This window comes from Girardinichthys multiradiatus, chromosome 8, assembly GCF_021462225.1.
Source record: "Girardinichthys multiradiatus isolate DD_20200921_A chromosome 8, DD_fGirMul_XY1, whole genome shotgun sequence".
NCBI classification, from domain to species: Eukaryota; Metazoa; Chordata; class Actinopteri; order Cyprinodontiformes; family Goodeidae; genus Girardinichthys; species Girardinichthys multiradiatus.
This window is the reverse complement of record NC_061801.1, coordinates 7,511,628-7,637,390: the sequence shown is the minus strand read 5'-3', so window position 1 is coordinate 7,637,390 and position 125,763 is coordinate 7,511,628. Positions and strand designations below refer to the sequence as shown.

General features: G+C 41.8%; 1 protein-coding gene across 1 annotated transcript; it reads left to right on the top strand.

The window, feature by feature from the left end:
* Positions 1 to 57,460: 57,460 nt before the first annotated feature.
* Positions 57,461 to 125,176, top strand: rasgrf2a (Ras protein-specific guanine nucleotide-releasing factor 2a). The gene is made up of 29 exons (XM_047371749.1): positions 57,461 to 58,160; positions 82,317 to 82,423; positions 86,642 to 86,789; positions 87,079 to 87,168; positions 87,256 to 87,509; positions 94,427 to 94,506; positions 96,144 to 96,337; positions 98,337 to 98,446; positions 98,945 to 99,063; positions 99,138 to 99,301; positions 101,322 to 101,388; positions 101,715 to 101,851; positions 101,947 to 102,029; positions 102,344 to 102,592; positions 102,775 to 102,867; positions 102,950 to 103,458; positions 109,257 to 109,382; positions 110,089 to 110,178; positions 110,864 to 110,970; positions 113,187 to 113,299; positions 113,470 to 113,530; positions 113,624 to 113,653; positions 113,857 to 113,960; positions 116,974 to 117,058; positions 121,031 to 121,228; positions 121,327 to 121,406; positions 121,514 to 121,631; positions 122,487 to 122,555; positions 122,644 to 125,176. Exons 1-29 carry the CDS (start codon positions 57,882 to 57,884, stop codon positions 122,737 to 122,739), a joined length of 3,960 nt encoding a protein of 1,319 aa, XP_047227705.1. The 5' UTR covers positions 57,461 to 57,881; the 3' UTR covers positions 122,740 to 125,176.
* The last annotated feature ends 587 nt before the right edge of the window (positions 125,177 to 125,763 follow it).

Here is a 125,763-nt window from a genome sequence, read left to right as displayed (position 1 = left end):
CCGTTAACTCTTACATTACTACTCACCTCTCATCGATTGTTTTTATTTGGCACCCCAAAGGACAATCCTCAGTCAGAGATCAGTTGTACGTTTCCACAAGTTTATTAAAACCAATCTGAATTCAGAGAGGAGACACACTTACACGGGTACCTGGAAACGTCTGTGTGTTGTCTCCTTTGGAGGTGCGCCACAATACCTTTATATACCCCTCGCTGCTATGCAGTACACATACACAATCATTCTGTCTGTGGGTGTCTCCCAGCAACTGCATAACTTGTTCCTCATGTCCAAATAAGGAGTGTTTCTGGTTACTTTCTTCTGGCAAACTCATCTTCTTTCTGCTTCACCCCCATCCTCCATCTATTTACAAACTTGTCCTCTCTCTGCCCTTTCTCCCTTGTCATTCACCAATTTATGACCTCCATCTTCTTTCACCCCCTCCGGTAATCCCCTGTCGTTCACCAATTTATGACTTTGCATTTTCTATGCTTCACTCCCTAAGCTTGACTCCCCTATATCTGCACACGGGTTACACACATAGATAGTTTATATTCTACAATCCACCTTTTGAACTCTCATAAAAGAGTTCACAATGTAAAATGTCCTTCTAAGAATAAGTAGAAATAAGTAAAAATATAACTGTACCACCTGTAAAACAAGAAAATCATTAAGAAAACATGCATCCATCTTAGTCTACATCCATGAATTCACACTCTGAGTCCTCATCCTGGTTATAGTCAATTTGCAACAGTGGCATCATTATCTTTGGATCCCTCTGCTCAATTGCAGAGGTGATGAGGTGCACCATCAGAGAACGAATGCATAGTACACAACAACATCCACAGGTCACCATTATCGCTACAAATACTGCAACAGAAATCATCAAAGACATTATCAAACCCTTCCAGTGTCCAAACATGCCTGTCATCCACACAAAGTTAAATCATAACCTGAAAAAGATACAGAAACATCAAAATGTAATATAAAATATAAAATGTTCGCCAAACAGTGTCTTCTGGGGAGGGAAGCTCCACCACTCCCATTGAGAGAGAAACTCAATCACTTCCGCCTCTTCTTCTGCTGTTCTTGTTCTGTCTTCAGCTCTCAGGGCAGACTAACCCTGGGCTAATTTCTCTCACCCGGGGATTATTCTGCCCCTTCTTGGGTGAGAGAAGTGAGATTATCTTTTCCTGTGTTTTCGGTCAGATCTTCCTGGATCTGAGAGAGGGATCGTTGAGGTGGTTCCGCTCCTGCACACTGGCTCCAATGATACCAAGTATCACCTTATCCCTTCAGCCTGACTGCATGGGTTGTCCTCTCTGTGACCTGAAATGGACCGGTCCACCTTGGCTCTGTCCACTTTCTTTTGATGACTTTCAGGAGGACCCACTCGGCTTCCGAGGTGGTGGTTCCGACCCTGGTCTCTGGTTCTCTGAACCCCCTCGGGCCTTCCAAACTGATTTTTCCTCAGGAGAGACCCTCTTTTGTAATTTCAGTACTTCTTCCAGGGTGGGTTCTGGTGTCCACCCTGCTTCTGAACACAGCATTATGTGCCTGGGCTGATATCCTGCACACTGTTTAGCAGCCTGATCAGCTGCCTGATTACCTTGTGCTACTCTGGTGTTACTGCTGTCATGTCCTCTGCATTTAATGTACGGCTACTTCTTGTGGGAGCAACAAAGCTTCAGCCAACTTTCTCATTTCCTGTTCATGTTTAATGGGTTTCTGTCCTGCAGTCCTGAATCCTGTCCTCAGCCATTGTTTGAGTTCTACATGTACTGCTCCTGTGGTACCTCAAGGGGGCTGGCTTCTAAATCTGGTCTTATCTTTCCTGTCCTGCTAACCAGCTCTTCACATTGATGTGGTTCCTCCTGTGTTATTCCATCTGCCATGTTGATTCCCTCGTGGGTGTAGGTTATGTTGGTGCCTCCAAGATTTTTGCTGAGCCTGTGTTGTCTCAGAGTTGTCATGGTGAAACTTTGAGAGTTCACATATGCCACCACACTGAGTTGTTAAAACATTCAGAGGGTGTCCCATCACCAAGTGAACTGTTTTTTAAATAAATTTTGCCAACCCTGCTGCATGTTGTGTGTATTGTGGGTGGCGTTTTTCCATGTTATCAATCATTACTGAAATGTACATCAGCCTAAATTGTCAGTCAGTCATTTTCTACCGCTTATTCCATAGTGGGTCACGGGGGAGCTGGTGCCTATCTCCAGCTGTCTATGGGCGAGAGGCAGGGTACACCCTGGACAGGTCACCAGTCCATCACAGGGCAACACACAAACAACCACGCACACACTCATTCATACACCTAAGGGAAATTTAGAGTTACCAATTAACCTAACAGGCATGTCTTTGGACTGTGGGAGGAAGCCGGAGTACCCAGTGAGAACCCACGCATGCACGGGGAGAACATGCAAACTCCATGCAGAAAGACCCCAGGCTGGGAATTGAACCCAGGACCTTCTTGCTGCACGGCAACAGTGCTACCAACTGCGCCACCGTGCAGCCCCGCATCAATTGTATGGAGGTTAATTTGTCTCAATATTATTCAATCAAACAAAAAACTAATTTTAATTTTAAAAAAAACTAATCTCAATCAAAAAAATAAATTGTGGTCAAAACTTTTGGAATATTCAATAAAAAAAACTAATCTCAATCAAAAAATATTAAGTTGTGATCAAAACTTTCAGAGTTGTAACGATTATTTTTTTTTAAATGGAATATTTTATTTTGGGGAAAAAAATAAATTGTTTGATAAAACTTTTTTTGATTAAAATGACTCATTTTTTCTCATGAAGAGAAAAAAGTTATTTGCAAAACATAAACTTTTATTTGCGCATGTCAAAAATCTTTGGTTACGAGTCTCGCTTTTTTGGTTTTGACGCTCTCTGTTTTTGGTTGAACTCAACGAATTTTGAGTGCTGGGAACATGAACGTCGTGGGCGGGGCCGAAAGAGGAACGCTGTAAGATGTTTCCCTATTGGTTAGCGCTGACTAAAGCGGCAGACTCTGATCCCTCGCACCTCTGAACTTCTGCTCAAACTGCAGGGCTTGCAGCGTCACTTCAGTGAGGGGACATCAATTGTACAGAAGAAAACTGCGGTCAAGTGAGCCGACAGTCAGAAATATGCGGTGACGTCAGCCGACACCAGCTCTCTCTTAAAGATTAGCATCGCGCATACAAGGTTTATTACGGTAATGGAGCAGAAAGGACGCCGATCCTGGCAACGGTTGAGAAAATAAGAGGAAAACAGAAAAGTAACCTACAGAACATTTATATTAATTACATTTTTATAACTTTCACATTCATGTTTTATGTAAAAGAATAAATATTTTATATTTTACTGTACAGTTTTAGAGAAATATCTTGTCAAAATACCTCAAAATGCTCAACCATTATATGCATTTGTCCCACTTTCAGGAATTTATTTCTCCAAAACCAGGAGAGGTGACAACACAATCTCTTCAGATTTTATTAGAGGGTCATCTATATTATAACCAGAATTAGTATTTCATAATTTTACTGTAAAGGTTTGGAGAAATACACAACTACCCCAAGTGTAGTATAAAACAGAGTCCATGTCGGGCAGACAGCATCCCATAATCCTGTGTGTTGTCCTCACAACCCGTGATACTTCCTTCCTCTCCTGTGCAGTTCCCACACCACACTGTCATGTTGAGACACAGAGTGCTTTCCACCGTGGCCCTGTAGACATCTGTAAGCAGCTGAGGAGATGAAGAAGAGCTGTTGTTGTACCTTCTGCAACAGGCGAGGGGCGTTTCCGGTCCAGGAGAGGTCAGAGGAGATCTGGATGCTCTTGCACTTTAAGTTGTCCAGACCACTTCCCACAGGACCTCATCGACCTCACCAAAAAGAAGCGTTTGTGGTACTTTGTTGGGGTAGTTGTGTATTTCTCCAGAAACCTACAATGAAATTATGAAATAGCCCTGCAGTTCGAGCAGAAGTTCAGAGGTGCGGGGGATCAGAGTCTGCCGCTTTAGTCAGCGCTAACCAATAGGGAAACATCTTACAGCGTTCGTCTTTAGGCCCCGCCCAGGATGTTCATGTTTCCAGCACTCAAAATTCGTTGAGTTCAACTAAAAACAGAGAGCGTCAAAACCAAAAAAGCGAGACTCGTAACCAAAGATTTTTGACATGCGCAAATAAAAGTTTATGTTTTCCAAATAACTTTTTTCTCTTCGTGAGAAAAAATGAGTCATTTTAATCACAAAATATTTTTTGCAAAAATTTTTTTTTCTCCCCAAAATAAAATATTCTATTTAAAAAAAAAAACAATCGTTACAACTCTGAAAGTTTTGACCACAACTTAATATTTTTTGATTGAGATTAGTTTTTTTTGATTGAATATTCCAAAAGTTTTGACCACAATTTATTTTTTTGATTGAGGTTAGTTTTTTTTTGATAGAGATTAGTTTTTTGTTTGATTGAATAATATTGAGACAAATTTACCTCCATATGCTAACCAATAGGGAAACATCTTACAGCGTTCGTCTTTAGGCCCCGCCCAGGATGTTCATGTTTCCAGCACTCAAAATTCGTTGAGTTCAACTAAAAACAGAGAGCGTCAAAACCAAAAGAGTGAGAGTCGTCACCAAAGATTTCTGAAATGCGCAAATAAAAGTTTATGTTTTGCAAATAACTTTTTTCTCTTCGTGAGAAAAAATTTGTCATTTCAATCAAAAAAAAGTTTTATCAAACAATTTTTTTTCTCCCCAAAATAAAATATTCCATTTAAAAAAAAAAAAAATCATTACAACAAGTTTTGATCACAACTTAATATTTTTTGTTTGAGATTAGTTTTTTTTTGGTTGACATTAGTTTTTTGTTTGATTGAATAATATTGAGACAAATTTACCTCCATAAAATTGTTGAGGTAAAATAATGCTATCACTGATATTCTTGTGGCCTCAACTTCTACCAGTCCGGATGTCGTGAGAAAGAACAGATGAAGAGCAGGAAATTAAGATTAACACAAGTTTAATTTGGAAGATAATAAGTCCAATGATTTCTAATGCAAAATGATTATACAAAATACCATATTGAAGGAAAATTACATATAAAAGAGAGAAGTTACAAAAGGAGAGAGAAGTTATATAAGGGCCCTTACAGAGAGAGATGGATTTTCAGCAAAGCATGGCTACCCAGATGTCTCTGTCATTGCACGTTTTCAGTACATCTTTATACTGTGGACTTCAAAGCTTACTGACTGTGCCTTCCCTTTTTCCATCAAGTGTTGTAAATCAGCCAAGCTTCCTTGTGGCATCTATACCACGGCCAAAAGTTGACATTTATTGCTTTATTGTCCCTACAGCCAGCTTTTACGGCTTGCAGCTGCCGAGAACCTAACCCCTGTTTCACCCTTGTGCCACCCTGACCCCTGCTGTGATCTCTCCCCAAGGCTCACTCATGTTAAATCTCAGTTTAATGTTCTCACATGCAAACTAAACTAATAACATGAAATTACATGATTTTAATTCTCAACAATTCCTATCTCCCCCTTTTTTCTGAAACAAAACTCCATTTACTGCCAGTTTTGTTACAGAAACATCCAAATAAAATGGTGTGGTGTAGTCTGGGAGCGTACGTTCTGCCACGTTGGAGAGAAGCTGCTTTAACACAATAAAGGCTTCCTCCGCTTCCTGTGTCCAATTAAGGACATTGTTGAGATTTCGCATGCCCTGTTCTCTGACTAGGTCTCTGAGGGGCTGTGTGAGATCGGTGTTACCTGGGATGTAGTTCCTGCTGTAGCCTGTAAGGCCCAAAAATGACAGCATGTCTTTCAACCTAAGAGGTTTAGGGTGTGTTAAAATATGTTGCTTATGTGAACCTGACATGCTCGTGTTTCCTGCGGTAATAACTCCGCCCAGGAAGGAAACTTGCTTCCTTGCTATTTGTAGTTTATTTTTACTGACCTTGAATCCATGTTTATGCAGATGTCTCTGATGCCTTCCTGAGCTTACTTTTTGGGTGGATACTGTGGAACCCAAATAAGCGAGGGAGATGCAACCTGAAAAGAAACTGGGGCGCAGGGGGTTAATCCTACATCTGTGGGCCCTTCAGCCCATAACTGATAAGATAGGCTCTGCAAAAGAGCTGCAGCTTTGGGATGATCTGTTTTTTCTCTTCCAGGATGATGTATGTGCATCTCATGCTGCAACAGGACTTCATCAGTAGCTGTACATTTATACAGTATGTGTCTATGCTTTTAGAATACCTTAAGATGGCGTCGAAGATGGTCGCCTCGGCGTGTTGGTGCGCATTGTTTTGTTTTGTTTTTTGCTTTAAAACGGTCTTCTGTGATGGTACCCGGAGCTCTCTCACCAGAGAAGAACTCATGAACATCAGGGCTACTACACCAGAGAAGTTATTTCCCACTTTTCTGCCCACTGCTCTGGAATTTTTGGACATTCTGGTCAAAGGTGCGCTCACCTTTGCTCACGCGGTGAAACGCCGGAAGAGAGGGAAACGGGCTGGGGTGCTGGTACGTCTTCGCCAGCGTGGACTACGAACACCGTTACCTGGAATATTTCTCTCTAACGTGCGCTCACTTCCCAACAAAATTGAGGAACTACAACTGCTGTTGGGGAAAAACAGGGACTTTTATTCATCTGCAGTTTTGTGCTTCACAGAGACGTGGCTGTGTGGATTAATACCAGACTCTGCGCTGCAGCTGGCAGGATTCCAGCTCTACAGAGCGGACAGAGACACGTAACTCTCCGGCAAAGTGAAAGGTGGAGGAATCTGTTTTTACCTCAACAGTGGTTGGTGCAACGACGTGACAGTGATTCAGCAGCACTGTTCTCCAGACCTGGAATTCTTCATCATAAACTGTAAGCCTTTCTATTCCCCCCGTGAGTTCGCTTCGTTCATCCTGGTCGGTGTTTACATCCCGCCGCAAGCTAACATGGAGATCGCACAGCGCATGCTCGCCGACCAGATACTGAGTGTGGAGCGGACCAACCCGGACTCCTTAGTAATCGTCGTTGGCGACTTTACCAAATGTAATCTCACCCACGAACTCCCCAAATATAGACAGTATATAAAATGTCCGACCAGAGAGGACAACATTCTGGATCACTGTTACACCACCATCAGAAACGCTTATCACGCCGTCCCACGTGCTGCACTGGGCCAATCCGACCACATCATGGTCCACCTGATTCCTGCATACAGGCAGAAACTAAAGCTCTGCAAACCTGTTGTGAGGACGACAAGGAAGTGGAGCAGTGAGGCTGTGGAGAATCTCCAGGCGTGTTTAGGCTGTACAGACTGGGATGTGTTCAGGACTACTACCAACAGTCTGGACGAGTACACAGAGGATGTGACTTCCTACATCACCTTCTGTGAGGACAGCTGTGTACCATCATGCACCAGGGTGAGTTACAACAACGACAAACCCTGGTTCACAGCCAAACTCAGAAGGTTAAGACTGGATAAGGAAGAGGCCTTCAGGAGTGGGGACAAAGACATATACAGAGAGGTGAAGTACAAGTTTGACAAGGCAGTGAAAGAGGCCAAACGACTGTACTCTGAGAAGCTCCAAAACCAGTTCTCAGCCAACGACTCTGCGTCTGTCTGGAAAGGGCTCAAGCAAATCACCAACTACAAGCCGAAAGCCCCCCACTCCATCAACGACCGACGCCTCGCCAACAACCTGAACGAGTTCTACTGCCGCTTTGAAAGACAAAGGGACAGTCCTGCAACCATCCCCCACGACACCCCCCAACAGCTGCAGCCACAATCCACCACCCCCACCTCCTCAACCTCAAGAGGGGCCTTGGCACCTCCAACCCCCACCCTGAAGTTCCCTCCACCAGCCCCCTACCCACGCCGAGGATGGCTCTTTCCATCCAGGAGAGGGATGTAAACAAACTCTTCAGGAGACAGAACCCCCGGAAAGCTGCTGGACCGGATTCTGTCTCACCAGCCAGCCTGAAGCACTGCGCTGATCAGCTGTCTCCAGTCTTCACAGACACTTTTAACACCTCACTGGAGACATGTCATGTGCCAGCCTGCTTCAAGTCCTCCACCATCGTCCCTGTTCCCAAGAAGCCAAGGACCACAGGGCTTAATGACTTCAGACCCGTCGCCCTGACCTCTGTGGTGATGAAGTCCTTTGAGCGCCTTGTGCTCTCACACCTAAAAGACATCACCGACCCCCTCCTGGACCCCCTGCAATTTGCCTACAGAGCCAACAGGTCTGTAGATGATGCAGTCAACTTAGCCCTTCACTTCATCCTCCGGCACCTGGACTCCACAGGAACCTACGCCAGGATCCTGTTTGTGGATTTCAGCTCTGCCTTCAACACCATCGTCCCAGTTCTGCTCCAGGAGAAGCTCTCCCAACTGAGTGTGCCCGACTCCACCTGTAGGTGGATCACTGACTTCCTGTCTGACAGGAAGCAGCGCGTGAGGCTGGGGAAGCACGTCTCTGACTCCCTGACCATCGGCACTGGTTCCCCCCAGGGCTGTGTTCCCTCTCCTCTGCTCTTCTCCCTGTACACCAACAGCTGCACCTCCAGTCACCAGTCTGTCAAGCTTCTGAAGTTTGCGGACGACACCACTCTGATCGGACTCATCTCTGATGGTGACGAGTCTGCGTACAGATGGGAGGTGGACCATCTGTTGGACTGGTGCAGCCAGAACAACCTTGAGCTCAACGCTCTAAAGACAGTGGAGATGGTTGTGGACTTCAGGCAGAACTCCACAATTGACACTGTGGAATCTTTCCGCTTCCTGGGAACCATCATCTCCCAGGATCTCAAGTGGGAGCCAAACATCAGCTCCCTCATCAAAAAAGCCCAGCAGAGGATGTTCTTCCTGCGGCAGCTGAAGAAATTCAACCTGCCAAAGACTATGATGGTGCACTTCTACACAGCCATCATTGAGTCCATCCTCACCTCCTCCATCACCATCTGGTACGCCGCTGCTACAGCCAAGGATAAGGGCAGGCTGCAGCGTGTCATTCGGTCTGCTGAGAAGGTGATTGGCTGCAGTCTACTGTCGCTCCAGGAACTGTAGACCTCCAGGACACTGAAGCGGGCAGGGAAGATTCTGGCTGATCCCTCCCACCCCGGTCACAGACTCTTTGAGACTCTCCCCTCTGGCAGGAGGCTGCGGTCCATCCGGACCAAAACCTCACGCCACAAGAACAGTTTTTTCCCATCTGCCACCAGCCTGGTTAACAAAGCCCGGAAACCACCCTGACACTCTCCCTTTCCCCCACACCCCCCCCCTTTTTTTGCTGACAGGACACTTGTAACCTGTAACTCTATGCGTTACATTAACGCTCAGCTTGGACTCCTGCTTTACTTGCACTGCCATAATTGCACAATGATCACCTGCACTGTTGTACTGCTCTCGCACCCAATACTGCTCTACATTTACTCTCACTCACTTAAAACTGTGCACATATATTTATATTATATTGTAGATATGTTTATACTGTTTAATTTGTACTGTATTGCATCGACTACGCCTAAACAAATTCCTTGTATGTCCAAAAACGTACTTGGCAATAAAGCTTTTCTGATTCTGATTCTGATTAAGTTGGTGACTGAGGTGTCCTGCCAGTCTCCAGTTACTCCCTGCTGTTACCCCCAGGTGGGGCAGGTGCGTGCCCAATGTCCAGACTGACCACAGTTGTAGCACACATCTCCCAGTGCCCTGCTGGCTCCACCCCTTCCTCTGGGTGCTCCACACCATCCACCACGACCAGCTGACCACCAACATGCCATCCGCCTCCACGACCGGGGCCACTGTACCTGTAATTATAAAATAAATAGGGTGGAGGAGGGGGTGACCCCCCTCCTTGGCACTGATCAGTCACAGGTGGTAACATAAACATAGGGGTGTGTGCTGCAGGAGATGCAGATGCAGCCGGAAGAACAGCTTGAGCTGCAGCTAATATTACATTTTCAGTTATATCATTTTTCTCTTATTGAATTTCTCTTTGGCCTCTTGCAGCTGTAATTTAAGGAGCTGATTCTGTAGGTGCTCTTTCTCTTTTCTTTTTCTCTGCCTCCTGAGCTGTATGTTAATGGTGAATTAAATGTTTTTCCCACTTTGTGAAGTCTACTCCCTGCAAATCAGGATTATTTTTCATCTTTTGACACATGTCAACAGGAACTCCTTTTAATATGGCTTTTTAAACAGCTGTCCCATTCCTGTCCCGTCACCCTTAGGATTAACTCCTGTGTGTCTCATCCTCGTGTCCACTGCAGCACTAATGTGCTCTTTAGGATGCCGATTAGGGTCCCAATCGAATTGAGGGACTGCAACGGGGGCGGATACTGATTTCTTATGGCCGTCCCTAGGGCTGTCATTACACGTGTCAGGGGTGTGTCATCAGGGTCCTTACTGCAATCAGCATTCTGTTCTATCTCCCTAGCCACCTAGGGACGCACAGATTGTCCCAAAATTACTCTAACGTCACCCAAGGCCAGTGTCATGCCTTTAGTCGTGGATCCTAACGTTGGATACAAACCTTTCCTTGGATGTCACGAGGGACATATTCTTTAGTGGGGTTCCACCCTGGCCCAGACCAGCCGGCCACATAACTCAAACTGCTGCATAGAGTTCCCGTCCCATCGGGGTTACTCGTTTTGCACTGGTCCGACGCCTGTTGTTTCATGCATACATAAACATCATACCCTCTCCAGGCTATTTGGTTGCCCCCGCATTTAATGACGTCGCACAGGTCAAATTGAAACATGGTGGTATCCCCATATGTGTAGTTTAATTCCAACCCCCCATAATATTTGAGACACGCGTCTGGACGCGGAGAGGGGCTGCGTTTCGACACCTTGTTTTCAGGATGACTGGAGCATGTCTGGAAAGGAAGTTCACAAAACATTCCTAGAATCAATGTAACAGTGAAAAATGATAAAACACCTATACCTCCCATGACCCAACCCTTAAGGGGCCTGGGTCCTAACTTTTGATCTCCCATTCTTTTCAAAGGTACCTGTAAAGGAAGATAAGGATCAACAATATGGTGAAACACAAAAATAATTCTTTTTTTTATTTTTTTATTCAGAATGTTCAGTTCAGTTCTTTGGTGGGAGAGCAGCTACAACCACCAGTGAAAGAGAGGAAAGCTCGATCACATCCGCCTCTTCTGTGTGATGTCCTGGTCTTCACTCACAGGTGTAGACTGACCTGGAGCTAAGTGGTCTCACCAGGGGATTATTCTGCCCCTATTGGTGGGACCACTGATCTGACGGTGCACCTAAGGTGTAGACTAACCTTTAGGTGTAAACGAACGCTTTCTCACCCTAGGGGATTATTCTGCCCCTTGAATTGGGTGAGAAAGGTCTTCTGGTGTGCTGGTGTTGTTCCTCAGGTTCTGCTGGACCTCTGGCAGCGATCTCTGTGGTGCCTCTGCTGCTGCACACTGGCTCCAATGATACCACGTGTCTCCTTTGCCCTTGACCCTCACCGCATGTGAGGTTCTCTCTGTGACCTGGAATGGACCCGTCCACCTGGGCTCTGACCACTTCCGTTTGATGACTTTCAGAAGGATCCACTCCGCGTCTGAGGTGGTGGCTCGAACCTCGGATGGTTGGGCGGCCACCTGTTTTGAGAATGCTGCAACCAAGCTGTGGAGAGATCTATAGTAATCACGGTGAGACATAGATTGTTCACATTCAGTCAGAAAAGGTAACCTGGTTTTTGGGCCTGGAAAAGGTCTTCCAGTCTGCAGTTCATGTGGCGTCAACCCATGTCTCTGGCTCACTGAGCTTCTTACTGACATCAAAGCTAAAGGTAATGCTGTGACCCAATTCATTTTGGTCTGTGCACAGATTTTAGCCAATTTGGTTTTGATTGTCTGGTTCATCCTTTCCACCTTTCCTTGGGATTGGGGATGGTACACTGTTCAAAAGGAATGTCTCAGTCCCAGGAACGTTTCAACCTCTCTAAGTTCTTCATTTTTGAAGTGTGTGCCGTTATCTGACCTGATTTTCGCAGGAAAACCGTGCCTGGGGATGTGGTGATTAATCAAACACTTCACCACTGTTTTGCTGTCTTCCTTTTTTGCTCGCCAGGCCTCAGGCCATCCTGTGAATGCATCCACACATACCAACAGATATCTGAACCCATTCACTCTCTCAGTCATATCTGTATAGTCAATGATGATTTCTTCCCCTGCAATAGGATCCACTGGGAATTTCACTGGCGCTGGCTTCAAGGTAGGTTTGACATTGAACTGTCTGCAAATTTCACATGGGTTTATCCAATGCACTGCCATTGGTTTTAAATAAGGATGCCCCCAATGTTCAAGATTTTTCAGCATCTGTGTGGTTCCTACATGCCCCATGCCATGGGCTCCCTCCAGGGCTGCTGTAGTGAGCCCTGGTGGCAGGATTGGACGTCCGTCTGGACTCCTCCAAAGTCCATTTTGGTCCTCACTGCCTCCTCTCGCCTTCCACATCGACTTTTCTTCTGGTGAGGCCCCTTTTTGTAGTTTCACTACTTCCTCCAGAGTGGGTTCTGGTGTCCACCCTACCTCTGAACACAACAATATATTTTTTGGTTGATACCCAGCACACTGCTTCGCTGCTTGATCTGCCGCCTGATTCCCTAGTGCTACTCTGGTATTGCTGCTGTCATGTCCTTTACACTTGATAATTGCCACCTCCTGTGATAATAGCAATGCTTCAGCCAACCTTCTCATTTCCTGTTCATGCTTAATGGGTTTCTGTCCTGCTGTCCTAAACCCTGTTCTCAACCATTGCTTCAGTTCAACATGCACTGCACCTGTGGCATATGCTGAGTCTGTGTAAATGTTTATTTTTTGTCCTTCTCCTAATTCTAGGGCCACGATCACTGCCAAAACTTCTGCTTTCTGTGCTGATTGTGTGTCTGTCAGCCTTTCCGCTTTCACTGTTACAAAGTCTGTCCCTGTGTCCTCCACAACTGCATACGCTGCTTTCTGGCCTTCTGTGTCATGTCTGAAACAGCAACCATCTGTATACAGGTTTCTTGTCTCTGTTAAGGATGTGCTTTGTAAATCTGGTCTGATTTTTTCATTAAACTCCACTTTTTCTGCACAGACATGTGGTTCTCCTGACGTCATTCTGTCTGCCATGTTTATGCCTTCATGTGTGTATGTGATGTTGGGAGCTTCCAGCACCTTGTTCAGTCTCTGTTGTCTCAGTGGTGATAGTGTGAATGTCTTTGAGTTCACAAAAGCCACTACTCCATGTGATGTGAGAATGTGGAGGGAGTGTCTCATAACTACATGGGCTGTTTTCTGGATTATTTTAGCCATCCCTGCTGCATGTCTGGTGCATTCATGATGTCTTTGTTCCATGTTGTCCAACATAACACTTATGTACAATAGCACTGTTCTTATTCCCCCTTTTTTCTGAAACAGCACGCCATTGGCTGTTTGTGCTGTTACAGAAACATCTAAATAGAACGGCAATGTGTAGTCGGGGTGTGCCAAGTGTGCAGCTTGGGATAGGCTGGTTTTCAAAGCTATAAAAGCTTCCTCAGCTTCTCGAGTCCATTCCAGTGAGGCAGTGAGATTTTTCATGCCCTGCTCTTTGACCAGGTCCCTAAGTGGAGCAGTGAGATCAGTGTATCCTGGAACAAAAGATCGACTGTATCCAGTGAGACCCAAGAAGGAAAGCATGTCTTTCACAAAAACGGGTTTGGGATGGGAAAGAACAAACAAACAGACAAGGCAGAGATCCTGACAAAGACAAACTTTATTTAAAGGGTGGTTTTTAAACACAGAAGATCGGTCATAACGCACCGTCCACGCTTATGCATTTCAACCCTTTTATTAGTGGTATTTAAAGGTATGTGTTTGATTCTGGTAACCAGCTATAAGCTTCTTTTGTTAGCTTCAACCACTAATGGCTAAGAACACGTGCTCGTCCACTTTATGAGTCAGCTGAAGATCATTTACCCAGAAAGGCTGTTAGTTTCGAATCTAGATGTTATAACTAATTAAACACCATTAGGACCCATTTATCCAGAAAGGTTTGGTTCTTATTCAAAATCTTGCATTGTGAATGGTTGTTTGAAGGTATACCAATTATTGCCTAATTTAGTTCCAAGACTAACGTAACTTAATTTCCAGATTCTTCAAGACATAAATAACATTGGATGGTAATGTTGCATCACTCTTTTAGTCATGGCTTTCAACCATCTTTCATTAACTTGTTTATATTGTACATAGCCCATTAGTCTTCCTTATTCTTTAATTCTGCTTGGTAGTTTAGTTGGATTGTTTTAGCATATTAAAGAGTTTGTTGATAGAAATATGTTTGACTTTGAGTTGACTTATTTTTGTTAATAAAGTCTTGTATTTTAAGAAATTGTGTGAATTCATTCTTTCAGTTTCGTCCTAATACCACTGCCTTATTGGGCTGGTACTCACAGGACAACCCTTAACAGAACGAAATATTGAATAAAATACTAATAATAAATATTAAGTAATATATTCATAATCACAACACCAGTATTCTGTTTTTTTCCATTTGTGGATAATGGCCACTCTAATGGGACAAATAGTTTTTTGCACCACTGTAGATTGTCATCACAATGTGGGTTAATTAGGTGGATCATTTAGAAACTACAGTATGGACCAGTGGTGGACTGTTAAGCAGGTGAGTCCAGGCTCAACATAGTATTGCTGTTTTGAGGGGGGAGGCAGGTGCAGATAGGCTTCCAATGAGAAAAGCTGTTTATGTGGATAGAGGCATCAGGTAAGTTACAAGCAGAGATGTTTAAATCTGGCAAGTGTGAGTCACGATGAGGATATACACTTCAGATGTCCAACCTGAATAGTGAGAAGCTACAGTGGGGAGAACAAGTATTTAATACACTGCAGATTGTGCTGGTTTTCCCACTTGCAAAGCATGTAGAAGTCTATCATTTTTATCATAGGTACTCTTCAACTGTGCGTGACAAAAAAAAAAAAAAAAATCCAGAATAATCATCTCTAAATCAGCTTTTGACATAATAGTTCATGTAGAAATATTTCTTAGATGGAAAAAAGCAGCTTCTGAATAATTAAAAAAAATGATGACTCAAGGAAATTGCAGAATCAAAATAAAAACAAACTAAGGTTTCCTAGGTTTGGTTGGACAGAAGAGTCCAAGATACCAAAGTGTTGCTTTCAGATATTTGGCTCTTGGGGGAAATAATTAGGGCTTGTGTCCTTTCAGAGGTCACTTTTTGTGTCCACGGGGTGGCTCCAGGTAGGCGGACTGCACAGATGTTCTTCGTCTGTCATCAAGGGAAGCTTAAAGAGGAGTGGAGTTCCTGAGGGAGACGCCAGAGAGTTCTCATTCACTGTGTGGTAATTAGGCCTCCTTTCTTGTGACTTTCTTAGTCATAAGTAACTTACTTACTTTCTGTGTTTTTCTCCCCCTAGCAGAATTGCACCTTATCCTCGAGCGTATGTTCCTTGGACCTCCACTGGATAGCTCACCTTCTTCAGACTCACCTTTGGTCTCGCTCGAAAGATCCTCCTCCTGGCCAGCCTGTCCACCCTCCATCACCAGCTGTTAGAAGAAATCATCGTTACACACAGAGCCTTCCAGGAAACTGCCAACCTCTGCCTCAACAGATGCAGTTGCTCCCCTCGCTCACAAATCCAACCTCGGCCTCCAGTAAGACTCTACATACATTCCTGTATCTTCATATGAACTTTTGATCAGTTCCTTCACTAGTGCTTGAGTTCCCTGAAGATCCCTGACCATACAGTATTTACCGCTTTGCATTATTGTGGCTTATAATAAACCTTTTAAACTGGTTCTTGCGTCTGTAGTTGTTGCTTGCTCTTGAATAAAGCATTTTGTCAAGGAGGACAGCTTTAAATATGTTGTTGGCTTTAAAGAACTGTAGAGTTGAATACCCAGAGTCAAAATGGGGCTAGAAACCTTGGGTAAAGACGTTTCTGTGGCTCCTTTTCCATAACAGGAGTTTGCGAAAACCGGACTGAAATCTTGTAACGATCTGCTTTTATCATTAAAGAAATGCCCTGCACTCTTTTTATAATGGCACATCAATAGCACACTCGAAAGAGCTTGGAAGCACACCTGTTAAAATTAAAGTATTGCAAAGTTCTGAAATATAAGGAAGAACCGTTTTAAAGACCACCACAGGGAGAATGTCATTTTGACAGTTAAATATTTTCATTTGATCAAGTAGAGACAAGATGTCATAAAGTGTGTTTAGATGAAACCTTTAAAGAATGTAAAGGCAGGGAGCCAGAAACATGTTCTAACACATTGATTGATCCCAAAAGAAATTTAGAAAATCATTACTGTTAGGACAGCGATACAGCAGGGATCAGTTCTGGAAATTTTAATAGATTCATTTGAAGAGATCCAAGTTTTTAAAATGAATAGCTATTTTGTCTTAATACATAAAATCTTCTTAACTCAGAAAATCCTTGCCTGATATAAAAAATAGTTTATGATCCAAAACATTTATGGGTGACAAAAATGCAACAGCAAAATAAATCCATAAGGGTCTAAGCACTTTTTGCCAGCTCTCTATAAACACTGGAACACATTTACAATGCCTCACAGTTATATAAAAAAGAAAATCTTTATCTATTATGTAACTAATTTTTCTCACAACATATGAGTAGCTGGGCCTAAAGGAACGTCTGGACTTTTACATGAACAGTTGCTTTTTTCACATAGTGTTGCACAAAATTTATGAACCATTTTTCATATGTTTAATTTGTAAATACAGTTTTTAAACATATCTTCCATTTTAATTTATTTTTAACACTTGGTGAAGCAGTTGTGAATGAGGCAGAAAGACGTGAGCTGCCACGAGAGAAGTTGGAGAAGGGCAAGACATTCCAGCTGGAGGGTGAATGTATATTATTTATCTATATAAATATTATATGTATTTAAAGAACCTCAAAAAGAGCAAAGGGATGACTCTGCAGACCACTGAACCTTCATCTACATGGTTAGGTTCCTACTAATATAAACCCTAAAAATGAACTCCAACAAAACCCAATTTCTTTTAAGGATGGATAACGAAAAACAACACGTCTAAAAGCAGAAGCTCTCTAACATTGAATTCACTTTATGGTGTTGAAACCCTGTTAATGAATAGTATTCTCCTTTTTTGTCAATAGATCTAAAATTATGCTGACACAAGCTGGTGAACAGTGTTGTATCAAATGCTGCTCTGCATGATTTCTTTCAGAAAATTTTCTTTTTATTTTCTATCAAGCACATTACAAAAGCTGCTGTGACTGTAATTGTTCTGACCTTGGTGAAGGGTTTTCATCATTTGCTGTAGCCATAGAAACCCTGTGGGATTACAATTCACAAGTCGACCACAAGATGTCACCATCTGGCAGTATTAATTTCATTTCAGACCTTCTTGATGTCCCATGGAAATATGAAGTTTGTCCTCTTTTGAACAAAGAAGTTATTGTTCTTTGCATTGTGGTCAAGTTTTGATTTCATTTAAATTAAAAATTTGACAGTTCGGTTGTTTTTGCGGTTTTTATTTAAGTCTGTAGATGATTTATTGTTCGTCCTGTCCTAATGCAAGCGGCGGTTTTTTCTCTTGTCTGTGCACCACCTGTGTAAAATATCCCAGTCCATTAAATCGAACACATCGATCTCCTTGGCAACCACTCTGTTTTGGGGGTAAGCCTTATGTGAAATCTCGGGTCATAAGTGGTGGTTTCGAGCTGTACTGTGTTGTTGTAATTCAGCAAAATTAAACACAACTAGTTACTCTCCCTTTGCTTTTAACTGGGGGTATTTAGCGGCGAGCAGACAGACTTTAAATGTAGCGGTGCTCGTTTTAAAGGCTGGTCGTTCACAAAAGCCTCAAGCTCCGAGGGGAGAGAAGCAAAGCAAGAGCACTTAGGCTCCAACAGAGTAGAACAGTTCAGAAACTATGTGGAATGAGGGGGAAAAAGCTACATATATAAACAGATTAAGTGGTGTTTTAGACTGCCTATTGGTAGCGGATCTGATCTTTGTGTGCTAGTTAATTTTTGCAGCCATAACTGGTTCTGGATGACGGCTTCATAGCAGACTGTCGTTCTTTCCTCTTCCCGGAACTGCGTACCGGCGCAGAATCTTTTAGTGGTACGCAGTACCGGCTCACTTTTACTCCTGTTCAAGACCCAGTTGGAGATGAGCTGACCTTTGTGACATGGTGTGCTAGTGTTCTTATACAATAGGTTTGGTGTAGCTATGAATAACTAAGCAAGCGACAAGGGCAATTAAGTTGGTAGCTTTAATCAAACTGACAGGTTGGGGCACCAAATGATTATCAGGAATTAATACAAACAGCTCTCATTCTCAGCCAGTTATTGTTTTACCTGGACGGTGAGGTGTGGCAATATAGAGCAAGAGATGGAGTGAATTTGTGCACAAGCATTTTCAAACAGCAAGCTCTACACACATGCACTGAATACAGCTTTGCTATTCTAAACAACCCCCCCTTCCCCATTTAAAAGACAAACTTCTACACCCTGACAATTGCTTGTCATGCTCCACCTGAAATGACTTCACAAACATTTAAATTATCACCATTCAAATCAATATTAACTTTTACATTTCTTCATCACTTATTCTCATTTATTCTTTGGTTTTTCCTAATCAGCACTTCAGAAAATTTTGCTTTTTTCCACCTTCATTATCATATTTCTCTCTCTCCTAATCAACTTTAGTAAGTATAGGTTAGTAATCTCTTTCTACTGTTGATTCTCTCTAATCTTTGCAAATCTAAAGTCCCTGCAAGACTTTCTAATTTCAAAATCTACACCTGATTCAGATCTAATTCTGATATTAACTCTTGAACCACTTCCATCATTAAGACAAACCAAGTTTTTCATTGCTATTTTTTCTTCCACCACCTCTCCATTGGCATTATTACTACTACACCAAAATGTAATGTAAGCATTAAAATCTCCTCAACAAATGACTTTTCTATCTATATTTTTAAACATTTGTTCCATTTGATCTAAATAAACGTTTTTACAAGGATTATAAAAGTTTAATACTGTCATTTTTTAATTCAAATTCCTACAGCTATCCTTTGGAGCTTGTTTCCCTTTCCTAATAATCTATATTGTATTCCTTTTTTTATAAATATTATACACCATCCTCCACCTCGCTGTTCCCTATGTCTTGGAACGCTATCAGATCCATTTATCACATAATCTAACTGTGATTTGAGCCATGTTTCTTGGACACAAATAATATTTGGTTTGCTTTTCAAATAATTTATGCATCCTTTAAATTCTTGGACATCTGTTTATAATCTCATTGCATTCCATTCAAGCATAATCATAATATTCTTCCTCAACGTGTTTTTGTCTCAGATCTTTTATTAATTCCCAAGACAAATCCTTCACAGCAAGGGATTTCTCTGCACCTTTCACTATAATTTTGATTTTTCTTTTTGTTTTGTTTTTTCACTTGATCAGTGCAACTAAAAATGTAAGCCATGAACAAAATTCATTTAACCATTGTAATTTCCATAGTTGAAATTCCTGACAGTTTATGCTCACAAGTATTTGAACAGGTGTGCCTAATAATGTATCATTTTATGAAATGTTTTTGTATTCAATTCAATCCTCTTCTGGACACTTCTGAAGAGTTTCTGGCTTCAGATCCAATAAAAGTACAGAAATAGTATTCATAAAGATTGTGAATGACCTGAGGTGTTATATCGACCTTAATGCTAGTGGTGGTGTTGTAGGATTGGTTCTGGGCACAACTTCCAGGAAGATGGAAGAAGCTGCAATGTATTGAGCTGTATTTGTGACATAACTGGTTGGAAGTTTATCAAAGTTTTGTTCTCTGTTGTCTGTTACAACTATCACACTGACAGATGAGGAACCAAGACAAACACAGGCACAGGAAGTGATCACCGTAAACCCTATAAAGTTACGATCTGCATATTAGTGCATGAATGTGAGTGCCACTGGGTAAATGTGGCTCCAGGGTGAGTATTCAAAACAGCCCAAAACCGTTGCCTGTATTTCTCCTGATGATGACACTAGAACCCAAGCGACATGCAACTTTAAACTCTGATGGGGTTCAACGTCTGCTTTGCAGTACAGCAGGTTGTGCCTGACCTAAATACAAACTATGAATAAAACCAAATTAGTGTGTAGGTACCGATATAACCCTGAGCTATTTTAGTTGAAATAAAGAGGTCCACATAAGTTTAAGTTAAGGTGCCACACTTTTTCTTTATTCAGGTTATCCAGGAGAGAAACTCAAGGAAAAACTCTGAAGAATCTGGGTGGTGTATTTGATTCACAGTTGTGTGTCAGAAATCACAGAACAATTAACAAAGAACACGTTTATCTACCTGAAAAACATCTTTAGAGTTCTATAGGTTCTCTCTCTCCCTGTCGGGAAAACGTTTTCCTTGTACACCTTTATAGGAGAGAATGACAAACACTTAGATTCTTAGACAGACACGGTCAAATTTTACTTGCAAGGAGTCCAACACAATACAACCTGCTCAGTGTGAGTTGTCTAGATGGACTAACTAACACAGGGGATGCTAGTGATGTGTCCAAGCATCTTTTTTTGCTTTGGAATCAGCAAGAAACAGTGGAGTATGCATGTTCTTATAATCACTCTGCCTGTTTTACCTTTATTGTCCACTTGATGGATCAGTAGAGCAAATGATGCATCTTTAGCCCCGGCTCAGGAGTTGAGCACTTGGATGAAAAGCGTCACTGAGGCTTCATCTCGAGATCAGTAGGGAATGTGTCTCCATTTATCTACAGCGCCCCACCTATACATACGTCATCTTTCTTGGAACTCAGGTGAGATAATTTCTGGCAGATATCATTTGGTGGAGTTTTGGCTGCAGTCTTCGAACGTCATAGCAATCCTGTGAGAACTCACATCTGCACATAATTTCATCCTCAGTTCAGCATGTACAAAGTAATACAACATTAATGCTGTAGGATAAAAAAGCATAAAGGATCTATCATTACAAACAATCACACTTTTCCAACATTGTCCTCCTGTTTGAGATTCTTTAATAATGATGAGTTAACTTGATGTCTTCACACATGACAGAAACCCCCTGGACAGATGCCAGTTTTGACCTAGTTGACCCAGCTCTCCCTAAAACAGCTCTTTCAGACCTGGTGACATGCTGAGCAGAAAACACATGAAAAGGAAAAATGACCATTTTCAACACAGCAATTGGAGGTACACTAAGAATTAGAAATGCAGGAAAGCAATCTAACCCAAGGAAACTCTGCAGAATGCATCATGAACAGAACGCAGGAATATGCATGAATACTGTGGCTGAAACATTTACGGAGTGTCGAGGTAGGAAAACTTTACTGGCCGTTAACTCTTACATTACTCCTCACCTCTCATCGACTCTTTATATTTGGCACCCCAAAGGACAATCCTCAGTCAGAGATCAGTTGTACGTTTCCACAAGTTTATTAAAACCAGTCTGAATTCAGAGAGGGAGACATCACACTCACACAGGTACCTGGAAACGTCTGTGTGTTGTCTCACTGGGGGCTGTGTTACATTACATTTTATACCCCACGCTGCTATGCAGTACACATACACAATCATTCTATCTGTGGATGTCTCCCCAGCGTCAGTGTCAAAGAAACGGAGATACATTTCATCATTTAATTAAAGAAACACTCATTGTGTAAAAACTGGACTCTATAATACTAGAGGCTACTGTTAAGGTTTCTTTCTAACTATCAAAAGCATAACTAAAAACTCCTAATAATAATCAATCTATAAGCAGCAAAGTCCCAAATATATCTTAGTCTTAGCTACTAATAATAATGCATTTATATTTCCACACTACTAATAATAAGGCATTTATATTTCCACAGGAGGGAAGACAAAAACAAGAGTTTGGTCTAAATGTAAAGCAAATCTCATCATCCCAAAGAAAAAAATTACCATGCAACAAGTGGATAAAGCTATTCACAAGCTACCATGTGTAGGCTTAGCTGTAGATAAGTTACCCAATGTATCTGACAATGCACAACTGTCAGTTTATGTTAGATTCTTCAACACATAGATGAGTGACGAGATGCTGGGTTTTAAAAAGAGGATATTGTAGGAGAGAATATGTTTTTTGCATGAGAAAAGATTAATTGCCAAATAGCTTGCAGGCCTGTACAAAGAACAGTTTAGATAAGGAAAAATTCTTGGCATGAGAAAAGACTAATTGCTTTGTCGTTTCCAAACAGCCACAACCCTGTTCAAACAATGCTACATAACTCTGGGGCGGGGTTATGTGTAGCAAGGCATGGCAACAGCAGCTTCAATAATGGCGCAAGTTAGTATACAAATTAATCGTTTTTATACCATTAATTTGTCACAAAAAGGAGTTTCAAGATATTTTTAAGCAAGAAAATAGACCTAAAAACTTCGTATGTGAAGTCAGTTCATTAAGAATGAGCCTACATTGAACTGTTTTTTCTACGTTTTCAGAGCTGGACTGGGACTTCCCCACTAACCGCTGCCTGATAACGGGCGGCATTGTGAGATTTCCTGCTACCTGTTATCTGTTTGTGGCAGAATTTGACAGAAGGCAAAATATTATACCCCTCCTTGAACCACCACCTTAACGTGGTTGAGGGGTTTGAGTGCTCGAATGATCCTAGAGGCTATGTTGTCTGGGGCTTAAATGCCCCTGGTAGGGTCTCCCATGGCAAACAGGCTCTAGGTGATGGGTCAGACAAAGAGCGGTTCAAGAACCCCTCATGACGACCACAAAATCGAGACACGTGACGTCGCCCGGTACGGCGGAGTTGGGGTCCCACCCTGGAGCCAGGCCTGGGGTTGGGACTCGTCGGAGAGCGCCTGGTGGCTGGGTTGCTCCTCGCGGGACCTGGCCGGGACAAGCCCAAACGAGAGACACGAGACCATACCCCAGTAGGCTCACCACCTGCAGAGGGAACCGTGAGGGACCGGTGCAAAGAGGATAGGGCGGTGGACGAAGGTGGAGACCTCGACGGCCCAATCCCCGGATGCTTAGGCTGGCTCTAGGGACGTGGAATGTCACCTCGCTGGGGGGAAAGGAGCCTGAGCTGGTGCGGGCGGTCGAGAGATTTCGACTAGAAATAGTCGGGCTTGCCTCCACGCACAGCGTGGGCTCTGGAACCCATCTCCTTGAGAGGGGCTGGACTCTCTTCTACTCTGGAGTGGCCCACGGGGAGAGGCAGCGGGCTGGGGTGGGTTTGCTTGTCGCCCCCCAGCTCAACCGTCTTGTGTTTGGGTTTACCCCAGTGGATGAGAGAGTCGCATCCCTGCGCGTTTGGGTTGGGGAGAGGTCTCTGACTATCATTTCAGCCTACGGGCCGAGTGGTAGTGCGGAGTACCCGGCCTTCTTGGCGTCCCTGTCGGGGGTGCTGGATAGTGCCCCTCCTGGGGATTCCATTATTCTGCTGGGGGACTTCAACGCTCACATGGGAAACGACACCTGGAGAGGCGTGATCGGGAGGAATGGCCTCCCCGATCTGAATCCGAGTGGTGTTTTGTTATTGGACTTCTGTGCTAGTCACGGATTGTCCATAATGAACACCATGTTCAAACATAAGGGTGTCCATCAGTGCACTTGGCACCAGGATACCCTAGGCAGGAGGTCAATGATCAACTTTGTTGTCGTATCATCAGACCTTCGGCCGCATGTTTTGGACACCGGGTGAAGAGAGGGGCTGAGCTGTCCACTAATCACCACCTGGTGGTGAGTTGGATGCGCTGGGGGAGGAGAAAGCCGGACAGAGGGGTTGGATGAGATCTGCCCTGAGTACCTCAAGTCTTTGGATGTTGTGGGGCTATCATGGTTGACACGCCTCCAACATTGCGTTGCGGACGGGGACAGTGCCTTTGGATTGGCAGACCGGGGTGGTGGTCCCCCTACATAAGAAGGGTGACTGGAGGGTGTGTTCCAACTACAGGGGGATCACACTCCTCAGCCTCCCTGGTAAGTGTTCGGCCGATAGTCGAACCCCGGCTTCAGGAGGAGCAGTGTGGTTTTTGTCCCGCCGTGGAACACTGGACCAGCTCTATACCCTCTACAGGGTACTCAAGGGTTCATGGGAGTTTGCCCAACCGGTCCACATGTGTTTTGTGGATTTTCGTGTGCCAGGATTTTGTCTCTTCTTTTTGCAGATGACGTGGTCCTGCTGGCCCCCTTTAGCCAAGACCTACAGCATGAACTGGGGCGGTTCGCAGCCGAGTGTGAAGCGGCTGGGATGAAGATCAGCTCCTCCAAGTCCGAGGCCATGGTTCTCAACCGGAAAAGGGTGGCTTGTCCTCTTCAGGTTGGAGGGGAATTCCTGCCTCAAGTGGAGGAGTTTAAGTATCTCGGGGTCTTGTTCACGAGTGAGGGAAGAATGGAGCGCGAGATCGACAGACGGATCGGTGCGGCTGCCACAGTAATGGGGCGCTGTGCCGGTCCGTTGTGGTGAAGAGAGAGCTGAGCCGAAAAGCGAAGCTCTCGATTTACCGGTCGGTCCACGTTCCTACACCTCACCTATGGCCATGAACTTTGGGTCATGACCGAAAGAACGAGATCCCGGATACAAGCGGCAGAAATGATCTTCCTCCGTAGGGTGGCCAGGCACTTCCTTAGAGATAGGGTGAGGAGCTTGGCCATCCGGGAGGGGTTCGGAGTAGAGCCGCTGCTCCTCCACATCGAGAGGAGCCAGTTGAGGTGGCTCGGGCATCTATACTGGATGCCTCCTGGACGCCTTCCTCGGGAGGTGTTCCAGGCACGTCCCACCGGGAGGAGGCCCAGGGGACGGCCCAGGACACGCTGGAGGGACTATGTCTCTCGGCTGGCCTGGGAACGCCTTGGGCTCCCCCCAGAGGAGCTGGAGGAGGTGTCTGGGGAGAGGGACGTCAGGGTGTCTCTGCTGAGTTTGCTGCCCCCACGACCCGGTCCCGGATAAAGCGGAAGACGACAAGTACGAGTACAAGTACGAGTACGAGTACGAGTACGAGTACGAGTACGAGCAAAATATTATATATATACAAATATAAATAATGGAATGGGCAGACCCATAGTTTCCTCTGACTGCAGCCTGTTTAAGCTGTCTACATATTCAACAGAACATTCCTAAAAAAAACTCTAGAACGTTTTTTGTTCATCTTCTAACTGCTGTATTTATATATAATTTCAATATCTTTTTTGGTTATCTTTTCTTAAATCTCTTAAATGCTTTCACGTACCCCTGCAATGTGCTCATGTACCAGTAGGGGGTACAAATCTCCGAGGTGGGCATTCACTGCTCTATTCCACTGTCTAACCATCTTCTACTTTATATAAATATTTTCTTATGATTGGACAGTTAAGTTATCAATTCCCTGTACTTCTGGACTAATTATCAGGATTTCCACTTGATGGCACAGTAGAGTAAATGATGCATCTTTAGCCTCGGCTCAGGAGTTGAGCACTTGGATGAAAAGCGTCACTGAGGCTTCATCTCGCCATCACTACACTCTCAAAAAAAAAGGGTACAGTAAGAGTACACTTTTTCATTGTAATAAATAAAGTTTTTTTAATAAAAACATTTTCTGTAATTATCTGATATGAGTTTATCTGATGACAATAAAAGAAAAAATACGTATGTTAATCAGTGTTTAGTTGTTATTGCAAATGAATCATGCAGTTGTAAAGCAACAAGTCTGGCCAGATGGAGGTTGGTAAAAACTGTAAAATAGTGATTTAAACCTTTCACGCTCATGGTCCAGTGCAACTTAAGGAATAATGGAAGGAATTAACCAACTGTATAACTTTAACGCTGCTCATCATCTTTTATTTATCAGTTCATTCATTCATCTTCTATACCGCTTCTTCCATAGTGGGTCATGGGGTATGGTAACTTATCTTGTTGTTTGTTATTATCTGAGCTAGGGAGAGCATATAGATATTGAATAGGAGGGATCCTAAAATGAACCCTTGAGGAACCCCCCATGTGAGTTTTGTCAACTCTGATGTAAAGTTACCTACTGACACAAAAAAATCACTGTCCTTCGGGTAAGTGACCAACATTGTTGAGGGCTGCTCTGAGGTCCAACAATTCCAGCAGTGGTTTTTCCACAGTCTGCATTTAGGCTTTTAGGAATAACCTTTATTAATATTACACATAGCTGCTTTTCCCATTTATACCATAGTGATATAAAGTATAAGTTCTAATGTTTCCCTTTTGTTAGAATAGGATAAGAATGCTCATCGACACACAGTACAAGGATAAATGGTCCAAGGGTTGTCATGAATGAGGCTGGGACACTGGGTTTGATAGTGGAGCAGCCGGTATCTGGTTTGATTAGAAAGCCACGGCACACTTAGATTAAGGATGGACACCCGCTACTACACAATCTACCAAATAGACACCACAATGGTGACACATAGTCTACTGATAATCACTGAGGGAGAGTACATCCATTGCATTGGTATACCAGATATAAAACTACATGTGACCTTCTATCGGGGCTGTTCGTCATCCTTTCACAGACGATGACGGTCCGAGACAAGAGCCTCAGCGCTGATCTCTGTAATCATCTGCCTACTTTAGATTAAAGGAACTGAAAGTTAGAAACTGTTTGAAATTTGTTCATTTAAGAGTCAGTGTTAGATAGAGTGTGGGATCGCTTCTGGGGACCAAGAGGACCGGAGGAACTCCAAGACGTCTGACCGCCAACAGGGTGCGGTAGCTCGGACAGGGTAGTCTAATCTTAATGTGACTAGATGTGCAGAATGGCATGTCCTAAACAGCTTAAAAGCTTAGAACGTCTCATCCACTAGGTTTAAATTGAGAAACTTTTTTGCATAAACCAGGGCTAAATAACAATGTCCATTTAGGAATCTCAACAAGTACACTTCTTTTTTCACGAACCACTAGGTATCCAAGGCTTAATCTGGGATACATGAAACGTAGGGTGTATGCGAAGGCTTGCAGGTTGGTGGAGACGAACCGCTGAGGGACTGATCACTGATTCGATCTCATAAGGTCTGATGAAGTGAGGCGAACGTTTTCGGACATAGACTTCAATGGTACATCACGTGCTGATAACCAAATCTTGTGGCCGGGCTGATATTCCGGGGCAGGTCGGCGTCGTCGATCAGCGAATTGTTTGTTTTGTTCTGCGGTTCGTTGGAGGGTATGGATTGTGGAGTTCCATATGGATTTGCAGCGACAGATTTGTTGGTGGACCGAGGGAACCGTGATGCCAGTCTCATCGGCAGAAAACAAAGGCGGCTGGTAACCTAGGGATGCTTCAAAAGGTGAACGTCCTGTAGCAGAGGAAACATGAGAGTTCAACGCATATTCTACCCATGGTAGGTATGAGCACCAGTCTGTTGGGTTAGTGGAAGTGAGACAGCGTAGAGTGGATTCAAGTTGTTGATTGAGTCTTTCTGTTTGTCCGTTGGACTGAGGGTGATAACCGGAGGTTAATGAAACTTTAGCTCCTAAGGTTAAACAAAACTGCTTCCAGACCTGAGAGATGAATTGCGGACCCTGGTCGGACAGGATGTCATGTGGTATTCCATGCAATCGAAAAAGTGAGGAGTTTATCTGTTTGCAGTGCTGATGGAAGTTTCCTGAGAGGGATGAGATGGCAAGTTTTAGAGAAACAGTCAACGATTGTGAGAATGGTAGTCATACCTGAGGATAGGGGTAGACCGGTAACAAAGTCCACAGCGATATGCGATCAGGGACGGCTAGGAATGTTAAGTGGCTGAAGGAGACCTGCGGGTGGTTGATTGCTGGTTTTGTTTCTGGCACACGTGGAGCAAGCCTGAACAAAGTTTTTAATGTCTTTGTGAACTGAAGGCCACCAAAACCTTTTCTGTATGAGAGCTATTGTCCTGTTGACTCCGGGATGAGCTGAAAACTTGGCTGTGTGCAACCAATCAATGAGTCTATGACGAACCTGAAGCGGGACGCAGATGCGATTGGGTGGACTTTTGCCAGGGTTGGGTTCCTGTTGTTGTGCTCTGTGGATTATGTCTTCTATCTCCCACCTGAGGGCTCCAACCGTCCAGCTGGGCGGTAAAATGGGAGCTGGCTCCTTTACAGAATCATCTGAAGCAAACTGTCAGGAAAGTGCATCAGGCTTTGTGTTCTTAGGTCCAGGTCTGAAAGACCACGGGGACTGACGTGGGTTCAATCTTTTAGCTGACTGTATGTAAGCCAAGTTCTTATGATCAATATCAGAGGCATCAATCTCTAAAATAAACTGTTTTAGAAAGTCAGGGTGAATCAAGATGGGGGCTTGAGAGAACTTCAAATGATGATGGGATTTAACATAACTCCTGTCTCTAAGCTATCTAGATGGGGAAAGGGGGGAAAAACTATGGAACTGCACTACTTGGGCTATAAGCCAGGTGTGTTTATGGAGGTTGCAAGGTGTCTGCTGTGGTGGACTTTAGGATTTTCTCTACTAAATCCAGCAGAACTAGGCAAGTAAGTATCCGTGCCTCGGTGGGACTGTCCACAGATGAACCAACCTCTCTAATAATAACGCACGCACCTATCTAAACTGGTCCTACACACTGGTCTCTCCTTTCCCGGACATGGAGACAAGCTCTGTTCTTGGGGAGGAGAGTTTGATGTTGAACTTCACCTGGTTTAGTAAAACAGCAGCAGCTATGATGGTGGTATCATCTGGTGTGGACAAGCACTCAACCCACTTAATGAAGCTGCATGTCACAGTTAGGAGGAATATGTTACTTCCTGCAATTTTTGGAGTTTGTTTGACCCAGTTGGTCTGAAGGTGGGACCAAAGTAGTGTAACTCCCCTTTGCTCAGGTTGACTGAGTGGCTGGGATGGCTGGAACTGACTGGGATGGCTGGAACTGACATGGATGTAGACCCGAGACGTTGGAGGTCAGTACGCCATCTGTTGGAGGGTGTGAAGTGTGGCTTTGTAGCCTATGGCTCCTTACAGGAGAGTAATGGGCTAATGTGACCCCCCTTTGGTCTGTTAGAACAATGCTGAAAGCATGGGAGACCTGTTTTATGCCAATCTGCACACTGAAGCTGCACAGTCCAATTACCTTACGGAGACGGCGAAGCCTGTCTGCTAAAAGGAGTGTGTGGTTGTATTGTGCCTTAGTTAAAAGGGGACTTTCTTGGCAAAAGCGGTCATACAGCTCTCTACTGGTTGATGATTTTTCCAGCCAGAATGCTAGAAGCACTTTTGGTATGAACGTGGTTTCCAGGTGTACACCTTCCACCACTTTGGGGTTGTAAGTTTTCACACCTGTGTTCGTTAAAGAGCACAGCAATGATGCATGACTGCGGAGAGGAGTTTTCTGGGTGGCTGGGTGCAGCTGTGTACCAGAGGTTCCCATGTCTGGCTCTGACGAGAGCCTGAGGGGTTCTTTGGGCTTCTCTAAGCTGGCAACCTGGTTGGTCACAAAGGATGGTTTGCTGCTTGCATCCAGGGTTTTGGCACCTCCTCTTGGACCCAGAGTTGGTCATGGTGGCAGTCATTGAGCGGGGCCAGCATGTCCAGCAGGTCCTGGCCAACAGGGAAAGGATCTGTGTTCATCAATGTGCACCGATAGATGGGGTGCACCAGAATCATGTCTTAGGGTGTGATGTCCAGCTCAACCCAACTAGTGATGCACGATTGGTCTTGGGTGTAACTGGTGATGCTCACATCACAAGCCTCGGCCCAAACTGGTTTACTGAGGGAGAGCGTGGCTCTGCTCACCTCCTCAAACAAGATTGAGCACATCAGGGTGATCTCTGATCCTGTTTTTTAATGGAAACTCAGTTTGACATGTCCTCCTATAATGGTCAGACAATATAGGTGACGTGTATGTTCCTTTTGGTTTTGTTTACCTAAGAACCTTAGAGCAAAGGTTCGTGGTGTTTCTCCTGGAGAGGTCCCAAGGGGTTCTTGGAGTTTCCCAGGTGTGTCTCCCGATGCGATCAGGTAGACTCTAATGGCTGTGGAGACTGGGTCCACGCCTAGTCGTGCTGACGGGAGTTTTGGATCCGGTTTCACCAGATGGTCAGCTGCCTCTAATGATGGTGGAGGTTGGGCGCATGCCTGGCACACTGCCTCTGTCAGAATCTTGCGGAAGGCATCCTCCATCTCTCTTTTCAGGGTCCTTCCTGCATGTTGGCACCAACCTTTGGGTCTCACATGATGGTCAGGTCATCTGTTCGACTGGAAGTGGTCTGGCAACTTGGACTTTCGTTTGTACTCAGTACCACCCCGGTCCTGCTGAGCAAACCTACGTTGTTCCCTGAACCTGTTCTTAACATAGGTTTTGGTTGAAGGCGTTTCTGGACCTTCCAAAACAGGACTGTCGTCTTCTGTGTGCACCTGTAAAATGCTAGTCTCACCTTCTAGCCTCACCTACTATGCCCTAGTAGGGCTTGCACGTGTTTCCCACACCATCTGAGCATATTTACGCATCTCTGGCATGGTGAGGGCTTTTGTTCTACAGTACATAGTAACGTCGTATCGTACACTTTCATGAAGTTTGTGGAGGAATAATGATTTAAAAGCATGGTCGTCCTCTATGCCGGGAGAATTACATCCTTGGAAGTAAACGACTCTCAAGCACCGGTAATATTTCCTGGGTGCTTCGTTTTTCGTTTGCTGGATGGCGAAAGCACCAAGAGTTGCGGAAACCTGGTCTGTGTACACAGAATATTCATCCCTTAAAGCTTCACAGAGGGTTGAATAATGGTGCCGGGCTCTCCTTGAAAACCTGGACGCTCCTGGTTGTCGTCTTCCAAACGAGCTTTAACTTTTTCCATGCTGATGGGCAGTTATGGTCTGAAAGACAGCATTCGACTTCCCTAAGATAATCATCAGTGTTTGGTTCTTGTCGAAGCCGTCTCTGCTTCCCCAGGTCCATTGATTTGGGCACAGGTTTCAAAAGAGTGAAATAAACACAAAGTACAATCAGCTTATGTTCGCCTCTGCGAGTGAGAGATAGGCCCCAGCCAAACACCTGCGAGCCCAACTCTGGTCTCTCTCCGCTTCCAGCTTGTTTTATTAAGTCTCAGGGGTGTGTTCAACATATACATATATCATGCCACTCATGTATAGCATAACAGTTCCTTATGTCCAAATAAGGAGTGCTTCTTGTTATTTCTTCCAGTAAGCTTATCTTGTCTTGTCTCCGGCCTTCCCTGTCCTTCACCAATTTACGACCTTGCACTCTCTCTATCCTCTATTCCCTTGTCCTTCACCAATTTATGACCTTGCACTCTCTATCCTCTACTACCTGTCATCTATCTGCACATTCCAGTTACACACATAGATAGTTTATATACTACAACACCCCCTTTTGAACTCTCAAAAAGAGTTCACAATCTAAAATGTCCTTCTAAGAATAAGTAGCAATAGGTAAAAATATTACTGTACCACCTGTAAAATGAGAAAATCATTAAGAAAACATGCATCCATCTCATTATGCGTCCATGAATTTACACTCTGAGTCCTCATCCTGGTTATGGTCAATTTGCAACAGTGGCATTGTTATCTTTGGATCCCTCTGCTCAATTGCGGAAGTGATGAGGCGCACCATCAGAGAACGAATGCATGGCACACAACAACATCCACAGGTCACCATTATAGCTACAAATACTTCAATAGAAATCATCAAAGACATTATCAAACCCTTCCAGTGTCCAAATATGCCTGTCATCCACTCCTCCAGGGGATTATCAATTCCAGAATGTTCATGCATGGTGGTGGAGAGGGTCTTAAGTCCCTCTAAAGCCTTTGACACTGAACCATCCGGTGCAGTGTTATTGGGAATAAAAGTACAACACATATCTCCAAACATGGCACACACGCCCCCTTTTTCAGCTAACAACATATCCAATGCCATCCTATTTTGAACTGCCATGAGGGAAGTTGGGGGGAATTGTTCAGATAAACCTTCTACAGCGTCTCGAGTTAGATTGGCCAGAATATAATTAATGGGGTCTACATTTTTGTTAGGCGTTACTGGGAACAAGGCAGCTATAATAGAGATGTTTTCAAATCCAGCTAATATTTGGTCCGCCAGTTTATACTCATTTGGGACTCCTCGCGGAACTCCAATTGCATCTATATAGGTGGGGGAACCCTGACTCAAGTCAAAAGTGGTTGAAGCGCTTCTTTTCATAATATGCCTTCTCCTCCTATGAGTGAGTGCCAGTGCCTTATTTTGTTGATATGTCGCAGAGGTAATATTAGGGCCAATTAAAATCAACGGGGCCTGCAAACTGACCATTGCACATACTCCTATGGTGTTATTTGGTATATTAGTGAGAAGTCTATATCCTCCGCAGTAGTAATATAATCCTGATCGTGCCCAAAGTCCTATCACTTTTCCAGATGTGGTGGTATTACACCAGTCCGAGGGAATTTGTCCTACATTCACCTTTGGGGTGTTTGAGGAATATGTCCCATTCAGCCTCTGGGGAGTGAATGGTCCTGTCTTAGTATTGTTTGGAATGGGTGGAAAGATGCTAGCTAGCGTGGTACAGTTGGCTGGGGTGGCTTCTTTAGTTAGTTGTAACATGCAACTGTACCCCCAAGCATCTTCCGGATATAAAGGGGCTGGATCAGTGGTTAAGTGTGGTCTTGCAGATGCACAAGCAATGCAGTCAGACCTACTTTGTTCCTTCGCAGTTTGGGCCATCCACTGCAACCAAAGATTATCCTCTGCATAACCTGTGGCCATCTGTATTATGTCTAAAGGTTGCAAGGTGGAGTAGTCTACTTTTATTACCCCTCCTTGTGGGACCAGTGGTTCAGGGACAGCAGGAGCCCTGGTGGCCTGCACCTGATAAGTTTCTTTATTCAAATTAACTTTTATTGTTGCCTTAGGGTCTTTTCCTGATACCTCTACTCCCAAAATAAAATAAATTACCGTACCCCCAGAATGTGATTGTGCATGTAAGCTGCGCAACAATGACTTCATGGACAAAAGTAAAGGATTCACCCCCCCCCCCCCCCCCCCGTGTGTGTTATGGGTCAACGCATTTCTTACCAGACTAATTTGTTTGGCTGTATCCTGATATCCATATGTGTAAGGGGGAGTCCACCTGCCAGTATAGGCCAACACATGTTCCCAACCTTCACACAAAGTATGACAATGCATGAAAGAGCACACAGGTCGCCCCTTAGCGCAATCAGCCTGTATAATGGGGCTACCACATAAATACACATCATATCCCCTCCAGGCCATCGGATTTTGCCCGCAATCTATGACTTCACACAGGTCAAACTGAAAAGTGGTAGTTGCCCCTAACATGTAATTTAGTTCTAATCCCCCATAATATTTAACGCATACATCCTTGGATGGAGTTACCCTAGACCTTTTGGACACCTTTCCGGAGTGGTTTTCAGAACATGTCTGGAATGGAAGTTCACAAAAATACCATAGAATAAACATAACCATGAATACTGAGAGAAACACTCCACCTATGATGAAACTCCTAGAGAGTCTAGTTCCCTTGCTTTGGGTACTCATTTTTCGTAAAACTTATGAAACTTAAAACATAAACATATAAAGTTAAATCATAACCTGAAAAAAGATACAAAAATCAAAATGTAGTATAAAATATAAAATGTTCACCGAACAGTCTCTTCTGGGGTGGGAGGGAAGCTCTACCACTCCTAGTGAGAGGGAAACTCAATCACTTCCGCCTCTTCTTCTGCTGTTCTTCTTCTGTTTTCAGCTCTCAGGGCAGACTGACCCTGGGCTAATTTCTCTCACCCGGGGTTTATTCTGCCCCTTCTTGGGTGGGAGAAATGAGATTGTCTTTTCCTGTGTTTTCGCTCAGATCCTCCTGAACCTGAGAAAGGGATCGTTGAGGTGGTTCTGCTCCTGCACACTGGCTCCAGTGATACCAAGTAGCGCCTTTGCCCTTCAGCCTCACTGCATGGGTTGTCCTCTCTGTGACCTGAAATGGACCGGTCCACCTTGGCTTTGACCACTTTCTTTTGATGACTTTCAGGAGGACCCACTCGGCTTCTGAGCTGGTGGTTCCCACCCTAGTCTCTGGTTCTGCTGGGATCTGTTTGGAGAACTGAACAAGACTGTGGAGAGATCTGTAATAATCCCGATGAGACATAGATTGTTCACACTCAGTGAGAAACGGTAACCTTGTTTGGGGGCCTGGAAATGGCCTCCCTGTTTGCAGCTCATGTGGGGTCAAATCATGTTTCTGATTTATAGAGCTCCGTACAGACATCAAAGCTAATGGTAAGGCAGTAACCCAATTCATTTTGGTCCGTTCACAGATTTTAGCCAATTTGGTTTTAAGGGTTTGATTCATTCTTTCAACCTTCCCCTGTGACTGCGGATGGTACACAGTACCAAATGAGTGTTTCAGTCCCAGGAATTTTTCCACTTTCTTGAGTTCCTCCTTTTTGAAATTTGTTCCGTTGTCAGGCCTTATTTTAGCTGGAAAACCGTGTCTAGGGATATAATGATTTATCAAACACTTCACCACAGATTTGCTGTCTTCCTTTTTTGTAGGCCACGCCTCCGGCCATCCAGTAAATGCAACCACACACACACACTTCAAGGTTGGTCTAACATTGAACTGCCTGCACATCTCACATGAATTAATCCAATGGACTGCCATTGGTTTCAAAAAAGGGTGCCACCAATGTTCGAGATTTTTCAACATTGTCGTTGTTCCCACATGTCCTACTCCGTGTGCTTCTTCTAGGGCTACTTTAGTAAGACCTGGTGGCAAGATGGGACGTCTGTCTGGGCTTCTCCAGAGACCACTCTGATCCTCTGAGCCCCCTCGGGCCTTCCAAACTGATTTTTCCTCAGGAGAGGCCCCCTTTTGTAATTTCATTACTTCTTCCAGGGTGGGTTGTGGTGTCCACCCTGCTTCTGAACACAGCATTATGTGCCTGGGCTGATATCCTGCACTCTGTTTAGCTGCCTGGTCAGCTGCCTGGTTCCCTTGTGCTACTCTGGTGTTACTGCTGTCATGTCCTTTGCATTTAATGACGGCTACTTCTTGAGGGAGCAACAAAGCTTCAGCCAACTTTCTCATTTCCTGTTCATGTTTAATGGGTTTCTGTCCTGCAGTTCTGAATCCTGTCCTCAGCCACTGTTTGAGTTCTACATGCACCGCTCCTGTGGCATATGGCGAATCTGTGTAAATGTTAACCTTCTGTCCTGCTCCTAGTTCCAGAGCAGCTATTACTGCCAAAACTTCTGCTCTCTGCGCTGATTGTGCGTCTGTCAGTTCCTCTGCCTTTCCTGTGACAAAATCTGTCCCTGTGTCTTCCACCACCGCGTATGCTGCCTTAAGTCCTTCTGTGTCATTTCTGAAGCAGCACCCATCTGTGTACAGGTTTCGGGCGTCTGTTGGGGATGTACTTTGTAGATCTGGTCTGATTTTTAAATTGAACTCCACTTTTTCTGCGCAGACATGTGGTGTACTGGTAGTTATTCTATCTGCCATGTTTATTCCTTCATGTGTGTATGTGATGTTTGGGGCCTCCAGCACCTTACTCAGCCTCTGTTGTCTCAATGGTGAGAGTGTGAAAGCTTGAGAGTTCACAAAGGCCACCACACCATGTGATGTCAATATGTTAAGAGGGTGTCCCATCACTATGTGAGCTGTTTTTTGGATTATTTTAGCCATCCCTGCTGTGTGTCGGGTGCACTCATGATGTTTTTGTTCCATGTTGTCCAGCATTACACTTATGTACATGAGGACTGTCCTAACCCCCCCTTTTTTCTGGAACAGCACACCATTTGCTGTGTGTGCTGTTACAGAAACATCCAGCTGAAATGGCAACGTGTAATCTGGGTGTGCCAAATGTGCAGCTTGCGAGAGGCTGGTTTTTAAGTTAATGAATGCTTCTTCAGCTTCTCTGGTCCATTCAAGTGGGGCAGTGAGGTTTCTCATGCCCTGTTTTTTGACAAGATCTCTAAGGGGTGCAGTGAGGTCGGTGTAGCTGGGCACAAAAGATCTGCTATACCCTGTGAGTCCTAGGAAAAACAACATGTCCTTAACCAGGAGTGGTTTTGGGTGGGACAAAACTGCAGATTGGTGAGCTGGGGACATCCCCGTGCCAGGTTGGGAAACTACTCTGCCCAGAAAGTCAACCTGGCGTCTGCAGATCTGGAGTTTGGCTTTGCTAACCTTGTAGCCTTTTTTAGCCAAATGTGACGGGACAATTGTTGTTGCCTCTAGGCATTCAGCCACAGTGGGTGTTGTGAGGAGAATGTCATCCACGTACTGAATCAGAGTGGTGTTTGGTGGTAATGGGCAATCTTGGAGAGAGTCTTTCAGAACCTGATTGAAGATTCCTGGAGAAAGCGCGAATCCCTGCGGCAAACGAGTGTATCTATACCTATGGGATTTATAGGTAAATGCAAAAATGTCCCTGCATTCCTCAGCTAAAGGAAGGCAGAAGAATGCGTTGGCCAGGTCAATGCAGGTAAACCAGCAATGGTCAGGGTGAAGATTTGTCAGAGCAACATAGGGATTGGGCACGGGAACGGTAGGGGTGGCCAAAGCTGCATTTATGGTCCGTAAATCATGTGCCATGCGCCATTTACCCGTCCCTTTTTTATCCACTGGCAAAATGGGTGTGTTCCATGAAGTGAATGTGCGGACTCTAAAACGCCTGAGTTCCAGAGGCCTTACACTGTATCTTTAATGCCTAATTTTGCTGCTGGTTTGTGAGGGTATTGGGGCTCCCATATTGGTTGGTCGGTGGTCAACTGAACGGTAATGGGGGAACATTGAATCAGGCCTACATCTGTGGGTCCCTCTGCCCAGAGGGTGGAAGGCATTTTTTCAACAATAGCAGCTGCCAGCGGATGGTCTGTTTTTTCCCTACCATGGTGTCTGTCTAACTGAACATGCTCCAGTGTGCCCACATCCGTGGAGTGGTTGAATATGCGATAAGTGTTACCTGAGGGCGAGTAAAAAAGGTTGGGGGTTGCCAAAGGCTGCCAATCCTGTAGGCTCAGGGAGCGTTTTAACACACCTCCAAGTTCACGTGCTTCATGACCTGGGTGCAGAGCCAAAGAGACATGAGGCACACCATCAGACCACATTCTAAACCACACTTCCTGCTCTTCAGTCAAGTGAACCTCGGCCACCACTCCTTCTGGTGCTACATAAATGTCTGTGGTGACAATGTCCCAGTGTGTACCCTCTAACTCGTCAGCAAACCTTTCCTGTTAACATTCACAATTATTTCTATCATAAAACAAGGTAACATGCGGGGGATCAGGAGGAGGTACATTGGGCGCCAGAGTGGAGACCCAGGATTTCCACCGATGGAAAGCCGAAAGAATGCCTCTGTGCGCAGTGGTTTCAGGTTGCAGCAAAACCCAGTATATGTCAGCCATTGAGTCCTGCAGTGGCTGGAGGAGGTATTGTCCATGTGAAAAAGAAGTGTTATTGCCACAAAATAACTGGGTGCCATTGGGCAGGTGAACCTGCAGTCCATCAGTCCCACATAAAATGGTTGCTCCCAGTTTTATTAATATGTCTCTACCCAGTAAATTTACTGGTGTGTCAGTGGAGACTAGATAACTGTGATTCAGTGTCTGTCCACCAATTTAAGTCTTTAAAGGCTTGGTATATGGCAGGACCTGTTTTGCCCCCGAGAACCCCATGACAGTTGTAGTCCTGGTGGAGAGTGTGTTTCGAGGAGCCTGTTTGATGGTTGAACATGTGGCCCCAGTGTCCACCAGAAAAGGAAGGCTATTTCCGGACACAGTCACAGACAGCAGGGGGTCCGCAGTCCCGCTGTCTTCGGGGGTTGGTGGGGACCTTCAGTGGTGCTCAGGCCAGAGACTAGGCTTGTCCCAGGCCAGTAATTGGAGTTGTGGTCCGTGTGCGCCGCGTGCTGGGCCACCTCTGCCTCTGTATGGACGGGCCGGAGGAGCCATGGCGGGACCATAACACCCATACCCTCTGGGTGGACCATTCTTATGGGGGCAATCTCGGGCCCAATGTCTAGGCTCATTGCAATAGTAACACACATCAGCACCACCCAGTCTCCTCTGTGGTCCTCTCTGGAATCCCCTTGCTCTCGGCCCTCCACGTCCCCCAAAACGACCAGCATGTCCCTGCTATGGGACCGGGGCCTGATGCCACTGTCCTGGTGTTTCTCGATTTCCAGGAAATGGAGGAGCCTGAGGGGGCTGAGACACTGTACCTTCAAACATAATTTTATATGTTTTACCCTCCTTCTTCTTTTCCCCGACCTTCTGTTTAGCTTCTGCTAATTGCATTTTCAGGAGCTGAGTTTGTAACGTTTTTAATTCACTCTCCTCATTTTGTTTTGCCTCTTTAAGTTTAGATAAATGATGCATCAGATGGCAATCCCATACTCCAGTCTCTGATCCAGGGAGGTCGGGATTATCCTCCATATTAGTTTTAACCTGCAACGGTAACCCTCTTAAGACAGCATCCCGGAACCAGTTCTTTTGGGGACCAGCTCTGTCTGGATTAGTTCCTGTCTGTGTTTGCCACATGGATTTGCACTGATCTAAATATTCTGTAGGATTTGTGTTTGCGTTCCACTCAAATTTTGGAATGGAACGTCTTCTGGTTACTGGATACATTTGTCTAAGAGCTATGCCTATGAGAGTGGAATCTTCCATGGACCATTCTGTTTCTCTGGACTAATATCTATTTCTCTATCAAACTCACCTTCCATTCTTATGACAACTACTATCCTGTTTTCTAAAAGATATATTTAATGCGTTATCTCAGTCACTCACTCATTCAGTTCTGGCCGACCGGGACGTATGGCACACTATGGCCCAATTGAAGGTTCTCTAATTGACCCTCAAGACACCAGAACACATCCACCCCCCAGGAGCCTGTTTTCAGTGGCCAGTCCTTGTTATCACCATCAGGTTACCAGACCGAACACCTATCCAGTCCCCCGGGCCTTTCACACCGTTTTTTTTTTTTTAACCCGCAATGGGAGCTGCTCGCTGCTTTGGCGTTCTTCCCCACACACACACAACCGCTTTCATTCACTCATGTCACTTCGTGTGTGTCCAGCTCACAGCTCATTCACTTAAATTATAAATCTTGTCTGATCTTGCTGGAGTGTGTATCCAGCTCACAGCTTTTTAACCCTAACAACGTCTGATGTTGTTGGTTATGTGTCCAACTTACAGCTCATTCATTTTTTGACCCTAACAACGTCTGATCTTGTTGGTTATTTGTCCAACTCACAGCTCATTCATTTAACTTTTATTTCTGTCTGATCTTGTTGGTTGTGCCCAACTCACAGCTCATGGTCAGTCTTACAGTTGTAATAACTTCTGTTCACGGCTCTTAAGAAAAATGTCTCGAACTCATAGGACTACCTATTCTTACGGTGTTATTTTCCACCGCTTATATTGTTCCTTCTGTGTTTATGCAGACGTCTGTAATCTGAGTTTTCACAGAGAAATATCTCTGTTACTCATCAGCATTCACACACAGTGTATTTTGCCTGATCTTGTTCTTAGTTATCTGTAGAATTCGAGGTTTCTCATGTCCTCGGGCCTCTAACCCAGCTAATAGTACCCCACCGTCGAGAACTACTCTGAACTGCCATTTTTGAGAAATTACTATATTTTCCCACGCAACACCACCACTAAATCTTGTAATTCTCTTAAAACAACATCCTATTCAGCAGTTTAAATCCTAGTCAACCTTAATGACACGCTTTTTCTTAAGTTTTGGCAGACTCAGACTTACTAAGACATCGGACACAATATTAATTTAGCCTATCGAAAATCCAAAAGCAGAGTTTGATAAAACAGGTTCTGCTTACCTTTTCTGTAGTTTTGGCTAGCCTGTGTCCGGTGTCTGTTGGTCCTTGTCATGTCAGTGATCCCAATTTTCATCTGTTTTCCCAATCCCGGACGACGCCCCCAAATTGTCGAAGCCGTCTGTGCTTCCCAGGGTCCGTTGATTTGGGAACAGGTTTCAAAAGAGTGAAATAAACACAAAGTACAATCAACTTATATTCGCCTCTGCGCAGATGAGAGATAGACCCCAGCCAAACACCTGCGAGCCCAACTCTGGTCTCTCTCCGCTTCCAGCTCGTTTTATTAAGTCTCAGGGGTGTGTTCAACATATACATATATCATGTCACTCATGTATAGCATAACAGTTCCTTATGTCCAAATAAGGAGTGCTTCTTGTTATTTCTTCCAGCAAGCTTATCTTGTCTTGTCTCTGGCCTTCCCTGTCCTTCACCAATTTATGACCTTGCACTCTCTATCCTTTACTCCCTGTCATCTATCTGCACATTCCAGTTACACACATAGATAGTTTATATTCTACATTCTGCATTATTAGTGTCTATCTTACAAAGGTTTCAACCTGTGAGGTGGGTTTTATCTCCACACCCTAGTCCTCTAGGGATGGGGGTGTGTTCTGGCTAATTTCAGCTAACTCCAACCTTCTGGCTTTCAACTCAGCTGCTTCCAACTTCTTTTCAGCCTCTAACAGTTCACTCATAGTGGCGTCTGCTGTCTGCAAGATATCATCAAGCTCAAGCTGCAGTTTAACACGCTTGTCAACTTCCAACCTTACCCTTCGCTGATAAAAGGTCTTTTGGTGGGCTCTTAATGACTTTGAGCAACTTATAAATCCTTGCTTGACATTGCTCAATGTTATAATCATTAAGACTTTTACGCTCCTCTGATGACAATAAAATCAAAGCTCCAGTCGCTTCTGTGGAAGCTTAAAGCTTTGTTTGGTAGATTAAAAAGTTTTGCTATTGTTTTTACCATATGTGAAAATGAATTCTGTGTAGATTATAAGGAAAAGTTCTTGGAGTGAGGAAAGACTAATGGACTTGTTATTGTAAAAGCGAACTTGTAGGCTGGATAGAAATAGTCCAGCTGGAAAGACTTATGATATCCTGAATCCTGCCTGGTCGCTTTGACATTAGAGTTCAGCGGTCCAGATAAGCTAATGAAATTGTTATGGTACAACTGTCACGTAGACCAGTTTGATTTCCTGCAGATGTTTTATGTACTGATTGAGTCAAGCAACTGTAATACAATGACATTACGCTCATTTGATCACATGACAAGCTGCTCGACTTGCTTTAATTCTGAGTGCTAAGCAATATCCAACACTTCAAGGAAGGCAAGATATTTCTCCAAATGCAAGACTTGGGTCAAGTCAAACAGGAATGTCAGCAATGGAAATTACAATGGATAACTTCATTTTATTTGTGACTTACATTATTAGTTGCACTGATCAAGTGAAAAAGAAAGAATAATCTCAATTATAGTGAAAGGTGCAGGAAAATCCCTTGCTGTGACGGATCTGTCTTGGGAAGTAATAAACTAAAGATTTATAATGTTTATAATGATAATAATAATGTTATTATAAATAACATTTATAATGTTGTTGTAGCTCATAATGAGGTACAACAACATTTAATTTCCCTTTGGGATTAATAAAGTATTTTTGAATTGAATTGAATTGAATTTGAGCCAAAAATGCGTTGAGGAGGAATATAATGATTCTTCTTGAATGGAACGCAAGATGGTCAAGAATTTGAAAAGTGAACCTAATGTTTTTTTTAAATCTGAGTTAGACTGTGTAATAAATATCATGATCCTCCTGTGTTTGAGTTTTAGTTCGTCTGTTTTTCTACACTTCCCTGTTTGTGTTCTTCAGTTGCTGTTGTGTCAGTTCATATTAGACTGGGTGCATGACTTATTCTAGTGTTCTCATTATTTACTACTTTCTTCATTGGTCCATTCTCCTCCCTACCTCAGGATTTATACTCCATGGTTTTGATTTCTCACCACTGGATTGCTTGCTACCCTGGTTCATGTCCTGCTCGTGTTTCCTTTTAAAGAACTTTGACTCACCACACGGCTCTGAAGCTGCTGATCTGGATGTTGGTCCTGCTATACCTCCACCCTTATTGTGACAATAAAAGGGCATGACAGCATTCGAGGACACAGGGTACAGTGAGGTGGAGGAGGCCGTGTAATATTTATAAAACAAGGAATACATTGTAGATTAGTAGGAAAGGAAAATAAGTTCAAATTCAATTCAATTCAAAAATACTTTATTAATCCCAAAGGGAAATTAAATGTTGTTGTAGCTCATTATGTGGGTTTCCTCAAAGAGCCATTGTAGATGCTGATGGCTGAGGGCAGGAAGGATCTCCTGTAGCGCTCCGTCTTACAGCACATCTGAAGAAGCCTCTGATTGAAGACACTGTTGTTGTAGGACAGTCTCATGAAGAAGATGCTCAGGGTTCCCCATAATGTTCTTCATTTTATGAAGAATCCGTCTTTCCACAATGATCTCCAGAGGTTCCAGAGGAGTCCCCAGAACAGAACCAGCCTTTTTTATCAGCTTGTTGAGCTTTTTTAAGTCCCTGGCTCTGATGCTGCTTCCCCAGCAGATGATGGCAGAAGAGATCACACTTTACACAACAGACTTATAGAAGATATGCAGCATCTTGCTGCAAACACCAAAGGATCTAAGCTTCCTCAAGAAGTACAGTCTGCTCTGTCCCTTATTTTAGACAGCTTCACAGTTGCATCTCCTCTCCAGTCTGTTGTCCAGGTGAACACCGAGGTATTTATACTCCTCCACCACCTCCACTTCTTCTCCCATGATGGAAATAGTTTTTGACTTATTCCTGTTTCTCTTAAAATCTACAATCATCTCCTTTGTTTTAGTCACGTTCAAAATGAGATGATTGTTTCCACACCATGCCACAAAGCGGTCCACCACCTTCCTGTACTCAGCTTCTTGTCCATCTCTGATCCACCCCACGACTGCAGAATCATCCGAGTATTTCTGCAGATGACAGGAGTCTGTCTTGTACTGGAAGTCTGAGGTGTACAGAGTGAAAAGGAATGGTGAGAGTACAGTCCCCTGTGGTGCTCCGGTGCTGCTGACTACCTGGTTAGACTCACAACCCTTCAGTCTCACAAACTGTGGTCTGTTTGTCAGGTAGTCTTTGATCCAAGAGATTGTTGAGGCCTCCACCTGGAGGTCTTCTGGAGTTTCTGACAAAGCAAATCAGGTTGGATTGTATTAAATGCACTGGAGAAATCAAAGAACATGATCCTCACAGTGCTGCTGGCTTTGTCCAGATGACAGTGGGTTTGTTGAAGCAGGTGTATGATGGCATCTTCAACTCCAACTCCACAGCGATAAGCAAACTGAAGGGGGTCCTGATAGTTTATTGTTTGCTTACTCGGGTGGGCCAATGGGAGTCTCTCTAGGACCTTCATGATGTGAGATGTCAGGGCAACAGGTCTATAGTCATTGAGGACTAATGGGTGAGTTTTCTTTGGTACCAGAACAAGACAGGAGGTGTTCCACAACACCGGAACCTTCTTCTGGGCCAGGCTAAGGTTGGAGAGGTGCTGCAGAATCCCACAGAGCTGCTCTCCACAGGCCTTCAGGACTCTAGGGCTGATCTGGACCTGCAGCCTTATTCCGATTCAGTCTCTCCAGTTGCATCTTCGCCTGACTTCTTGAGACACACAGGTGGAAGGGGGAAGCAAAGGAAGCATCAGCATCTTCTGATACGGTTGAAGGCAAACATGTAGAAGCAGAAGGGTCCAGGGCTGAGGTGGAAGATAAAAAATGTGAGGTGTTACTGGACAGCTGTGGGTCCTTTGGGTCAAAGGAAGGTGGAATGTCTGTTTGGCTGTGAGCAGGAGAGGAGGATGCGAAGCTTGTTTCTGAACTGAACCTATTGAAGAATGTGTTCAGTTCATTGGCTCTGTCCAGACCTCCATCGGTCTGATCATCCTTCTGCTTGAAGCCTGTGATCTTCTTCATCCCTCTCCACACATCTCTGATATTGTTTTGCTGGAGATTGCTCTCCAGCTTCTTCTTGTAAACCTCCTTGCTGTCTCTAATCTTGACTTTAAGTTGCTTCTGTAAACTCCTCAATAATTCTGTCTCCCTCTCTGAAGGCTCTTTTTTTCTCGTTAAGCAGGTCCTTCGGGTCACTGGTGATCCAAGGTTTGTTATTGGGGAAGCATCTCACGGTTCTGGTGGGGATGATGTTATCCACACAGAAGTTTATATAGTCGGTTACACACTCAGTCATGGCATTTATGTCCTCTCCATGTGGCAGCCACAGTGGGTCCCAGTCTGTAGCCTCAAAGCAACCTTGCAGAGCTTCTTCAGCTTCCTGTGACCATTTTCTCACAGTCCTCTTTATTACAGGTTGCCTCTGAACAAGGGGCTTATATTTTGAGCAGAGAAAAACAAGATTGTGATCTGATTTGCCTAGAGGAGGTCTTGCTGTAGAGATGTATGAGTCCTTGACATTTACATAAAACAAATCCGATGTTTTGTTTTCTCTGATAGAGCAGCTGACAAACTGTTGAAACGTTGGAAGTGTAGCAGAGAGTGAAGCATGGTTAAAATCACCAGAAATTTCCACAAAAGCATTGGGGTTTTGTGTCTGTAGCTTAGCAACAACTGAGCTGATGGCATCACGTGCAGTGTCGGCAACAGCGGAAAGTGGAACGTAAACTGTTGCCAAAATAACACTGGTGAACTCTGAGTAAATAATATGGATGAAAACTTACTGCCAACAGTTCAATATCTGGACTGCAGAGATGACACCTCTGCAGTCCAGAGACAAAAGTCAAAAAAACGAGTGGTTACTTTTTTCTCACCCAACAGATAAGAAGAAAAGAATGAATTTAGGAGTATATGTTAAAAACAAACCCTCTAGATTTAAGTATATGGAAAAAAGCAGGGGTCATTTATAAAGGAGCCAGTGGTTACTTTGACCTGGCTTACATTGATGATGGCTGGTTTGCATGTCTGATGGAGTGTGGGAATGAATCTGCAACCGAACAGATAGCATGCTTACTTTTCAAGTATAATTAAGTCCAGCACGGCATTCAAAGTTAAATGTCTGTTAATGTTACCTAATGTGACACAGCGTGTTTCTCAACTGAGACTTCAAAAGAACTTATTATTATTCAGCATGAAAATATGAGTCTTCTGTGGTGTATTTAGCTGTGTTTGCCTACAATATACAGGGGTTGGACAATGAAACTGAAACACCTAAAGTGTAAACTCAAACGCCACATTACATATCCATATATGAATTTGAACATAAATACAAACTAATAGTTTAAACAAATTATCCAATTGTATACACTTGTAAGTATACAGATGTGACCTTAATTAGTGGAAAGTGTTTGAAAAGGAGTATGAAGAATTAAAATGTATTTATTCATACCCCTTCTCCATCTTATAACCCATTACGTATGTAATAAACTTCTTGTTTCCTGTTTGATTTCTATGCTTCTGATTCAAAGTTCACAAAAAATAAATACATATATATATTTAAGCAAATACATACATTTACACACATATTTAGATATATGTTCAGATACCCACAAGTATTCATATGTAAATATATACACATACTATATACACACACCTATATATGTACCTATACATACATATACAGGGGTTGGACAATGAAACTGAAACACCTGGTTTTAGACCACAATAATTTATTAGTATGGTGTAGGGCCTCCTTTTGTGGCCAATACAGCGTCAATTCATCTTGGGAATGACATATACAAGTCCTGCACAGTGGTCAGAGGGATTTTAAGCCATTCTTCTTGCAGGATAGTGGCCAGGTCACTACGTGATACTGGTGGAGGAAAACGTTTCCTGACTCGCTCCTCCAAAACACCCCAAAGTGGCTCAATAATATTTAGATCTGGTGACTGTGCAGGCCATGGGAGATGTTCAACTTCACTTTCATGTTCATCAAACCAATCTTTCACCAGTCTTGCTGTGTGTATTGGTGCATTGTCATCCTGAGATGGGAGAGTCTGTCCATAGGACAACAATCATTCGTACACTGCACAAATCTGGCCTTTATGGAAGAGTGGCAAGAAGAAAGCCATTTCTCAAAGATATCCATAAAAAGTCTTGTTTAAAGTTTGCCACAAGCCACCTGGGAGACACACCAGACATGTGGAAGAAGGTGCTCTGGTCAGATGAAACCAAAATCGAACTGTTTGGCCACAATGCAAAATGATATGTTTGGCGTAAAAGCAACACAGCTCATCACCCTGAACACACCATCCCCACTGTCAAACATGGTGGTGGCAGCATCATGGTTTGGGCCTGCTTTTCGTCAGCAGGGACAGAGAAGATGGTCAAAATTGATTGGAAGATGGATGGGACCAAATACAGGACCATTCTGGAAGAAAACCTGTTGGAGTCTGCAAGAGACCTGAGACTGGGACAAAGATTTATCTTCCAACAAGACAATGATCCAAAACATAAAGCCAAATCTACAATGGAATGGTTCACAAATAAACATATCCAGGTGTTGGAATGGCCAAGTCAAAGTCCAGACCTGAATCCAATCGAGAATCTGTGGAAAGAGCTGAAGACTGCTGTTCATGAACGCTCTCCATCCAACCTCACTGAGCCCGAGCTGTTTTGCAAGGAAGACTGGGCAAGAATTTCAGTCTCTCGATGTGCAAAACTGATAGAGACATACCCCAAGCGACTTGCAGCTGTAATTGCAGCAAAGGGTGGCGCTACAAAGTATTAACGCAAGGGGGCCGAATAATATTGAACGCCCCACTTTTCAGTTTTTTATTTGTTAAAAAAGTTTGACACATCCAATAAATTTCATTCCACTTCACGATTGTGTCCCACTTGTTGTTGATTCTTCACAAAAAATTAGAAATTTATATCTTTATGCTTGAAGCCTGAAATGTGGCAAGAGGTTGAAAAGTTCAAGGGGGCCGAATACTTTCGCAAGGCACTGTATGTTCCAGGAGTAGGAGAGTTAGCTCTGCTGCTGGTTGCAGAAGAGAAAATGCTGCCATCAAGACGAAATTCACCACTTTTAAAAACCGCAGATATTCTTGCCTGTTTTCCAGGTTTTAGCGGCATGATTTTCTGTCCGCTCTCTCTGCTGTCTGGAGCAGGTGTTCACCTGCGTGTAACTCAGCGTTGTTGAGGGGTGATGGGTGTGTTTTCATCCAGCTTTTGTCAAGTTGGGCTATAGAGAGTAGAGCAGCGAGGAAGCAGGGAAAGAAGTCACTCACGATGTGATCTAATAAAATGAATGACATCAACTGTGAAAACGTACTATTACTGCCTTGTTGGCGGGGCGAGGGACACTTCCCTCAGTCGAACGTGTTAGCAAAAATTATCATTAAATTAAATTCATTTTATTTAATTTCATTAACTTGAACATTTATTTATTAGGCGTTTTATTCTTTTTAGCTAAAAAACCCCAAAAATAACTCTTGAAACTCTGTGAAAGTGAATAAGTAATCTAAATAAATACAAAATCAACATAAATAATATACCTGCTTTTGTTTTACAACTGGAGCTCTTTTGAACAAGTCCCCCATAAACAGACATTTAAACCTAAAAACTCAGCAACAGAACACTTCATAAAAATAATATTCAGGTTCACTCTTTCAGTTTTACTTTGTTTTCATTATTTAACTGAGATTTAATGAGACACATGAGACTGCTTGTCCTCGATAAGCTTTGATATATCTGGAGGCAGAGTGGAAACAGCTGTTACTTTTTCCTATTTCTCTCTCTTTTGGTGGACAAAAGCTTTGTGTATTTTGCCCCTGGATCTTAATAAAGCATCACACAAGAATCATCTCTACAAACTGATGATATTTACCCGTCATCTTGGAAATAAAATATTAAATGTTTTCACGTAGCCCTGCAATGTGTTCATGTACCACCAGGGGTACGAGTACCCACGGTTGGGAATCACTTCTCTATATGGCAGTGTTTTTTAACCCTGGTTCTCAAGGCACACTGTCCTGCATGTTTTAGATCTTTCCCTGCTTTAACACACCTGATTTCAGTTGATGGCTGATTACCAGGCTTTTGCTGAACTGCAATTATCTGAATCAGGTGTGTTAAAGCAGGGAAACCTCCAAAACATGCAGGGAAATGGTCCTAAAGACCAGGGTTGGAAAACACTGCTGTATGGTGTGTTTGCAAACTCTAAACAATGCTTTCTTATGCTTTCTTCCAATGGATTTTATTTCAGGGTATCATTTTCCTTTCACTTCATAATAATACTTTGAGTTGGTCTATCTCATATATTTCAATTTAACACACTGAAGTTATGTTTGTATTATAAAAAATTTTAAAGTAAGAACTTTGAATTGTGCATGCTTATTCAACTCAACAATGCTTTTTATAGTCAGTGCTTAGAGTATCCTGTCTGCACACGTCTGCTTTGGCATCAAAATTGTTGGCCAGGCCACTACACCAACGTGATCCATCCTTGTCAGATGTATGATTTTACAATGGTTTATTTACGAGATGTTATTTTACTTTTCAGATTTTAACACAGATAGGGAGTGGGGTATAGCTTTAGGGTGCACTTATACTGGAACAACAAACAAAAGGAACCTATTTGAAACATTAGCCAAACGGACCAATTCAAAACTACGGAGCCCGACAAGTGTCAGCGGGTACAAGAAAACAAAGCCGATGGAAATCTGTACTCACGCTTTACTAAACTGTGCTCTCTGTTTTGCAATCTGTGCGCCCATATTACACAACTGTGCTTTGTTTTTTCTTACCCGCTGACCCTTGCTGGGCTCCGTACGGAACAAATACATCATACTAGTATCAAAAATTAAAGGGCAGTCCAGCCCTAGAAACTTCTCAACATCACACAACTTTGACTGTGTTTAAAAGGCACTTCACAGGGTGTGGATGGTTGGAGCAGAGGATGATCATACACATCAACTCCTCTTAAGTAACCAATGCACATTTGTCTGTCTTCTGAGTCCACCAATTACAGAGAAGCACCTGCAAGATCACATTTACACATTGAGAAAAAAAACACCTTATGACAGTAGTTGTAACACTGCATTCCGGGCCTGCCATAGCTCTCACAATTCTGTCAAAAACGTTTGTTCAGTACTTAGTGATATGCACTTTGTACATAATATAGATAATTTATCAATTAACAGCTGCAAACCCACTCAACTCAAGTACATGTAGCAGACTCTAAAGGTCCTCCAGGAGGTGATCTCTTCATTTGTATCTGTTATATGATTATTTTCCTGTTCTACATCATAGATGCAAATATGAGCATCAAAACAAGACATCCTTAAAACTTAATAAACAGCATATCACTGTATTAAGAAGAAATCTAGTTGGGAACAGTACTTCTAAACCAATGAGGATGTTTTAATTCAACCCCTGATTCAATAAAGATGAAAAAGCACAGATTGAAATGACAAATTTATCAAATTTTAAAATGAGAAATGTGGCCTACATAGGTATGTACAGTATTGTATTTAGAATATATATATATATATATCATCATAAAAAGGAAAAAAAACTTGGACTTTCATGACCCCGACTTTTGTTTTTACTTACAGCTTTTTCTTCTGTGTGATCTGAAAAGAGGCCCTTTTTCCAAAGCTTGTCCCAGTTAGCACCACTGCACATACAATTATCAGAGCAATCAGGACAAAATAAAACACAATATCCTCTCAAAAAACGATATTTTGTCTCTACAACACACACGTTGTTCATATTGTCAGGCTATTTAAACCCTTCACACACTGATTTAACAAAGCTGAAACCTTTTTAGTACTTTGACCTTCTTCCTGAGTAAAACAGAGGAATTAAAACACAGTTTACATTGCAAAACGCCACAAAGCAACACAAATAAGATGACTATTGCCCCATCTACTGGTTGTCTTGCAAAAATATTTCTTTGTGACATTTATAGACAGTACACAGTACATTAATAAGCATACATACTCTATGAACTTTTCACATTTGTTTCATGATCTAACCTCAACCTTCAGTGTAATTTATTGAGATTTTATGAGATTTATCAACACAAAGTAGTACATAACCGTGAAGGGAAAGGAAAATAATAACCTTACATAAAATCCATTCAAAGAAACCCATAAGAAGTCTTGTTTAACAGTTCCACAAACAAACAGTGGAAGAGTGTAATCTGGTCAGATGAGACACAAAGAACTCAAAGCTATGCAAAGTAATGAAGTTGAGGGAAAGTAATACATTGTTTTTAAAAGAATTTACAAAACAAAAACTTAAAGTGTACCGTGCATTTGTATTGCCCCTGAGTCAATACTTTGCAGAACCACCTGTTTCTGCATTTATAGCTGCGGTACGCTTTTACCAGCTTTCCACATCTAGAAACTGACATTTTGCCCAATGTTTCATTGCACAATAGCTCTAATTGGATAGAGAGTGTCCATGAATGTCAATTTTCAGGTCCTGCCAAGATTCTCAATTGATTTAGGTCTGGACTGTGACTGGGCCATTCGAATACATAAATATACTTTGATCTAAACCACTTCATTATAGTGCTGATTGTTTATTAAGGGTCCTGCTTGAAAGTGAATCTTCCAGCAGGAAACCAACCCTTAATGTAGGACAAAAACAGTATCAAGACTTTTGAAGGCTGTTTTTCTTCCAGGATTGCCATACATTAAGACTCATCCATCTTCCGTTCAACTCTGAACAGCTTTCGTGCTCCTGCTGAAGAAAAGCATCAGTACAGCACGATTCTGCTCCATATAGCTCCATGTGTGTAGGGCAAAGTTACCTTTTGTTACCCTTTTGACCACAGCACCTTCTTTCTCATCTTTACTGTGCTTACATGGTTTAGTGGCAAACTACATACAGGACTTCCTTTGGCTTTCAGCAATAATCTTCTTCTCATCCTGCCCCTGTCTTGTCCACCGATTCTTCCATCGGATCTGTAGATCTCTGTAACTCCTCCCGAGTTACCATTGGCTTCTTAGCTGCTTCTCTGATAAATACTCTCCTTGCCTGGCCAGTCACTTTTAGATGGGCAGCTAGGTTTTGGAGGTTTACAGTGTTGCCATACTCTCACTATATTCAGATGTTGAGAGATGTTCAAACCGTTCTTTAATCTTCTCCACAGCCTTCTCCCTGACCAATCTGCTGTGATCCTTGGTCTTCATGATGCTGTTTGTTCACTAATGTTCTCTAACAAACCTGTGAGGCCTTCACAGAACAACTGCATTTATACTGAGATAAATTTCCACATAGACTCTATTATCTAATCAGGTGACTTCTGAAGACAGTTATGCTGGAGTGTAACTTTGTATTGTTGGTTAAACACATAAAATTAAATAAATACATTTTAATTTGAGTTTGCGAAAGTTTCATGTTCTATGAACACCTTTACAAGCTACAGTATGAAACACGATCATGGCATGGGTGAAAGCAGTGAGACTAATTAGCATTAAACAGGGGGACCTAATGAAGCTGATTATGGAGGCAGTGGCTGAGAGTGGATACAAAACCTGATAGGAACTGAAAAGAGAAACAACGATAACGGAACCAAAAGATAAATCTAAAACTAACAGAACTAAAATGCACCATAACCAGAACAAGTAAGTATCTGGAAAACATAAACGATCATGATTAGAGGCAATATTCCAAAACGTCATGACATTTCTGCTGTACTGGTGTCAGAACTAACAGGACTTCTGATGAATTTGTAATATCAATTTCTAAGATTTTGTAATTTGACAATTTTAGAAGACATTTATTTGATTTTAGTCTTTTATTTTTATGATAAAAGAATGTCATGTCAAAGTAAATTTACTTCAGTGTCATTACATTTATAGCTTGGCTGTGGAACACTGTTTTCATTATTATTATAAATATATTATTTGATATTAATTTTTCGTATATTTTATTTAATAATATTTCGGTCTGTTAAGTGTTGTCCGGTGAATACCAGCCCAATATGGTGGTGGTATTTGGACAATAATAAAAGGGGTGAGCCAAGTTCTGACATTACTGAAGAGCAAAAGTCACACACAGGGAATAAATTCACACAATTTCTTAAAATACAAGAATTTATTAATAAAAGTCAACTCAAAGTCAAACATATTTCAATCAACAAACTCTTTACTACACTAGAACAATCCCATTAAAACTACCAAGCAAAGTGAAAGAATAAAGAAGACCAACTATATACAATATGAACACATGAATCAAAGATGGTTAAAAACCAGGGCCAATAAAGTGATGCAACATTACCATTCAATTTATTTATGTTTGAGAACCAAAGATTATCTTGAGGGATCTGGAAATGAAGTCAAGTTAGTCTTGGAACTAACATTGGTATACCTTCAAACAACCATTCACAATGGAAGATCAGATAAAACATTATTTTAATAAAACATTTTAAAGAATGATTTGCTGAAAAAAACAACCTTCTGGATGACTAATTCTCAATGGTGTTTAATTAGCTGCCTCTATTTAGTAAAATAATATCTAAGGAAATATTATTAAGGAAATATTTAAATTTCCTTAAATATTATTTTGAATAAGAACTAAAAATTTCCTGGATAAATTATTCTTAACTTTTGCTTAATTAGCTATCACATTTAGTGAAAAAATATTTGGGGAATTATTGTTTTTTTACATTGGAAGTGTGAAGCGGCTGGGATGAGGATCAGCTCCTCCAAGTCCGAGGCCATGGTACTCGACCGGAAAATGGTGGCTTGTCCTCTTCAGGTTGGAGGGGAGTTCCTGCCTCAAGTGGAGGAGTTTAAGTATCTCGGGGTCTTGTTCACGAGTGAGGGAAGAATGGAGCGGGAGATCGACAGATGGATCGGTGCGGCTGCCACAGTAATGGGGGCGCTGTGTCAGTCCGTTGTGGTGAAGAGAGAGCTGAGCCGAAAAGCAAAGCTCTCAATTTACTGGTCGGTCTACGTTCCTACCCTCACCTATGGCCATGAACTTTGGGTCATGACCGAAAGAACGAGATCACGGATACAAGCGGCTGAAATGAGCTTCCTCCGTAGGGTGGCCGGGCACTCCCTTAGAGATAGGGTGAGGAGCTCGGCCATCCGGGAGGGGCTCGGAGTAGAGCTGCTGCTCCTCCACATCGAGAGGAGCCAGTTGAGGTGGCTCGGGCATCTATACCGGATGCCTCCTGGACGCCTTCCTCGGGAGGTGTTCCAGGCACGTCCCACCAGGAGGAGGCCCAGGGGACGGCCCAGGACACGCTGGAAGGACTATGTCTCTCGGCTGGCCTGGGAACACCTTGGGCTCCCCCCGGAGGAACTGGAGGAGGTGTCTGGAGAGAGGGATGTCTGGGCGTCTCTGCTGAGTCTGCTGCCCCCGCGACCCGGTCCTGGATAAGCGGAAGACGACGAACGAACGAACGAACGAACGGACTAACATCCTTTCTGGATAAAAAATTCTTAATAGATTCATAAGATGGCAGCGAGTCACGTGTTACCCCTGCCTTGACCAGCGCTCCCCGTTAGCGGTTTCAGTGGTTTCAGCAGTTAGTTTCATTCTAAACTAATCTTCTCTGCCCAAACACTACCTCTTACGTGAACCGCTCTGAAGAAAAGATGTCCTGGGCGACCAGTTGAGGGAAGCAAAACTGTCCCAATAATCCACGCAAGGAAGGCGTGCGATGCTGGGGTGCCATTGTCCTCTGTCAGGCTGGGCAAAACTGCTTCAATTAGACCTGCTGTGGGGAGTACTCTGAGACACAGGACGTTTCTGTAGGCCTCAGAAAAGAAATCAACCTTGTCTTAATTACCCCTTTTTTAATGAATGAATGCAAGGTACTCAAACAGCAAATCATTACTTAACTTTGTGGATATGGTCGGTGTGATCATAGTAGCCTTTGGGTCCAAGTTGAAGCATTATGTCAGCCTCTGTCCGGTTCCCATCATAGACCTGCGTGGAATGAAAACGCCATGTTGGAACATGTGATTTTGTTCAAACAATGACGTTGTGGGGAGTTAGCTATGACTCCTCCTCCTCCTGGACTGGTTTAGGCGTAAGTTAGTGTGACACTGAAAGGTGTAGAAAAATTCGTGCTGGCCTTTAATGTTGTTACACATGGCTAGGATCCCAAGAAACACACATGTGCTAAAGGGCATATAAATGTTCTGATTGAGTGCCTTTACACACACACACACACACACACACACACACACACACACACACACACACACACGGACACGGACACTATCTAGCTGATGCACTACAACATCTGTTTGTGCTTTCAGGCTGAATAAGAGTTTCAAAACAAACAATTCTTCTGATGCATGTCACCACTTTGTAAAAATAGAAACTTCTGCTTTCACCCTCTTTACAACTGTGTGTGTGTGTGTATGTGTGTGTTTGTGTCAGTTGTGTTGGTGTGTGTGAGAGTTTTCAGAAGAAAACACACTTACACAATAAGAATAGCATCACCACCCTGTATTTTGAATCAGTCACATATAAAGTACTGTAGCTGTGTTGATAACAGCACTATTAAAATGTTTCTCTTAGAACGGATTGTTTGCAGAAACTTCATACATGGCTGGCTTTGAAGCTTGTATGTTAAGTGGGCATTGTTACAAAATTTAAAAAAATCTATACATGAAAATATTTGCATGTGAATAAATGAGAATGCCTAATCCTGCACAATTTTCCTCTATGCATGTAACTGAACGTATGTGGACATGCAAACTAGCTCCATGATGCGGATCCTTCATAGAACTCTAAACAAACAAGAGCATGCCATAGCTCCTGTCATTTATTGTCCATTCAGCAAAGTCTAAAACCTTCAGCAGAGAAAAAGAGGAACTTTACACAGTGTGGAACTGATGTCCTGATCACAGAGGTGAAATTTGCAAAGAATATTTTATTTAATTGTTTGGACCCAGTAGCAAGCAGAAAATGAAGTAGGAAGCTGGTATCTGATGCACTTGACTCACAAAAGTGTACAGTGGCTGAAAAAAAGAGGCACAGCAACTAAAAAAAGCAGCATGACACTAGAAATTTGGGAGCGGTTGATTTGCATCAACTTAATGTGGTCCCTGAACACAGCCTACTGCTTGCATTGCCCTTTAGCTGTGCAGTCCTGATACCTCATAAAGAGAAAAGTGTAATATGTAGGAAACATACAGTGTCTTGAGTTGGTTTTGTAATGTGCTTGTGGATAAATAGCATAAGCATCAAGTATGGTGAAACTATGAACTGGCCGCCAGATGGTTTTTGACCTTTGTGATGTTAAATCTAATCCTCTTAAATTCTAAAAGTAAATTTGCATCTGCTTACAGGATTTGAATTCTGTGTAGAAACAGAGCATTAACTGGAAAAGCTAGTTTTGGAAAATAGTTTTGTTAACTGACACTGAGACAAGGATTCATTAAACTGTTATTAAACGTTGACATCAAGTTTATTTTTATAACCAATGTTTGCATTCTGAAAGTTAGATTTATTGTCATGCTTATGTAGCATTGCTATGTTATACAGGTGCTGATCATAAAATTAGAATATCAAGAAAAAATTTATTTATTTGAGTAATTCCATTCAAAAAGTGAAACTTGTATATTACATTCAAACGTTAATTCATTTAATTTTGATGATTATAATGAATTGTTGGGTCTGGTGTATTGCATCTTCCTCTTCACAATACCCCATAGATTTTCTATGGGGTTATGGTCAGGCAAGTTTGTTGGCCAATTAAGAACAGGGATACCATGGTCCTTAAACCAGATACTGGTAGCTTTGGCACTGTGTGCAGGTACCAGGTCTTGTTGGAAAAGGAAATCTGCATCTCCATAAAGTTGGTCAGCAGCAGAAAGCACAAAGTGCTCTCAATCTTCCTGGTATATGGCTGTGTTGACCTTGGACCTCGGAAAACACAGTGGACCAACACCAGCAGATGACATGGCACCCCAAACCGTCACTGACCGTGGAAACATTACACTGGACCTCAATCAACATGGATTCTGTGCCTCTCCTCTTTTCCTCCAGACTCTGGGACCTTGATTTCCAAAGGAAATGCAACATTTATGTTCATCAGAGAACACATCTTTGAACCACTCAGCAGCAGCCCAGTCCTTTTTGTCTTTAGCCCAGGCAAGATGCTTTCGAAGCTGTCTCTTGTTCAAGAGTGGCTTGACACAAGGAATGCAACAGCTAAAACCCATGTCTTGCATTCGTCTGTGCGTGGTGGTTCTGGAAGCACTGACTCTAGCTGCAGTCCACTCTTTGTGAATCTCCCCCACATTTTTGAATGGGTTTTGTTTCACAATCCTCTCCAGTGTGCGGTTATCCCTATTGCTTGTACACTTTTTTTCTACCACATCTTTGCCTTCTCTTTGCCTCTCTGTTAATGTGCTTGGACACAGAGTTCTGAACAGCCTGCCTCTTTAGCAATGAGCTTTTGTGTCTTGCTCTCCTTGTGCAAGGTGTCAATGGTCATCTTTTGGACAACTGTCAAGTCAGCAGTCTTCCCTATGATTGGGTAGCCTACAGAACTAGACCGAGAGACCATTTAAAGGCCTTCGCAGGTGTTTTGGGTTACTTAGCTGATTAGAGTGTGGCACCAGGTGTCTTCAATATTGAACCTTTTCACAATATTAAAATTCTCTGAGATACTGAATTTGAGTTTTTTTTATTATTATTTTTTATTAAAACATTAACATGAAAAATACAAAAAACATAGTAGATGAAACTACTGAAGAAAGTTTTCAAAAAATTCAGAAATTCAAAAATCTGTCAAAGTTAAGTATACTTTATTTTATAAGGAGAACAGGGGTTCCCAAATATTTCAGCCTGTGACCCCCAAAAGAACAGTGGCAGAGACTGGTGACCCCCTAAAAATAAATTAAAATTATTTCCCTCTATATTTACTTATTTAATAAATAAATAAACATCGTATTTTTAAATTAATGTATATTTTAAATGACCCCCGGGGGGTCAGACATCAAACCTGAAAATAGGCTAAAAAAAATTATAAACTAACTGACAATAAAACTCAAAAACAAAAGAATCCTAACTGGACCCAAAGACGTGCAGAAAACACTCTTCCTACATTCTGCTAGAGCCATGGCTTCAAAACCAGGGGACTTGTTGCTTACTAAAGGAGCATGTGCAGTGATGTTTCTGTGAAAGATTTAAACGTATTTTTTAGGCATTTTTGAGGCACTAGCAGTCTTAATTTTAAATTTTTTCGAAGCTAAGTTGACAGGCAATAGGGTGGAGAGAGCAGGGAAAGGGTAGCTACGCAGTAAACGTCGAGGTCGGATCTCGACGGGATTCGATCTCGCTACAGCCTGCGTCGAAAAGGTCTGAGAGTGTTAGAGTGTAATATTTCACTAAGCTCTACAACAACCATAAAAAATAAAAGAGTATAAAGTAAATTAATTTTAAATCCAAGGTGGCTCAGTTCCTTCAACCTCCCTGACAGCGGACCCTGAGCAACATCAGCAGCATCTGTGTGGGATGCAGCCCTCTCTCAAACACCTGCGCCTCTCCAAATATCTCTGCTTCGGCTTCACGGCTCACGCGCTCTCGTGCACCTGCGCACTTAGAGCGACAGTGGGGCTCATGCGCTGCGCTCCTATGAAGAGATGCGCAGTAGTCAGCAGCGCGCGGCGGCACCGACCTATCTCTTTAAGTGCGTGTCAAAGCCGATTACCGCCGATCTCGGTTGTGATTCTGGTTCCACCGTCTGTTCCTCTGTTTCTGTTTTCGTATTGCTACCGGTGAGCCACTCGGTCCTTTTTTTCCTTTTTTTTTTAACCTTTACTTCCGCGCACTAAGCAGCGCAACTCGTTGCCGAAGTTTTATGGGATACAAACACAGAGAGGTATTGCTGTAGTTACTGTCTGAGCTGACTCTGCCATAAAGCTGCCGAGCGGCGGACGTTCCAACTTTTTATACCATGGTAAGCCCGGATTACGTTCTCCAACAGACTGAGACATTAACCTTCCCTCTGGCATCAGTCTGATAAAAATAACAGCAGCAGCATATCTAAAGATGCGCCGCGATGTGATGGCTTCTGATTGAAGTTTAAATAAAGACCGGGCAAAAATGCAGAAGAGCGTGCGGTACAACGAGGGCCACGCGCTCTATCTGTCGGTGGTGGCGCGTAAAGAGGGCACGAAGCGGGGCTACTTGAGCAAGAAGACCACGGAGAACAGCCGCTGGGCCGAGAAGTACTTCGCCCTGTACCAGAACGTGCTCTTCTACTTTGAGAACGACCAGAGTGCGAGGCCCTCCGGCATTTACCTGCTTGAAGGATGCACGTGCGAGCGGACACCGGCGCCCAAGGTTTCCGCCATCGGCAAGGAGCCCACGGAGAAACAGCAGGTGCGTGACAGCATGCGGGGTGTTAGAAGTTCAGCTTCATGTTTAGTTTAATTTTTACATCACAAGTTCCAAATTTAATTAGTCCACATCACTAAAAAAGATTCTTGTTTTATACGTTTGTAGACATAGAAGATGTTAAAACGTATTTTTGTATTATTATTTTTTATTGTTTTTTACTTTTTTCTTTCTTTTCCACATTTAGGAAGAAGTATTAAATCCCTTAATTTTGTACACGCTTTATGTTTTTCTCTGTTCTTCACCTAAAATTAATTTGACGTAGTACATAGTTCTAAAACTTGATAAGGATTTTATAGGCTCTAAACAATTTTTATTTTCAAGGAGCAAGGGGAAAAATGACATATGAATTTACTTTCACCTGATTTTATTGTCAAAATGGATCTTCACCCAGAGCGGCACGTTATTAAATAAACACATAGCTGTCTTGATATTACACTTTCCTGCACACTTCTCAAGACTGCCTTTCTCCTGCACCAAAGGCAACTTAGACCGACCAGTTAAACTATTGTGCAGGTTTTTGAGTTGTGGAAGGTAGCCAGGGTACCAGGAAATAAACCATGGGAAGACATGCAAACTCCATGCAGAAATTCCTTCCTGCTGCAAGGCAACGGTGCCAACAACTGCACCACCCTGCAAAATTGTTGATAATATTATTATTAAGAACTAAGTACATTTTCATTTTAGGCTGAGAGAGCTTTGAAGATGTCACATAGGGTTGAGTGTACAATCTTTTTAACGTTAAAGCATTTTACATTTTCTGGTCAAATGTAAACGAATATAACCTAAAACTGTGGAACACAAGGAAAGGGATGTTTAAATTAATATTATTTAGGTTTTGTCTCATCCGCTCTCATTTTTTAATCATTGTAGGGGTGCAGCGATAGGACAACATATCATCCACACTGTAATTAAAAATGAGCAAGAACTTCTATTACAAATTCGAAAGTTAAGAACTGCCAAAGAATCGAATAAGTAGCTTAATAGTAGCTTTTTTTCTGGTGCATATAGTGTGATTAGAAACAGGGAGTTAAGGGAGTTAAGATTTCTATCTGGCTGAAAAGCCTTAACAAGGAGTTTTCACAACAGCTGTATATTATCTGAACAGATGCACAGTGGGATATTTTCTGTCGGCTGTGCAGAAAAAATATGCATATATGTTAAGGAGTATTCTGAAATGTTATTTTAGTTTTACATGTTACGATGCAATGTGATTCGCAAGAGTTTGAATTTATTAGTCTGTCAACAGCATATTTTAAGCATGAGATGCTGTTTTTGAGATCTTTTAGCCTACCACTACTCTAGATGAAAAGTTATATTTAATTGATTTCTGAAAATGTTGTCAATCATAGTTGATTCATGTTCCAACAATGGGGGTAATTACTTTTTCACATAGGGCAAGGATAACTTTGATAGTGTGTGTCCCTTAATAAATGAAATTATCATTGAAAATGTTTTTTTGTATTTATTCAGGATATCTTTCTGATATTAACATTTGTCTGATGATCTGAGTTATGTGTAACAAGAAAAGCAAAAAACTGAAGAAATCTGTAAGGGGGCAAATACTTTTACACATCACTGTATTGTGATGAACACCTCCACTGAAATATCCCTCCTGGAAAGAACTTTTCGAGTACTTGGAAGGAAGTCCAGTGTCCACTTTATTAGGTGCACCTGACTTGTTTCAGTGTTGTCCCTTTTGCCTTCAGATTCTAATCAAGCCACACCCATTACAGACAGACAGACAGACAGACAGACAGACAGACAGACAGACAGACAGACAGACAGACTGACTGACTGACTGACTGACTGACTGATTGATTGATTCAGGAAAGTGGGTCCTGAGGAGCAGGTTTGAGAACCAGAGACAGTGTCTGCTAAGATTATTTTTCCAATTCTTGTCACAGATCCTCATTTGGATTTAGGTCTAGACTTTCACCAGGCCATTCTAGTCCATGAATATGTTTTGATCTGAATCATTCTATTGTAGCTTTGGCTTGTTGTGCCATCCGCTTTCAATTATCATACTCAAAGCTTGGAATATTGTTTTATAACCCAACACTGCTTTAAAATTCTACCACAGCTGTATCCCTGACTTGTCTGCTGTGTTCCTTGGTCTTCATGATGCTGATGGTTCATCAATGTTCTCTAGATAACCTCTGTAGCCTTCACGAAACAGCTGAATTTATACTGAGATATAATTATCCTTAGGTGGATTCTGTTTACTAATTAGATGACTTGTGAAGGCAATTAGTCACACTGGATTGTATTTAGGGGTATCAGAGTGAGGGAACTACTAAGAAATGTACATCTCAATTGTTTAGATCAATATTTATTAAAATATAAAAGGCATGACTTATCTTCCTTCAACTCCACAACTATGTACTACTTTGTGTTGATCTATCACATAAAATACTTTAAATACTTTGAAACTGGGGATGCAATTTGATAAAAAGTGAAACGTTTGTATATGTATACATAGTTTGAAGGTCAATATACAGCTCTAGACTTTCTTACACTGCCATGCCTTTATGTAAAACCACCTAGCAAAGCCAATGGCAACAAGAGTTGCTCTGTGTTAAAATAGTTGGACAGAGCTCACTGCTGAAGAAAAAAACATCAATCAGTTGAATGCTCATGCTGAACTTCAGTTTTCCACAAGTCTTCCAACCAGAGTTGATAGAGAAGACAGTAAGCTCGTTTTTTAAATGAATTTATGTTTTAAATATGACATTTGGATATTAAATGTTTTTATCATATATTATTTCATTATTTAATGGTACATTTCTTTATTTCATGTACATTTAGTTATTTCATGGAACATTCACATTTATTTATTTCATGGTAAAGTCATTTATTTTATTTGGCCCTTTTGGTCCTCCATACACCCTAGCAGTCACATCCCAATGATTCTGAAAATCCTCTCGCTACCCTCACTTGGTGTCTCATGACCCCCCAGGGGGTCCAGACCCCCACTTTGGGAATCCCTGCACTAATGCACACACAATATCCCTGGGGTGGAGCCCTGATCATCCAGTGCATACATATTTTATACATTAGATGACGTGTAACAAAAAATCTTGTATTTTAGTATACTGGTTTGTAGTGTTTTATTCACAATATATTACAGAAACATTATTTTATATAATTTCTGTCTTACATTCTATGGCAACATCTGACATGATAATGTTGTTTTTCTTGCACATCACTTCCATGATATCCAGTGTGCATACAATAGCAGCATTACATTTGGATCTATTGTTGATTTTATATATATATTTAAACATAGCAGTGCCCATATAGAGTTCATGCCACTGTTTAAGCTTGTTCTCCACTAAAACATAGTTGATGATAAATGTATGTCCAAAACTTTTCTTTAGGATACTGCAGAGTTCTGTGCTGTAGTGATCTTGCCCTGACATGAAGGACATCCAAACTAATTGTGACAAGCTTCTCCCAGGAAGCTATTGTTTGATCTTCGCTTAATGAGGGACCATGTTAGCAGGCTCAGTGTTACGTCGATGTTTTTGATGAAGCAACATTAAAGTCAGACAAAAGATCTGAGAACATCAAAGCTTCCTTGCACAGTTGATTACTCAGGTCTTTTGATGTCCACTCTGCTCTCTGGTTCTCTGGTAGGATCATTATTTATACTGTGATCTGAATCTGTGGGGTGTTACTTTTAATGTTGATTATCATGGCTGTGATCACTGAGTTGATCTTTACATAATAACAACATAAGGAAGGTATTGGAGAAGTCTAGTCAAAGTCTGGACTTAAATCCAATATAGATGCTGTGATGAAAACTTAAGCAGGCTGTCCATGCATGAAAGTCCTCTAATGTAGCTTAATTAAAACAATTCTGCGAAGAAGAGTGGGCCAAAATTTCTCCTTAATGATGTTTACAAGCATAAGTACAGATTCCTGAGAAAACTCATGCATGCAGAGGGGGAGCATGCAAACTTCATGTGAAAAGGCCCTGGCCAGGATTCTAAGGCAGAACTCTTCTCGGTGCAAGGCAGCAGTATTAAAAACTGTTGCACCATGCAGTCTGTAATGTAAAATGAGAGAAAATATTACAGCTTCACTTTGCCAAGGTATTAACCTTGAATTTCAAAACAAAAATATTTTTAAACAGCTTTCATTTCAAATAGAATTAACAATTAGCCATACAATTGCTAACATTAACATTAATGATTGCAATAATTACAAACATCAAACTATTCAAATGTTTTTCAGATGGAAAAGGTCCAGTAAATATTGTTTTTAGATTCTTTTCACGGAGCACAGGGACAAAACTGTTTGCTTTGACATATTTCAATTCAGCCACAAAGGTGGCCATATTCCACCCTTGTGTGCAGCCCTTGAATATTAAATATTACATTTAATATTAAATTCAATAGCTGCAGCTTGGTGCATTTGTTAGCACTGTTGCACTACAGCTAGAATGTCCTGGGTTTATATTTTGGCTGGCACTTTTCTGCAGTGAGTTTGCATGTTTTCCCCATGAGAGCATGTGTGAACAAAAACGGTCTAAATTTGAGAAAGGGGTCTCTGCAATGGCTGAGTGGGAGGTTCTAGGGTGTAGCGGGAGTTTGTGAAAGACATGAGTGATCAGATTGACTATTTTGGGTGAGGTTTGAAGAAACCATGATGCTGGGATTTAATTACTCTCCTCCCCACTCCCCACTCAACGGCAGCACACCCGCCGCCTTAATGCTTCCTAAGGCTACAATTCGACTGCTGCCATCACACAGTGAGGTGATAAGTGACTAGACTGTCAACAAACAGTTCTCACAAGCACTAGCAACTCACTCATTACTTCTGCTCACTAGCCAAGAAATTACCCATCACACTTAATCACGCTACCCAAAACTTAATGACCAGTGGTTCTCAACCCTGATACTTATTGGCCCCCTGTTATGGGAACCCCTGATATAGACAATAGCTTACTGTTGATGGATGCTAAGCACAAAGCTCTTCCAGCACACCAACTGCTAACCTGTCTATGATTCTATTTACTCAGTGTTTCGATTATCTGGGACAAGTGTAAACCCAGTGTCCCTACTCATTGCGTCCCAGTCAGTCACGGTTAACCCACCAACATGGCTGTGCGTTTGCAAAACTCTTGCATTGCCTGTTTCTTGGCCTGGAGCACGCCCAGGCAGCACTTGCTTCCCTGGGCTTGTATGAGCACTGTACATGGTTCACTTTAAAGAGCCTCCACCTCAGACTATTTCAAAAGGCTATACCCCTGAACTTTCTACCTTTTTGAGATTCAGCTCTTTATAGAGTAACATAACAAGGAGATACTAGCTACAGGTCCTTCTCAAAATATTAGCATATTGTGATAAAGTTCATTATTTTCCATAATGTCATGATGAAAATTGAACATTCATATATTTTAGATTCATTGCACACTAACTGAAATATTTCAGGTCTTTTATTGTCTTAATACGGATGATTTTGGCATACAGCTCATGAAAACCCAAAATTCCTATCTCACAAAATTAGCATATCATTAAAAGGGTCTCTAAACGAGCTATGAACCTAATCATCTGAATCAACGAGTTAACTCTAAACACCTGCAAAAGATTCCTGAGGCCTTTAAAACTCCCAGCCTGGTTCATCACTCAAAACCCCAATCATGGGTAAGACTGCCGACCTGACTGCTGTCCAGAAGGCCACTATTGACACCCTCAAGCAAGAGGGTAAGACACAGAAAGACATTTCTGAACGAATAGGCTGTTCCCAGAGTGCTGTATCAAGGCACCTCAGTGGGAAGTCTGTGGGAAGGAAAAAGTGTGGCAGAAAACGCTGCACAACGAGAAGAGGTGACCGGACCCTGAGGAAGATTGTGGAGAAGGGCTGATTCCAGACCTTGGGGGACCTGCGGAAGCAGTGGACTGAGTCTGGAGTAGAAACATCCAGAGCCACAGGTGCCGCATTCCCCAGGTCAAGCCACTTTTTTACCAGAAACAGCGGCAGAAGCGCCTGACCTGGGCTACAGAGAAGCAGCACTGGACTGTTGCTCAGTGGTCCAAAGTACTTTTTTCGGATGAAAGCAAATTCTGCATGTCATTCGGAAATCAAGGTGCCAGAGTCTGGAGGAAGACTGGGGAGAAGGAAATGCCAAAATGCCAGAAGTCCAGTGTCAAGTACCCACAGTCAGTGATGGTCTGGGGTGACGTATCAGCTGCTGGTGTTGGTCCACTGTGTTTTATCAAGGGCAGGGTCAATGCAGCTAGCTATCAGGAGATTTTGGAGCACTTCATGCTTCCATCTGCTGAAAAGCTTTATGGAGATGAAGATTTCATTTTTCAGCACGACCTGGCACCTGCTCACAGTGCCAAAACCACTGGTAAATGGTTTACTGACCATGGTATCACTGTGCTCAATTGGCCTGCCAACTTTCCTGACCTGAACTCCATAGAGAATCTGTGGGATATTGTGAAGAGAACGTTGAGAGACTCAAGACCCAACACTCTGGATGAGCTAAAGGCCGCTATCGAAGCATCCTGAGCCTCCATAAGACCTCAGCAGTGCCACAGGCTGATTGCCTCCATGCCACGCCGCATTGAAGCAGTCATTTCTGCCAAAGGATTCTTGACCAAGTATTGAGTGCATAACTGTACATGATTATTTGAAGGTTGACGTTTTTTGTATTAAAAACACTTTTCTTTTATTGGTCGGATGAAATATGCTAATTTTGTGAGATAGGAATTTTGGGTTTTCATGAGCTGTATGCCAAAATCATCCGTATTAAGACAATAAAAGACCTGAAATATTTCAGTTAGTGTGCAATGAATCTAAAATATATGAATGTTAAATTTTCATCATGACATTATGGAAAATAATGAACTTTATCACAATATGCTAATATTTTGAGAAGGACCTGTAGTTAATTAGTCAGGCTATCTGCTGGGATAGGGAACCTGCAGCTGGCTGATTTACAGATGCTGCTTGTGCCTTACAAAGTGTAGTTACCCTAATCAGACTGATAGGTGGTCCTCCTTTACAACGTCACAGACTCAAAATATTTCTAAACAGCTGCATGTAAACCCTTCTTTGCCTTCTTTCAGCCAGCTGACCATCAGGGTTAGAGAGAATTTACTCTGTTACCCTTCAGACGTTTAGAAACCATAATTCTTTTAATCCTTGCTATAACATGATACGTGTACCCTGGCTAATAGTGTTTAAATAAGCATAAACTGTCTCCTCAGCAGTATACCTACAGAGGGGGAACCCAGGAACACTTGAGTTTTACTTCCTAACAAGGGGCCCACTTCTTAGTCTGGCTTTTGAAATTTGGTCTCAGGACTAGTGCAGTAACACAAACTACCAGACCCCCATGGGAATCAAATACATAATATGAATTTCACAAACATTTATTTGCAACTACTTAAAATATTTTGTTTGCTTGTTCTAATATCATTTTCTTTCACCATTTCAACTAAAGGATATAATCTATGCTTTTACCATAAGAGATGTTCCTTTTTTGTGCTAGCACAGCTATTGTGTTCTACATAACCTTTAAAAAAAGTGACTGTTTTGCCCTCCTAGTTAGCTGTTTTTGGTCATCACTTTTCACTGGAACTGATGCTGATGCTGCTGGTTTCTGTAGCAAAAAAAATTCAAAGCAGGAAAAGACAAGAAAACAATAACTGATAAGACAGTCATACTGTGAGGAAGGTAACTTGTTTTAGTCTGTTGCTGTGGCAACCATTTTACTTATGAATGATAAAATGACAGACCGTATGTGTTTTTTGTTTTTTAAAAGTCTGTTTTAACTTCCCACTTTTGTACAGAACTCAGCAGCCAACTGAAGCAGAGAAGTTGTTTAACAATCATATGGTTGTCACAATATAAAAACTCAATGCCAGTACTAAGAAAATACTCAATAGTACTCGATGCCATTTTTTAAACCGCAGCAACAGTTTTTGAAAGCACAGAAATTATCATTTCAATTTGCAATTACAACATGACAATATTTGAACTTCTTTAATTAGGGCAAAACCAATAATTAGGGGGAATTCAGCCCGCATTTAGAAAAAAAATACAATATATAAGTAGACAGTAGACAAGACTAAAATCCAATAAGACAACAGTAGACAAAGGATCGCTTCCTTTATGGAAGTGATCCTTTGATTCAGCAATGAAATTATTTATTTGCTTATAATTATAAAATGTTTTATTATAAAAGCTTATCTAAAGTGTTCCACTAGATTGCTCTGTTGCTTTGTTTCAAAGCAAACATGATTCTGGTGCATATAGAACATATGTTTAACACATGTTTTACAGTGTAAACAAGAATCTAGTCCGTACAAATGCAGCCCTTTCCTGTCTTTCTGGTAATTTTGCTGAATATTTTCTTTAGTGATCAACTACAGAAACAGGGTAGGCAGCTACAGGTTCCCTCTTTTTTCTGCTCTAATCGTCAGCTTCAGTCTGGCTGCTGGCTTGGTACTGGTTTCTTTTGTTGCTGCACTATTTAGTAGCTGACTGAGCTGTCAGCTGATCAACCCTTTCCTGCGTTAATATGTACCGCAGTAGAGCATTGTGCCGTGCAGAACTTTGCATCTCGACGAAGCTCAGACCGACAGAACACCGTCAATCTGTGTCTGTCTGTGTCTTTGAAGCTAATATTTAAACAGACAGCATTAGATTACTTGTTGCAGATACTGCGGTTTGGTAAAAATAGGTCTGTTATTAGTATTGGGCAGTTACATGGAGAGTAATCCTCGAACAAATTCAAGTTTTGTCCTGTCATCCTTAAATGTCATTGATTTTGTCCGAGCTACCACACCCTGTTGGCGGTCAGACGTCCTGCGGTCCTTGGTCCCCAGAAGCGATCACACGCTATCTAAAGACTCTTAAATGAACGACTCTCATACAGTTTCTAAGTTTTAGCTCCTTTAACCTAAATTTAGGCAGAGGAATGATTACAGAGATCAGCGCTGAGGCTCCTGTCCCGGACCGTCACCGTCTGTTAGAGGATGATGAAGAGCCTTGATAGAAAATCACATGTAGTTTTATATCTGGCCCTCCAATGCAATGGATGTTCCCTCCCTCATTGATTATCAGTAGACTATGTGTCACCATTGTGGTGTCTATCTGGTAGATTGTGTAGTAGCGGGTGTCCATCCTTAATCTAAGTGTACTGTTGCATTCTAATCAAACCAGTTGCTCCACTATCAACCCCAGTGCCCCAGCCTCAGGTCGTTCATGACAAACCTTGGGCCGTTTATCCTTGTACAGTTATGATTTGGGGTTGTTTGGTTTTTGGTTTCTGGGTTTTTCTTATGTTTTTCCCAGTTAAGGTTTTGAATCGTTCTTTTGTTAATATTCTTCTTAGATTTTGAATCATGCTTCTGTTACTTTCCTGGTCATGCTTTTGTTTTGTCGTCTTGTTCATGTTTTGTCAAGTTTGGTTTTTGGATCTGGTTATGCTTTTGCTTCATGTTTTTCTAGTTTGCGTTCAAGAGTCTCTGTTTTGCTCCAGTCACGTTTTGTTCTGTTAATTAAGTTTATTCGGTTCACCTGTCCAAGTTAATCTGTCTCCTTGCTCCACCTGGTTTTCACTCCATATATACAGACCTGTTCAGTTAGTCGTCGTGGAAACATTCTCATGTCTTGTTCTCATGCTCATGTCTAGTTTTCATGCTCAAGTCTTGTTTTCGGGCCATGCCTGTCTCGCCTGCCCGTTTGTTGTTTTGTTCCTGCCTCCTGCTGTGAGTGAGTTTTTGTTTTTTGTCATTAAAACCTTTTTACTTACTGACATGCTGCCTTCTAGTCTGCATTCTGGGGTCCTATATCTCGCAAGTCGTAACATGTACTGTATGTCTATGAGCATTCTTATCCTATTGTAACAGAAGGAAAACATTAGAACTTATGCTTTATGGTATAAATGGGAAAGACAGCTACGAGTCATATTAATAAAGGTTATTCCTAACAATTTGTTGAAAACACTCTTATCTACAGTATATGTGCTCAATCTCATTCAAACAAGGTTTTTAAAACTCAAACTTCAAAAATATTATCTCGGGGTTTGATGCCATCCCTTTTCTCATCCTGGACTAAATCTGATGCGGCTATGTTCTGTCAAGTAAAGCATGGACACTTGTTAGGGGAACTAATTTTATCTAAACAAGTCTTGCCTCTGTTCAACTCATTTTGTGAGGGGAGGTTCTGTGAAGTTATGATCATTAGATTATATATCGGTATAATCAAGATATCTCAGTGAGTTTGTTTAAAGTTGAAGAAGTTCTTGGGGGGTGGAAACTAACTGCCTGTTAGATGGGGGGCCTGTTTTAAATCGCACTAAAGATGTTCATGTTACTGAAATACAACACTATTGTACTGGACATTAACCATTCATTCAGATTTAGAACATGGTTTCCAAAAGATCTAAATAAAGCCCCCGACTCAGAATGAGAGGAGAAAAGCTCCTAAACCCCATCTAAAGCAGTTTACTGTAAATATGATAATTGACAGGTGTTAAAAATAAATAACACTATTTGATTTCAAAATATTTTTAAGATTAAACGTTAAATGCTGAAAGTGAAATTTGTTTAATGTTCATGTTTTAAATTGGGCCTAAGGTCAAATAGTTCGGCATTTAAATTTCTAACCTAAGTGTTCCCCAACAGCTTGTGACCCCTAAAATAACAGTCCCAGAGACAGGCGGCCCCCTCTATCCCCATAGTCTGATGTCTAAACATGGGAGCTTGTTCCACGTAAAACCTCAGTGAGCTCTCTCGTGAACTGGTTGGAGATATTTTAGACCAAGATAGGGATATAGAAGCTGGTGTTGCTCACCAAGAGTTTTTGGTAAATACATTGGAAGAATTTCTTAAAGTTATTGGAGTTATTTCCACATTTTCCAGCAAAGAGATTGACCTCAGAGTCATAGGAGACTTGGAAGAAGTTGTATTGACTTACCGTGTGAAGCAGCCAATCAGACGTCAGGGTCTGTTGAGGAGCTGCCCTAGTCTCGCCCACTGAGTTTGATGGATCAAGTTGACAGTTTCAATAATTTCATGATGATACTGCTGCACGAGAGCCATGAAATAAACAAATATGTATTTTTAAAGTAATTTATATAAAAAAAAGACATTTAATTATTTAATTCTGCATTTCATAATTTAATGGTTTAATAATTATTAATGTATTAAATAAATAGTACAGTACATTTAATTATTTAATGAGAGGGTTACATTTTCTTATTTCATAATGTAATTAATTAATTAAATTCCTTTCAGCCCTCCATACACCTCATGGGTTGCATCACGACGATTCTCAAAATCATCTCTGCTGATCTAACCTACAGTGTTGCAGCGTTATAGACACTTGATTTTGAGTTGCTCCTCTTGATTTGGACCTGGTAAAAATGACCTGTCAATATCTCTGTTAAAGAATAAGGTTGTGGTTCATAAAACTGACAAATTGAAAAAGAGGCCAAACTAATCTGTAAGTAACATATTTTCACATATTTCTGTCATATTCGGTTCAGAACCGGGAGACTCTTGAGCAGCACGATTCAGAGACAGGAAAGGTTTAAACAGATTTATTGAAATAATGTTTATTGGTAGTGTCGAGACTCCGTAGTTGTCAGGCTTCTGGGATCAGCTCACTGAGAAAGGGAAGAAGATTATTAACTGGTAAATGGTTTCGAATGTTGAAGAGGAAGAAGCAAGGCTTACTTTGTGATAGGTATTTCGGTTCTGGGGAGAAGTGAGCAAACCACAGAGACTGAGATTAGCAGGCCGGTGTGCTGTGCGAGCGTGCTCCTCCAGTTGGAGAGGGTGTTGGAGGGTTCACAGGCAGGGTGTTTAGAGCAAGGAGCAATTCTGCAATCCGATCCGGTGGATCCAAGGAGGTCCCTGGGCTGAGGTAAATTCATTGAAGTATTTACCAACTTGGTAGGAGACTGAACCCAGGCAGGTTATCCAGGACAAGGATTCGCTGACAGCCAAAAGACAGCCAACAGAGAATGAGCTGGAACTTTGATGGTCAATCCTGTAGAGCTGCACCTGCCTATAGCACCCTGGTGGAGAAGTGTAGACACAACACAGCCAACCTGCACTCAGTACCGTGGCCTGACAGACACACTTAGCAACAGAAAACCAATGTAGTTTTTTTTTATATTCCAACTTATTCTGACTCTGGAGTATAATGGGCAGCAGGTCGGTCGGTGACGAGGATTGTCAGTTAAAGTGGCTTATGTCTTGTAGTACATGCAGTGAGTGTGAAATGGTTGATAACATTATTAAAATGAACCATGGAGTTGGTGTTGAAATGAAAACTAAGTGTATAATCTGAGAAGCTCTACTACCACCGTGGGTACCTGTGCTAGGTGGAGCTTGCCTTTGACTGTGCACTATCTGGGTCAGCCTGTCCTTCTCTGCAGTACATGTTCAATCAAACAACACCCCTAGCTGTCCTTCTCTCTCTTCATCTGTCTGTACATCAGCACAGACTATTTAGCTACAGTGCAGAAAAGTTTGATAGCAGAGTGCAAATTTTAAATCCTGCAGACATTGCACTTGGCCTTTTCATTTGTTTATGCATCAGTGCGTGGCTTACCCTGTGGTTTTAACATTGTCCTGAGTGCTTAACATGTCTTTTACTTGAAGTAAAAAAAAAACATGCGTTTTTGGGGGGTGTTGCAAGATTCAGCACAGTAAGAGATGTGAGTACAAGTCTGAGAAGTTTGAGCCAAAGACAATGCAGCAGCATCTGGATGTGCATTCATGATGACAAAGCAATAGAGCAAAGTGTAATATTTTCCAGAGAAATATAAAATTTGAATGTGGGTCAGGGTTGCATTCTGGCATTATTGTTAGCATTATTTCCTAGCAATAAGAAGGTCTGGGTTCTAATCATGGCCAGTGGTCTTTGTGTATGGAGACTGCATGTTCTCTATGTGTATGTGTGGATTCTTTCTGGGTACTCCTGTGTTCTCCCACAGTCCAAAATTATGAATGCTAGGTAAACTGGTCTCTCTATACTGCTATATATATATATATATAGACCTTAGGCTTGACTAGTAATCTGTCCAGGGAGCAAAAGCAAGCTTCCCCTCAACGTGAAACTGCCATTTTTCTGTCACCACTTGGGTCTAATTCTTCTACTACACAGATTTTGGAACAGACATCAAAATTGAAGGGATTTACTGAATTGAAAATTGACAGAACTGCATGGTCTCTCTATTTTGCCTAGTTTCTTTACCACTCTGTTGTCTTTTCTCTCACCTGCTGTTCCTTATTTGTAAAGACACAATTCAACATCTCTGGATTTCCAATTAGAACAACATTACAAACATTGCCTTCCAGCTCCTTCAGCAACTTGCAAAAAAAACCAACAATCTAGAAGGAACAAAGCAGACTCAAACTCCAGAGCAGTCCTCTTGCAGTGTAGTTTCACATTGGGTGTATTTAGTTGCAATTGCTGCTTGAAGTTAATAATACATCCTAAAGACTTAATGTGTAAGGGAATTTTATTTTGTTTCTTTCTTTTTAGGAGTTCTGTTCCAAATTTGATGAAGGGATTTTTGATTAATTACAGAAACCAAAATGCAGACTGTTACTTTCAGCATCTGTCTAAAACCGCTGGATTTGAACAACAGATTATGGTAACACCCGCTGACATCAAGTCCATAAAATTTGTTCTGGCTGGTCTGAATTGTTAGGAAGGGGCAGTTTGATGCTACAAACAGCTGGGTTTGCACTTTATCCTTTTTGTTTTCTGTACCAGTTGTCTTTTCTGTTGGGTAATGTTGTTTGAGGAGACATAAATAACTTATCACTTAATGCCAACATAAAGCTTAAAAAAGCATAAAGCACAATTATAAAGCATAATTGTTTGATTCACCTGTCATTGTCCATCCGTGTAGTTGACTGAGCTCTGTGTCTCATGGTGGCTGGAGGGGTCTGGGTTCAGGGAACTGTTATGGACGGGTATAGTGAGTTGGAGTGTGACGCGGTGCTGGCATGGGTTTCTGGGTCTTCTGTATTGATGCTAGGGACTTGCCGCAGGTGTCTCCAACACCTCTTGGTAGTTACTGGGACGGCTCTACTCCTTGGCTGGAGTCGGCTTGTTGCTGGGGTGGGCTGGGTTGGGCTGGGTTGTAGCCCCCAGCCCGCGCCAGGGGTCACAGGTACACTGCAGTTGGGTGGTGGGGGTGGGGAGGTCTTGGTAACTGGTGGGGGGTTGGGGTGTACCTGGGCTGGCTCCCTTGCGTTAGTGTAGGGAACGTGGATGCTTATGTTGTTGTGGTGTCTTGCACTTTGCTTCCTGGCTGGTTCGGGGGGTCTCTGGGATCTTGTTCTCTCCCTGACATGGTGGGGTGCAGGGTTCAGAATGGTAAGGGGTCCTGGTGGGGAGACTGTAGTGTCTGATTGTGGCACAGATGATTGGGGTTTGGGGAGGGTTTTTTACTCTAAGTGAATGATGTACATGGGTGCGAATATATATCTATGTGTGATTGTCTCACAAGGGTTTGTTCTGTGGTTTGATGTTATATTGGTTTGATTGTAGTTTGGTGCATGTGTGTATTTGTATGTATGTTCATACATATAAATATGTATAAAGTTATGTGTATATACAGGGGTTGGACAATGAAACTGAAACACCTGTCATTTTAGTGTGGGAGGTTTCATGGCTAAATTGGACCAGCCTGGTAGCCAGTCTTCATTGATTGCACATTGCACCAGTAAGAGCAGAGTGTGAAGGTTCAATTAGCAGGGTAAGAGCCCAGTTTTGCTGAAAATATTGAAATGCACACAACATTATGGGTGACATACCAGAGTTCAAAAGAGGACAAATTGTTGGTGCACGTCTTGCTGGCGCATCTGTGACCAAGACAGCAAGTCTTTGTGATGTATCAAGAGCCACGGTATCCAGGGTAATGTCAGCATACCACCAAGAAGGACGAACCACATCCAACAGGATTAACTGTGGACGCAAGAGGAAGCTGTCTGAAAGGGATGTTCGGATGCTAACCCGGATTGTATCCAAAAAACATAAAACCACGGCTGCCCAAATCACGGCAGAATTAAATGTGCACCTCAACTCTCCTGTTTCCACCAGAACTGTCCGTCGGGAGCTCCACAGGGTCAATATACACGGCCGGGCTGCTATAGCCAAACCTTTGGTCCCTCATGCCAATGCCAAACGTCAGTTTCAATGGTGCAAGGAGCGCAAATCTTGGGCTGTGGACAATGTGAAACATGTGTTGTTCTCTGATGAGTACACCTTTACTGTTTTCCCCACATCCGGGAGAGTTACGGTGTGAAGAAGCCCAAAAGAAGCGTACCACCCAGACTGTTGCATGCCCAGAGTGAAGGGTGGGGGTGAAGCAGTGATGGTTTTACACTACCATATCATGGCATTCCCTTGGCCCAATACTTAAGCTAGATGGGCGCGTCACTGCCAAGGACTCCTGAACCATTCTTGAGGACCATGTGCATCCAATGGTTCAAACATTGTATCCTGAAGGCGGTGCCGTGTATCAGGATGACAATGCACCAATACACACAGCAAGACTGGTGAAAGATTGGTTTGATGAACATGAAAGTGAAGTTGAACATCTCCCATGGCCTGCACAGTCACCAGATCTAAATATTATTGAGCCACTTTGGGGTGTTTTGGAGGAGAGAGTCAGGAAACGTTTTCCTCCACCAGTATCACGTAGTGACCTGGCCACTATCCTGCAAGAAGAATGGCTTAAAATCCCTCTGACCACTGTGCAGGACTTGTATATGTCATTAACAAGATGAATTGACGCTGTATTGGCCGCAAAAGGAGGCCCTACACCATACTAATAAATTATTGTGGTCTAAAACCAGGTGTTTCAGTTTCATTGTCCAACCCCTGCATGTGTATGTATAGGTACATATATAGGTGTGTGTATATAGTATGTTTATATATGTACATATGAATACTTGTGGGTATCTGAACATATATCTAAATATGTGTGTAAATGTATGTATTTGCTTAAATATATATATGTATTTATTTTTTGTGAACTTTGAATCAGAAGCATAGAAATGAAACAGGAAACAGGACGTTTATTACATACGTAATGGGTTATAAGATGGAGAAGGGGTATGAATAAATACGTTTTAATTCTTCATACTCCTTTTCAAACACTTTCCACTAATTAAGGTCACATCTGTATACTTACAAGTGTATACAATTGGATAATTTGTTTAAATTATGTTCAAATTCATATATGGATATGTAATGTGGCGTTTGAGTTTACAGCGATGAATATGTATGTGTAGATTGCAATTTTTACTCTTTGTAATTTTTGTTTACCGATCACTTTTTGTTGGTGGAATCGTCTGAAATAAATAAATAAATTCAAATTCAAACGTAATGCTTCAAACAGCAGACTTTAAATATGGGGGTGGGTATTACTGAGTTGATTGGTGAAAATGGTTTAGCAGCTTAGGATGGTGGAGGTATCTGATGATAATGGTTCTTGCCTCACAGTTAAACACAACAAAATGTTTAACTATAGTATCTTCTATAGGATCTTCTATACTATAAATAGTATAGAAGATTTTGAATAAAGGGAATGTCAAAATCCAATTCAAACTTAGTACAATAGTAGATGTTTATTTTGTAAAGCCAAACATTGGCTAAAACGACTGTCCAGGCCAGACTGATGAACTGATGTTTTTTTGTTTTTTTTCTGACTGACCATAGAAATGCTGGTTGCAGTTCAAGTCAGCTTAAAGCTTCCTTTCTGTCTGTCCGTCTCACTCATTGTTATCCTCCAGCTTAAAGCGGGCTTGTGGCTAGGGAAGCCGCTTTAGCAATGCAAGGAGCTGTACAAACCTTGATGGTTATGTAAACCTACCCTCCCCCAACACACCAACAAGCCCTTAAGCCTCTCTGGTTTGTAGCCAGCACACGCCAGCAAGTGTCTTTCACCCGCTTATCGTTACATCATTACTACACAGGCCGCCTGTTTCTCTGTAAGGCACCCTTAAAACCAAATATATCAGACTGCAGGCTTGCAAATTGTGTTATTTATATGATAATATTTCATTGCAAATGAGAAAATAAATTGTAGGGGACTTTAATAATTAACCAACAGCGCACATGTATATGTACCATACATAGTTTCACTTTCAAACCAAAGTGTAAAAATAATAATGAAAAACAAATCTCTTATTATTGTAAAATGCTAAAGCTAGAAAGAAAACATGCTGATGAATTGTGCTGACTTACATTTTAATAAACACTGCAAATTTCTTTATTTGTGTTTTTAAATTCCATTTTCAAAAGGTTTGGCGGAGCTGTTTGAAAACCTTTTTCTTAAGACAAAAAAAGCCAAACGTAACCAGTGAGAATTTTAACCACATGTGAAAACAATCTGAAGCAGCTGAATAGTCCACATACTGCACCTCATCCAGTCTTCTAAGGCTGTCTGATTTTAGCCCTTGTCTGTTATTCGTAGGCCTAACTCCATGTTTTTAAAGGGTAGGGTTTGCCAATACTTTTGGGTGTAGGGAAAGGGGTTTTGAAATAGACAACAAAATCCATTCATCCATCCATCCATCATGGGAAAATGGAATAAAAAGGCAGGACCTTTGTTTACTCAGTACTGTCCCCAATGTAATTCTTTTTAATGAGTAATGATACTGATACAATTAGCATTTGAATATTTTGTTTGAGGAGTTCTGTTAACTATCCTCAAAAATATTGCAAAGATGGGACATCTCTCAGTTTTCAATTTTTTAATTTTCAATTCAATTCAGTTTTATTTATATAGCACCAATTCACATCACATGTCGTCTCAAGGCACTTCACAACAGTCAGGTACATACATTCCAATTAATCCTAACCATTGAACAGTGCAGTCGGAGTATTCAAATTGGATAAAAAGTTTTTCTGTCTAAGGAAACCCAGCAGATTGCATCCAGTCAGTAACTTGCAGCATTCCCTCCTCCAGGATAAGCATGTAGAGACAGTAGACAGTCACTGGCGTTGACTTTGCAGCAATCCCTCATACTGAGCATTCATTTTACCATCACAACCATTAAAATCTGCCAGTTTACCCATTTTGCACCTGTGCATTGCCATTTCTTCCCTTCCAACTTTCATTTCATATTTGTAAACAGACCCTTTGATTCCCATGTAACCACTCAGTTTATTGTGATTGTAGTTTTTTGTGAATATAAATGGCCATAAAAATGTACAAATGTTATGGAATTGTTAATTCAATTAGGTGTTATTTGAAAACGTTGTATTGCAGTCTATTTTTATTTATTTTGGCACTGATCCCTGTTTAGTTCAGCTGACTTATGAAATATAACAGTTTATGACCCCTAATAAAATCAAGCTAACTCTAAATTAACCCCTTCTGTGATATAAACAATTTCCTCACAGTAGACTATTAGTAGAATATTGAAAATTATCCTAAAATGCTGGTTGATGAAACAAGTACAACGTACCTCTGGTGGGGATGAACTGACATATGATTGGTTAGAAACATTCCCGTTTGGGGTTTTCGCTCAGGATTGCTCACCATTTAAGCACTATTTATCTTCCCATTCACTCTGATCAGCTTACCTTTCCCTGCTGAAGAAAAACAACACCACATCCATAGCATGACACTCCCACCATCATATTTTGGGGTGGTAAAGGTGTGTTCAGGTTGAGGTGCAGAGGTAGTTTTTTTGAACCACTCATGAAGTTAATATGTCAACTTAGGTTCGATAGCAGGGCCACCCCTCAATCATACTTTTAATTACCCAGCAGTCTACTTAAACGTACTTCACCAATCCTTTACAGTCTGTCACATTCTTGCAACAAACAGACTGCACCTGTGTTTCTCTGAGTCTAAACTAGTTTAAACTTTTACTCACCATGGGTGGTGATCTTGCAAATCAGCTCAATTGCTCCATTTCAGACGACAGCCTACTCAATAATCTATTCAGTGCCAACACTTCTTCTCTGGTGATCAGAAATGTTTCTTGCCGTAACCGTCTATGCTTTGTGATCACCAAACCTCACTCTCAATAAACGTATAGAAATACCGACTCAGCCTCAATCAGAAGCCGGCTCTCCTTCTTCATTGAGATCTAAGACCTGTTGCTGTTGCGCTATCAAAGGTGAAAGCCAATCTATCCGTTCCCCCAGGCAGCATCGAGCTCCCTCCAGACCATCACCACCACACTCCATCAACATCTTGATGCCACAGGGTCTGGTTTCTGTCACTCCAACCCGCCATGACATCAAAGCCTGGACCGTAGCACACCTTCACCGTACATATTAATATGGTGCGTGCTCCTTTTCAAGATCCTCAAACTGTTCAAACCTGTCAAGAGCTTCAGTCATCTTCTCTTATGGCGTCAGCTCATCTAACTCATCCTACTGCTCCTGGACGTCCTCCTCTGTTTCCTCCTGGTCTGTCCTTTCCCTCTTCCCTCCCCAATCCCTTCCCCTACCCTCCCCATTCCCCAATGTCTTTTCTCATTGTAACAATCCTTACAACCTTGCCCTAACCCCAACCACCTTCAACGCCCTTCTCATGTATCTACCGCTTTACATCATCCTTAATGGTAATCACGTAGATATAGCCCTGGTCCTTCAGCCATGTCTCATTAAATTCAGTCTGTCCAGGGAGTTGTAAAAAAGGTTTAGGGTTCATGCAGCTAGGTCACCCACTTGGTTCTTGTTCAAAAGACTTTACTCCTACTGAATTTGCCCTGCCGTTTTCACTTTTCAGGGATTCCAATTGCTCACTCTATCCAGATCATTCTCGACATGGTTTCTTTGGAGGCACTGGTTTCTATTGGTATCACATGCTCTTCACTAACCAAACCACAGGTCGCGTGCAGCAATTTAATCAGGGGACATACTGGGGTTCTGTTGACTTTGAACTGTACTGCTGCATGTTTGCTGCCTGCACATCTCTGTCATGCAGTCTTTGTGGCGCTCCTTCTCCTCCAGCCGCTGCATGTACAATCATCATCCATTTCTGGTCCAGTTCCACCTCTAATATCTACTGTTCTTGATACCCACACCTCATCAATCAATATTGAAATCCCAAAGGGTGTTGGCAAACAAGGCTGTCCAATCCTGTTTCAAGGAGGCAGGGTGGTCTGTAATAATTCAATGACCGTGGATGTTCAGTCTCCAGCTTTAAAATGCTACATGCCTGCTCCTTCTGTGGTGGCACTCATGCAAGGAAGTCCTGCCTCCAAAATCCTACATCCACAATGGGTTGACTATGAAAGCACCTCTCCACTTCTTCATTATTGATTCAGAAAGTCCAGTCATGAGATTCTGGTTCGGTAAACACTTCTGCCAAGGTCTAGGATCTCATCAGAGCGTTGTTTAGTCCACTCCTTCAATATCAGAGCCACACCTACAGCATCCAGTCAGGGCATCTCTGATCAAATAATTCAAATTCTAGGTCGATTCTTGGTTGGTCATCACATGCATACTGTTCCTATATACGTAAAAATCTCAGTAATTTACATCAAGCTCAGTCTCGCCTCTGCTTAACGCAATTCTGAAATTTTTAGGGTCCTAAGTTGGCTCAGAAGAAAGCCATTTCCTGAAGACTACACCCTCACGCTGAGTCTCCTCCTGCCAACCCTTCAAGCAACTCTCCTCAGATGACAATCCTCACTCCTAATTAATCCATCTCCGTGACCCCTTCCTTGAATAAACCTTTAATCTCATATCTTTGTGGCCTGGTACTTACTAGTGAAATTAAGTTAATACGTTAACTTAGGTTTGGCAGCCATTCCTTTACCATACCTCTAATTACCCAACAGTCTACTTATACCCAGTTCACCTATCCTTCACCGTCTGTCACGTTCTTTCTACCCCACTCTCCATTACCCTGTACCCCATCTCACCTCATCCCTGTTCCTCCTCTTCATTCCATCACCCTACTCCCTATTTCCTCATTGTTTATTCTCTCCTTAGTTGCAGGTTCTATCTGGGGGGGTCCGAAGTGTGCTCTGGAAACGTCATATCCTGAAGACTGCAAACCCACGCTGAGTCTCCTCTTCTCAAGTCTTCAAGGAAGTTTCCCCAGATGACCCATCCTCAGTCCCAATTCAGCCATCCCCTCAATCCCTTCCTTCAATAAACCTTTAATCTCATATCTTTCTGGCCTTGTCCTAGTGAAATACCATTTTGCGTGTAGGCCAAAAAACTCATATTTTGGTCTCATCTAAACAAGGCACCTTCTTCCACATGTTTGCTCTGTCCTCTACATGACATGGTTAACTGCAAACAGTACTTCTAATCACTTTCTTTGAATAATTGCTGTTGATGCAGTCTGCTGGGTTTCCTTGAATAGAAAACGTTTTTATCCAACTTGAATAATAAACTGAACTTGACTGTTTTGTTTGATAACTAGGATCAATTTGGAATGTATGTAATTGACTTGGAGTCTCTAGGATTCAATTTAATTAACTTTTTTCTAAGTGCTTGAGACTACATGTGCTGTGAACAGACACTTTATAAATAAACTGAACTGAGCTGAATTGCCTGTTTGTCACTCTTCCATAAAGGCCAGATTTGTGGAGTGCATGACTAATAGCTGTCCTGAGGACAGATTCTCCCACCTGAGCTGTGGATCTCTGCAACCCCTCCAGAGTAACCATGGGAATCTTGAAAGCATCTTCAAATAATGCTCTTCTTCCACCAGTTTAGACAGGTGGGAGTCTAAACTGACTGCTGTAGTTTAAACCTCTGTAGAGGAGAGCAGTGCAAAAAGACAGTTGTTTAGCACAGATTTTGATGTTTGCTTCATTATTCCTGCAAATGTACAGGGGTTGGACAATGAAACTGAAACACCTGGTTTTAGACCACAATAATTTATTAGTATGGTATAGGGCCTCCTTTTGCGGCCAATACAACATCAATTCGTCTTGGGAATGACATATACAAGTCCTGCACAGTGGTCAGAGGGATTTTAAGCCATTCTTCTTGCAGGATAGTGGCCAGGTCACTACGTGATACTGGTGGAGGAAAACGTTTCCTGACTCGCTCCTCCAAAACACCCCAAAGTGGCTCAATAATATTTAGATCTGGTGACTGTGCAGGCCATGGGAGATGTTCAACTTCACTTTCATGTTCATCAAACCAATCTTTCACCAGTCTTGCTGTGTGTATTGGTGCATTGTCATCCTGATACACGGCACCGCCTTCAGGAAACAATGTTTGAACCATTGGATGCACATGGTCCTCAAGAATGGTTCGGTAGTCCTTGGCAGTGACACGCCCATCTAGCACAAGTATTGGGCCAAGGGAATGCCATGATATGGTAGTCTGAAACCATCACTGCTTCACCCCCACCCTTCACTCTGGGCATGCAACAGTCTGGGTGGTACGCTTCTTTGGGGCTTCTCCACACCGTAACTCTCCCGGATGTGGGGAAAACAGTAAAGGTGGACTCATCAGAGAACAATACATGTTTCACATTGTCCACAGTCCAAGATTTGCTCTCCTTGCACCATTGAAACCGACGTTTGGCATTGGCATGAGGGACCAAAGGTTTGGCTATAGCAGCCCGGCCGTGTATATTGACCCTGTGGAGCTCCCGACGGACAGTTCTGGTGGAAACAGGAGAGTTGAGGTGCACATTTAATTCTGCCGTGATTTGGGCAGCCGTGGTTTTATGTTTTTTGGATACAATCCGGGTTAGCATCCGAACATCCCTTTCAGACAGCTTCCTCTTGCGTCCACAGTTAATCCTGTTGGATGTGGTTCGTCCTTCTTGGTGGTATGCTGACATTACCCTGGATACCGTGGCTCTTGATACATCACAAAGACTTGCTGTCTTGGTCACAGATGCGCCAGCAAGACGTGCACCAACAATTTGTCCTCTTTTGAACTCTGGTATGTCACCCATAATGTTGTGTGCATTTCAATATTTTGAGCAAAACTGTGCTCTTACCCTGCTAATTGAACCATGTGCATTCAATGAAGACTGGCTACCAGGCTGGCCCAATTTAGCCATGAAACCTCCCACACTAAAATGACAGGTGTTTCAGTTTCATTGTCCAACCCCTGTATATCTTCATTACACCAGTGTGGTTTAAACGTGATACGTGGACTCATACTCATTACAATATGGACTGGTCAAATCCACCTCCCTGCTGTGAAAAGCATTAGAATTTTGGATAGATCAAGGGCATTTATAATAGCTATTGCAGATAGCATTAGGCTAACATAAGCACTTTCTCTGTCATTTCAATTTCAGGACATTTTGTTATAAGTCAGTCAGTCATTTTCTATACCGCTTCTTCCATAGTGGGTCGCTGAGAAGCTGGTACCTATCTCCAGCACTCTATGGGCAGGAGTCGGGGTACACCCTGGACAGGTCGCCAGTCCATCGCAGGGCAACACACAACCATGCACATACTCATTCACACACCTTACGGCAATTTAGAGTGACCAGTTAACTTAACAGGCATGTCTTTGGACTGTGTGAGAACCCATGCATGCACGGGGAGAACATGCAAACTCCATGCAGAAAGACACCCGGCTGGGAGTCGAACCCAGGACCTTTTTGCTGCAAGGCAACACTTTCCGTATTATCATCTTGGTAAAAGTATCAGGCCACACTCAAATTAATTATTTGGATTCCAATATTAGATGCTTTGAACGTCTGGACAGCTGGAACACTGAGAAGGTGCACAGATATGTTTTTTTTTTTTCCCAGAAGATGATGTAGTCCAACTGATTTACTTGTTTATTGCCAAATTGGAATAATGACATAAACAAATAAATGGTTTGTTGTTTCTTTTCTTTGTATGTTTAGATGGTTTTTGACTGTATTTTATGTGTTGTTCTTGCCCCACTGACTGTGCTCTGCATCCCCAGTTCTTCAGTGCAAACCTGCTAATGTGATTAGTGAGGCACAATTTCTATGAAGCAACATTATTTAAGTTCACTTTAGTGGGACTGCTAGAGACAGCTACCAATCATAATATAAAGCAGTAGCTTATAGGGTTCAAGGAGCACCACTTGCAGCCTCTTATCTCATCAATAAAGTAGCAAAAAAAAAACAGCCTTATCTTACTACCTCCCAACTTAAATCAAGCAGATAATCTATCTATCATTGATTTTGAATGTGTTGCTGGTTTGTCTTGAATACAGCACTACTTCCTCGTCATTTTTGGCCATGAAGGACAGAAACCTTTGGATCTGCGGTCAGAGGATGAGTCGGACTGCAACGAGTGGGTGGAATGCATCCAGCAGGCCAGGTACAGACAGACAAATTTCTTTCATGTTTTTTTTTTTTTTTTTTGTTAATATCAGAATAGTTGAGAAAACCTACATATTTATTTGTGCTTCATTTCAGTACTTATTTTGTTTTCATTGATATTTTGCCATTACATTTCAGAGGATAGGATAGTTATTCTCTCCTGGCAGATAATTGTCAAATGTGTGTAAGGCAGGAAAATTATTGTATGGTCAGTTGCATATTAAATTTCTGACTAATGAATGTAGACATCAGTGTAGGATTCGGTCAAAACAAACACCAGCTTTAAGATAGCACACCCCGGTTTATGTCAGTGTCTGTCCAACAAAATAATTAACATGATTATCCGCGTCACAAAATGTGAGTAAATATGTCCGTTGTGGGATATAACATATAGCTTCCAAAAAAAAACTGATTTAGCCAGCAATGACTGAGCTCAGGATTTCTCAGAAAAATGGCTGCTGTACTGTTGTAAAGCATGTTACTGTCTAAATCTGAACTGTGTGCGTGAGATTAACGACTGACCCTTAACACAGAACATCAAATACCACAAGATCATGACCAGCATTTAAGGAGATTTGGACAGTTGGCGCAGTGATCTGTCGCGCTTAATTGCACAGAGAAGACACTGGGAAACAGGCCACTGTGAAGGAATACTTTGGGGGTATTTTTTTCCATTTCAAAAATTTTATAGAATGTAACAGCAGATAGTAACAGTATTAGCAGTATTTACTATTATACAGAATTTATACACACCGAAACTAGTGGACAGAAGTATGAACTTATATTAACACACCCCTTCTCCTGCGACATTATTCCCATCACTTTTTATTCATTAACAAAACATACTTAATTTAATGCAAAATTTGTAATCCAAAATAACAAAAAAGTTAAAATAAATAAATTGCCCTTAGGTGTGAATGGGATTGTGCACGGTTTTTGTTCTGTATGTCGCCCTGCGATGGACTGGCGGCTCATCCAGAGTGTACCCCATCTCTCACCTGTAGACTGCTGGATATAGGCACCAGCAGTATGGAAGGAGCACATATAGAAAGTGAATGGATGGACAATGTACAGCAATATAAAAGTTAATAAATGGTAGTAGTGATAATAATAATATTTATTTAAGTCTGATATTTATCTATAATCATCTTTTTATACCGTGTTTCATGTTTGAACATTGCTGAAGCTTCAGCCCACAGACAGAAATACAGATACTTGTTCTTGTTCTAATCATCTGTGTTTGATAATGACTTGTACCTTTTCACTCATACACAGCTTCCCTTCATTTGAATAATTTATGAATATTTTCTAGCAATTGATTATTTTTAGCTTTACACATTACTATAGCGCTGTTCGTAGTTTAACTATGTCAGTAAGTTTGAAAAATTATAAACAATGGTTTAGTGTTATCCAGGTACAGAGCCTTGTTAAATACTCTTAATGTTCTTTTTGAAATATAGTTAATGAGTGTAATGTTGTTTTGTAGTTTTTTTCCCCAAACCTCTGTACAGTAACTTAAATAACGTAAAGGAACAAGTGAGAGCGCTTTTTCATCCAACACAAGTTTAGTTTTGTGTAATATGAAAATACTTTATCAATTTTTAATTTATTAATATTTTACTCTGAACATATCTGATGTGAGGTTTCCAGTTCAGTTTATCATCAATAATAACACATAGAAATTTGACTTCAACTTTCAACATTCACTTTATTTATTTGTATTTTCAGTTCCTATTTTACCGTTTAGTTTTGTTCATATTTAAAGACAGTTTGTTACAATCAAACCATATCTTTAGCTTTTTCATTGACATCTTTCAACAACTGTCCTAGACTATCTCCAACACAGAAAATGTTTGTGTCATCAGCAAATAATAACTTGTTTTATAACTTCAGATATTTTGCATAATCCATTTACATAAATTACAAAGCGTTTAGGACCCAAAACTGACCCTTGCAGAACCCCACAAGCAATGACTAAACACTAAGAACTCACATCTCCCACTTTCACATACTGCTGTCTGCCACTAAAATAACTTTTAACCAACTGCAACACAAGCCTCTGATCTCGTGGCGTTCCAGCTTTTCAACAGGAGACGGGTCCACCTTGGATCGGCTGAACAAAATCTGCTGTACACTAGAGAACGTGTGTGACAGCATTTTGGCCAGTTCTCCACAGTGAAGCGCTGGACAGTCTGGTTTAACTTGTTACTCTACAGCAGGATGAACTGATATGGGACTAAGGGCTGTCAGAAGGAGACCGGACCTCGTCAAGCACTTCTAAAATGTGACTCTTAAACAGTTATGTTAGAAAGAATGTTGTTAAAATGACAAACATTTGCAGAAGAAACAATTGTTTCCACCTACCAGATGCATTAATACCTACCTGTTTACTGTGGTTAGCTAATATACACAGTTTGATTAATCACAACTGGAACTTGTGCTAATTTTCAATATAAAATGTGCACTTTTGTTTGATAAATAAGTACCCACTCTGTTGATTTATGTAACAGAAATAACAAACCAATAGCAGCACACACATATCAGGTAATGAAGGTTTTAATAAACCTGACATGAAACACACAGAATATGTGTCAAATATTTTGTTACTGTAAAATTTGTTAAATTATAAAGTTTTAAATATAAATGCAACATTTATTAATGTCATAATAATTGGCGAGTGTCAGTGGGGTCTGGCTCAAATTAAGTAAATGTAATTGAGAAACACCTACGTACACTGCCTTGCAAAGTACTCTCACACCTTCATTTTTTCATGTACTGTCACAATAAAACCCCAACCTAAAAGTATGTTATGTAAGTGACCAACAGAAAGTAGCCAATAGCTTTGAAGTGGAAGGTAAATAATACATGTTCTCAAATTCTTTTACAGATAAAAATCTGAAAAGTGATGCATCCATTGGTATGGTAGCGTGCAAACCTGCCAAGAGATTTATACTTAAAGTCTTCTCTTAATTTTACCAACATGTTTCTTCTGACTGGAAGTAATATTAAAATTGGAACAGGAAAACTACCTTCTAGGGTAAATGAGAATATTCCTAAATCTAAATCTGCCAGAGGCTTGAACAATGTTTGGCTTAACTGCAAATACAGCCAAAAACAGCCATAAATACAATAGGATATCTTAGATCAAAGCATATTTTTGTTTAAGTGGCCCAGTCAAAGTCCAGGCCTAAATCCAACAAAAAATATGGAGAGGGGTACATCTGCATACTGTAAGTGGGAGGTTCGAAGGTTAAGGCATTTCATCTGCACAAATATTGATTAGTTTGTTCAATTAGCCCTGTTTCTCCTCTTTTTTCTTACTTTCAACAGTTGCAAGGTATGATGAAAAGAATGGTGGTAATACTTTCCTTAATCATGAAGTGTGTGTTTGTATTATGTATAAATGTATGTAGAAAAGTATACACCTATGCTGACATGCTCATGATTTGCTTTACTTAGGTCATGCCTTCCCATGACTGGGGTACGCCTTCCCTTGTTGCAGATGTAACCATCTCAAAATATGTAACAAGACCTGAAAATTGATTCTCACAGATGCTCTCCATCCAATATGACTGAGTTTGAGCTATTAATAATTTCAGTGTCTAGATGTGCAAAGCTGGTAAAAACATACCCTAAAAGACTTGCAGCTGTTATTGTAGTAAAATACAACCCCCAGTCTTTTCAGATGATGCTTTAAATAAAAGGAATTCACTAATTTCTCTAGTAAGGAATAGATGATCATACTAGTAAATGTGTCAAGGACCTAAATGCTTATCAGTCTGTGCAACAGACAGTGAATCTTTTCTCCACCTCACTATCTTTTCTCTTCCAATAAAGTCCCTAAACATTTAATGTTCAGTTTGTAACCTTAAAGCTTCTCGTTAAACCAAGATCATCTTTGCTTCTCTTTTTTCTTTGTGCTGATAAAACACATTTGACACAGCTACCACATCCAAGCGAGCAAGTGTGTCTGGATGCTTAGTGCTCGCAGCGGTTCACATTTAGGTCACGCTAGGGCTGTATTACCACGTTGGTTACATCACAGACTTGATCTCGCCACTCACCCTTTATTTCTTTCAGCTCTCCTCTCTGTGGATGCCTGCCTTCTTTTTACCGTAGAAGTGGGTATAAAACCTACTGCATCTCATTCGTCAAAAACATCAAATGTCGCACAAGCATGTACATAAGTTTGACCTTTTCCACATTCCCCTTTCAGCTACTCTGACATCATGATCGAGCGTGAGATCCTGATGCAGAAGTACATCCACCTGGTCCAGATCCTGGAGACGGAAAAGATCGCAGCCAATCAGCTTCGCACTCAGCTAGAGGACCAGGACACAGAGATTGAGAGGCTCAAAGCTGAGGTATGCATGAGTGCATCCACATCTGCGTGTGCATGCATACTTAAATACACATGCTGCACACACCCATGAATGTACACAGACACTAAGATGCACCCTCAGATGGAGCACATTTAGATCAAAGCATGCAAATGCCCCAGGCTTGATGAGAAGACATTAAAGCACAGCAGGGCTCCAGTGATTCCAAGACCCATTACTTCCCTATCTAGATGTTTATTTTTGTCCAAAGTGGTTTCATGAATATTTGATTCTTTGTACCAGTGCATTCACATCGATACTGTTGTTGTGGTAGATTGTGGTGTTGAACAAAGCCAAGGAGAGGATGCTGCCTTATCAGAACAACCAAGAAGAGGAGGACCCAGATATCAAAAAGATTAAAAAGGTAAAGTATTGTCATCACACTGCGATGTGCAGAGAAGCAATGGAAGGAAAGTAAAGGAGGCCCATAGGGTGTTGTGTGACCATGCAGGTGCAAAGTTTTATGCGTGGTTGGCTATGCCGGAGGAAGTGGAAGATCATCGTCCAAGACTACATCTGCTCACCTCACGCAGAGAGCATGAGGAAGAGGAACCAGATTGTGTTTAACATGGTTGAAGCAGAGACAGAGTACGTCCACCAGCTCTCCATTCTGGTGAACTGCTTCCTCAGGCCGCTCCGCATGGCGGCCAGCTCCAAGAAACCTCCCATTAGCCACGATGACGTCAGCAGCATCTTCCTCAATAGGTAAAAATCCTCATCTTCCTCTGTGTAAGAGAGATGTGTGCTAGACGACCATATACAATGCCTTGCAAAAGTATTCACACCCACTGAACTTCTACATATTTTGTCATGTTGCTCCAATACATTTTATAGGGATTTTATGTGATAGACCTAATAGTGTAAAAAGAGTAAAGAAAATGAGAAATGGTTTAATTTTGTTCTTCAAATAAAAATCTAAAAACTGTGGAAAAAGTGTGGTTTATATTTAACCCTTTACACAGATACCTCTAAATAAAATCCTGTAGAACCAGTTTCCTTATTAGCCAGCATGCTAAAATAATAAATGTGGTGGAAACATGACACTGCTCATCACCCAGAACACACCATCCCCACTTTAAAATGTGTGGCAACATAATGCTTTGAAGATACATTATGTTCTTCAGGAGGAACAGATACGCTGGTCAGAGTTGATAGAATGATGGATGAAGCTAAATACAAGTCAGTCCTGGAAGAAAACACATTAGAGGCAGCAAATGACTTCGGACTGGGGCTGATGTTCACCTTTCTGCAGGACACTCAACATACAGCCAGAACTACAACTGAATGGTTTAGATCAAAGCATATTCATGTGTAACAGTCTGTAGCAAGACTTGAATATTGATGTTTTCAATTGTCCAACAAGTGTCACTAGATGTCTCTAGATGTTCAACGCTGGTAAACATACCCAAAGGAATCATATCTTTATTGGTTTTTTCCTTCCACTTCACTTATACCTGGTATTGGTCTATCCTAATATGATACATTATAATTTGTACTTGTAACTTGACAAAATGTGAAAAGATCAAAGGAGTCTGATCATTTTTTATCTGTTATTTCTTGCAAAGCTCTGCAAATTCAGACTACCATCTACAATAAGTGTGTTTAGTATGTAAATCCCAGTCTATTAGTGATGCTTGATATCGGACTGACAATGGCCTGTAATGAGCTTTTGGCCAGACTCCAAGGATTAGTGTGGAAAAAAGCAGGCATTGAGACAAGATTGTAAAGCTATTATTCAACTCATTTACTCTACTTACTGAGCACGCTATTGTACTGAAATCCTCTTTAAACAACCAGTGCTGCCTGCTTTAGTCGTGTTTGTGTCACAATAGAGAAGATGTTTTCATGTAAAGACACATACAAGGGGAAAGATTTACTTCATGGATTATTTTCTTGCCTGTGTTAGAGCAGCCCAAACTGTGTAATCAATGGAACATGTTGAAATTTAAGCAAGACAAGGTATGTTTATTCATACAGCCCCATTGATGCTACAGGTGTTTCAAAATGTTTTAGAGGAAACGACCCAATGGATAGATTATTCATACCTGGCAGTAACTCTAGGATGTGTTTAGACCGAAGGCCATTCAGCACCTGAAAGAGAAACATTTTTAAAACTCTCCTTTTACTAACATGGAGACAGGACTGCTGTGATTGGATTCATTTTTTGTTAGTTGGTCAGGACTCTGGCAGCAGTTTTTTTGGATGAGCTGAAGCTGACTGATTTATTGCTTTAATATTACAAACACTAAAAATGTTTATCTTTTTAATTTTTTCTGTGCATTGTTTTGTTAGGAATCCCTGAGCTGTTAAAACTTAAGTCTAGAGTTTTCTCTGACATGCCATGTAGTTTTAGGATTTGTTGGTTTTAGTTGAGGGCTGATCGCTAACCCTGTGTTTATTGGCACTGAATACAGTGAAACTTGTTATTACTACATTAAGTTGGATGGAATTCTGGACCTTCCATTCAGTGATGTTGTGGACATGCTCACGCAGGGACTACAAGTCCCTGCTGTCATGTGGTTAACCAGAAGCACACACTCATTGGCCACTTTATAAGGTACACTAGTTCAAATGTTTAACGCAAATATGGGGTCAGCCTATCACATTATGGACACTTAGTGCATGCAGGCCACTTGAAGTGATGAAGATGACTTGCTGAAGTTCAAAAAGAGCATCAGAATGTAGATGAAGGCTAAATGCATCATTAACCAAAAGGAAAGACATGTTTTGTCTTTGTGCTTTATTCAGATGCCTTTGGGTCTGTGGTATCCTATGTCCTTGACAAAAAACATTCTTTTTTCCCATCTGTTATTAGACATTTGAATGTTAGCTCTTAATAACTCTGCAACGGCTCCTTAATTCAATTTACTGTTTTTTATTGCTGTTTTTATTGTAAATGTGTTTTTTCAGCACAACGATGCTGCAGGCTTGGTTTTAGTTGTTGCTAGTACTTTATAATTATTGTATGTTTACATGGTTTTGTCTGTTTGTCCCTTCCTAAACTGTACATGGACTGGTTGGCTGTCAACAAATTACTCTTTAAGGGATTAAGAAAGTTCTACTGACCTTACCTGAACTGACCATGAATGAATGTAGATGAAAGGTCATGGCAGGAAGTCAGTGTAAGGATGCCAACACTGGTAATATGCATACCAGTCAGTAGACAAATAGCAGCGTTTGGACCAACTGGAGATGATGAACTGGTCCAAGCCAGAGTACATGGAGTTGCAGTAGTCCAATCTGCAGGTAACAAACATATGAATGACATGCTTAAAGACATCAGCTGGAAGGTATGGCTTTACCTTGGCTAACGGTCTCAGATGGAAGAAGCTGGATTAGACGACTTTACTCACCTGTCTACATAGTTTAAGGGAACCATCAAGGTTTTTCACATTAGCTTTGAAATAAGAGGATAGGGGGTCCATCTAATAGAGTTCCCAAAACTGACAATCTATGTTTTGTTTTTTCTTAATTAAAAAAGAGTCTTTAAGGCAGGAAAATAAAAGCTGAAATGAGACTTTTCCTGTTTTTAAGAGCAGATAAATCTGTAAGTCATCAGCGAAACAGTCGAACAAAAGATTATAACATGAGAAAATTGACCCCAAAGGCAACATATACTGTGCGAATAAAGCTGGACCTAAAATTGAGAAAGATAAATTAGGTGAATTTGAACACCGCTAGATTATTGGGGCATATTTTTTGCCCCAATTTTGAGCCCCTGAGTACCAATTGAGTATCATTTAAACTTCACGGCCTACCCTTGTACTGTTGCTGACCATGTCCATCCCCTCATGATGTCCTTATATTCTGATGGCTCCTTCCAGCAGGATAATGCAACATATGCTTAGCCTCTGGTTAAAGACTTAGACAATTATGCTATGAGGAAAAATATTTTACAAAGCTCAAACTTCTCAAATTGGTTTCTTAACCATGGCAATGGATCCTCTTGATTCCAGTGCCCTCCACATTTATCAGATCTCAACCCAATAGAAAACCTTTAAATTGTGGTAGAACAAGAGACATATGCAGCTGAGATGCTACAATTAAAAGATGGACCAAAATCTCTGAGGAATGTTTCTGAAAGAATTAAGGCAGTTTTGAAAGCAAAAGTGGGTCCAACTCAGTAGTAGCATGGTGTAACTAATAAAACAGCCACTGAGTGTAGCTGTTTGTCAACAGTGTTGGCATGGTTAAAATATATGATATTCATAGCTTAAATGACCATATCAATATTGAAGAAAATTGGTGCCAGATTGGAGCCTTGAGGAACCCCATACTGGGCCTTTGCCGAGATTTATAATATGGCAAATAACACAAAACAGAGCAAAGCAAAATGTCAAGATTTTGAGATGTAAACTAAATGTATGAGGGATTATAAAAGGAATTGGAGAAAAAGACTCTGAAACTGAGAAGAATTTGACAAAAACAATCAATCGAAAAATAAATGTAGACTACTTTTTGTCTGTGTTCTTAGGCTAAACAAGAAGTTTCTCCACAATTATCTATTGGTTTTTGGCTATGATGAAATATCACTTGGAAGTTAACATCATAGAATTACTCAATACAGTTTGATTTTGGTGATCAAACTCTTCACACACTTCTGCTGTAAAGTACAGGGGTTGGACAATTAAACTGAAACACCTGTCATTTTAGTGTGGGAGGTTTCATGGCTAAATTGGGCCAGCCTGGTAGCCAGTCTTGATTGATTGCACATGGTTCAATTAGCAGGGTAAGAGCACAGTTTTGCTCAAAATATTGAAATGCACACAACATTATGGGTGACATACCAGAGTTCAAAAGAGGACAAATTGTTGGTGCACGTCTTGCTGGCGCATCTGTGACCAAGACAGCAGGTCTTTGTGATGTATCAAGAGCCACGGTATCCAGGGTAATGTCAGCATACCACCAAGAAGGATGAACCACATCCAACAGGATTAACTGTGGACGCAAGAGGAAGCTGTCTGAAAGGGATGTTTGGGTGCTAACCCGGATTGTATCCAAAAAACATAAAACCACGGCTGCCCAAATCACGGCAGAATTAAATGTGCACCTCAACTCTTCTGTTTCCACCAGAACTGTCCGTCGGGAGCTCCACAGGGTCAATATACACGGCCGGGCTGCTATAGCCAAACCTTTGGTCACTCATGCCAATGCCAAACGTCGGTTTCAATGGTGCAAGGAGCGCAAATCTTGGGCTGTGGACAATGTGAAACATGTGTTGTTCTCTGATGAGTCCACCTTTACTGTTTTGCTCACATCTTGGAGAGTTACGGTGTGGAGAAGCCCCAAAGAAGCGTACCACCCAGACTGTTGCATGCCCAGAGTGAAGCATGGGGGTGGATCAGTGATGGTTTGGGTTGCCATATCATGGCATTCCCTTGGCCCAATACTTGTGCTAGATGGGCGCGTCACTGCCAAGGACTACCGAACCATTCTTGAGGACCATGTGCATCCAATGGTTCAAACATTGTATCCTGAAGGCGGTGCCGTGTATCAGGAAGACAATGCACCAATACACACAGCAAGACTGGTGAAAGATTGGTTTGATGAACATGAAAGTGAAGTTGAACATCTCCCATGGCCTGCACAGTCACCAGATCTAAATATTATTGAGCCACTTTGTGGTGTTTTGGAGGAGCGAGTCAGGAAACATTTTCCTCCACCAGTATCACGTAGTGACCTGGCCCCTATCCTGCAAGAAGAATGGCTTAAAATCCCTCTGACCACTGTGCAGGACTTGTATATGTCATTCCCAAGACGAATTGACGCTGTATTGGCCGCAAAAGGAGGCCCTATACCATACTAATAAATTATTGTGGTCTAAAACCAGGTGTTTCAGTTTCATTGTCCAACCTCTGTAAGTGGAAATGAAGTGATTGATATCATATCCTCATACTTTAGGATTTATTACTACTCCAACATTTTCTCATCATGCGACAAATCCGTCATAGGTGCGTTACAGTATGTTTTTTTTATTTTATGGCAGTAGACAGACAGGAAGTCAGTTGGGGAGAGGAAGAAGACATGCAGCATAGGTCTCTGGGATTGGGGCTGAGGCCTCTGTATATGGGTCACGCGCTGCATCGCAATGCACCTCACCCCGTACCTTGCAGATTTAAGCCTGAGACGGCTGACAAGCGACTAATTGTAATAATTGTAATGCAATGTAATGATGGTTCAACAGTTGCATACAGATGTTTCCGTAATTGGTCGGTAGGATTTGCATCTGATGGGTGTTCTTCTTCAAACCAGGCATGGCAACATGCTAACATACTGAATACAATGATCTGTGAGTCCACTTTTTTTCTGCAGTTGAATTTGATAACATTGTTAGTATGATATTTCCCTGATGGGTCATAGCAGTAATAACAGCCATTGAAGTGGGAGGAGATGTTTCTGACTTTCCTTGTTGTAATTTCCTACTGAATTTTCCCACCGAGGATCATTTTGACTCGCAGTTTGGGCACTTGTGCTTTGATGGCTGCTGTGCTGTTCCACAGAGATGATCAAATGATTCATACCTGCACCAAAATATCTCATTCTTTCAGAGATGCACTAATCAAAAATCTGTGTTTTGAGAAGCTTTGAACTGCAAGTTTTAGTCAGTTCAGGTTAGATAAATAAAATGTTTATGGTCTTCCTGCTGTGAGCAGTTCTAAATTATGTATTTTGCTAGCAGAAGTGTTGTCGTTCCATGTGTGTGAAAAGTTTCACTATAAAACAAGATTTTACTCATTTTAAATAAGTATAAGTTGATTACAGAGTTCACATATATTAGTGATTAGCACAGCTAGCATTACTGAGTGTAAACAGCTGTCTTTGTGGGTACTTCATTGAGATTATGAACCCTTACCTTTTCAAAAGCCTTTCCCCATTCCCAGCTCCAGGATGAAATCTCAGAAGAATAAATCAGAGCCATTTTGCTCGACTCTCATTCAGCCTTTCTGTTATCTGCTAAAGTCCTCTCTGGGTCAGTCGGTTCATTTACCAATTCTGCAAAACATCACGAACAAATTGACTTCCTGTGGCAAACGGCTTCTTTTCATAACCAAAACAACAAAGCTGCAAGAGTATAAAGATACACAATAGCCAGCATCTGCAAAATCCTGGTCCTATGTTAGGTCAACCTAAATGAACAGCCACCATAGAAAATACAGCTGACTTTTAAATTTGTGGTAAGACCTCACTGATACTGAAACATTTTTCACACCAAAGAGTGCTGTTGTTAGATAGTGTATGGTGGTAAGTTTCTAACCTGCTGGTCACTGTTCAGAGGTCGTCTAGACTGAAACTTGGCTGATTGCAGTCTCCAGTTGATTTCTCTGTGCATCTCTATATTCTTACGTTTGAGCTTCCATACAACTTTTCACTCACTTCTCCTCATATTAAAACATGAATCCACCGTGAGTCTTAAATTCAAATATTAAAAATCCATTTAATAGTATAAATACCATCTTTACACTATCCCCTCCCCTTTTTTAGTTTGTAAGCAGTGAAACATATAAATAGACATGCTTGTGGATTATGAAATACTGTATATGTATGATAAAACATGGATTGTCTTTTGTCGGGTACAACTCTTAAACTGCAACACAATCCTCAGATTAGTTCTCTATGTGCAGTGAGACCATCATGTTTCTGCATGAGATCTTCCACCAAGGGCTGAAGGCTCGCATCGCCAACTGGCCAACATTGGTTCTAGGTGAGTATGGTAGACCTTGGAGATATATTCTTGCTTTGCCCCTTACTTAACAATAAGTAAACATCACATTACCATGAAAACCAAGATTATATACTGTACTAGCTTTCAGACAACAGTTCCTAGTATGAAGAAAATGTAATCTGCATCTTTTTTAGTGATATTCCTGTAGTAAAAAGAAATATAGAGTATTGTCAAACTTTGATGTAGTATCATTCTGCCTTAGTTTACAAGTGGGATTTATGTTTATTATTTTCATACTCTAGTTTCACTCTTCAGTCACTGAACAGATAATCATTCATTCCAGGAACGTAATTTGCAAACAAATCATTAAATTATAAATTAGTGGTTCTTTACAGTTACATACTGTAAAGAAACACCTGTCATTTTAGTGTGGGAGGTTTCATGGCTAAATTGGACCAGCCTGGTAGCCAGTCTTCATTGATTGCACATTGCACCAGTAAGAGCAGAGTGTGAAGGTTCAATTAGCAGGGTAAGAGCACAGTTTTGCTCAAAATATTGAAATGCACACAACATTATGGGTGACATACCAGAGTTCAAAAGAGGACAAATTGTTGGTGCACGTCTTGCTGGCGCATCTGTGACCAAGACAGCAAGTCTTTGTGATGTATCAAGAGCCACAGTATCCAGGGTAATGTCAGCATACCACCAAGAAGGACGAACCACATCCAACAGGATTAACTGTGGACGCAAGAGGAAGCTGTCTGAAAGGGATGTTCGGATGCTAACCCGGATTGTATCCAAAAAAACATAAAACCACGGCTGCCCAAATCACGGCAGAATTAAATGTGCACCTCAACTCTCCTTTTTCCACCAGAACTGTCCGTCGGGAGCTCCACAGGGTCAATATACACGGCCGGGCTGTTATAGCCAAACCTTTGGTCACTCAAGCCAATGCCAAACGTCGGTTTCAATGGTGCAAGGAATGCAAATCTTGGGCTGTGGACAATGTGAAACATGTATTGTTCTCTGATGAGTCCATCTTTACTGTTTTCCCCACATCCGGGAGAGTTACGGTGTGGAGAAGCCCCAAAGAAGCGTACCACCCAGACTGTTGCATGCCCAGAGTGAAGCATGGGGGTGGATCAGTGATGGTTTGGGCTGCCATATCATGGCATTCCCTTGGCCCAATACTTGTGCTAGATGGGCGCGTCACTGCCAAGGACTACCGAACCATTCTTGAGGACCATGTGCATCCAATGGTTCAAACATTGTATCCTGAAGGCGGTGCCGTGTATCAGGATGACAATGCACCAATACACACAGCAAGACTGGTGAAAGATTGGTTTGATGAACATGAAAGTGAAGTTGAACATCTCCCATGGCCTGCACAATCACCAGATCTAAATATTATTGAGCCACTTTGGGGTGTTTTGGAGGAGTGAGTCAGGAAACGTTTGGCCGCAAAAGGAGGCCCTACACCATACTAATAAATTATTGTGGTCTAAAACCAGGTGTTTCAGTTTCATTGTCCAACCCCTGTACATTCACTGCTATCTAACCACATCACAAACATACATTTATTACCTGTAATGTTGTGTCATGTAGAAACTATAGTTTTCTGTAGTTCTTGATATGTCATGGTCAGTATGTAAGATGTTTGTGTGTTTTCCTCATAGCGGACCTCTTCGACATCCTGCTGCCCATGCTGAACATTTACCAGGAGTTTGTGCGGAACCATCAGTACAGCCTGCAAGTTCTGGCGAACTGCAAGCAGAACAGAGACTTTGACAAGTTGCTGAAACAGTATGAATCCAATGCTGGCTGCGAGGGCCGCATGCTGGAAACATTCCTCACATATCCCATGTTCCAGGTACCAAACACTAATTAGACAAATATTAAACATTTATACTGTAGGATTTCATAATATTAAGTTCTACCCTGCCTAATATTGTTGAGCAGGAGTGTTTTGGAATCTCATATTTTTAAATGTATCATAATGCTTCCAAATATTGAGTCAGAAATAGCTTTGGATTCATACTTGTAATGTTTATGTATTTTTCAGTTAAACTTATTTTAAACAAAGTACATTCACTTTTCTAAAACTCTAGGATGTTGTTTTACTTATTTGGTGTTTTGAATGTGGTGGATATAAAAGTGTTCCCACTGAACTAACAGACACAAATAAAAATGCATTTTATTTGAGTTCAATTATGATAAATATTTGAAAAAATGCTTCCAGCCTAATATGACATGTATTTCATTGAAAAGAAATATGTGGAAAAATATAAAAAATTAAAAAGTTGCAAGAACACGGTTGCATAAATTTGCACAGCCTTAAACTAATAATTCCCCTTTGTATTTGGTTGCAGCATTCAGTCTTCTTTGGAATAAGTCTGTCAGCATTTTGACTTGGAAATGTTTGACCTCTTTACATTATAAAACATCTCCAAATCTATCAGACTGTGAGAAGATCTCTTGTTCACAAACCTCTTCAGTTGACCACACAGACTGTAGTTCTGGTCTCTGGTTAGGTCATTCCAAAACTGATTATCTTTAGGTGAGGCTATGTTTTGTTGATATGGGTGTATGCTTGGACTAACAGTGATGCTAAAAATGAAATCTCTCTTCATCCTTTACTTTTCAGCAAATACCTGGTGGTTTTCAGTCAAAGCTGGTTGGTATTTGTTCATAATTCCATCAATTTTGGAAAGAAAAAAAAAGTTCTAACAGAAGTAAAATAACCCCATGGCATGATACCAGCACCACTGTGTTTCACTATGTGGATGGTGTTCTCTTGGTGATTCTCCATGTTGTTATTCTTTACCAAGCTTGTTTATTGCAATTGTGGCCTAAAAGTTCACGTTTGCTTTTGTCAAACTATAAAACATTTTAGAAGATGTTTCCAAGACCTGAATGTTTTCTTTGAAAGAAAAGGCTTGTTTTTTACTCCCCAAAATTAAGGGTGCAAGACAGAAGCCTTTTCTTGTACATCCAGATAAACAAAGAATAGAGGAGATTGCTGCAACATGTGGAACACAACCGGCACTTGTCAAAAATTTATGAATCTTCCTCAGTGTTGCTGTTGGCCTCTTCAAAGCCTCCCTCACCAGCTTCTCTTGTCTTTTCAATCCACTTTGGAGAAATGTCCAGTTTTTAAAACGTTACTTTTTCTCTTATTTTCTCCAAATTTGAACCACTGTTTTCACAATGCCATGGTGTGTAGAGAAACCTGTGGTATTTTTATGTATTCTGATACTTTTGTACATAAAGATCATTTTGACCTGTCTGCCATCTTTGTAAAGTTTTTTTGGCTAAAGGATACAAATGAGAAAATGTTAGGAAAATCTTATTAGGACAGCTGAACATTATTTCAGGTTACCGTATTCTAATTCACTAGAACTGATGGCAGGTGAGAAATTCAAAAGATGCTTCAACAAAGTTTTAGTTTAAGGCTTTGCAAACGAATGCAACTGGGTTACTGCAGCCTTTTATTTTTTAAATTCAGACATTTTCTACTTTGACTTAAGAAAACATTACGAGCTATTTAGACAGAAAAACAAAAACACTTGGAGCATGCAGGAATGTATAGCTCAATAAATCACTGAAAAGGCAGAAGAGTTCTCAGTAGAGTGTCTTAAGTTTAAAGTATTCATGAGTCACAAAGTACTAAAACGCTGCTTTTCAACACATTTGAAAATGCTCTTTCAAGACAATTGCTGATTTAAAAATGTCTGGATTTTTTTTAATTAAGTTCAAAATTTTCATAAATGTTATGTTTAGATCCAGCTGTCTTTCTAATCCTACATTTATATAGGTCTTAATGAATTCTTTTTTTTTGTTTGTCTTTTTACATATTTTTAAAACTTTAGATTCCTCGATACATCATCACCCTCCACGAGCTGCTGGCGCACACGCCTCATGAGCATGTGGAGCGTAAGAGTTTGGAGTTTGCTAAATCCAAACTGGAAGAGTTGTCAAAGTAAGCGTGGCATCGTCAGAATGAGTGGACCGGGCTGAGTGAAAATAAAGATCTCATGAGAATGATGCACAACATTATTTAAATGTTAGTTAGATACAGCAACACAGTTTTAGAGCCTTTTAAACTACTGTGGACACCAGACTTGAATATCATTATGCCGCATGTAACTAATAAAAGCACAAGAACACATCCAGGTACGTAGTTTACATGTTGGTTCTTATTCAGAAACCTATTTTTGGTTAACTGAGCCACAGATCCTTAACTACACAGAAAGGAGGAACATGGATTCCGACTAATACTTTTATGGGTTTGAAATACAAAATATTACATGACATCAGCATGCAAATGACTAATTTAATGTAAATGGCAGAAACAGAATTACAACACACATTTTCTGACACATTCTATTCTAATAATAATGGAGTTTCATCTGGATCACTGAGATCTTCATTAAGTTGTTTCAGGGACACACTCACTGATGCCTGCTGGCTTTTTCAGGATGATGCATGATGAGGTGAGCGACACTGAGAACATCAGGAAGAATCTGGCCATTGAAAGGATGATCGTTGAAGGCTGCGACATCTTGTTAGACACAAGTCAGACCTTCGTCAGACAAGGTAACCTTCTTGTTTTCTTAGGTTTCTTTCAGTCATTCCTACACTCTTTCATTACTTAACTCTTCTATGAACAGGTTCTCTCATCCAGCTACCATCCAACAGTGAACGGGGCATGCTCAGTAAGGTACGCCTGGGCTCCCTCTCACTGAGAAAGGAAGGAGAGAGGCAGTGTTTTCTGTTTACCAAACACTTCCTCATCTGTACACGAACCTCTGGAGGGAAGCTTCACCTGTTGAAGGTAAACCTCCCCTATTTACAATCTGATTTTGTTTAAGTTCAGCAAGTTAATGGAGATCCTGAAACACCTTCAAATCTCACATAATGAGCTGGACGGTGTCACCGGGAATTGGGATGTCTGGATTTCTCTCCTGGACTTCTTACCTCAGAACCCATTCTAGGATAAGCGGAAGGAAGGAAGGATGGAAGGAAGGAAGGATAGATGGATGGATGGATGGATGGCATTGATATGCTGCTGTAACACTGGTACCTCTGTAAAGAAATGTCAGCTTAATAATTTGTTTTTTAAAGATACAGTATATCTGACTCAGAACATCCTGCTACAATCTTAATTAAACTCACATCTTAATTGTACAGATGACAAATACATACAAATCACTTTCACTCTGTTCACATTGTCTTTTTACATGACTTGTTGATAATTTCGCTTGTTACATGTTTCATTGTTTCCAGTTAATCATGCGTGTTCGCAGAAATTCCGAAAATGTAAAGAAAAGTGTTTTTCCTCCAGTATGCACATCTCTTTCCTACACCAAATGCTGTCTGAGTGTATAGTGCACAGAGAAGGTCTCAACATGTATACAGTCAGGAAGCTGCAGCAGGATATACTGTTATTCTTTCACAGTGAACATCATTGTAAAGGGAGAAAAAACTGATCTTTTAAATCAAAGTGATTTGCACAGCTTATGATACAGTTTTATTTTGAGACATTCAGAGGCAGATTTGTTGATGTTCTCCAGATCATTGGCCTGCTGAATAGACTAGGTGCACCTGAGTTTAAGCTCATAAACTAATTTGTTGCTAGAGAGTAGTATTCATGGTTCCATCAATTGCCATAAGTGGTCCAAGTCCTTAGGAAGCTAAACAGGCCAAGACCATCACATTCCCACAGTGCTTTGTTAATTGTACACCACATGTACTTTCCAAAAAGTTCTACTTTTTTCAGTCTACAGAATAATTTCCCAAAAGTCTTGGAGAACATCAATATGTTTTGGAAGATGGGCCTTTGTGGTTTCTTCTGTTTAAGTTCTTGGTATTCTTTTGACCACCTGGATGGATCTTGAATGCACTCTTGGAATAATTTTGGTAGACTAGTAAGTTGTAGGAACATTCACCACTGTTTGCTTTTCTGCATTAAACTTGCCTACGTCATACAGTAGTTGTTGAACAGCACATGAGTAAAAAATGATGTTTAAACTCCAAGCTGTGAAAACTCCTAAACCAGAGCTGCAGGGAAACACTGATGTCATACTTTTGTCGCAGACTTGAGAAAGAAAACAAATTTCTAAGTTCTTGTGGACTGCATACAGGTCTTTGCAAGGAAGCAGAAAGAGGCAGGTATTGTAGGACATGTGGAATAAATACTGAAAGGTGAAAAATAAAAGAGGCTAGATAACCTGCTCTACACTCAACATGAAAAAGCTCCAAGTCTTAGAGGGAAACAAAGTCCTTTCTAAGTAAATAAGGACATGCAAACACAGAAATTCAGAGCAGTAGGAAAAATGTATAAACCCTGTGGTTGTTCTGTCATATTGGGCTCAATCATGAAGAGCTTTATATGTAAGGACTTGAAGTTTCAAATTCTTTTCAGAATGAAAGCATGTGATCCCTCCTGCTAGTCAGACATTTTGTCGGTACAGTTTTTGCCAGCTTGAATCTGTTCAGGATTTATCCCAAAATATTCTAATTATGGTCATATATCTTCTGACCTTAGAAGTACAAATATATCAGAAAAATGTCCTTATCGTTATCACACAAAATATTAATTCTGGTGTAATAAGACAAAAAAAACAAGAAGGCACCCAGTGTTTTCTTTGTGTCTGGATTAGTGTCTAAAAGCTTTCTTCAGTAAGGCTTAGATTCCTTTGAGGAGGTGGCAGAAAAAAGATCCAGAGTGTTGTCACTTGTCAGTGTAGAGGAAAACAGGAAGAGCTTTGGTACATATCTGTTTTTACTCTATACTATACTGACCATTTAAAAGCAAACAAGACATACTTAATCTTGTTTTCTTATCTTAACAGCAGGGAGGAACACTGTCCCTGATCGAGTGCACTCTGATTGAGGAACTAGATGCCAGTGATGAAGACTGTGAGTTTCTCGTTGCAATCCTTCCTTATTTCTAAAATTCATTCAAGTTAACCACTGAGTTTCAGATTTCTACCAAGAACACTTAGCAGAATTAACTCAGCAACTGTGAAAAAAGTTTGGTGGAAGGAGAACTGTAAGAAATACTAACTCTGGAAAAAAAAAATTAAATTTGAAAATATTTTTTTACAACTTCGATTAAATGCAACAGCCATTTTAGACAGTTTACAGATTAACAAGAGTTCTAAACATTACAGGCCATTTGCAGCTCTGGGGTGTCCATGTTGAGCAGAATAAAAATGTTTTGTGGTTTCCTCTTGTATTTTTAGACAATGCTGCAGGTCCAGGGTTTAGTCATCTGGAGTTTAAAATTGTGGTGGAGCCCCCTGATGGTCAGAGCTTCTCCGTTGTTCTCCTGGCTCCTTCTCGCCAGGAGAAGGCTGCCTGGACCAGCGACATCAGTCAGGTACAGAGGGACTCAGAGCTACCATGACAGACTTTAGCTGATCTCCTGTAAGGAGTTCTCATCCTTGTCTTTGCTGTGTTTTCTTTCCACTTTAGTGCATTGACAACATCCGCTGTAATGGCCTGATGACCAGTGTGTTTGAGGAGAACTCCAAGGTTTCTGTGCCACACATGATCAAGTAAGAAAATGACCTCATTCTAACTGTGGACAATGGTTAAGTATTAAATTGCTAAAACAGTTTTACAGAGCTCACAGAAACACACGTCATAGTGGATACATTCAGTCAATGAAAATAATTAGAAGTTTTAAGTTTTATGTTTTAGTTGCATAGCTTGAGGAAAGCTGGATGAAATGGATTCACACAGTGGCATATATTGCCTTGCTGTATTCACATCCCTCAAACGTTTTCACATTTACTAACATTACAATATGAAACCTCAGCGTATTAATAGGATTTTATTTGCTATACCAACCGTGTGTTTTTCTCTTAAGGGCTGATGCCAGACTGCATAAGGACGACGTTGACATTTGCTTCAGCAAGACACTCAACTCCTGCAAAGTCCCTCAGATCCGATATGCCAGCGTGGAGAGGCTGCTGGAGCGCCTGACAGACCTGCGCTTTCTCTCCATTGACTTCCTCAACACTTTCCTCCACACATACAGGATCTTCACCTCAGCTGCCATAGTCATCGACAAGCTGGCCGACATCTACAAGAAGCCATTCACGTCCATTCCTGTGAGGTACATCTCACTGTGCGATAAAAGACTGAAGATGTTCCTTATCCTGATCGCAAACTTCATCTCATTCATACATCCTCATTGTGTTTCTACCCTCTTCACACCTAAAATCCTCTCATTCACTCCATCTTGTCTTGCTGTTCACCTCCCCTTTCATCATCCTTACATTCCTGTCGCTGCCTCAGGATCGAACAGCACTCATATGATCGTCTGTCCATCATGTCTCTCTGTCCTGACTACAGTCTCAAGATCACACAGCTGGCTTTGGACCAGTCCAAGTAAATACCATCAGTAGGACTGCGGAATGATTTGTGATACTCCTCAACAGAGCTGTAGACTAACTTTACTGATTTCTTTCAGGTCTCTGGAGCTGTTCTTCGCCACCAATCAGGGCGCCTGGGCAACAGACCCCTTAAACAACAAATCCCCCAGACTCTGCCGCAAGTTCTCCTCCCCTCCTCCTATCTCCATCCCCTCCCGCACCTCCTCCCCAGTGCACTGCCGCAAGCTCTCCCTCAGCTCCCCCATTAGTGTGAAAGTTGGGGCCTTGGACCTGTCCACGACGCCCTCCTCGTCTGCAGCCAACTCTCCCACTTCCAGCCACAGTCCCTCCATCTCCTCCCCTCCTGCCGGCTCTTCCAGGTTGCCTTTTGGCTTCTCCTCTCCTCCGCCCACTGCCACGTGCTCTCCCAGCCTCCCACAGGCCTCTGGGGTGTCCTCGCCACCTCCCTTCTCCACCAAAGCCCCGCTGGACCTCAGCCGGGGTCCCAGTTCCCCGGAGCTGAGTCCAGCTGCGGGGGAGGACGTCAGCGGAGAACTGCCTCGCCTTGATGCTTTCTGTGGGAAGCTGAGGCGTAGCATCCGCAGGGGTAAGAAACTACAAATCAGAGAATGATTCGCACTCAGCCAGTCCCAAATGAGCATTAGTTAATAGCCATACACCTCCCACACTTCAAAGTGTGTCACTGTAAGGAAATTACGCTTTAAATACAATTTTTTTTTTTAAGTCTGGTATTTGTGACTTGTACTTTAAATTCTGCTTAAGATGCTGTCAGACAGGGTTCCTAAGCAGTATGAGAATGTATGGAAAAGTCTGAATTATAGCTTTAATTTTTTCCAGGTCTGTGGAAAAAAGTGTGAAAATAAAAAAGGGAAAGGTGTATATATTTCCAGACTTTAACCCCAATCCCATGGTTTAACATATATGTCCATTTGATCCTTTCATTCATTTCTTTCTTGATTCCTTTTCTTCTTCTCCTTGCATCTTTAATTCCTTCCTTCCTTCATTCCTTCCTTCCTTCCTCGTACTCATACTCGTCGTCTTCCGCTTTATCCGGGACCGGGTCGCGGGGGCAGCAGACTCAGCAGAGACGCCCAGACGTCCCTCTCTCCAGACACCTCCTCCAGTTCCTCCAGGGGGAGCCCAAGGCGTTCCCAGGCCAGCCGAGAAACATAGTCCCTCCAGCGTGTCCTGGGCTGTCCCCTGGGCCTCCTCCCGGTGGGACGTGCCTGGAACACCTCCCGAGGAAGGCGTCCAGGAGGCATCCGGTATAGATGCCCGAGCAACCTCAACTGGCTCCTCTCGATGTGGAGGAGTAGCGGCTCTACTCCGAGCCCCTCCCGGATGGCCGAGCTCCTCACTCTATCTCTAAGGGAGTGCCCGGGCACCCTACGGAGGAAGCTCATTTCCTCCGCTTGTATCCGGGATCTCGTTCTTTCGGTCATGACCCAAAGTTCATGGCCATAGGTGAGGGTAGGAACGTAGACCGACCAGTAAATCGAGAGCTTCGCTTTTCGGCTCAGCTCTTTCTTCACCACAACGGACCGGCACAGCGCCCCCATTACTGTGGCAGCCGCACCGATCCGTCTGTCGATCTCCCGCTCCGTTCTTCCCTCACTCGTGAACAAGACACCGAGATACTTAAACTCATCCACTTGAGGCAGGAACTCCTCTCCAATCTGAAGAGGACAAGCCACCCTTTTCCGGTCGAGTACCATGGCCTCGGACTTGGAGGAGCTGATCTTCATCCCAGCCGCTTCACACTCGGCTGCGAACCACCCCAGCTCATGCTGTAGGTCTTGGCTAGATGGGGCCAGCAGGACCACGTCATCTGCAAATAGAAAAGACGAAATCCTCTGGTCCCCAAACCAGACCCCCTCCGGCCCTTGGCTGCGCCTAGAAATCCTGTCCATAAAAGTTATGAACAGGACCGGTGACAAAGGGCAGCCCTGCCGGAGTCCAACATGCACCGGGAACAGGTCCGACTTAGTGCCGGCAAACTCCTGCTCCGCTTGTACAGAGATCAGATGGCCCCTAATAAAGGGCCCCCGATTCCATACTCGTGGAGCACCCCCCACAGGGCATCACGAGGGACACAGCCGAATGCTTTCTCCAGGTCCACAAAACACATGTGGACCAGTTGGGCAAACTCCCATGAACCCTCGAGCACCCTGTAGAGGGTATAGAGCTGGTCCAGTGTTCCACGGCCGGGACAAAAACCACACTGCTCCTCCTGAAGCCGGGGTTCGACTATTGGCCGGACTCTCCTCTCCAATACCCTGGCATAGGCCTTACCAGGGAGGCTGAGGAGTGTGATCCCCCTGTAGTTGGAACACACCCTCCGGTCACCCTTCTTATGTAGAGGGACCACCACCCCAGTCTGCCAATCCAAAGGCACTGTCCCCGTCCGCCATATCAATGTTGAAGAGGCGTGTCAACCATGACAGCCCCACAACATCCAAAGACTTGAGGTACTCAGGGCGGATCTCATCCAACCCCGAAGCTCCGCCACCGCGGAATTTTTTATCCACCTCGGTGACTTCAGCCCGGGTGATGAAAGAGTCCAACCCCGAGTCCCTAGCCTCTGTTTCCACCAGGGAATGCGTGATGGCAGGGTTGAGGAGATCCTCGAAGTATTCCTTTCACCGGCCGATAATGTCCTCAGTCGAGGTCAGCAGCTCCCCACCCCACTGTAAACAGTGTTGGCGAAGCACTGCTTCCCCCTCCTGAGGTGCCGGACGGTTTGCCAGAATCGCTTCGGGGCCAACCGGTAGTCCTTCTCCATGGCCTCACCGAACTCTTACCAGGTCCGGGTTTATGCCTCTGCCACCACCCGGGCCGTGGCACGCTTGGCCCCACGGTACCCGTCAGCCGCCTCAGGAGTCCCACAAGCCAACCACAGCCGATAGGACTCCTTCTTCAGCTTGACAGCGTCCCTTACTGCCGGTGTCCACCACCGGGTTCGGGGATTGCCGCCGCGACAGGCAGCGCAGACCTTACAGCCGCAGCTACGGGCAGCAGCATCGACAATAGATGCAGAGAACATGGTCCACTCGGACTCTATGTCTCCAACATCCCTCGGAATCTGTCGAAGCTCTCCCGGAGGTGAGAGTTGAATACATCCCTGACCAAGGGGTCCGCCAGACGTTCCCAGTAGACCCTCACTATGCGCTTGGGCCTGCCAAGTCTGTCCGGCTTTCTCCTCCCCCAGCGGATCCAACTCACCACCAGGTGGTGATCAGTGGACAGCTCAGCCCCTCTCTTCACCCGAGTGTCCAAAACATGCGGCCGAAGGTCTGATGATACGACAACAAAGTCGATCATCGACCTCCTGCCTAGGGTGTCCTGGTGCCAAATGCACTGATGGACACCCTTATGTTTGAACATGGTGTTCATTATGGACAATCCGTGACTAGCACAGAAGTCCAATAACAAAACACCGCTCGGATTCAGATCGGGGAGGCCATTCCTCCCGATGTCACTGTCGTTCCCCACGTGGGCGTTGAAGTCCCCCAGCAGAATAATGGAGTCCCCAGGAGGGGCACTATCCAGCAACCCCGACAGGGACGCCAAGAAGGCCGGGTACTCTGCACTACCACTCGGCCCGTAGGCTGAAATGATAGTCAGAGACCTCTCCCCAGCCCGAAGGCGCAGGGATGCGACCCTCTCATCCACTGGGGTAAACCCCAACACGAGACGGCTGAGCTGGGGGGCGACAAGCAAACCCACCCCAGCCCGCCGCCTAACTTTCTTCCTGTGAAAATATCATCATGAGTTGTCATGAGACTGGAAGCTATGTACATTTGAGTCAGGAATAGAAAGGAATCTTGACCTAAACAATGTGAAGGAACTATGTGCATAATTCATTTGCAGCTAATATTAAACCAGACTCTGACATGTCTTTAATTGTGTTCTAGCAAATCAAGCAAAGTGAAAGACATAAATGGGACAGCATTTCTCTGCAGAGGAATAATCAGGCTTTTAGATTAACATCTGGCTGCAGTTCAAAGGAGGATCACTATAAAAACAGACTCAAAAAAGAGGGAAGAGAAAGAACATGAAAAGACAGGGAATAGATAGAGATAAGAAAGGAAATAATGACATGAAATGAGAAGCTCTGCAGCTGTATCTCAAATAGCCAATCACCCAAAGGTTCATGAACTTTGTTTAAACAGTTATTCTTATAAACTCACAAAGACAAGAAACTCTGATTATGTTAGTTGCTACAAAATCTTTAGTGTTTTTATAAGATCTGTGTTGTAAAATATATGAGTAAAATGCATTATTGGACTTTCTGATATCCTGCAAAAGCTTAGGGACCTCCTGATCCAGAGTTTTTGTTACCACTACCCAGCCTATGCCGTTGAAATATAGGATGTATATATTTGTTAAAAAAATTCTGTTGGATCTCTACATTGCAGGTGTTAAGGCAACCTGATTTGCTTTAATAGCAGCCCTCATCTGGATTGTTAGCTCTGGTGTCTCTCATTTTCCTTTTGTTAGTTGTGCACCTTTTTTTTAAACAATTTTTCCTTGCACTCAACTTTCCATTCATGTGAATACAGCACTTTGTGAGCAACCACCTTCTTTAGCAAAGACTTTTTCTGGCTTACTCTCCATGTGGACAGTGTCATTGAAGGGACAACTGTAAGGACAGCAGTCTTCTCCATGTAGTGCTGGTCATCAATTATAAGAAAGGTTTGATTGCTGTAATACCAGCAAATATTTTTCCATTAATTATAGAAAATGGGAATAAATAATTTTCTGCATGACTTTGTTTATGTAAATATAAGCAGAAACATTTCTTTTCCAAAAGTTGCTACTCCTACATTGTTTTATTAGGTTTTGAGAGAATAAATCCCCTTCCATCAAATTTTCAACCTCAGCACAGATTATGTGAATGGCATAAACACAGTCAATTAAACAGATTAGTAACTGTTCAGCTGTGTCCGTAAAAATACCACAAAATGAATAAAGAGTTTTTAGACATGCTGTTCAAGTAAACAAACTTGGATATTCAGCTAACCTGAACAACACAGTATGCTGTTTATTAAGGGACAAAATAAGCTTAGATGAAAGACAATTCATTTTCTACCGCTTATTCCATAGTGGGTCGCTGTTGCCTATCTCCAGCAGTCTATGGGCAGGAGGTGGGGTACACCCTGGACAGGTCCCCAGTCCATCACAGGGCAACACATGAACAACCATGCACACACTCATTCACACACATAAGCGCGATTTAAGGCATATCTTTGGACTGTGGGAAGAAGCCGGAGTACCCGGTGAAAACCCACGCATGCACGAGGAGAACATGCAAACTCCATGCAGAAAGATCCCCGGCTGGGAATCGAACCCAGGACCTTCTTGCTGCAAGGCAACAGTGTTTGAAAGACAATTCTTGAAGAGAAATTGATTCATGATGGATGTAAGTTTTTAAAAAGTATACTAGGTCTAATGATGATGGCGTCATAATCAATAGGAGGCAACAATCAGTGTGTAAAAAGCCAAAATCAGGACACAGAATTACTTTTCCTTTTTCAAAACAAAACTGAAGATGAATCCACAGTTGCTCAGGGTTATTGTAGATGAAAATAATGCCCCCTGTGTTTAATCAATCTTGCCTTTTTATAGACCCTAGACTACATCCAGAATGAACATCTTGTTCCTTTCTATAGAAGCGTTTGTCACAAGTTTAGATGCAGCATGTTAAATTCACATCTGAAAGCTTGTGCTGACCTGGTTGAGATGTGTTTTCTAATTCATATGTGTTTCACAAATATGTTTCAAACAGTCTCAAATATTCTGAATTTAGCCAAGTGTCATACCAGCTTGTGTTTTGAGTTCTTGAGTTTGTGTTTTTGTAATATTACCTGGTCTGGTCCTTTGTTTTCTGTCTCCCTGAACCCCAAGCCCACACCTGTTCTGTGTTTTCCCCTGATTGTCTTTTCACGTTTGTCATTGGTTCCCCTGCTGTTGAGTTTTGTATTTAAGCCAGTTTGTTTCCGTTGTTCCTTGCTGGTTCTTTATGTTATGTGTATGTGCGATCTCATGTGTTTGCCACCCTGTCTGTGTCCTGCCATGGATAATAAAGACTCATCTTACCTGAAAACCTCGAGCTTCAGGAGCCTTCCCTGCATTTTGGTCCATCAAAAACCCACTTTATGACACCGAGGTCCTCATCTTTGCTCTTGCTGTGTTTGAGCAGGATTTTTGTTATTCTTTCTCCAACCTTTTTCACCATTTTTAGAGATTATTTTGTTTTAAGACTGAAAATATCTAAACTAATAAGGCAACAAAAAACAAAAATGTTGCCTTATTTTGTTTTCTATCTGTAATGTGGAAATCACCTGGATTCATACTGAATGTTTGACCTTTTCTCCCACACAGCTGTCCTGGAATCAGTGTCACTGGACAAGTTTATCCCTGAATCCCCATCCAGCATTGAGCCGGGGGACTTATCTCCCTGCCGCTCCCCGTCTACACCGAGGCATCTCCGATACAGACAATCTGGAGGTACCACTTTTAGACTTCAAAAAATTAGACTGTGATAGATCATTTTTAAACTACATACTACTACATTTATTCTGTACAATCCAAATGAAAAACAACAAAATCTGCTAAAAGGAAAAAAAAACTCGTTGCATAAGTGTGCTCACAATTTGCTGCATGGTTTGTCAAAAACCCTTTTGATTCTACATCAGCGTTCTTTGGCAGGAGGCTAACAGCAACACAAATCTGAGTTTGGTAACATTTGCCTACACTACTTTGCTAAAGCTCCTTTTTTTATTTGGATGTATGCTCGGACTCCCTGTGATCCTATAAAATAATATCCCCCTCATTGATGTTTGATGATGATCAACGACTTCATCCAACTTGACTAAAACATCTAAAGATGGTGTTGTCTTTGTGCCAGGCATACCCATCAGTATAGTAATCTGGTTTCATCAGATTCTCCTCTGCAAACTAAAGGACAACTAGGACAGCTGAACTTCGTTTCAGGTTCATTGGATTCTCTAAAACAAATATATTGAGGGCTATTTTTCCAGTATTATTTTTTTGTTTTTACTTGAATTGTTCAGAATAAATGTGACAATAAAGGTTGAACAGTTTTAAAATGATTCATTATTAGAACCTGTAATTTAAAGAGTAGTGTTTACACTTTTAAGAGTCATTGTAGCAGACTTCACATTATAGTTTTTATGTTTCTGGTTGCTTGCAGTCACAGCTAGCGAGAACCCTCGCTGCACCATGTCACCAGCATCAGCGTTCGCCATCGCCACAGCTGCCGCAGGGCACAACAGCTCGCAGGGTGAGCACGTCAAGTCACGAAGGTCACAGTGGACAAAGCTGAGGGAGGGAGCTCTGGTTGTGTTGCCAATTAAATTATGGGTTGTGGAGCCGTTACAAGGACAGCATAACGCATTGTTAAGATAACAGGAAGGATTTCTGCTTCAAGAGGAAGAGTGAAGACCATCATTTAATGAGCTTTCATTGTTTTACCTTTAGACTTTTTTTTCTTTTAAAATTGGTGACTTAAAGCATCAACAAAGCTGTAAAATAAATACAAACAGAAGATCAAGTTTCAAATAAACATCATGCATTTTAACAACTACATGTAATAACTCATAAAAATCTGAAATCTAGAAACATGTAACAATGCCTTGAGAGTGACTCATTTTAAATGTGATTTCAGACTAAGAAAGATCACAAGATGAAGACAAAATACATTTATTTATGCAAAAATATATTCTTTATTTTATTAAGGCACTGATGGAAACTTCCTGTCATCTTTCTAAAAGGCCCTGCTGTATGTATAACACAGGTGTTGCTGACCTCATAAGCATTTTCTCCTGATTTAAAGCTCTAAGATTTACTAAAGTAATTTTATCACAATAAATATACCATCGATTCTTATAATATGTGTTTCTGGATTGAAGTCATTTTCACAAAGAAAGTGTCTGTTAACCAAATCTGGATTGTTTTTGCCCTTCTAGGTTTTAGTAACTCTGAGAAAATGTGTGACAAGGAATTCATCATCCGCAGAGCTGCTACCAACAGAGTCCTCAATGTGCTGCGACACTGGGTCTCTAAACACTCTCAGGTGAGTCAGGGCGATGCACCGCGGTACAGGAGGAATCACGTTTCATGCCTGTTTTTAATCAAAGCAGTCAGGCTTTTATCATTTATCCTTTCTAGGAAAAAAGTGGACGGATTAGTGGTTTAGCAAAAAAACCTTTATTTTTATTGTGTCAGAGTTAGTCCACTTCTTCTCTGAGTCTGTCACCGTAGTGACCCATGATGGGTAACCTAACCTGCACCGATTAGTACATGTAAAGCAGAGCGGATTTGATGGGCTACGTTAAACTATATTAAGATCAGGCCTGATTTGGTTGGTCAGAACTTCTTGATAAATCCATTCCCACGTCTTCTTCTTGTTTAGTTAGCTCCTTGTTTACTTAGCTTCTAGTCAGAAAAAACTAAGATTGATCTTTTCTGCCACAAACACTACAGGCGAGTTTACAATTAAACAAAGGATGAACATGTAGAAAAACATGATCTCTGTTAATGATGGAGTATTTGTCACGATGTTGGTCTGTTTCTCTACTCAAAGCTATAGGAACCTTATTAGACTGCATGGCATCTAATCTGATAAAAAGAGCCTGAATAGGAGTCATGGTGGACCCTGCTGATAACTGGCTGTCATTAGAATGGATAGGGCTTAAAACTTAATCACAATCATTTATAGCATCTTCTATATCAATCAAAATCTTAGAACATTGTTAAACCAATAGTCAATATAACGGGGAAACTAAAATTTTCTTTGTAGATCCATCATGTGTTTTCTGCTGAAAACTCCCCTGATTCTACCCGGACACACACATATTCATATTAAATAATATCAACTTGGAAAGTAGTCCATTTTACTATTTATATCTTCCCACAAAAATTATTTCTGTTTGAAATGGCAAACATAAATATACTTTTATTTAGGCTGCAAAAATCCTAATTCCAACATGAGCTAATCTGGCAAATAATGGTAGAGCTTATAAGGTTACCATAGATGCAATTATTACTCATGTTTCTCAGTGTTTTCCACACACAGCTGGAAGAGACGGCCCCTTTGGTGGAGCACACATAAAAAAGCTGGTTGCTGTTTCTGCTTTCGCTGCATCTCTTCTCCAGTTATTGCTCTCCCTGACAGAGGTGCTCTTTGCACTACATGTCCTTCCCATCATGGAAGCATGCGGAAAGGTCAGCCTCATCCCCAGGGAGCCCGAGAGAACTATCATTTTTATTTAAGATTATATAAGGTGCTATTTTTGCTACTGGATGTTGTTGCCTGGAAAAGTAAACTTGTTTGGGCCGGTTGAGAAATACAGCTCTGGTTTAGGAGTGTGAGGTAGTTTTTGACCTTTCACAATCACATTTTAATAAAAGAAATAAAATAAAAACATAATATCATCATCTTAAATATTTTCCATGATACCGTTGTCATCCTTGGCTGAAAGTTTAATGTCCTATGCACTGTCCGTGAGCGCCTCCAAGTGGTCAAATATCAGTTTATCAACAAATAAATTGCAGGTGAGTCAGTCCTCATGAGCACAGACAGAGCATCTGCATGGCACAGCATGAGATTCAGTACAGTTATTAAGAGGTGGTTGACACATTTGAAGAGCACTTTGCGTCTTTTCGGATTGAACTGGGTGTGCCACAGCATCAGGTGAGTGGAAGGGCATTGCTGGAATGCTATGTCGTTAAAGCCAAGTATCTTTGTGGATCATTGATATGCTAGGCAGATGAACAATATTGTGATGGGAATATTAATTACCTAATTAGGCTTTTGTTTTACTTTTGCCATTTTGTTTTTTGTTTGTTTTGTTTTTGAGCATCTCATTGTGCAAAAATATTAAATATGCCACACCTTGATAAAGCTTGGGCTTAGATTTAAATACTTCAGAACCTCGTAAAGACCAAATACGTTTTTATGTCTTGATGCATGAAACCATAGAACTGAAATAGGATTTGCTCTCTTTATACCTTAGCTGGATTCACAATGAACACCATGGCTGCAAAACTGAAAGTGTTAAAGGGAAAATCATAGTAAATATGGCTTACAATAGTAATTTTATGGGGTTCAAATGAATTATTTTTAATGGTTTTAACAGGTTCCTTTTTTCAGTATGGATCTTACTTTGGATTGTTCTTGTTGCGCGGAGTGGACCAACTCAGTCTTCATTGTAAATGACAATAAACCTCCTTAAGCTCAAACCTTCTGATGCACAGTTATGTATAAAATTCCCTCCATCTCTCTATCAGGACTTTGACATAAACAGTGAGCTGAAGACAGGGGTTAGCAGTCTGCTGGAGGAAGTGCTGCGAGACCCAGATCTTCTGCCCCAAGAGAGAAAAGCAGCAACCAACATTTTAAGGTCCAGACTGTTTCCTGGCACATCTCTATAAGCTGTTTTTATACAATTGTGTTATTTTTTGCAGTTAAATGTTTAGGCATTTATAATCTGTCCTAATGCATCTTCAAAATCACCACCAAACAGAAAAGATCTCTCCACCTGCAGCTGTAACACTGTAGTTTGCTTTGCAGTGCCCTTTCTCAGGATGAACAAGACGACACCCAGCTGAGGATAGAGGACATACTACAAATGGTCAGTATTAGTGCATATGTAACACTTCCCTGAAGAGGTTCGGTGAAGCAAAACGTTTTAAATGACTTCTCTTCTTCTTATTATGTGGAACAGAAAAGCTGTCCTCTTCTGCATTTCATTGCGGTAAGGACAATTATTTCTGGGAATCCCCTTCTCTCTAAAAATCCAGCAGCTGTTATTTTTAATTCTTCCACATTCCTCAGTCAAATGTGTTTCTCCGACATGGGGAGCCGTTCTGGTGATCCTTCCAGTAGATTCCTGTGAAGTTAATGATCTTAATGTTACGTTATCCACACATTGAGCTAACATGTCTGTGTGTGATCAAGGCGGAGTCTCCTAAAACCGAGTGTTTTGAGTCCCTCTCGGCCATGGAGATGGCAGAGCAGATCACACTACTGGATCACATTGTCTTCAGGAGTATTCCCTATGAGTGAGTACACGGCTAACACCCACTGTATTTTCAATCAGCTTTTTCCAACTCTTTCTGACCCCAATCCAAACATCATTATATGTAACCGTTTAATGATTGAAGGGGGTAAATATACACATTTAAAATGGTAATGACAATTTGATGTAAGATGGAATAAGAATGGTAGGTTTATTTTCATTTTTGTTGTCGATGCTGCTGCCCGTAGCTGCGGCCGTAAGGTCTGCGGTGCCTGTTGCGGCGGCAATCCCAGAACCCGGTGGTGGACACCAGCAGTAAGGGATGCTGTCAAGCTGAAGAAGGAGTCCTATCGGCTGTGGTTGGCTTGTGGGACTCCTGAGGCGTCTGACGGGTACCGTGAGGCCAAGCGTGCTGCGGCCCGGGCTGTGGCAGAGGCAGAGGCAAAAACTCGGGCCTGGGAGGAGTTCGGTGAGGCCATGGAGAAGGACTACCGGTTGGCCTCAAAGCGATTCTGGCAAACCGTCCGGCGTCTCAGGAGGGGGAAGTAGTGCTTCGCCAACACTGTTTATAGTGGGAGCGGGAGGCTGCTGACCTCGACTGAGGACATTATCGGGCGGTGGAAGGAGTACTTCGAGGATCTCCTAAATCCTGCCATCACGCATTCCGTGGTGGAAACAGAGGCTGGGGACTCGGGGTTGGACTCTTTCATCACCCAGGCTGAAGTCACCGAGGTGGCTAAAAAGCTCCGCGGTGGCAAGGCTTCGGGGGTGGATGAGATCCGCCCTGAGTACCTCAAGTCTCTGGATGGTGTAGGGCTGTCATGGTGGTGGTCCCCCTACATAAGAGGGGTGACCGGAGGGTGTGTTCCAACTACAGCGGGATCACACTCCTCAGACTCCCTGGTAACGCCTACGCCAGGGTATTGGAGAGGAGAGTCCGACCGAGAGTCGTACCTCGGCTTCAGGAGGAGCAGTGTGGTTTTCGTCCCGGCCGTGGAACACTGGACCAGCTCTATACCCTCTACAGGGTGCTCGAGGGTTCATGGGAGTTTGCCCAACCGGTTCACATGTGTTTTGTGGACCTGGAGAAAGCATTCGACTGTGTCCCTCATGATGCCCTCTGGGGGGTGCTCCAGGAGTATGGAATCGGGGGCCCTTTATTAGGGGCCATCCGGTCCCTGTACGAGCGGAGCAGGATTCCAGGATTTTGGTCTGCATTGCCGGCACTAAGTCGGACCTGTTCCCGGTGCATGTTGGACTCTAGCAGGGCTGCCCTTTGTCCCCGGTCCTGTTCATAACTTTTATGGACAGGATTTCTAGACGCAGCCAAGGGCCGGAGGGGGTCTGGTTTGGGGACCAGTGGATTTCGTCTCTTCTTTTTGCAGATGACGTGGTCCTGCTGGCCCCCTTTAGCCAACACCTACAGCATGCGCTGGGGCGGTTCGCAGCCAGAGTGTGAAGCGGCTGGGATGAGGATCAGCTCCTCCAAGTCCGAGGCCATGGTACTCGACCGGAAAAGGGTGGCTTGTCCTCTTCAGGTTAGAGGGGAGTTCCTGCCTCAAGTGGAGGAGTTTAAGTATCTCGGGGTCTTGTTCACGAGTGAGGGAAGAATGGAGCGGGAGATCGACAGACGGATCGGTGCGGCTGCCGCAGTAATGGGGGCACTGTGCCGGTCCGTTGTGGTGAAGAGAAAGCTCTCAATTTACCGGTCGGTGTACGTTCCTACCCTCACCTATAGCCATGAACTTTGGGTCATGACCGAAAGAACGAGATCCCGGATACAAGTGGCTGAAATGAGCTTCCTCCATAGGGTGGCAGGGCACTCCCTTAGAGATAGGGTGAGGAGCTCGGCCATCTGGGAGGGGCTCAGAGTAGAGCTGCTGATCCTCCACATCGAGAGGAGCCAGTTGAGGTGGCTCAGGCATCTATACCGGATGCCTCCTGGACGCCTTCCTCGGGAGGTGTTCCCGGCACGTCCCACCGGGAGGAGACCCAGGGGACGGCCCAGGACACGCTGGAGGGACTATGTCTCTCGGCTGGCCTGGGAACGCCTTGGGCTCCCCCCCGGAGGAACTGGAGGAGGTGTCTGGAGAGAGGGACGTCTGGGCGTCTCTGCTGAGTCTGCTGCCCCCGCGACCCGGTCCCGGATAAGCAGAAGACGACGAGTACGAGTACGAGGTTTATTTTCAACCCCATAGGTTTGTCGGCGTGTTTCTGAAGAATATGCGCAGCGCATACACCCTTTATATTTACATTTTGTTACATTACAAAAGCAAACTTCAATGCATTTTATTGAGGTTGTAAGTGATAGACCAATACAAATAAGATCAAAACTGTCAAGTGGAAAATTAAATTAAAAATTAAATTAAAAAAACCACCGGGTGCCTCGGAGGTTTTTTAAACAATGGTAAACAAACAGCATGATGAGAACCAATGACCAAAAACAGTGGAAAGCAATGAGAAAGGTGATTTGCATGAAAAACTGTATGTGTGGCAGAAAACTAACTGCTCATTACCCTGAACACACAAACGCACAGTAAAACGTGGTGGTGGCAGCATCATGTTGTGGGATGCTTTTCTTCACTATGAAAAGATGGGTGGAGCTAAATAGAGGGCAGTCCTGGAAGAAAACCACTTAGAGTTGCCTTGCAGCAAGACAAGAACCCTAAACATACAGCCAGAGCTACGGTGGAAAAATTAGATCAAACTATATTATGTTTTTAAAAGGCTCAGTCAAAGTCCAGATCTAAATCCAAACAAAAAAAACATATTGTTCAAAGACATTCACCTTCCAAACTCACTGAGTTTCTGTTTTTTTTTTGCAAAGAACATGGTCAAACATTTCAGTCTGTTGATGTGCAAAGCTGGTAGACACAAACTTGATTTAAAGAAGCTGAACACAAATGCACACCACACTTTTTAGATTTGTATTTATAACAAAAATGAAAATCATCTATTGCTTCCTTTCTATTTAACATTTATGCTCTGCATTACCATGTGAAAAACATTAAGGGATAAGAGAATGACTGACTGTCTCACTTTGTGTGTCCATTCAGGGAGTTCTTGGGTCAGGGCTGGATGAAGGTGGACAAAACTGAAAGAACTCCATACATCATGAAGACCAGCCAGCACTTTAATGATGTAAGAACGAAAGGTTTGCTTTCCAAGCATGAGTGTGTAACAGTATAATGTTATTGATAAGTTAATGAACGTCTCATCAGTCTGGTCTGTTTTATTCTTGGCCCATTTAGAACAAATGGGGCAACTTTTTTAAAAGGCGTATTTAATGAGTTACTAATGCTTGTATCATTAACTCAGCATAAGGTTACCGATCCCAATTCATTATAAAGCAAAAAACCGTTTCAACTGAGGAGACTTAGCTTCTGTACAACAACACGGAGCTGAGCAAAGCTAAGTGAGCATGCAGAGAGAATAGGAGGAGAACAACGAACCTACAGGTCCTTCTCAAAATATTAGCATATTGTGATAAAGTTCATTATTTTCCATAATGTCATGATGAAAATTTAACATTCATATATTTTAGATTCATTGCACACTAACTGAAATATTTCAGGTCTTTTATTGTCTTAATACGGATGATTTTGGCATACAGCTCATGAAAACCCAAAATTCCTATCTCACAAAATTAGCATATCATTAAAAGGGTCTCTAAACGAGCTATGAACCTAATCATCTGAATCAACGAGTTAACTCTAAACACCTGCAAAAGATTCCTGAGGCCTTTAAAACTCCCAGCCTGGTTCATCACTCAAAACCCCAATCATGGGTAAGACTGCCGACCTGACTGCTGTCCAGAAGGCCACTATTGACACCCTCAAGCAAGAGGGTAAGACACAGAAAGACATTTCTGAACAAATAGGCTGTTCCCAGAGTGCTGTATCAAGGCACCTCAGTGGGAAGTCTGTGGGAAGGAAAAAGTGTGGCAGAAAACGCTGCACAACGAGAAGAGGTGACCGGACTCTGAGGAAGATTGTGGAGAAGGGTCGATTCCAGACCTTGGGGGACCTGCGGAAGCAGTGGACTGAGTCTGGAGTAGAAACATCCAGAGCCACCGTGCAGGAAATGGGCTACAGGTGCCGCATTCCCCAGGTCAAGCCACATTTGAACCAGAAACAGCGGCAGAAGCGCCTGACCTGGGCTACAGAGAAGCAGCACTGGACTGTTGCTCAGTGGTCCAAAGTACTTTTTTCGGATGAAAGCAAATTCTGCATGTCATTCGGAAATCAAGGTGCCAGAGTCTGGAGGAAGACTGGGGAGAAGGAAATGCCAAAATGCCAGAAGTCCAGTGTCAAGTACCCACAGTCAGTGATGGTCTGGGATGCCGTGTCAGCTGCTGGTGTTGGTCCACTGTGTTTTATCAAGGGCAGGGTCAATGCAGCTAGCTATCAGGAGATTTTGGAGCACTTCATGCTTCCATCTGCTGAAAAGCTTTATGGAGATGAAGATTTCATTTTTCAGCACAACCTGGAACCTGCTCACAGTGCCAAAACCACTGGTAAATGGTTTACTGACCATGGTATCACTGTGATCAATTGGCCTGCCAACTCTCCTGACCTGAACCCCATAGAGAATCTGTGGGATATTGTGAAGAGAACGTTGAGAGACTCAAGACCCAACACTCTGGATGAGCTAAAGGCCGCTATCGAAGCATCCTGGGCCTCCATAAGACCTCAGCAGTGCCACAGGCTGATTGCCTCCATGCCACGCCGCATTGAAGCAGTCATTTCTGCCAAAGGATTCCCGACCAAGTATTGAGTGCATAACTGTACATGATTATTTGAAGGTTGACGTTTTTTGTATTAAAAACACTTTTCTTTTATTGGTCGGATGAAATATGCTAATTTTGTGAGATAGGAATTTTGGGTTTTCATGAGCTGTATGCCAAAATCATCTGTATTAAGACAATAAAAGACCTGAAATATTTCAGTTAGTGTGCAATGAATCTAAAATATATGAATGTTAAATTTTCATCATGACATTATGGAAAATAATGAACTTTATCACATATTTTGAGAAGGACCTGTACTTGGAGCTGATGGTAAAACCCTGAAAGTGGTTTTATTTTTGGCTTCTAAATGGAACCCACTTCTATCAGTCACCAATATCCTGATCATTTACAATGTGAAATGGGGGATTTTGAAATTCAGGTCACACTTTGCTTTTTTATAGAAAACCTTAAAGAGCAACTTAATAAAGACAAATGCTGCCACAGTGTACTATATGACAGAGATGTTGCATCTCTCTGATCAAACTTCCAGTGTGTAGAATGACATCTAGTTGGTGCAATTACATAAATTCCTCCCACTATCTTCAAATTATAATGGCTTAAATCATAAAATCCAGACTGGGAAGACAGTGTCAGTTGGTTTCTTTATAGCAACACCAGTAGCATGACAGGGTGGTGAAGAGCACCCTGTCATGCTACTGGTGTTAGTTTCCTGTGGTAGGATAATGACAGCATAATCATGCTTATTTTAAACTAAATTCTATTAAAATGTGAACAGGGTGATCTTCGTCTGAAAACTGAGCAGACTGTTGAGTGTTTAAAGCATCAAATTATAAGTTCTACATATCTTTGTGAAGTCGTTAGGTTCAGGATTGGGAAATATCTTAAATCAGAAACTTAGAAACACAAGAAACACAAATAACATGTTAAAGAGCTTCTGGCTGTGCGTTACAGCTTAAACATGTTGTACATTAGTTTTCATGTAGTGAACCCCCTTCAAACATACTCAGTATGCAACTAACTTTTAGCCTCTTAACTTTGTGCAGGAGTATTTTCTGTGAACTGATCACAACACTGCTACATGTAGTCATGTAATCTGTTGTATTTGCATAGCAGCTTTTGACCGTAGTGTGTTCCAGACAGCAGGAAATACAAGAACTTTGTCCCATAATCTCTCAGAAGACACACATCAAAGTGCTATCAAACTTGCTGGAGGCAGAGGGGGACAGATACCATTGAGAGGAACGTTTTTAAACGCATTCAAATAACATTGCATATTTCTAACACCGGCTGTATTTGATAGGAGAGTTGTACTTACCCACTGAGCAACAGCCCTGTTTCTAACCTTCAGGTTAAATGTGAACCTGATTTACATATAAGTCAACTGTCTGTCTATAGTTAGCCCTCATTTAGGCTTAAATATTTTGTCTAGGTTCAAACCAAGCAGGACTGCCTGGTCTAAAAGTGGCCTAAGCTTAGACTTAGAATACAAAATTAACCAAAAACATTATGGGACACCCAACACTGTTGGTGGCTTTTGTTTTTAATAAATAGTTTAGATGAGGAAATCACCACTGCCTGCTTCTATTTAAATGCCCTACTTTCAGGATATAATATCACTGTGGTGGAAATGATTTACATTTTCCATAAATTTCACCCAGAAGCCAAATATCCCTAATTTTGTGTAAGTATTGTAAGTCATTTGTGCATCAGGAAGAATGTGATTGTGTAGCTCAGCTAGTAAAGATACCATGTCCATAACCTGGAGGTCCCAAGTATGAGCCTTGGTCCTGTTTTGGGGGCTTGTTGATATTGTCTAAACCTGCTCTACATTCTAAAACAAAACACCTGAAAGCAAATAAAAGCACATTTACTTTTAGACCAGACATGGTCAGCTGTTGGCTCAGTGGGAAGACTCAAAATCAGAAAGACTGCAACCTTTCTGTGTATGACCTTAATACATTGTTAGTGTGGCTGGTTGAATATGACTAGCAGTGTGAAACCACTCTGAGTGAGCAGTCTAACTATGTTCAGTCAATTTATCAGATCTACCAATTTTAGCCTAGACATCTATGGACCATTTAGACAGTGTTTAAATGTATTTTTAACAAAAAAAAATGATCAAGGGGTTTTTATTATATAATCAGCATAAATCATTTGTTTTATTTGCTTTGTGAAATTGTGAATGAGACGGTGGTGGAACAAAATGGATCAGAATGTTTGTGGACAATAGTTTTAGTGGTTCAGACCCTAAGTTGAGCTCTTTAGCCTATATTTTTGTTCCTGTTAGCAAAATTGTTTACCGTCGTGATCCTTGAAACCACAGGATAACTAGAAAACCCCTATTTATGAACCTCGCTCCTCAGATGAGTAACCTGGTGGCATCTCAGATAATGGCCCACACTGACGTCGGGTCCCGGGCCAGCTCCATTGAAAAGTGGCTGGCAGTAGCCGATATCTGTCGCTGCCTCAACAACTACAACGGAGTTCTTGAGATCACCTCTGCTCTCAACCGCAGTGCCATCTACAGGCTAAAGAAGACCTGGGCTAAAGTTTGCAAACAGGTATACATACTGTTACTAAATCGGCTGATAACAGTAGCACCTACTTACTCTACTTTATGCACAAAACGTTTTATTTTTTTATGTTTGGGGGTTTTCAGACCAAGGCACTGATGGACAGGCTTCAGAAGATCGTATCGTCAGAGGGGAGGTTCAAAAATCTTAGAGAGACGCTGAAAAAGTAACTACAGTCACAGAAAATTGAAGTGATACAAATAATTAATTTCTGCCCCACAGAATGATGTTGCCACCACTAGAGCTGTCTAATTGTTACCTCCTTGTGCGCAGCTGCAACCCTCCATGTGTTCCCTACCTGGGCATGTACCTCACTGACCTGGCCTTCATTGAGGAGGGTACACCCAACTTCACAGAGGAGGGGCTTGTTAACTTCTCCAAGATGAGAATGGTGAGACACTTGTCTTTCCTTCTGGTGAAACTATACACAAGGGCATTATTTCCAATCCATTTTGAGTATAGCAGGGTCAATTTATTTTCTGAAGATATGAAAGGTAAATTAACCATCCCTGAGGGATATTCTCTCAGTAACTCTAAATTGAAGGCTAATGTTTTGCCTTACAAAGTATAAAAGACTACAATATGACTGACAACCTAATAATTAAGGCAGTGTACAAGTTTATACATAAATCAGTTCAGGTGTGCAGGACAATGGAGACTTCAGGTGGCCGAAAAAGGTACGAAAACAAAAATTGCATAGTCATCACAGACATCACAAGAGGCCCAAGAACACAGCTGCCTTTTAATAGATTTCAACAGATGCTGAAGTATTGAAGTTGCATGTCTTATGTAATGTCCCCAGAGGCATTTGCTTATGTTTTTGGGAGAGTATATATTTTTATTAAATAAATGATGTTTCATAAAAAATAAAAATAAAAATAGAAAAGCTGATCATGTCATTTTGTTCTGTAGGTGAGTTTATTTCTTTTTAGAAATGTGTGGCTACTAAAAGTTAGAAATGCTTCAGGTTCTATGTCGGGATCAAAAGTCAATTGATCACCAGTGTTCACCAATGCCAGTTGATCAGCTTGATTGTTGGATCGCTTGTGATGTCACCCACCCAACTATACACAAAGGAGAATCAGGAGGGTTTTTTTCAGTCCGCTTTTTAGAAGAATATGTTCTGTGAGATCCATCAATTATCCAGCTGGCTTTGTGTTAGTCAAGAAATGTTAGTGAGGAAAAAACTGCACCCCTGGATAGTAGCCTTACCTTGACTTTTACTATGCTCTGTCTGCTCCTCCAGATTTCTCATATCATCCGGGAAATTCGTCAGTTCCAGCAAGCTCCTTACAGAATAGAGCACCAACCCAAGGTTCGCCCAATAACAGGCCTCTTTGTCCCATGTAGTTTAATTAGGAAATAAAAAAATGACTTTCCCAAACATTTCTGTTTTGTTTCAGGTTACTCAGTTCCTGCTGGATAAGACCTTAATAATGGATGAAGATACCCTGTATGAACTCTCCCTTAACATTGAACCTCGAGTATCGCCTGGTTAATTTTACACAAAAAACCTGCATATACTGTACATATTTACATATCTTTCAGCTCAAAGTAGAACCTTTTAAATAAAAGAAGTGTTTTATATAACACACAGGTGGTCAAACAGGGTAGTAGGGGAAACTCAGGAGAAAATGTGCCTTGTCTTATGAAGATCTGATGTATTTATATAGTTTTTACACTGCATCACAGAAACAACTCCATGTCATACACTCAAACCATTATGAGTAGAGACACCCTTGAACACAGCACAGGAATGTTGCTGCTATCACTCTGTGAAGACAGATTTGTCTTTGTTGTCTTCCACACAAGTGTCATTGGATGTTTTACAAATGTTGGATAATCAGGATGTGATAATCGGATCCCTGCTGACAGCCATTTTACCTGCTCTTGTGAATATTATATCGAAGAATCAGGTTTACCTTAATTAAGTACACTTTAATATTATTTGTCTGTGTGATTGTAATATTTTAGAAATTAAAACAACTTTAGTGCCCGTTCAAACAGAATTAAGGCTGGGTTAAGGTTGGCACAACTTACAGCTTCAGCTATTAGAACCTGATTGGATCACAGCAAATTTGGGAAACCTTGTTTAGTGTGTCAGCAAGCAGTTACGCAGGAGAAGGTCTTATCTTTTTTTGCGAAAGATGAAATGTATGGATGGACCTTATCTACACCAGAGACCAAATGTTTTCCATATTATTATTGCTTTGTCTACCAAGCAAATCTGATAATTATGGTGTCCTCAATAAAGCACACATAGGCCTAAAGTTTATGTCTAGTTAGGTAAAATGTGTCTGTGGCCTTTCTAAAGGAAAACATGGCTGTCATAATTGGCAAGGTAAGATATATTTTAAGGTTTTATTTAATTGTTAGTAAGAGCTACAGGCCACATGTTTCTAAAGAATTCAAATATCTACAAGTTCTCTTAAACTGCAGTGCAACAAAGACTGTTGAATCACATATATATATCAACTCATAGTATTCGTCACTATCTCAAACCTCGTCTCTGTCTACAATAATCCCCTCATCCCGGTTGGTGATACAGATCTGCAAATAATAAATGCTCTTTGACTTTGATTTCCACAATTTACAATAACACAAAAACTTGATTGTCCATTAAATGCTCCATGTGAGATCCCTCCAGCTGATTTCTAGTTCTTGCTATGCTCTGTATGTCCAGAGTACCAGACAGAAAGAAAGTAGACATACCATGAAACCATCTAAAAGGTCTGGTGAAAAGAGAGCTGACACCAAATCTCTGCTTTCTGTTTGCATAGAAGCTAGCTGATAGCAGCAACATAAAGTTAGGAACATAAATTTTCATGAGTCAATGTATTTTAAAAATAAGGCAACAACCTACATCACTATAGTGCATGGGCTACTGATGTGTTTTTGCATCAAAACAAGTTCTTCAGTTACAGAGAGAAAAAGGCTACTGGTGGCCAAAGCTGAGGCTAGCTTTGACTCCAATCAGACTAGCTTAGATAATCTCCATCTTTTTAAATATTTTATTTCTTAGGGAGTAATACACTGTCACACTTTGTGCTTCAACTTTGACTACAGTAAATATCTTTCAGGAGCAGGAGAGAGTATTCTAACAGTCAAAAAAAATAATGAATTTCCTTAATGAATGTTTTCACAACTTTATAATATTGCAGTACCGTGTTTGAATGAGTTTAGTCATTTTTAGAACTTTAAATATGTCAGTATGCCACACAGTGATCCTGGTGGCCCCTTGGAAAGTTTTTCTCAATGGTGTTCATGGTCACCTGATATATCAGCTGCGATTTCATTTTTAATCTTGTAAATCTATACTATCTAACTAAACTGAATGGTTATGTGTTTCTTTTTTTTCTTTCTACGATGTGACATTTGCATGTTCCCGTTTTCTAAATGGCTTTTAGCAGAATTAGGACTTTTATCCGACTTGACAAACGATACATCCCCTTTTAGTTTTACTTGCTAAGAATTTTGTACACACATTTTTCTGATCCAAATTTTTGAAGATGCTGGTCCTGAAAGGCACCTGAAAGAAAACATCACTGTTTAATACATTTCTCTGACATTCATCTCTGTAATTAACCTGACCTGTAATAAACCTGTAGCATGTAAGTGCATCACTGTAGTGAGGTTTGCACTATTAATTTATAAAACATTTTGCAAGGCTCTTCAGTTATTAATAGCATAAATATAGCATAATAATGGCAGTTTATCTTTGTAGATGCAACTGAGTCATTTCTTTTTTTAGACATATTTTTGCCCTTTTCCGTTCTGAAATCTTCTGTAACTTCTATGCATTAGTGTTCAAGACTTTTCTTTCACTGTTGCATACTTCGAATCACATATTTTTCTTATTTCTTTGCGTCTTTCTTATTTTCTTTGTACAGACATTTACACTCTAAAAGCTTGAAAATAAAATTTTGGGAGAAAAGATTGTTGTTGCATGTCATTGATAAGGAAGGAAACACACAAGTGCCATATACAGTAAAGGTGGTCATAGCCAGTAAAACTGAAACCAGCCAACCATGAAGGGAAAATTGTAATGGCCGCAAAACAAATTTGACTTTTAAGTGTAATGTTTCAAGTGACTGGTTATCTTATGTACAGGTCCTTCTCAAAATATTAGCATATTGTGATAAAGTTCATTATTTTCCATAATGTCATGATGAAAATTTAACATTCATATATTTTAGATTCATTGCACACTAACTGAAATATTTCAGGTCTTTTATTGTCTTAATACGGATGATTTTGGCATACAGCTCATGAAAACCCAAAATTCCTATCGCACAAAATTAGCATATTTCATCCGACCAATAAAAGAAAAGTGTTTTTAATACAAAAAACGTCAACCTTCAAATAATCATGTACAGTTATGCACTCAATACTTGGTCGGGAATCCTTTTGCAGAAATGACTGCTTCAATGCGGCGTGGCATGGAGGCAATCAGCCTGTGGCACTGCTGAGGTCTTATGGAGGCTCAGGATGCTTCGATAGCGGCCTTTAGCTCATCCAGAGTG

Bases quoted from the DNA above. Each gene is read 5' to 3' on its own strand.
- rasgrf2a (XM_047371749.1), top strand. From the start codon at position 57,882: ATGCAGAAGAGCGTGCGGTACAACGAGGGCCACGCGCTCTATCTGTCG. The intron at 87,510-94,426 runs GTAAAAATCCTC...CTCTATGTGCAG, and splicing joins AGCAGCATCTTCCTCAATAG to TGAGACCATCATGTTTCTGC. The intron at 94,507-96,143 runs GTGAGTATGGTA...TTTTCCTCATAG, and splicing joins CTGGCCAACATTGGTTCTAG to CGGACCTCTTCGACATCCTG.